At 34.8% G+C, this 144179-nt stretch overlaps 2 protein-coding genes across 11 annotated transcripts in view; one reads left to right on the top strand and one right to left on the bottom strand.

Annotated features, from left to right (window-relative positions):
• The window catches only part of Samuel (SAM-motif ubiquitously expressed punctatedly localized protein), a 516854-nt gene extending 504145 nt beyond the window's left edge, over positions 1-12709 (top strand). For all 10 annotated transcript variants that reach the window (XM_074181801.1, XM_074181800.1, XM_074181802.1 and 7 more), the window contains one exon: positions 11785-12709. In XM_074181801.1, coding sequence (XP_074037902.1) covers positions 11785-12021 — 237 coding nt within the window. In that variant the 3' untranslated portion in view covers positions 12022-12709. The remainder of the gene's footprint in view (positions 1-11784) is intronic.
• Positions 12710-62939: 50230 nt separating this feature from the next.
• Positions 62940-131677, bottom strand: AstC (Allatostatin C). The gene is made up of 3 exons (XM_023163664.2): positions 131565-131677; positions 67830-67957; positions 62940-63565 (listed from the first exon to the last, which is right to left on the bottom strand). The coding sequence occupies exons 2-3, from the start codon at positions 67944-67946 to the stop codon at positions 63377-63379; spliced, it is 306 nt and encodes a 101-aa protein (XP_023019432.2). The 5' UTR covers positions 67947-67957; positions 131565-131677; the 3' UTR covers positions 62940-63376.
• Between the last annotated feature and the right edge of the window lie 12502 nt (positions 131678-144179).

The raw sequence follows: 144179 nt of genomic DNA, 5'->3' as shown, positions 1-144179 counted from the left end.
GTGCCATATTTACGCTGGAATTTTTTGTACTAAAGGGGTATACTGTGTAGCAGAGTTTTTACAATACTCTTTCCATGCTGTTCCCCAATTTTGCTTGAACCTACTCTTTGTTAAGATTAGACATTCTTCAGCGCCACTTTCATTTTCAATGCATGATCCTGTTCTGATGCCTGCCTTTGCTAGTTCATCAACTTTCTCGTTGCCTATTAAGCCTGAATGAGCTTTGATCCACATCAATTTGATATCAAAATTATCTTCATGAAGCCTGCTGATGAGAAGTTTCAATTCCAGAATATGCGGGCTGAGCTGATATGTAAGTATGTTGATAGGCTGTGATATTTTTGATAGTACACACAGTGAGTCAGATGTCATTATTGTTTTTTTAATAGATTGTTGTTCGATATATTTGAGTGCGTTGGTTATAGCAATTGCTTCTGCTGAAAATATGGAAGTAAGCATTTTCATTTAAATGATTGAAATATCTCTTTCACCTCAAGCTTGATGTGACACATGCGGTGCTCCATTCTCTTGACTTTTTCAACGACCTAATTAAAAAGTTGAACTATTTTTTAAATATGATGACACTAACACTCTACAGTTACTTGTTTCGGAACAGCTGAAGCTTTAAGGTGGCTCCAAAACAGTTCAGTTCCATTACTTAAGTATCATTGAACTATATTTTCATGTAGAACCTGAAAAATTATTTTGAAAATTTCTATAATTTCATTTTTGTTTTTCTGATACTCATACTCAATTGCGGTAATAGAAATGATGAAAGCTTATGGATTCATATTGATTATATTAACGAATTATCAGTGCGTCACTGTATCTACATAATTAGGCGATCTCCTCTCCGTTTGTTATGTCATGTGAGTTGATGTAAGATTAATATCACAAATTACCAGGTTACGCAACAGTATTTCACCTTTGTATTTATTTACTTTTGTAATGTCAAGTTGGATTCAATGTCAATATATTCAATTATCTCCTCATGAAAGTGAATTCAATATTCCGAGGCCATACTGCGGAATTGGATATAATGACTTAGATTAGTTTTATGACACCATAACAGTGTGGTGACTTGATGATTTGTAATCATTGATCAAAAATAATGTCGGTATGTCAAAATTATATAGTTGTATTTGCTTGATGATATCTGTGATAGTTATCCTTGGCCTATTTGGCGATTTTTAATATATTTGAATTACTTTGCCATATACAAATCTTTTAATCTCTATTTATTAGAAAGAAATGAATGACTGTTATATATCTCCATGAACAATAATCGCATTTACTCCCTTCATTTAATAAGATTCACAATTTCTTATTATGTACTTGAATCCCATTCATTTATTCTTTAGGAAACTTGATTATAAAGGTTACAAATTTGATATTCAAGTGACATCTATAGTTTTATTTCGTGATGTTACTTTCTGAATGACCTTTGTCTCTAATATTCAAGTTGTTTATATCTGCATCACTCTTTGAATTTTTTTTTGAAATGGCAAGGAGAATCGAATGATACTTGATTTTTAAAACCTGATGAATATTATCCCAAAAAACTATATTCAAAACTCACTTCAGTTCATTCCAATGAATGTTCTAAATGATCGTGATTCACTTCCGAACATTATTGACTTTTTTCGCATTCATAACTTATATTATGGAATATGAAATGAACTGCCGTTGTGTATCCTACACTTTAGATGCCACGTATCCCCTGAAAACCATTTAGAGAGTTCACATCAGGTGAAGCAGATGGCCATTCTAAATGGCCGTATAGGGTCCGTAAAAATAAAGTATTTGTTACACAATGGCAGTCTTGCTCATAGATTATAGCTCATGGATTGTTTACAGGTTCTTCAAACGACTATAAAACTGTAAATTATTCAAGAACGGTCATTAGATTGAAAATATCTATCAAACAAGGTATCATATAACTTTTTTTTTAATAAAATGGTCTCAAAAAGATCTAAAATGATGTCTTTTGAGGTAAAGTCAAAATTTGAAAAGAGAGTTTCACATATAGTAGGGTGGCATACTTGAAGACTCTCTGTAAATCAGATGAGGCCAGACAAATATGTTGACGGTCGTTCGCTTCAGCCTGGTTCGAGGAATGATACTCTGAAAGGAATTGGATTTTTAATTATGGGAACTCATCGACTCATCGACTTCCTACGTTTGTGAAGAATCCTGCACTGACACCTGTCAGATATAATCCAACGCCTTTCGTGATATTATCCAGAGGAGTTGTTGTTTTCTGATAGGGGTCAGTCGATTAACCTACAGTGTAGGTGAGTTGTGCCTGGTCTGAACGAATTGTTATTTGAGAGAAACATCTATATCACATTGTTGAGAATGAGAATAAGCATGTCTCGAAATTTTGTTGATATGTTTTTCGAATCGTATTTCTGTTTCGATTACCACACTGAGATATAATTTTTCGATAATTTTTTGGACCAAAAGGCATAACATTTGATTTTTTCGGGTTCGGATGATTGAATATTGGTTGGTAGCCCACCCTACAGATGATTCCAACTCTTCATTGATGAGAAAAAACTCTTTGGTTATTTTTCTGGAAAGCTGGTATATTCTTGTAAGTCATTCGTCTATAAGCATACTCCATAAGTGGCAGAGCAATCTACTAAGTGTGACGCATGGATATTAAATGAAAGCGGCCTAATAATAGAACCCTGTGGTACACCAGCCCTGAGAATGTCTCTGTTCAGAAAGAGGAATCAACGACTTCTGGGATTTTATTGTTATTCTATGTGGATATTGAAGACTGTGATTTAACTTTTGTTATTTCACAACTTAGCTAATACTTGTGGTTACTAATTTTTATGTGACTTCAATTTTCGGCTGTGCAAAAAATGATACAATGAAACATATTTCTCTCAAGTTTTGGAAGTTCGATAAAAACTTCGTGTGTTGACGCATGATTCTAGAGGCTTCATTTAACGGAAGAATACTTGAAAAATCTACGACAGTAGAATATTCAAATCAACCCATCTGTAATTTCTGTGGTATCAGCAGTTTAAGATAGAAATATACTTGCAAGCGCACATTTTTTAAACCACAAGGAAAACTATTTTACTGGCGTTCACCTGTTGAGGAAACTTTCGCGGTATGTTTTTCATAAAATGATTGATTGACGAATCCACCGTGGCACATGCCCATCATCTTCGAATTCCAGCACCTGAACCATTTATTAGGATCTCGCGTGCTGGGTCTCTGCACGGCTTGAGCGCACGCCATTCTTTCCTACGGTATAAACGCTCTACTTCTCTGCTAATGCTCGAATGTTGCAACTTTTTAATAGCGGACTAATTAATCTCACCAACACACGTAAAGGCGCAGAATACATTCACGTTTGTTCCATGTCTTTATACTAATAGAAAAATTAACGTCTAGTTTAGATTTATCGGACATCTGGTATGCAGAGTATTCGAAATTATTTGTTTTGCTACAAAGGCCGTATTTCCAGAAGTGATGTATTGCGATGTTGGGAACTGTTATTGAAATTGAAATTGTGATTGGAAGATTGGAAATCTGAAATATTACTTCAAATTATTGCTGCCTTCCACAGAAATAGGCGTGGTTAGACATGCAATGACTGATCGGAAACGCTTTTTTTTCTGTATAGGATATGAAATAGGGCGGTTTATAAAAAAATATTATGAAGAATTGGAGTCAATGGAAAACACGACATATTTAGGAAAGAGAGGTTTTGGCCTTCTACTTCTTCATCTTTATACAAAAAAATGTGAGATACTTATAGAATTAACTCTTCACAAAGATGTAAAGATCATACAAAGAAGTAACTTTGCGACACAAAATGAAAGAAAAAAGTCCTACCGAAGCAAATACTTTCATATAACACGGAAGATAGAATACTTTCGAAACAACTACTTTTATATGAACATCGAATTATACAAAAAACACTTTTTCCTCTTCAGTTTGTACTCCAAACATTCGTTATGGAACTGAATCAGATATCTTTCACAGGACTGCTACACAATATATTATATGAATGAGGTAAAATTTCACTTACATGGAACAGTGACATCCCCGACGGCGGACATCGATTTTTCGAAATAACACAATTGTCTTCAGCACCAGTTTGGATAACAACACAAAATAAAGCACTCAATTCATCCATAAAATTACTACCTTGCGTCACGAATGAGTTGAACCTACTTATGTCAACGATGACAGTACGTAATGACATTTGCTCATTTAATCAAGTTCCAGCCGTAGAAATCTGAGTTGAATTAAAAGGGATATATTTTTAGGAAAGACAGATTTTTGGGAAGGAAGATTTTGGCTTTCTACTTCTTTATCTCTATACAAAAAATGAAGAGAAGTATTATTGAATTGTTTTCGAAATTTTCGATCAATCTAAACCTATTATTCACTTGTTAACCCGATATTTCTTCATCAGAGGGATTCGATAAAAACGGTAATAATTAGAAAAAATCAATAGAGTCCTTGAATTTTGAAACTGGTGGCGATTTTCATTGTTTTTTGTAAGTGTAAATGCTATGACCAAGCGGATACATAAATAGTTTTTACGCTATAAGGGCATAAAGCTCCAAATTTCTGCACGTTATAAAATTCCTGCATCTGAAATCCTGCGGGTTATGGGCTTTCAAGCCTTCCGCCCATGTGGTGTATACTATTTGTCTTTACAGCCGATCAAAAGCAAGATAGTATATTTATGACATTTGCTGACGTCAACATCGTCCCAGGTCTTTACCGGTTTTTTTAACATTGACCAAATGATCCAGAAAGTTGTAGGTTACAACTCTTCAGTCAAATCTACAAATAACTAAATTATTTTCTTCTGAATCTGACCGAGAATTTTCATGTTCCATCTGCAATTTTTCGTACGTTCCGTAGACAAGTTAGTACCGATCAGTGGACTTTTTGGTAACGTTTTATTCTGTATTATTAATTCCGCCTCTGAATGAAAATCTTTGATCACATCTTCGTCCATAGATTCGTCACTCGAAACCATTTTCTTTATACTCACTTTGATAATTTTTCGGTAATGACAAATTTTTAATATATATTCACTAAAATTAACAATTAGATTGATTCCACACTGTTGACTTTGTTGATATCTGGATAAAAGTAAGAGCAGTTAATGACAGATGACTAACGGCAGTCGCGACAGTCTTAAGAATTGCGATAAACGATTAAAAATGTTTGCTCTCGCAATAACAGACAGCGAGCGTTTATAAATCTGCTGATACATGAATCTTCGACGTTCGGCTTTGAAGCCGGAAATATGTACTTTCAGCCTGCTATAAAGAAGTTTTTTTATAATTTTATACCCACTAATAATGTTGATTTCTCCAACAATGGCTTTTGTTGAATATTTTCGGAACTATTGACTAAACGAAAATAAAAATACCTCCCCTTTTTAATTACACACATAAGTGTGTCTGGAACACTCCAATATTTACGCCATTTGGGAGATTTTGAAGATAATTTATCATATTTTTGTCCCAAGTTCTGTCAAATAGTTCCTCTAATACTGATTTTATGAAGAAATGTAATGATGAAAAAAATAAGTGAAATGTTAACCATATACAAATGTTCAAAATGAGAGAAATGAAAAATATTGAAAATCTTGTACATTGAAGATGTTTTGGCTAAAGTAATGTATGGTTTATGGTTTTCTATTTTTATCTTAAAAAAAATCCGAAATTCGGTGAAAACTTACCTTTTCATGTCCCAAATACAGTGTAATTTATTTGATTAAAAATATTTATTTTTTCACCTTATTTTGATTTGATATCAAAAAAGCACACTAATTTTCAAGCGAAAGTTCTCGCGTCAAAATATCAGCTTTTTTCAAAAAGTCGAAGTGCTTTTCATTCGTTGAAATCTCTACTTTCTGATGGTGTAAAAAATATACATTACTATAGTGAATGTTCTCAGAAATTTACACTTTACTCACTTAAAAAACGTAAGGTTTCATATAGCTATTCCATATTTATTTGTATATTTGAAATTTTCACATAAATTATGAGGTTATGTAAAAAAATTGTAAATACAAAAGTTGTAGATTTTTTTATTACCCAGAACTTTGCGCTATTTTTTTCCATAGGACTTGTAATTTTGCCGAAAATCGAGATAAACCATTTTTTAGCTTTAAAAAATCACCCCCTCCCAATTCCCGAACTCAGATCGCCGTAATTTATTTGTCCTTTCATTTTTATCCTATTTTCCTCCTTTTTCAATAGGATTCATCTTACTATTTTTTCTTCAGTTTTTACCATTTTTTAAGGTTTTCAGCCTATACAGATTCATTTAGAAAATATAATTTTTAAAAATTTTTGATGGTGCAAAAAGTTCACAGCTTCAACCATACGAAGATCTTAAGTAAGAAACTCAGACCGAAGTACCTGAGTGGAAATAGGAAATAGGATATTGTGTGGGATAATCTTTTTTCAGATAATGAGAAAAATGTCCTGAATAGAAAAAAATCAAGACCAGTAAACAACGTCGTCTATAAAAAACGTTACAATGAATGAACTTCATTTTCCACTTGACAAAAAGATCAAAATCAATAAAAAAATACTACCATTTTTTAAAATTTTTGGGATTTTTCTAATATGTTGAGTAGGAAACGATATTACAATTATTGAAACTAAGAGCTGAAATGAATTAAAAAACAATACGAAAGAGTAACATTAAATGTACCAGTCTACTAACCAGTGTTTAGGGTATCTAATAAAACTGGCATATGGCTGTAGATCATCCTCTTTTGTCATGAGAGTCTAGTATTAAAGTTGAACTACCAAGTTACGTATAAAGTCACTTTTTGTATCAAAAATTGGAAATACAATAAAATAGCGCCTTCCTAGATATATTGAACGACAACAGTTTTTGTGTGACCAAATTTAGGACAAAAAGTTTTTCACTTACCAAACAACAATACTATAATAAATAATATTCGATCTAGGCCCCTCATCTTTTTGTTGTAGGTAAATCGAATTTATTCATTCAAAAATTAGTTTGGAACGAACACATATTATTTTTGAGATTGTGAAACCGACACTCGTCCATACCAAGCACTTCTTTGCATCTGAATAGATATTATCTCTACATTATCTGTTCCATCTGTATACTTACTTATGGCCCGTGCTATTAAACCAGCATAACTGTTGAACAATCTGCTCCGTGAATAATTTTTGAATTGGCGTACGCGATTGTAAATTAGCTTGATCTTTCAGTAGATCTCACAAGTAAAGCAATTAAACTTATAAAAGCTGAAAATTACACGGCAATACTGCTTTTACAGAAGTTTCTATACGTGAAAACTGTTGAACACTTTATTTAATTTCGTAATTACACCTACTATTGCGAATAGCTCGTTTTAATGCCAGTTTTTAAGTTGAATTATTAGCATACCGACGGGAGCTGAATTATGTTTCACAATTTACAGGATTTTGTAGTGGATCGAGTTATTTCTTACAGACGTTAAATAATTTTCAAGATCTGACTACAGTAGGTACTTTTGGATAAAAAATTCGGTGTTGAATTACAAATGAAAATTTTGTGAAATTTTTATATAATAATCCACTTGCAATCTCTATCGAATAAGATATTTTCACCAAGTGGAAAATTTAACTATCTCATGCAAGAAAAAAACAAATTTTATTGATTGTTTTTGAAAGCGATATCGCTGGGAATGAATAACATCGTTATATACATGTGATTCACTATTTGGAACCTTTGGTGTAGTAATGAATATTACTTACTCAAATTTTTTCCAACACCAAACCGTTATTTTAACACATCGAAACGTGTTTCGATCACCAAGTGATCAAGAGGAATATCAAACTTTCTCCCTCTTGAAGATGATCACTTGGTGATCGAAACACGTGTCGAGTTATTAAAATAACGCTTTGGCGTAGGGAAAAAACTCCGGTAATATTCAACATCGTTATGAATTAGTGTTTTATTTAATTAGCTTATTATATTCAACATAGATGGATTTGTTAGAGTAATTTTGTCATGAATAATTTTGCAACTGTAAATAATCAGCATGATTGTTTTCTTGGAGTAATGTCAGAACCAGAAATATAAACTGGTCCCAATCATGTTATGTTGTTACTTTTGTTTTTTTAATATTTGAGCTTCAACAATCTGAAAAATGAATATTTTCACTTATATACTTGTGATGTACTGTTTGGAACCTTTGATAGTAAAGAATATTACGGGAGTTTTTTCCCAACAACAAACCGTTATTTTAACACCTCGACATGTGTTTCAATCACCAAGTGATCATCTTCAAGAGGACACTTGAACTAATCTTCCTCTTGAAGATGATCACTTGGTGATTGACTTATATCATTTCATTCATTCATAAATGTAACTTTGAATTAATTCATTCCTCACAATTTCCACATTGATCTCTTTATAAGAACTTTGAAAAACTAAGTTTTTCGTTCTTGGACCAATCCGTATTTTAGATGGTTGGCTCTATATATCTTGAATGAATCTTCCTATTTTGTTTAAATTACCCTAATTCGGTACTTCCGCTACAAAATTGTGTTCGTCTTTGACCGCTATTCGGGAAGTTTTGTCTTATTGAAAATATTCTCTTGTTAGCAGGTAGCAGTATACCGATTCGATAACTGTAAATGTCCAGTCACGAAGTTCTAAGTTCGATGATTATTCAATCGAGCTAAAGAGTCAGGTAACTGGGAGCTTTATAGAACATTGACTCTAACATTATACAACAATGAAATTGGAAAGGCAAAACGGGAGTCTTGGAGAGTATCTCTGATTTCCCTCACAGCACAAGAATTCACAATATTCTCTCAAGAGAGGCGACTGCTGAAATTGAGCCGCTTAAACGACCCGATGGAACATTCTCGACCTCTAGTAAAGAAACGTTAGAGCTTTTGATAGAAAACCACTTTCCTGGAAATCTAACTCTTAATAGCACCAGACCTCCCATCTTCGAGGGCGCTAACCGCCCAAAAAGAACGATTGAGAGGTCATCTAGAAGGTTACCATAGCACCGGCAGTTGAATGGGTTATCAAGTTGTTTCAGACCTCCAAATCTCCTGGAGAGGGTGGTATATTTCCAGCTTTTCTTCAAAACGGACTGGAAATAATTTTACCTATTATCATAAAATTGTATAGAGCTAGTCTGGCGTGGAACTATATACCACCCAGTTAGTTGGCGGCAAGAGTGGTATATATACCTAGAGGTGGGTCGGAAAGACCCACTCCCTAAATCGATACGACCAATCAGCCTTATATTCTTCCTGTTGATAGGACTTGAGAATATAGTGGACGGACACATCAGCAGGGTGCTATTATATGCATAGCCCCCGAAAAACCACCAGTATGCTTATCAAACCGGCAAATTGACAGATTTAGCATTAAACAACCTTGTAGAGAAAATCTTGACAACATATTTCCACATTTTTCTGGAGAGAAAGGCTAGATGGACTGGAGAGACAGGCTATATAGACTTGTGCACATTGCCAATTGCACAAATCAAGTTAATGCAGAGTGCAACAGATTGTTGGTTGACACTGAAAGTCACAGCATTCTGGAAATGACCTCTGACTTCATGCCTCCAACTGTCAACTACGAACTGTCCGAAGTAGAGAGGACTGGATCCTTCGGGAGAAGGAAATATCAAGAGCAGATAGTTGATAAACAAGTTAATAAAAATATTCTCGGACAGTCAAGCGGCGTTGGAAGCTCTTGGCTCCTACCGAGCAACGTCTAAATAGGTAGCAAATTGTCAAAATTGACTCTCCTCGATAGGAAGACTTAACAGACTGTCTCTGGTCTGGATTTCTGGCCATACCGGCCTGGAAGGCAATAACGCCGCCGACTCCCTTGTAAAGGAGGGTGCTGCAAGCAGACCAGAACCTGTCATAGGCATCGCTTTAGGCTTTGCCAAACAAAGATTGAACACCAGGATTGGCTCACTTCAAGCCGTTTATTCACCTTTCGGAGCTTGATACCAAACAGTTGTTGGGCTACAGTAGGGATGAACTACGATATCTAACGGGCCTTCTTACAGGTCACTGTCATTTGAATCATCATATGCAGAGACTCGGACTGTCAGAAGACAGTCTGTGCCGCCTTTGTTTAGAAAATTATGAAACAGCAGAGCACATACTTTGTGCCTGCCCCGCTGGGGACCGAATCAGGTTTTCAGAGTTCGGCAGAGCCGTACTCTTTCCATCTGACCTGAAAGACCACTCACCATACAAACTAATCGGCTTCGTTAAGAAGCTGGGTGTATTTAGCCGAATGTGAATAGGAGTGAGTGACAATAAACCCTTGCGGGTTGCGATGGAGGTCGAATAGACTCACTCAATTTGGATCCAAAGTTTGGTATAATGAGCTTATTTCTCATAGGGAATTTCCCAGTATATTAAACTCATCAGTTATTTTTGTAAAGTAATGCGGAGCTATTTTACAATCGCATAAACTGTTTTATAATCATGTATAAAATTCAAATACAAAGAATGGAGACTTACACTTACACGTACAATGTCAATATAACGACATTTGCAAAACTTCATAAGGAATATAGCAGTTTACGCAAATGCACAGTGACAATGTGACTATTGCAATTTGAGAATCAATGGATATAACGAGTTCTGTTAGTGTAATTAAATTCTGAACGAGAATAATTAATTGAAACGAATGTGCAAATATCTTGGTGATGGTATCTTGAACAATTTTGTTATCAATGTCTACTTGTACAGTATCTACATCTACATGAGAGAAATACATATAGGAGCCACCTTAATAATTAACAGTTTTTAAATAGATCGGATATTCACTACCAAGATTGATAAAAGATTAATAGTGGTCCATCACTCTCCAAAATTAACACTATTCCCAAGCACCAGAACTACAACTCTCTTTCAGAGGCGTGTTTCACCAACCAAGTTAGTGTATCCAGGAGATGAAATACACCTATTTCTAAGTCTATCCATTTCTTACAGAATACATATTCACATTCTAATAGACTCCAATGATTTCGAATAAAAATTCGCGGGAAATTTTCTCGTGAAGGTTACAGCTTATTCTGGTAGAACGATTTTGACCTTTGCGGCGGTTCATAGCTCTTATGCCACACCTTGCCATTTCCAGACTTTTTTCCAAGGACAAAATACAAACACTATAGGAAAATCCTTAATGCGGTCTAAGAGCGGTGCATGAGCGAAAGTAGCGATTCACGTTGGATTTGAATCGCTGGAGATTAAATTCATTTGGAAAAACATTCTCAGGAAGCAATAATAAATCTAGTGTCATGTAACGACACACTGAAAAGTGTGACATGAGAATTACGAACAGTGACAAAGGAGTCATTCCAAATAGCCCATTGTTTATCTCTATATGAATCGCTGTGTTAAAATAAGCCAAAAATTTCACGAGAAATTTATCGCGAATTAAATTTAAATCGAGACCAGTTTTACAGTCATAAATTAGGGTATTTCAATTCCTGAAGATGCTAACTTAGCTTGTGAAACGTGCATCTAAAAGAGTAGATATTACAGTTGAGGCGTTTGGGAACAAACTATTGTTTCATCTCAAAATTATTCTTCAATAATTTCCACAGAAAAATAATATATTTAATTAAGTAATGAATTATCTTAATAGGTGATACAGAAGATATAGACATAATGACCATACTTTCAAATATCGAAAACTCACACTCTCCATCTCTTTGTTGTATGCAGAACTTGAACTGAAAATTATTAAAGTAGGAACCTTTATTTTCAGATTTTCCGAGATCAGCGAATAGATGGCGCTGGCCTACCTCTGCTCACTGAAGAACATCTGACCAATACAATGAATATGAAACTGGGACCGGCTCTGAAACTGAGGTCGATCTTGGCGAAAAAGTTGGGCTCCTGCAGCGTTTGTCTGCATTGTAGTCATTGTCATAATAATTCTACAGGATCTCCGGAGCCGGGAACTAGTGCTGGAAATACGTCGGACTCCGGGGGAGCTTCTTGAAGGAATTGTTCCGTGAAATAGGGTCTCAACTTTTAGAGTTTAGTATTTATTTCCGAAGTGAGCTTATTGCAATATTTTTATAGAAATGTGAATGTTTCAACGTTATAATAATATTTTTTAGATTTGTTGGAGGATGATCTGGATGATGAAAGTTCCAACGAAATATTTTCTGAAAATATTTGTTCTGAACAGAAGTTGATGATTTATAAAGAATATATAAATCATTCGGTCAGTTGAAAATTTCTTATATGGTGAATTAATTCTTTGGAGATTTCATCATTCCAATTGTATATTTAGGTAACTTTTATTACACAACGATTTTAAAATATTTGCTCAATGTTAATTATCACTGTTATACAAACTCTGAAATATAGTTTTGATATGATAAAGTATTTGATGTAAATATATATGTATCAACCATGTAATCTTTGGAAAAATAAGGATCAGAGTAAGATTATTCTTGAGTAAATTTGTTTTCCTGGATATTTTGTCTCTTCAGTAAAGTACATTAATTATAAGCCTGATGAATCCTATTCATTATAGACGAAGCTGATTTTTGAATTTCACAGTTTAGTGTATGTATTAACTTATTATAAAATTTGAACAGATTTATTTTTCACTCAGATAATTTGGAGGTTGAGCTAAAATTGTGTTTCATTGAAAATAAATATGATTTTTGAATTTTTCACTTTCCGTTTTATTTTTTCATTAAATAATAATTCTGCTGGAACTACAAAATCTTCAATATCAGATCAGGAAATAATTTCACATCTGAAACCTAAATCAAATAGAAAGTGTTTTTTATAACGGGTATACTTTTAGGAGAGAATACTTTCAACGGCATCGACTACTCTGGTTATAAGTCTCGGGTTCTAGGTAGATAATGTTAATTAGTTCCCGAGCCACCTAGGGAGCATCATGACTAAATGTCACTATTTTCTCGGTTTGAAGGACGTGGGTTTATTTCTGGAATTTCTTCCTGACATTCCGCTGGCGTGAGTGGCTAGCTTCCTCAGAGATTTATACATCCTGAGTTAATGTCTCCGATAACTCATATTAAATTCGAAAGTCAAACTCTCCATCTCCACAATGTCAGTTATTTCCACCTGGGCAATGCTACTATTTCCTTCTGGGGCCCCACATTGAGCTCCACATACGCCTACGTTGAGCGCCAATTTCTCATGACGTATTCTTGTTCTGTTCTTATTTCAAGGCAAGAACGACGTTTGACTTTCAATTTTCATAGGAATTCTGTTGAAAATATCGAATAGGAGTTTCCAAATTAACTGATTTCATTTGGACGCCATCTCCTACAACCATCAATTAACCAACAATTTTTTTATTTTTACTCCTGTAATATGAGATCTAGGGCTTTGGTAATTTTTATCAGTTTTCAGATTGATTTGGCCGTTACTTGATGAAGATCCATAGTAATTCCATAAACTAGACCTCACGATTTGATTTCCACGAACTTTATTTGAAAAATATCACATGTTTCGCTAACACAGTAACTTCATCAACAGTGATTTGGATACTACAAGTTGCTTCTTACTTCTTATATACTACAGGTAACCATAATTGAGACTACCTTCAACAAATTACCTAAACCTCTACCTGTGGTACCTCTTCAATTATGATCACCTGAAGCATATTACCTCACTTCTACATCAATAATAATTCTTTCTCGGTTTTTCAAAGAAAACAAGTTCGCTAATGGTGATCTATTCAAATCCAGTTGGTTATTCATTAGAATGTTTGAATTTTCAAGTTTATCCCTCCCTACCCTCATATCCTCACCCTCTCTACTCTGTAGAGTAGGGAGGGTGAGTGTAAGCCCACGCACTTAGGCCACATGTGACCCATTGTACATCCTCCCAAGGAGTTGTCCTCCTAGGTCGTCGTCCATCCTGTCCTTTCCAGGAAGGTGGACAGGTCGCTGGGAGACATCTCCTTTATATCGGCAGGTGTAGGCCAAGACTCGCCGAACACACACTCTCTTATTGACGATAACTCCGGGCACTCGCACAGGACATGCCTGACAGTCTCATCTTCCTGTTCACACATCCTGCACAGAGGTGTGTCCACTAGCCCCATATTATGTAGGTGTTTCCTTAGCTGACAGTGGCCAGTCAGAAATCCTACTGTAAGGCGTAGATTTTTCCTGGTCATCGTCAGATATTTCTTCGGCGCCAGCTTCCCAGGGTCGCCCAAGCTGATCCTGGCAAGATTACATCCTTTGATTTCATCCCGTCTCTTTAAAGATTGAGCATGGGTGTAACATTTGTCTAGTTCCGCAATTGTCGAAGTCATCAAGTCGTGGGTGCCGCTTGGTCCTAAAATTCTTAGTCCAGCCGCTTCCTTGGCTAAAGAGTCGGCAATGCGATCACCTTTACTCCTTTCGTGCTCTTTAACCCACCTCAGGATAATGTTATTATCTACCGATGCTTTGGCTAAATCTTGGTGGCACTCTAGTGCTAGCCCTGAAGTAACACGGTGTCTGTTCAAGGCTAATAGTGCTTGTCTGCTATCAGTGCAGATTGTTATGTTTTTGCCCGAAATTCTTTTCTTGGTTATTTCTTTTGTGGCGATTGAGATACCAGCCAGTTCTGTTTGGACCACGCTGGTATTTCTTCCCATTCCCCATTTAATCCTTAGGCTTAGTGATCTGGAGTACACTCCACTTCCTGAACCTTCTTTGGTTTTTGAGCCATCTGTATAAATCCGTATTGCATTTGTAGCATCTGACTCTATGTTCTGCTTAATTTGTATTTTGTAGGGTTTATTAAACACAAACCTGGGTTCAATTGCATCACTTGTTGCCTGCAGCAGAGGTTGCGCAGTAAGCGCTTCCCGCCATAGGCCCAGCCTCAGTCGACCCATTCCTACTTCTAGGTTTACACCAGCCGTGTGCAATCGTACCATGGCCATTAACGCAACCTCCTTAACGTACAGATCCAGAGGGGTCAGACTCGTGATTAATTCCATTGCCGCGGTTGGTGTTGTTCTCATGGCTCCTGTGATGTTAAAACAAGTCAGTCGCTGTATTTGATATAATTTTTGGATGGCCGTTGCTTGTAGAACTTTCGGTCCCCATGCAATGGCTCCATACGTTAACCTAGGTCTTATTATTGCAGTGTAGATCCAGGCGACTACACGGGGTGAAAGACCCCATGCGCGTCCCACTGTCCTCCGATATTGCTCATAAGCCACGTATGCTCTTTTTGCTCTACTCTGTAGATGAGAGTTCCATGTTAGCTTTTTGTCGAGGATAATACCAAGGTATTTCACCTCTTCAGAGAAGTTTAGTTGGCTTATGAAGATTTCGGGAGGTTTTGAGTCCGTTAAACTTCTTTTCCTGGTGAAAAGGACTTCTACATTAATACTTGTTGCTCTACTAGAGAGCATCTGGAGTATCCGTTCTCCTACTACCAGGGGTACATTCCTGGAGTGTAGTTGCTGGGTAATTGTTGGAAAGGTTGTTTTATCAAACGCTCCCTCAATATCTATGAATATACCTAGGGTGGATTCTTTGTTGTCCAATGATCTCTCGATTCTGCCAACCACATGGTGAAGGGCCGAATCAGTAGACCTTCCCGGGGTATATGCATGCTGATTTGAATGAAGTGGGTTGTTAACAAGTACTTCATCTCTTATGTATCGCTCACATAGCCATGGTTTTTAAGAAAAACGATGTGAGACTAATTGGTCGGAATGCTTTTGGTAGGGTGTAGTCCATCCTACCTGGTTTGGGTATAAATACTACTCTTACTTCTTTCCACTTACTGGGAATATACCTCAGAGCTAGAGAGGCTCTGAATATTCCAACCAGGTGTGGCATAAGAGTGTCCAGTCCCCACTGAAGTAGGGCTGGTCTTACACCGTCAGGCCTTGGTGACTTGAAGGGGGAAAAGCCCGATATAGCCCATCTTATTTTGTCCTCATCAATTACTGTACTAGCATATTGCCAGTCATATTGTGAGGGTGTTATTGGTACATCCGTCCAGTTCGCCGTTCCAGGATAGACAGAACCTGGGAAGTGAGTTTTTATAAGAATATCAGCACTTTCCTGGAGGTTGGCGGCTTTGTCGCCATTTTCCCTCGTCAGGATGCCGATAGTCTTATGGTGGTCATTTGAGAGTGCCTTCTGTAGCCTAGAAGCTAGTGGAAAGTCTTCGACTGCCTCACAATAGGTTCTCCAGGCTTCTCTTTGTTTTCGCCTGCAGACTTTTTTGAACTCTCTGAGGTTGGCTTGATATATAACCCAGTCCTCTTCGAGTCTTGTACGTTTTGCCTTGTTAAAGGTCGTTCTTGCTGTCTTCCTGAGGTGTTCCAATTCAGGGCACCACCATGTGTTGGTTGTGCCATGCGTTTGAACCATCCTCATTGGACAGGATTCCTTAAAGGCAGTGTCTATTTTGTTGTGGTAGATACTGTGTACCTTTCCAGTTCTTCATTGTTGCCAGGAGTCAGGACCTCTGTTTCCCGTAGAGCTCCTCTTAAGAGTCGATTGTAGAAAGCTACATCCGTCCTCTTCGGGTCACGGGATTTTACAGTAGTCCTGAGATCCTCGCTTATCGTATAGGTCAGCCAGCGGTGGTCTGACATAGAGATATGGTCCGAGACTTGCCAGTCTTGGATTTTGTTTGATATTTCGGCTGTCGTGAGCGTGATATCTATTAACGTTTGGCTACGGGCATTAATAAATGTTGGCTCCGTGCCTCTGTTCAAGATTGTTAGATCTTTCTGTATTATATATTCGTATAGTGACTTACCTCGGGCGTTGATATCCTTGCTGCCCCAGCTCACGTGGTGAGAGTTTGAGTCGCAACCCAATATGAGCTCCACTCTCTGGTTGAGGCAGTGGTCCACTAGTACTTTCATTGCTCTGATCGGTGGTAGGGTGGCTGCATCTGAAGGGAGGTGCACCGATGCGATTATCAACGCCATATATTTGCCTTTCCCAACTGGACATTCAACTTTGACCGCAGTGAGATCTGAGGTGCTGAATTGTGCCATCGGAAACGCTCTGTATTTTCTAGGAACGTAGACAGCCGTCCTAGGTTGCTGGTTGCTTGGTAAGCTGAAAATTTGACCAGTTAAACTACTGAAACCAGTAATTTTGGTCTTTCAGGGCTCCTGTATTGCCTCCTCCAATACATCAAGGTGGCGACATAGTGTTGCCGTTGCCGCCTTTTTGTGTTGGAGGTTGCATTGTATTATTTTTACTTTTTTTCCAACGTCCTTGCCCATGAGACAGTTGTTGGATACAAAGTTACCTTTAGAGGTCCATCGGCTCCCCTGCTAAGGGGGAGGTGGCCTCGCTGTTTTTGGGTGCCTCCTCCGTCAGGTCATCGAATGTCATCTGTTCAGATGCTTCGACTTCCTTTTCGGGACCCATGGTGGCCTTGGGGTCAATATCCACTCTAGGTGGTTCAACTTCCAAGGACCTAGGGTCTTCAGAGGTACCCTCTGTTTCTTTTACTGTTGCCCTAATAGTCAGTGAAGTAAACGCGTAGCTTAACCTCATCGACTTCTTCTTCAGGACAGCCATATCATCTTCTCCGATCCCGAAGACGAAGAGGTGTTCTTGTGGGTTCATCTTAATGATGGAAGGTGCACCATCTTGCTACCTTCAGGTCAGGATTCTGCGCCTTTAGCCGACCCAGCACCCTCTCCTTTTCACCGGATGTCGTCTTGTGGACGTCCTCCGGGATCCAGAGTGAGGCTTTGGTAAGATTCGGGAGCTTATCCACACTGGCGACCGCAAGTGATGCCTCCTCCCATGGCTTAATATTCATTGTGGCTTTCTTCAGCCACTCTAGCGTCACGTCGTCATCGCAGACCACTCTGATGATTTCACCGGAGTATGTCCACGATTTGAATGTGGGCGGTTTGCTGTTGTTGCTGGAGGCGGAGAAGATGATCTTGTCCAGCTCCTCTAACAGTTGTTTTTTGATGAGACTCTCTCGTTCTGCGGTAACCTTACCGTACGGGTTAGTCTCATCTATGATGGCTACCTTGAGGTGTCTCAAGGCGGCCTCCACGAAGGTTTTGGAAGGTGCAGCGACATTTCTGTCGCTGCGCAGCTCATTCAACCTTCTTGGGGTTTCCTCCGTGGAGGTACTTGCGTGAGGGCGCTTTCCTGCGGTGGCAGCCGGTTCCTTGCCTTTTTCCAAGGCGGAGCTCTTGGCGCCCTCCGCAAGAGGTGCCCTTGTTGTTGAGGATGGATTGGAAGAGGTGGAGGGCACTCATAGTTGCTGCCACTTCTGCCTCTTTCGCTCTCTTCCTCCTCTTGGCCTCGGCGCCGCTGATACGCTTACGCCTTGGCCTTTGCGTTGCATCGCGAGGTGGTCTGCTTTGTCCAGCCTCTTTCTGAGCGGTAGCTTGGGGTGAGCATTTCTGTTCATCCCCAGCCCCCGCCCTAAATTGAGGTGAGCATTGCTGTCCAGCAATGTCCAGCAAGGGATTGATTGGTTTTTTGTTCATACGTTTAGTTTCCATGTATGTTCCCACGAGTAGCAAGGGAAGGGTTGGTCACCTCTAGCAGAGCCCCGCATTACCAGAGGAAGGCTAGTTAGAATGAGGTTTCGCCCGGTTCCTCAAGGGGATCGTTCGTAACCGCATATAACCCTGCGGCCATTCAGCTGTCGACACGATTCCTTACATCTTAGCTTGGGTAGGCTGGTCCGCGGTGGCATGTTTTGCAGGGCTTTTGGGGGGTTTCAGTTCCCCTCACCCTACTTATTTCTGCCACTGACCAGGAGTCCGTCAACCCCGTCCGTTAGGCCACATTGGCTTCCCGGATAGGACCTCCAGTCCCCTGGCCGTTCCCCTATCCGCCACCTGGGGACGCGCCAGTTAAGTAACTTTGAAGTCGAAAACCGTTTTTAAAAACAATTTATTTTATTCAAAATTACAATATAAATTTCTAGAGAACTTCTCACATCGAGATCTGCAAAATGAATGAGTAAAAAGTTACGATGATAATCGTTTCTGGATCCGGGGTGGGAATCTGCAAGCACTGCATTTCCTTGGATAGTCTGCAAAATCTCTTCACATAACTCCTCCCTCCTCAGGAGAAAACAATACGGATAAAGGGTTGTTTTCTTTAGGGTCCTTCTGTCGGTTGGTATTGCGATGGCCAATTTTCTTTTTCATCCAAAACCAAAGTGTGGCGAATCCGGTAAGGAGTAGAACGAATATAGTTACACCGGGTATATTCCAAATTGCTGGGTGTATTAATTGGTTGAGGTATGGCGTTTGGAGTAGCTTGGCTTCTGTTTGAAGTTCTCGTATGGATTGGAAATTGATTGACTTCAGTATCAATGGCTTATTTTCGTGTTGGTCACCATTAGATTTGGAAGCCATATTCCATCTCAGTTTGGGAAGAATAAGTGGGTTTCCCAAAATAGTTTCTTCTTCGTTTCTATAGGTGAAGTTTTTCACAACGACACTGCAACCTTCTGGAATTTTCAGAAGAGTATTTGTTTCGATTCTGTGTACACTTCTTTTCTCGCAATCCGCTTGGGCTATAACGGATTCACTGGATGGCAGGATTAGGAGAAATCGGTCATTGATTTCTTCTATTATGGGGTGATTCAGAATGACTTCATTCGTCAGGCAATTGGGTTTTTTGTCCTTCATCAGAGCAATAATACAGGTGTCGATTATAGTTTCGTCATGATGTTGGCACAGGAACACACCATCTATTTGAGGGCATGGTTTATCTTCAAACTGGTGATATTCGGTACCGAGTATGAGGAAAGGTTTATAGGGGGTGATGATTGTATTTTGGTATGGTAAACTAATAAGATTATAGGTGCGGAAGTCGTCTTCTAGGCAAATTGGTATATGTATTGCAAAAATAATTTTGTATTTCTCAATTTTTACTTGAGTTCCTGCCAGCTGGTAATAAAGGTATGCATTTTGAGTTTTGAGGATCTTTTTATGACCATAGATATTGGCCATGTGTTCGATAGCACTTACTAAATCGTTAAGTGGAATTACTGAAGGATGGAGATAACCTAAGTTGGCAAACATGATTGCATTTTCTAGATTGTCAAGAAATGTTATCAAACTTTGGCAATTTTCTATTATTTGGCTAAAGGCCCCCAAAGACGCAAAATAAGAATATAGATTATTAGTTCGGTTACTGAGCTCTTCTCTTAGTTGGTTGAGTTCATCTCTCAATAGGATTTGATTATCGTGAAGTTCGGTTATGGTTTCATTGTAGTTTTTGATCAGTTTTTGATTAAGAGAAGTCTGTAGTTTAATTTGATTATTGAGAGAATTTTGATTTTCAAATAGTGTTTCAATTTGTGAATCGTATTTAATTTCGTCATCATGATCTAACGTTCCAAAAAGCCATTTACTTGCTATGCCTAGACCATCAATTAGTCCGCGTTTTTTGCGATTACTTGAAATTATATTACTCAATTTAGTTTTTGTAGTGGTTAGGAAATATTTAGCTTGATTAAACGAATCATTCAGAATGATCTGGTCCTTTTCCAATTCAGTTTTATTATCGATCGATATTATTAGTCTCTCGTAGAAAAATTCAATATTTCTGAGTTGCATTTTTGAGAGAGGGGTTTCAATATAATGTAAAAATGTATGTTCTGTTTGAATGATTCTTGATTTTCCGAGTTCTAATGGTAAGAGTGGAGTGTCGAGTTGTTGAATTTCAATTTCTTGGCTGGCTATTACCTGGGTCATCATGAGAAGTCGAAGGGATACTATTAGGATCGGTGTGGTCCGTTCTGTCATCCTGTAAAGAACGTCGAGAGTGAATAGGTGGTTTTCTTATTTTCGATTTATGAATTATTGCTCCTGTTGTTGTTTTAATTTTGAGTGCTAAGTCTTTAGAAACTCGTTTTTTAATGTGTCTAGGTTTGGCTTTATTACAAGCAGCTTCGCGATTTTGCACAAATACATCTTGATTTTCTGTGAACTCTACAGGGTCTTCGCGAGTCTCGTTTCTTTTATTGATGACACGTTCTTTATTATTTTGACAACGTTTCTGGATGTTCTCGTAAAGGGTAACCAACCTACTTTTCCTGTCATTTATGAAGTTATTGATTATCAGAGCACATGAATTAATTAATTTACCTTTCAAGAGAACAAACTGTTCGCAGAACTCTCCTCTATGTCGATGCGTTAAATGGGGCAATTGTCTCGCAAACTACTTCGATATTTTTAATACTTCTTTGCTTACTGCCAAAAAAATATTGAAAGAATATTTTAATAAATTATAATTAACACATTTCGTCAATAACTATTATTCAGTTTTTATTGTTATTGTATTTGATTTTAATTCATCCCTTACTTTAGACACTGTGTACATGCGTAGTATAGATATTACTCTAATTTAATATTAATTTAATTATGTGGATACTGTAGTGGATTTTTTTCTGTTTGTATCCCGAATATATAAATAAATAAATAAATTATGTGTTCGTCCGTTAAGTCAAAAGGGTCTAGTGATTTTGTATTACCCAAGACTACATCGTAAGGGGAGTATTTTGTCACGGAATGGATTGACGAATTGTATCCTATAATCGCTAGTTGGACTAGTTGTTTTATGGGTGTGTTGGGATGTTGTAGTTTCAGGACGCGAGTATTTTCAAGAAGAGATAGGTGAAATCTTTCAACGGGGCTATTACTGTTCGAATTGCGTGGGGTAGTAACATGAAGTTGAATTTTGTGAAGTTTGCAAAATTCCATAAAGAGTTCTGATTTGAATTCGGTTCCACTATCACAAGTAATGGAACATGGTACGCCAAAATGAGTGATGAAAAGGTATAGTTCTTCTATTACGTTCACGGTGTTGACGCTATTTAAGATGTATGCTTGTCCTTACTTAGAGAAGGAATCGAAGATTGTTAGAAATTTCGTCTGTAGAATCTGAAATACATCAATATGTATCATTTCGAAAGGTTTAGTGGGTGTGAGAGTGATGGAGTATTTTATTTTCGGAGGGTGTCTACCATATTTGGCTTGTTGGCAGATATCACAAGCATTTATATACCGGATGATATCCGTTTTCATATTCGGCCAATAATATTTATTTCTTAATGCTTGGAATGTTTCGTTTATGCCGCGGGGACAAGATTCACTCTCATGGTGGTATTTCAAATTTCTTTTTACCTCATCTGAGTTTGTTAGGTCTTTGACGAATTTCTTTGAAATAACCAAATGATAGGAATGATTTGTAAATGTATTTTGAAGTGTTCTTACAAGCGTTGGAATAAAATGTTCGATTGATTCTTTGACATAAATACAGAATAATTTTTTCGGGTCAATATAATTTTTGAAGGTGTCAATAATTTCTTTCTCGAGGTTTTTGGTGAAGTTTAATGTCAATCGAGATTTTGAAATGAAAGGTTTGCTTTTTATCGTGTAGAAAGCTTTAGAATCGATCTTTCTTATTATTATTTGATTATTATATGAATTTGTGACACTTTCTGTATACGGTATTTCAAGAACAGGATTCTCTGCATTTGAATGGACCGTTTCGTCAGTGGTAATCTCCTGCTCAACGGGGTTTTCGGGGATCTCTTGTATTTCTTCGTTGTTTGGTCTCTCGTCTAAAGGTTGACTATTAGTATTGTTCTCGATTGGTGGTGGAATTTCATTCGGGTCTATTTCTAATAAAGCATCCCGTATATAATTTTCAATTTCTTCATCGATGTCACCTGGATTGCAAATAATGGATTCGTTCTCAATAGCATTTATTTCAACACGTGAAAGAGCATCAGCATTTGTGTTTTGTTTGCCACTTTTATAATGGATGTCATAATCGTACTCTTCCAACTTGAGCCTCCAGCGAATAAGTTTTGAATTAGGATCTTTAAGACTAAACAACCATTTGAGTGGTTTATGGTCGCTTATAATGTTGAATTTCCTTCCAAATAGGTATAGGCGGAAGTATTTCGCAGCCCAAACAATAGCTAAAAGTTCCTTTTCAATTGTGCTGTAATTTATCTTAGATGGGTTGAGTGTTCTTGAGGCGTAAGCTATTGGTAGGTCGTTTCCGATTTTTCCTTGGCTTAAGACTGCTCCAATTGCGAAGTTTGATGCGTCGGTCGTAAGATTAAATGGTTTGGAAAAATCTGGGTATTGAAGTATTGGGTCATTAGTCAAGATATTTTTGCAAAGTTCGAAAGTTTCCAAAAATTCAGGATTGTGTTCGATTTTTTCACCTTTTTTCAAACATTTTGTGAATGGTTTAGTGATTTTGGCAAAGTTTTTGATAAATCTCCTGTAGTAGCCTAAAAGTCCGAGAAAGGATTTAATTTCTTTTGCAGTTTTTGGCAAGGGGAATTTTTTTATGGCTTGTATTTTCTTCGGATTCGGTTTTATTCCATTTGGAGTGATTACATGTCCAAGGAATTCCACATCCTTGCGGAGAAATTCAGATTTATCGAGCTGAATCTTCAGTTTGGTTTCTCTGAGACGTTGGAATACTAGTTTGAGGTTTGCGATATGTTCTTCGAGGCTGGAACTGAAAATAATAATGTCGTACATGTAAACTAAGCAGACTTTTCCTTGAAGATTTCTTAGGACGTCATCCATCACACGTTGAAATGTAGATGGGGCGTTCCTCAAACCAAAAGGCATGCGCAGATACTCGTAGTGACCTTGCTCAACGCTGAAAGCAGTTTTCGAAACTGAGTTGGGGTCCATTTCAATCTGGTGGAAGCCAGATGCCAAATCTAGTGTGGAAAAATATTGGCAACGTCCAAGTTTGTCCAGAATGTCATTAATGTTAGGTAAGGGATACCGGTCTTCAATAGTTTTTTCATTCACTTTCCTGTAGTCTACCACAATTCGCCACTTTTGTTTACCACTTGCGTCTGTCTTCTTCGGGACTACCCAAATTGGACTACTCCATGGGCTCTGACTGGGTCGTATTATTCCGTCTTCCAGCATTTTCGAAATTTGCTTCTGCACCTCTTCTTTATGAATAAAGGGGTACCGATATGATTTCGAATGGACCGGGACTACGTCCGTTGTTTCAATTTCATGTTTGACTTGATTTGTAAAGGAAAGTTTCTCATTGCTTTTATGAAAAATATCAGTGTATTCTTTACATAGCCTAATAATTGCTTGTTTTTCTTCTAAATTCAAGTGATCGACCCTAATTAGATGTTCTATATTTTGTTTTAAAGTGATTTTTGAATTTTCGGGCAAAAAATTTTCAACGTGAAAAAATTCAAATTTTTCTTTGAGACACTCGTTGAAGGAATTACTTCAATAGGTGTTTTTATTACTACGGTAACTCGTGTATCAGTGTTGTTTATAATTTCTGTCTTTGCAAATCCGTGTTTCGCAGTAGATAAGGTTTCCGGAAAATAAAGAGTGTCAAGTTTCATCTCGGGTATAATGACATCGCCCTCATAGAAATTAACAGGAATTTTAATAGCCGCGATTTCATGTGAATCCACTGAGATTGTGAAATGTTGTCTATTCAACTTATAAAAATTGGAATGCATAGATTTTCATTAATAAGTCGGTTTCTTTTAAAATCAATAGAAAATTTTAAATTTCGAATATCGTTAAGGCCAAGTAACCCATCAAATTGATTATGAAATTGAAATAATATGAAATTTATTTTATCGGAAGATTTAAATTCAGGAAAGGCCGGTATTTCGGCTCTGAATAAGGATTCTTTCTCGCCGATAGCTGTTTTGATTTTCGTTGGATTTTGGTATATAAATTCTGGGAAATATTTTTCTGCAATGGCTGGATTTAATATGTAGTTCATACTACCGGTGTCTATTAGTAATTTGATAGGCGGATTTTCAATTTCAATGGACGGTAGGTCGGTTGAGTGGGCATCCGAGAAAATCTCGTTTATATAGGGGGATCGGTTTGAGATGTTGATCAAAAATTTTCATCCGGGTTCGGTTGAGAGGGTTCAATATCTTTTTCTTCGATATTATCGTAGTGTGTTGGATATTCATAATCATAGCCTTCGGTATTACCGCAGTATATATTTTCGTTTTGGGCAATTTGATTAGTTTCGTCAAGATAGTCATCATTTTCGGGTGAGGTTTCTTTACTGTCAATTTGGTAAAGTTCCTCAGATTGGAAATTTTGAGGACCCGTGGGTCTAAATTGATTAAATTTGGGAATGTTGGAAGTTTTATATGTATTCTTTGAAGTTGTTGATATTGGTTCTGGATTATAATTCGGAACGTGTCCGGTGGGCTTAAATACATTTCTGGGAGGGCCGAATACTTGTCTATTTGTCGGATACTTTGTGACAGTGGGTCTAGGTTGGATCGGTATGGGTTTACTAGGAAATCTGTTTGGGTTATTTTGAAAATTCTGAAAACTAGGTGGAATTTGGTGGTTAGGGACTGTCTGCGTGTATCGCTGTTTTGGGGGGTTTGATTGATTCGATTGGAATGTTCGAGAATATTGCTGTGTATTGGAAATGGGGTTTTGCAAATAGGTTGTTTGCTGTCTAGGACGATCTGGGGTATTTTTCGGTAAATTGTTTTGGTTACTGAGTTGTCTAAAATTATTTTGTGCATAGAAAAAGTTTTCTTCTTCTATCATATAACTAATAGCAGTTTCAATACTGTCCGGATTTTTAAATCTAACTGTTTGTTGTAAGGGAGCCGGGAGATTTCTTATAAGAGTTCTCAATGACATAACTTGATATTGTCGCCTATAAATAACTTATGTTGCTTCATCCATTTCTTGAATACTATAAGAATTTATTCTTTGAATCAAATGACTACGAAGAACTTGTAGTCTTTTTGCAAAATCTAATGATTGTTCGTTTTTGAAAGGTCTGGCTACAAGAAGGTCTTGTTCTAAACACTCCAAACTTCTCTTATCTCCAAAACATTGAATGAGCGCCTCTTTAATTAGGGCCCAGTTATTTAACTCTATTCTACTTCCTACTAAGAGATTGGCTCTACCAATTAATTTTGATTGAATGACCTTCAGTAAATATTGCTTGAAAATAGGATCTGTTGAATTTGAATAAGTAGAATTTAGAAAATCACAATTTGAAATGAACTGACCTAATCCGTGTTGATTGCCATCGTATGGCGTAATCATTTCTACATATAATCTAAGCATACTAACGTTAATTTGTTCTGTGTTTCCGTTAGGCATTGTTTCTTCTAAAACCACAGTAGTATTAAAGTTATTTATTAAATTTTCAATTTCTGAATCAAGATTCATCAAAATTTTACGTTATTATTCAATGTAATAGCCTATTCAGGATTGGATTTGAGAATCAAGAAAAAATACTTATATATTTTGCCTAAATCTAATGTTTTCCTATTCAGGGAAATGGGTAAAAAGGGAACTCGGTACTTACTTGTACTTCAGAGCTGCTTTTTTGATGTGATCCTTCTGCTTCCTCGTGTGAACTCCAGAGGTAGGTAGTAAACGCCAAAGAGTTGAAACTCACGTTCAATTTTCGGAATCGGACCCGATGCCGTGAACTTCGCGAAAACAAACTGCGAAATAATCCTACAGCGACTGCGCCAGTTAAGTAACTTTGAAGTCGAAAACTGTTTTTAAAAACAATTTATTTTATTCAAAATTACAATATAAATTTCTAGAGAACTTCTCACATCGAGATCTGCAAAATGAATGAGTAAAAAGTTACGATGATAATCGTTTCTGGATCCGGGGTGAGAATCTGCAAGCACTGCATTTCCTTGGATAGTCTGCAAAATCTCTTCACATAACTCGCCCGATAGGTAGCCCAACCCACGGGTTCAAGTTTATTAATTTCCATTGCTTCCAAATGATTCAGTTTCAAACCTTTATTTTCTATTCTATGCAAAATTGTGAATTCGTTAAAGATATGATTTTCTTCAAAAAGATGATTTGAATATGTTGGAATTGTTTTCTTATTTACATAGCTCATATGATGTTTCCGGAATCGATTCCTGAATGTTCTGCCAGTTTGACCAATATATACCTTGGAACACGTTCCAAAAAGTCTAAGCAAAAGCGATTCGAGACGTTTTTCCTATCGATAAGTTTGATAATCACAATTATAGAGCTTTAACGTATTTTGGACAAACAGCGGAAAAAGTGGCTTCATTTTTGAGGAAACGAGATATTAAAATTGCATATAGAAAAAGTAATTGCCATCTACGAGCTACGTACGCATCTCAAGTGTATCGTCATCCATTCTGGAAGATAGCCAATGTGAACCTTTTAATGTTGCACCAGCTCAAATTCATCCTTTGCCCACAATTGTCGGTAAAGGAAACCATCTTGAGAGATAACGAATGGACACGTCAATCTTAACTAGCACGCCATACAAATATTATTTAGAGGAAGAAAAATGAAAAGACAGATAAAGAAAATAGAACCAATAAAACACAACAAAATGTAAAGAAAAAACATCCTAAAAAGAAACAAAAAGGGAGAAGTGTAGGCAAAGGAATGTTAAATAAAAGGAAGAATATTGTACCACAGAAGAAGACGCAGAATGTCTTTTCTGTATGCAAACATTTTCCAAAGATGATAGGGGCGACGGATGGATAAAATGTTGTGTATGCCAATGATGGGGCCATGAAGCTTGTTCAGGGATGGATAGCGATGATCCTGATGAATTTACATGAGATTGGTGTAAAATCATACCACGAAACAGGCGCTTGGCACTATAAAATATTTTTTTGAGTTTCATTTATATTTGTTAAAAATAATGCAGAAATTATTTTTTTATTTTCTCAATGTTGATTTTGAGTAGTGAGATTTATTTTACTAGATTATCTGTTTTTGAAGATGAGTTATTTAGCTACTTTAGAATATTATATAATTTTGTTGAACCTTTACCTAACTACAGATCCCATACAATATGATGATTGTTTCCTAATTCAATTATACATGGGGACTGACTGACTGGATTCAAGATAGTAAACCCTGATTATGACTTTATTTAGGTAATTCTACCGTAACCTATGACAATCTCAAATTGAGGGGGGTGACATGATCCTGGGATCATCTTGTCCCTACCGCAGAGATCATCTTGGACACCAGGGTGTACAAGATGGTCCTTTCATAACGTTCTGAAAAATGGTGTTTATAATAATAAAACATCACAAAATATATATTTTGAGTATGATAACAATTAGATAGATACATTTACTATGGATAAATGTATTTATATCTGTAATATGTCGAATATCATTTCAATTACAAGCATTCTCCCTTAAGTGAATCATCTCGTACACCTTTCCCCTTTATAAGCTAAAGTGTGGAACGTGTAAGGTATATATTGGTCAAACTAGCAGAACATTCAGGAATCGCATCCAGGAACAACACATGAACTATGTAAATAAAAAAACAAGTCCAACATATTCAAATCATCTTTTAGAAGAAAACCAAATCTTTAACGAAGATTTCGAAATTTTACACATAGAAAATAAAGGTTTGAAAGTGAATCATTTGGAAGCAATGGACATTGATAAACTTAAAAAATGAAAAATTCGAATGAATTACCAACTGGACTTGAATAGATCACCATTATTGAACTTGTCATCTTAGAAAACCCAAGAAATAATTATTATTGATGTAGAAGTGAGGTAATATGCTTCAGGTGATCATAATTGAAGAAAGTACCTCCGGTAGAGGTTTAGGTAATTTGTTGAAGGTAATCTCAATTATAGTTACCTGTAGTATATAAATATTAGTGTAAGAAGCAACTTGAAGTATTCAAATCACTGTTGATGAAGCTACTGTGTTAGCGAAACATGTCGTGATATATTTTTCAAATAAAGTTTGTGGAGATCAAATCGTGGGGTGTAGTTCATGAAATCTCTATCAGATGGCTCTAGGTGCTCTGACATTGAAGCCAGCTGTTCAAGGACTCCTTTGAATTTGTCTCACTTTGCCTGGCAGAACTCCAGCATAAAAAAAACACTGTTATAAAAATCCTGACGACTAAATTGAAAGTAAGGAATGACTCTACCCAATTTAGTTTTATATCAACATTCATATTGTACTTTCGAAGTTGGAATATTTCCTGTTTGGTTATTATAAAAATTTCTGGTTAAATCACAACTACGTCTTGTGAAGCCAGGCACAGAAAATACCCTTTCAAAATTTCCCTCTTTCACACATATAGAACCGGTTTTAGTTCAGAACCTATGCAATGTTACCATCTGTTCTATCAGTCCCTTCAAACATATTCACAGAGGGCGCCGACCGCAAACGTAGGTAAATATCCTTGTCTATACCTCACTTCTCACTTCACGTTTACCGCTATGACCAAATGAAAGAAAAAAAATACTTAAAATTAGTGTGTCTACATTACCATAAAATGAATAAATGAAACAAAATAAACAATTAATATGAAACGTGAATAGCTGTCAGAATTTTGGCTATGATTCAACAGACTGCTCAGAGGCATCCTGAATCTGTGAAAATCGAAAATTCAAATAATTGATATGTTGTAATTTACAAGTTAAATTTAACAAAAAGGTTTTCTTCGTGTTCAGATTGCCTCGCAAACAGTATTCAATGAATAGTGGAAAAATGTAGTGTTACTTTTCTATTTTACTGAATTAGTTTTTTGTGTGTTGTATTTTAAAAAAACTTTTTGGAAAACCATCGTAAAGAAGTTTTCGAAATTCTTATTCAAACACACACATTCGAAACAACCTTTTAAATGAATATTGTTTTTGTAGTCCATTTTTCAGAATTATGTACGAATTTGAAAACATGAAAGGTACTACAAATGAAAAACCTAGCGAGTCATCTACACTTCCCATTTGGCAACCTGTTTGAAAAAACTCAAATATCATATGTATGTCGATGATACACAGTTGTACAGAAAAACGAAAATATCATTATTGAGGATTTGAATCAATTCGTTAATGTATTGAAAAACATGCCCTGTGAGTTAATAACTCCAAATGATCTGTAATTCTATTTGGAAGGAAAGCCACAAGGTCGAAACTTGGCGAACTGATTATAAAAATTGATGATACTGTTTTACCGGTTGTGAGTCAGATTAAAAATCTGGAAGATTTTATCGATGATGAACTCGAATTCATAAAAAATACTTCAAAGATCATTTGGGAAAATGAAAGTATTATATCCTCATAGGCATGTCTTGAGCCTAAAAACCAAATTACTCATTTGTGATTTGTTGATACTATCTATTTTCAACCGATTGTGACGTAGTGTTTCATTATTTTCTGAATAAAAATGAGCAACAACGAATTCAAAGAGTTCAAAACTCTTGTTTGAGATTTTTGTACGGTATCAAAAAAAGAGAACCGAATAATCATACACTTAAAAAAGCAAGGTGGCTGCAAATGTACGATAGGCGGACTCTTCATTCTTCGACATTATTTCACAAAGTTATTGTCAATAGAACTCCTCCCTACCTCTATAACAAAATAACTTATCAAACTGACATTTATAATGTGAACATGAGGCGCAAAATTATCCATGTTGTGAGACACTCCATTGAACTATTCAAAAGGTCATTTACATATACAATAGCTTTATTCTACAACAACCTACTACCACCTTCCTTTCAGTCGCAATATGTTTTCAGTTTCAGATACTGTATAAAAGAACACGTTCTGAAAAAATATTAATACCCGAATATCTTCTATGACACATTGGCTCTTGTAGGCGATACCTAAAATAATTTTAGTATTCTTATGTTTGTATCGATATCTGCCTCATCTCCCGTCTTCACTCGAATGAAATGTTTTACTTGCTATCACAATTACAATTGCAATTCAGGACCTCTTTTTTGCTTTTTATCTTTTTTTTTGTAAGGTGCAAGAGGAAGAATGAACTCTATTCAACCTTGTATCCTATTGACAAATTTGTATTTTTCTTTATCCATACTGTATCATTTTATTTCTGCTGTCAATAAATTCATTTATTATTATTATTATTATTATTACAGTAAACAATATACTTCACGACAGTAGGTTCAAAAACATGTTTAGCGTCAAAAAGTTGCCTCTACGAGCAATTCTTCACGAGATTCATTATTATCGTCTATAATAGTTCGGCGACACTTCATTTGAAATATAAATGCTTCAGAGTCACTCCCTTTTTTTAAGGACAAAACACAAGCACTACAGGAAAATTCTTGAGGCGCTATCAGAGCGGTGTCTGCGCGAAAGTAGCTATTCACATTGGATTCGAATCGCTGGAGATTAAATCCAATTGGAGAAATATTCTTAGGAAGTTTATTCCACATAAACGCAGTTTTCCGGATGGAGGAGTTCTCAAACAGTAAAGTTCGAAGTGTACTGAGTTGAACTTCAAAAGGATGAGCAGCCACATTTCATCGCGTATTTCTGAAATGTACCGCTCTTTGTGGAATCAAATGTGCCAAGTCACTTGTCTTGAAAGATTATATAGAAGAGAGACAAATCTTCAACCTTCCTTCGATGTTCCAGGCTATCAATACATGAGAACAATACTCCAAAGAAGGTCTGATCCGAGCTTTATATGGAATCAGAAGTTGTTGAGGTGTGTAAAGTTTTCTGGTTCGGAACAGTGTTCCTAGTTTTTGAAAAGTATCCTTTGAAATTCCAGCGACATGATTGTGACAAGACATATTGGTGTCCATTTTAACCCCCAACAAACTCATCGAAGGTCAGAAATGTCTGACCTGAAATTATATTATATCCCGTTTGGATATATTTATTTTCTTGGAGAAAATCGATGCCTGGGTTTTTGTGGCACTGAATTGAATCTGGTTACTTTCACCCCAATTCGAAATCACTTCTAGATTCTCTTTAAGATATGCAATCTCCTGCTGCCTGTCAAGATGTGCCTCTGTAGCCGATGTCCTGGAATCCGAATGTAACTATCAGACAAGTATGCTGTCGTAGGCAAAGCAATATATTGGATATTGATGATCGCTCAAGATGATTAGGTCTTCCAAATATTCAACAACGCTTCTAAGACAACAATGCAATATTCACACTACTACGCGATATTCAAATGTCAATACAAGAGCGCGGTGTATATAACCCGAATTCAATCAGCCATAAATTACGGTAGTAACGACGCTCAAAAGAAACTACAATACGTCAAGTAAAACTACTACGAAAATTGAGTAGGTGAAATCGTAAATACTAGTATCGGTAGGTAAGACAATCTCGTTTGCGTCGCGAGAGCTCTGGCGTAGGCGCATCGGTGTCAACAAGCAATCGTGAAAGGACGAGAATACATCAATTTCCGTTTCACAAATATCTATATCAATCAGGTATCAATAAACAAACTCTTAATCAATAAACGATAAACAAACACTATATCAAACAGGTATCAATAAACAGAAGGGCAAACAATCATTTTAATAACTCAGTATAGCACAAATATTCAAATAAATCAATTATAACTTGCGTGCTCCTTTTGGGCCACCCGGTATATGGTGTTAGGCTACCCCGTAGTTCGACGGAGGTGGATCACCCTGTAGTACGTCGGAGATGGATCACCCTGTAGCACCGGTGGATCACCCTGTAGTACGGCGGAGATGGATCACCCCTGGCCAAGGGGTTTTCTATACGTTTCTTCGTGTGCGGTGCTCTGCACGGAAGTCCTACTGGGACTTGATGAGTGACTAAGCGCCTTCTGTTTCTTATGAATCTAATTTCGGAAATCCTTCCACCTGGCACGAGTTCGATAACCACCACAAATCCTCAAAAGAGATTAAGTTTCAGACTGCAAATATCCACACCAAAATGACCAATCAGTCTTCCACTATACAATCCTGACTTGTAGAAATAATCCCCGTGAAGGATGGCTCAAATACAACCATATATATCCTACAATCAGTCTGATGGTACGTTTGAACTCCGAACCAAGCTCATCGAAGGCTAACTTCCGAATTCCAAGAGACTGCCACATCTGACAGCTAACCAGTTGTTGCCACAGTGCGTCCAATCTACACTACAAACACCAAGGGAGCGCTGTGCACAACATCATAAATCTATCAATTCCTCCACAGCCACTTGAGACAACAAGTCCATGACCTATCGAAACTCCTTCTCAAAGCAATGCAACCCTAAACAACCCTTGACAATTTGAGTAACCGATCAATCCTCCACCCGTGAACAATTGTAGCACTAGTTCGGTGTAGTTCGTCGGAACGACACTACGAAAGTTCGGCGGATGTCAACCAACAGCTGTCTCTTAACCTTGTAATTGAATGTTTACAAAAATATTCACTCCAACCTATTTTCAACTATTTACCAATCCTTATTTATGCGATGGAATAGAAACATATAAGGTAAGTCGTCACATCTTACCCATTCAGTACGAATATTTGAACATTCATATTATGCAGAATATTTATCGAAAATATCAAACAGTATTCAGAAACCAGAGCTAACTAGTATTGTTTTTCAGGCGATATGGCTCTAATATGTAAGTAATCATTCTGGAAGTGATGAATAACAATCTATGCAAGAAATATTCTTGGGAAGGTATAGAGAATAAGGCAGACAACGGCTGAAAAATGATAGGCGAAGTAAACTGAGAAACAAACAATAACAACTATTTCAACCTAGCGAGGAATTTTCGGATCTCCAACGTCGATTGGCAATAGGAGAATGTGTAAGTACTGGTCAAAGCAGTTAGTCAGGGAACATACATATATTCTTGTACATTTCAGGTATAGTTTTCTATGGAACGGAAGATTCCCATTACTATGATGTTAAATGAATAAAATCTACTTGTAACTTAATTACATTGTTAATATCCTTTGAATAAAGATCTTAAAAGGTAACGTAGTGTTTTGAAAGGTCACATAAGAGCAGTTTGATCTAGTGCTAAATTGAAACGTAACAACAAAACCAATGTAGTAGATTGGAAATTGATTCAAATTGTGACACATTCTGTATTTGGTATTGGTGACTATTGTCAGTGTATTTTATCCCCAACAAATTATAACAATTTGTTGGAAAGTCAACCAAAATATCTATTTCATAAAGAGAATATGCGTCGAGTGACAGTGTTTTGGTTCCGGCGAGCAAAAGTGTTTTCATAAGACTAATTAGACTTTATATGATTGGAATTTCACTTGATTTGCGTGATGAGTGATGTGGTATCATCATGGTCTAATTATTATAATTTCCTGACTAACAATATGCCGGTAAAAAAGTTCTGAAATTCCGAGAATATCTGGAGGTATCCGGAAAAAAAGGAAATTTTGGAGAATGTTTTTTATTTTTTTTTTTGGTTTATTTTTCGGAAGATTCGAAAATATATTGCACTTCCACATTGCCACTTTTTCCTTGCTACATAATGGTGATTTCAGATTTACTATCCGACGTTTCGTCTTCCGGCCACCAACTTTATTTTTTCTTATGGGCGCTACATTGGATTCTTTCTGTTTTGAATAGAACCAGATTTCACCTTATTAATGATGTATCATAAGTTACCATTCTTTTTCGAAAAATTGGAGATATTGAATAAAATTATTCCCAAGATATATGATGCAATTGGCCGATACTTGATGAAAATCCATAACTAACGTATTCAAAAACACTTTATTGTGAGATTTTCACTAAATGATTTTACAAAAACGCAACATGTTTTTCACCATACAATGGCTTCTTCGCGCGTGGAGTGAAGACACACCCGAAGAAGCTATTTTATGGCGAAACACGTGTTGCGTTTTTGTAAAATCGTTTATTGAAAATCTCACAATGAAATGTTTTTTGAGTATGTAAATTTATTCTTATCTTAATAGGCTTTGACTTATATGTTTCTAAATTTGACTTTCAATTTGTTACACCTCAATGAAAGTTTGTTATTGTACAAGTCATTGAATTTTTGGAGAAATAGGCTTTTACGAATGAAGAAAAAAAGAGATATGACACAAATTTATTATAAATACGATAGAAACAGTGTTAGGACATCGATAATGTATTAAAACTTGTATCCCGAAAGACGACAACCACATCGAACTATGTTCAAGTTATTGGATCAAAGTCTCACCAAGTTTGGTTCATTTGAAAAGCCGAAGAAAACATACGGAGACAAAATGGACCAGGAAACTAAAAAAAATCTAATGAATGAGGTATGTATGAGGTAAATTAGACATTGTGTCCTGTTCAATAAAATCTACACATCAAATTTCCTCCGAAATTATTTGTCATACAAGTGCTTGGAGACATCTCGAAAAAAGCGGTTTAAAATGTTAAAAAATACATATATCTCAAAAATTGCATCCAGGTGATCCCGAAAGGCGATTAGAATTTTGTAATTGGCTAGTGAGAAGACCTGATTTTCCTGGAAAACGTAATTTGGACAGATGAAAGCCCTTTCACGAACAGCTTTTTTTTTTTAATTGAATACGATAAGTTAATGATGAAGAGAATATTTTCCTTCGATTGTTGTTTTCCCAGTCACTCATCTGGGTGAACAGAAAGTTTGCTCAGTCTACACTTGTATATAGATTTTCCTTGCAATATTTCATTTCCTCATATTGTTTGAGGTAAAAATACATAAAAATGGAAGATGGTCATTTCACTAGTTTTATCCCGAAAATGAAATCGGCACGTAATTTAAAGAGTATTAGCGAAAAAGAAATTTCTCTGACTACAAGTAAAAAGGTACGTGACGTCACCAGATACATCGAATGCAGAGTTGGGTATCAATTATTTTTTGGTTATTTGTAGTCACCTACCTATCTTATGTAAATATGGAGGATGAAAAAGTTCCAAAAAGTCTAGTACATGGATGAACTTATTCAACCTGAAATGCATCAAAGTAATTGTTGGTAACTCTTGACAAAATGAAAAAAGTTAACAAAGCCTTACAAATAGCTATCGGAAGGAGTTCATTAAATGAATATGTCTTTCTTGCGAGGATTATTTTATTGAGGCATCATATATTACCTAACTAGCAATTTCGTATTTTATAATAGTTGCGGAACGTTTCGGAGAAATAAATTATAAAACTGCATTTCTCCCAGAATTGTTTTCGAAGTGTTTGAAAAACTGCTATAAATCGGAAATTGGCACCGTTCTATAAAACATTATAGTCATTATCAATATTTTGTAAGGCCTTTTACAAACACTACAAAACAGTTTTATAAACATTTTGTCAAAATGTTACTATAAAATTTGTCTAACACTCTTAAAAAGTGGTATTGTAAAGACTTCCCTAACTATACTTTTGCAACATATGTAAGCGATAGTTATAAAATAATCGGAAGACAATTTTGTTAGAGTTTTTTAGTAGTTCCAAGTAGGCGTTATAACATATAATTTAGCCGAAAACGATATCAATAAAATAAAAATGTGTTGAAGATGTTTTCTTGAAGACGCAAGAAGTAATTTTGTATTGGACACTAGGAAAATATAATAGATATGTTTCCAACTGAAAACTAACAAATAGAAAGGTTGAAGCCATTTTAAAATTTCACTTCTGCACTCATAAAACTGGTGAAGACATTGTTTGTGTTTCGAAGATTGATACTTTTACTGCAAGTGAAATTTTATTAACAAATATATAGCCTATTATTAGCAAAATTTAAGCGCGCCACTCACTTATAACTGTTTTCGGTAAAATTATTAATTATACAAAAATTCACTCTGTCGACGTATTGATTTTCTAGTCGCAAACTTAACTCACTTCATTCTAAATAATTAGTGTTATAATATTTATGTACTTTTCAGCTGTAAATATCACTATATTGCCGTATTTCATATTTTCAACTCATCTAATTTCAGTATCCCGGATCGCTATCATTTAAAATGGCGTCGTTCTATAAAATAAATTGGTATCAGTAGCAAGCATTTCAACATATTTTAGCTACTATTTTACCACTATAAAACTGTTAAGAAACACTTTGTTCAGGGAGTGATGGTATTGCGGCAGAGTCGGACTACTTTTAAAGCTGTAGGTTTCTACTAATGTGCTTGTATGAATAAAGAATTTCTCACATACAGTTTGGATAAATATTATCTGTCGGGATGTTTTGGCTAAAATGTTTCATTCATCGATTATAAAGGCTAAACGACGGGTTTTAACCATTATAATAACCTTTTCCTGTTTTTCGCAAGAAAAAAATTGAAGCACTAGGTTAGGTGGGATATTTTTTTTTTAGTATTTCCAATATACAGGGCGACTCAAAGCTTCCAGAAAGTTTTTTTTATGGAACACTAAGTCATTTCTTCGTCTATTTGAAACACCTCGAACTGAATCTGAAACTATATTATATACCCCCCAATGAATGTTCAAAATGGCCGCCATTGAGTTATTATTTATTTTTATTTATATATTCGGGATACAAACAGAAAAATCCAGGACAGTATCCACACAATGCAATTATTATCAAATTGAAAGTATAAATTAATACACTAGTATATGCATATCATAGTGTCTAAAATTATGGATGAATTGGTTATTGACAAAATGTAGCAATGAATAATAATTTAAAAAGAATATTTTCCAATATTTTTTTGGCCGTAAGCTACGATGTATTGAAAATATGGAAGTATTTTTCAAGAGTGTTACCTCATATTACTGGAGTTTTCTCCCAACACCAAACCGTTCTAGATCCACTATTAAGATTTCCGATCGTATTTTTTTAATAGATGTATTTTCTGAAATAACTTAAACACAACCAAACAAGCCCAAATCTACCAACCATTATTTCTTCATTTATTAAACAAAAAATCATAAAAAAATATTTGTTACAAATAGAGTATTCGAACCCGCCACAAAAATTAATCATACGTCAATTAGTCAATATCCCAACATCAAAGGCATTCACACTAATGAATACCTATGGATACGAACACTGTCACGAATTAATTATAGCAGGTTGCGAACCTGTACAATCGAATTTGAACGCATACGCTCAAATCATAAAATTATCGGAAACCTAGATACTCCCAAATGGATGAAATGCCGTGAATCACTTTGTATGGTTTAGCTGCTGAAACTCAACTCCTATCCAACCCTAACAACTCATTTCTCAACAACTCATGAAATATTGTTGATATTTAATTTATCGTGCGTTTAGAGGAAATGACGCGTAAGTTTTTGATGTCAGAATATATCTTTTAATTGGCTTCAGTAATTGACCAGATATTTGATAATTCAGGCTTATATTTTCAGTTGATAGTTTTGTTGTTTGAAGCTGGATTTGACTCATTTTATCTACGTTTTAGGTATATATGTTCACCATAGTTCCGTTCATGGGTAAATAATAACCAACTCTCATAGCCAAAAATTGATGCTGATAAGCTAATACGAATCCACAACTCTATGCCCGCAGCCAGTTGGTTTACAATGATGTATAAACTAAAACGAAGTCATTTGATGAGCTACCAAATTGCTGAAGAAGAACTATTAGAATGAATGTTGAAGAATGACGATACAGAATAAGAAAAAATTATGCAAAATCATTTGATGAGCTACCGAATTGCTGAAGAAGAATTATTAGAATGAACGCTGAAGAATGACGATACAGAGCAAGAAAAAATTATGCAAAATCATTTGATGAGCTACCAAATTGCTGAAGAAGAATTATTAGAATGAACGCTGAAGAATGACGATACAGAGCAAGAAAAAATTATGTAAAATCTATGCAACCCAAAAAGCAACCAGGGTTATTGTCATTCAAACAAATTGTCACAGAAAGTGTGAAAAAGCCAGAGTTATGTATCTTTCATGGGACACCGTCTATATGACAGTAGATATTAGTTATTCGAGGAGTTACTTCTGAGTACTTTCTGTAAAGCATACCTTGCTGTACCTGAATTCAAAGGGTTGTAGAAACTCAGAACTCAAAACAAAATATGCAGGTTTTCTAAATAGATAACTAAAAACTGAAAATTGAAAGTGCAAAACCTTTGTATTTCACAGTCTTCCAAATTATGAATAATAAGGTTGAGTTACTAAACCAAATGCCTTGAAAATATTGAATTTACTTATGGGGTACCTTTACTCAATAAAAATCAAATATTTAGAAGTTGCTGAAGAACTAATTTCCACCACGATATCGATGGTATACTAAACAAAAATATTCTTAATAAACACAACTAAAATTTTGAAAAATTTTTCGAAGCTGTGATTAGAAATCGATGTCAGCTGGTTGTTCTTAAATGCTGTATTTTATTCTTGGTGACAGCAAATATACATTATCGAAAGCAATTTGTTTTTTAACAGTTATATTAGTGTTTTTGAATTGTAGTAAATATACCATACTATAAAATAGTTGGGAAATTATCATTGAAATGACAATATGGTAATGAAAATAAAATAGTGTCTGAAAGCTTTCTAATAAAATAATTTCATTAAAACTACAGAAAACAGTTATAAAATAAGCTTGAAATAGTTTTATAACTATCATAAAAATTTCGCAGAAAAGTGTTATAAAACCGCTACATAACAATTTACTTTTATAGGAAAAAAAGTTTTATAAGTTAGTTGTAAAAACATTTCTGTGATAATTTCCTGACTATTTTATAATGATTTTTTAATTTTATTTCATAAACGTTTCCATGAAAAATTTATAAAACACTGTTAGGAATCGTGTTAGGAATCACACGTTAAATGGTAAAACCTCGTTAATCCTTAGCTCGCACAAGTTTCGACTTCTGAGGGTAGTCGTTCGTAGGGGTGCGACAGCTGGTTAACGAAAAAGCAGGTTTTAAGCAACAGCAGGTATTGCCTATAACTGTATTGTGTTCACCGATCATCTAATACAATCGATTAGCATTTTGGAAGTAATTATAAAATACTAATAGAATAAAACTGTTGCAACACCATGGAATTATAAAACAACTTTGCTGGTTGGGTAATTCAGAAGTAATAATGAAATGAATGTATTTATACTAATTAATAAACAGGGTAAACAATCCAATACATTGAAATATATCGGTACACTTCTACTTTCCATTGCTGAAAAAAAATTTAATTCAAATTATTGGAATTCAGATATACTTTAAATCATTAAATTGTATGAGAAATTCAGGAACTGCGAGAATATAATTTTATCCAATTGAATGTTGTCCCAAGAATATTCAGGTAAAATAATAATTTGATTTATTTTTTTGCAATATGTAATATTCCTCATGATATTGATTGCATCCGCTCATGATTCATGATTTTTAGACCCAATAGTCACTCACCTCACGGTAAGAAGAGTAGTTATTCATCAATGAATAAAATGAAATCAATAAATGAAAACATTTTTTGATTGCCCAATAAATCATTTCATTCAAATGATAGTACAAAAAATATATACAAAAATACTGAAAAATATTGAAAGAAAGAGAAAAAACATGGGCTAGTTACTGGTGAACCCAATGTTTGATAAAATATCATGCAATTTTTTGACGTGAATGTTAGAATCGGAGTAATAAACATTGAAATTACTGCACATTATCATTACCGGTGAGTATCCGCCAATTTTTTTGTTTTTTTCAAACACAAAACACAAGCGCTGCCTGTGGGAATGTAGCGATTCACGTTGGATTTGAATCGCTGGAGATTAAATTCATTTGGAAAACCGTTCTCAAGGAGTTTATTCCACATATACGCAGTTCTCCAAATAGAAGAATTTTTGAACAGTGGACAGTCCGTCACGTATTTCTTATATGTACCGCTCTTGGTGGAATCAAATGTGCCAAATCTCTGGAACATTTTCCGTGAAAGTATCTATAGAAGAGAGACAAATCTCCAATGTGTCAACGATGTTCCAGACTATCAATGTTGCAAGTGATGTTTGTGTCTCAAATGAGGCGGATGGCTCTTTTCTTAATGGAATCCAGCAGCTTCAAGGTATGCTTAGGTTCGGAGCTCCTTACATGAGAACAATACTCCAAAGTTGCTGAGGGGTGCACATTTTTCTGGTTCGGAACAGTGTTCCAAGCTTTTGAGAAGCAACTTTTGCGATTTCAGCGACATGAAAGCGGAATTGCCTGACATTTTATTATATTCGGTTCGGAGAGATTTATCTTTTTGGAGAAAACCAATGCCTGGGTTTTTGTGGCATTGAATCCCAATTCCAAATATCTTCTAGATCCCCATTAGGATATGCAACTTCTTCAGCAAGGCAAGTAAAATGTGAGCTGTTTTCCAGTTACTGCCTTTGGGACATTGAAGTTCAATTTCGGTAGGATGTCCATGAACAATTTTATAAAAAAATGTGAGGGTTTGTGAAAATCTTCTGCGGGCTAGGAAAAGTTAATTGGATTTTTGTATCGAAAGAGTTTGATCAATTCCACTGATAGGATGACTATAATCAAATTCAAATACAACCCAGAACTCTTAGACAAAACTCGATTCGTCGATGGAAGTCTATTTCATGTAATTCCTGGAGCATATGGATATGTAATACCCTAAAAATGCTCCGTCTGATTATCCCTATACCTTTCTCAATCTTACGTTGACTCGTATGAGGGTTTTCTATGATTGATCCTATAGTAAGAAATCAATTTTCCTCATTTACAACGATAGATTTTTTTTGTATTTTCATAAGCTACACTTCCAGTTCTACGAAATTCATGTAACAATCGTTTGAAAACCAACTTGTTTGGATGATTCCGGTTTGGATATTTTTGGGCATACAATCCCTCGACACCAAAACGCAATTCTCTAAACACTCACCAATTGCTAAAATCATATCTATTCGCTCTTGAATGGAATAAATTTCTATTTTCAACGGTAATAATTCAGTAAAACACAATAACTATCAAACAGAATTCTTTCAACAAGTTGAGTAAATGTCGTTTCAAAGCTATATTGATTAAAAGAATGCATTAAAATAAGAAGCACTATTTGAAAATGCCAATACCTGAAAAAACTGTTAATGTTACGTATAGGAATCCTCAAAATGAAATGGGAGATAATTGGTTTTTATATTATTAACACCAAAAATATACAGGGTGTTCTATTTGAAATAACAAAGTTATATTTGTTCGAAATTATTAAAAAAGTACAATGATTCTTGAACATTTTGTGTAATGTTGGAAAAAGGGTTTTATCGAAAACGTGTTTTATAGAAAAAATGACCTGGAGAAATACAGACACAAAATATTATCTTCTGATGTAACCCAAATGCAGGCAAATTTAAAGAGACATCCAGATGAAAGAAGAGAACACTGATGCGTTGTAAGGGTATAAAAGAACAAACAAGAAAATAAAATGTTCAAATTGAGCAGATACATGAATATGATAGCCATGAAGGAATACTAGTTGCATCAATCAAATTTTCAACAGAAGTCACCAATGCTGCACACTCAATGCGAATCATACTTTGTATGGATAAAATTATGTAGGTTTCATTTCTTCAAATGATTATCATTTTGAAATGCATACATTTTCTGATGTTTCATGAAACCGAACTCACTCACATAATTACAATATAAAAACGATATAATTCACGACAGCGAAAACAATTCTTGGCTTCTAATGTGAACTCATGAAAAATTCTTCCATAGCGAGTAAAACATTTTATGAAATTAAACTATTTTTCATTGCAACGTTCTCCAAATGTTACTGTGTTCCATCATCTCCCATGCCTGTTGGTTTTTATGTCGGACTGGAAGTGAAAATATTATGCTCGTCATTTATGAAAATCAACAATTCTGGAGCTACCAGAATCACGTTATACGAAGTCTTTTTTTATGAAACATCCATTTTGAGGTTATTATATTCGATTGTTCGATGTTCAATTATACAAAAAGTAATATATAAAGAAGCCTGAGGTATGTGACACTTTCAATATCACTCATAAAGGAGAGATAATAATTAATATAGATCTTCTATACGTGATATGGTACAAAGTCGACCAATTGCAGAAAAAAATATTGAATATTTTACTTTTACGTAGGCGATATTCATATTTCAAGATGAATTTAGAACAAAAATATAAATTCTCTTGCAAAGGCTAATCGAAAATTTCCACGCATCTTTTTTTAATCTTCCTTATCGTGATGTTTTGCAAAATACATCTTCTACTGGCCACTTTGAACAATATTCATGACATATTGTGAGTGATAGCAGTCAGTGAACACACGATTTCAGAGTGCTCCAGTAATTTTAATTATAAATGCTGTAACTCAAAAACTTTAAGTCACTATGTTTGTGTTAATTGCTTGGGTATTCTGCATAAAAGCTGCATAGCAAAATTCAAAAATAAAATATGATTTATAAAAGGAAATGAAGTCGAATGCTGTGATCAATTTACTAACAGGAGCTACTTAGAAACAGAAGAAATTAGTGTGCTGGAAAAAACTATTAGGAAACTGAATGATGATGGAATGGTAGAGATAAATACATCAGAAAATTTAAATTGGATCATGAACTGTTTGTCAATGAAGCAGTGAAAACAGAGCGAAACGAATATTTTATTAGATCAACAAAAAAGTATCATAAGGGAACTCCAAACCAAGATACAATATTTGCAAAAAGAGGCAAACAAAAAACTTACAGATAAGAGGAATACTGGTTCTCAAACAGAAAAAATGAAGAAGTGTGATATTTTTACATCAGTAGATCTGGCAGTCGAAATGAACAGTGGCGCAGAAAAAAAATTCTATAAAGGTAACCTCAGGCAAACGAAAAATCACCCTTACAAAAAAGTGCACAAAGGATACTCAGAACAAATGGACAAAAGGCTCAATGATGAACTTGACATAACGAATGGAAAAAAAGGAAAGAGGAAATTGACTATTATTTCTGATCATAAAGAAAAGGGAATGACAAGTTACCTACTGGTAACAATAGGTACAACAAACAGTTAACTGACAAACTCACTACAAAACTGAAGCAAACAAAACTACTTATCATAACAGAACCATTCCGACATGAAGGAATCAAAATGATTTGCTACATGCTAATAACTTGAAACTGAAAAAAACAAATGTCAGATAAAAAAGGGGGAGCAGTGTAATAGAGTGCCATAGTATTTTGCAGGAATATACTAACATAAAACATTACACGATACTTACAAAGTCTGCAAAATGGCACTTATCTAGGGCAATAGTAGATCACGTTCGAAAGTATTTTGATGGAAATATCACCAATGAAACACTATACATTGAACTTATTAACAATGATCCGCCGCATATTAGGTTGAAACATAACAATTCTTTAGATTTATGTAAATCAACAGTCACTCCAAGTTCAGAAGGAAACCCTGTATATTCAAAAATTGAACCAAATCAAGCATTTACAAATTTGTATTCAAGTGTGTCACAATTTGCAGCATCAGAACACAAGTCTGCAATGCCCTCTGAATATGAAGAAAATGGAACCCAGAAGGCAATACAAAATTTTTTATACCCTCGCCTCTCCCAGGAAGCCCCAAATCCATGAAAAGAATTGAAGTTGAAAATGATGCAAAACCAGTAAAGAACTCTATTATATTTCATTATACCTCAATATTCAGTGCCTGAGAAACAAAATTGAATCTATTACCAAAATAGTATATGAAAAGAAATTTACGGTGGTGATGTTGAGCGAACATTGACTTAAAGAAGAGGAAGTTGATTTGTACAAACTGGACAAATTTTATTTGGCGTCACATTACAGTAGAAGACAAAAATTTCATGTAGAAGTAAGAATTTGAATCAGTGACGCTAGTAAATCTAAACCAGTGTACAAATTGGATGAAATCAGTGAAGAACAACACTTTGAAATCTGTGGAAATATTGTTTATGCCAACAAGAATAATCTTCTCTTGTTGACAGTCTATCGTTCACCAACTGGAAATATTTATGTCTTCAAAACCAAATTAATTAGCGTTTTAAAATTAGTTAGAAATCTATGGATGTCATAGTAGGTGAGGACTTTAACAATAACACCTCTATAGAGGTAATCAACATATTTCAGTCATATGGAAAGCAAAAAAATATATCGGATTTTAGAAGAGTACAGAAATGATCAAAAACTGAAATTAACAATATTTTTCGTATACAGTGGACTACCTTCTCTTAGACTATAAGACCCAAATAGTAGAAATCAATTGCGGACGTGAGGTAAGAAAAAATCAAATGAAAATAATACGGAACAAAAGTTTGAATAACAAAAAACAATTCAAAAATAGTTTACAATAAGAAGACTGGTTTGGTGTATACAACACCAGCGATGCAATAATATCTAGTCAATTCTTCTTCAATATATTTAATTATCACTTTGACATATGTTTTCCTAGAATAACTGTGAAAGAAAGAACCCTCTCAAAAGAATACATCTTGAGTTCAAATCAACAACTGAAGGAAATAAAAAATGAAATGGAAATTCTCAGTACAATAATAAAATCAGACAGAATTCCTATTGATGAAATTGAGAGATATGAAAAAAGTTTGAAAAAGAAGAAACATGAATATGAAGATCTCCTTGTAGAACACAGAAGGATGACAATAAATAGAAGAATAAGAGAGTCGAAGAACAAATCAAAAACCTGCTGGAAACATATAAACAATATAACACGCAAACAAATTTCAGAGTCATGTGAATATATGCCTTTCCGACCGATCTCAATAATCATCTTGCGACACAAGCTGACGAAATGCCAGATCAAACTCCTATAAAGAAAAAATCATTCACTGAATTCCTCTTGGAATCTAATATTAGTGTGCAGACTTCTTTCACATTCTACCCAACAAGCGGAAGTGAAGTATATGAAATACTGAAGAATCTAAAGAATTCTTCTGCATCTAATATTTATGAACATAATACGGTGATATATAAAGAAAATATTGAGTCTCTTGTTAGCCCAATTACTCATATCATAAACACCATTCTGTGTGACTATATTTTTCCAAAAAACCTTCAGATGGGAAGATCTGAATAATTACCGTGGAATAGCTCTCTTACGTATTTTAGCAAAAATAGCTGAGAAACTGATTTACCTTAGAATAATTAATTATTTCGAGGAGAACAGCTTTTTATCAGAACATCAGTATGGTTTCAAGAAATGAAAATTTACACCTGAAGCAGTGAGAAGATTTGTTGAGTTTGTAGCCGATGGGTTTGAAGCCGCAACTCCTTCTCTGGCAGTTTTCATTGACCTCCGTAAAGCGTTTGACTGTGTCAATCACTCTTTACTGATTGACAAGTTAAAATTCTACGGATTTTCTGACTCTGCAAGAAAACTGATGACCGCATACCTTTAAAATAGATCCCAAATAGTTCACTGCAATAATCAGAGCAGTTCAAGTCTGATAATACACAAAGGTGTTCCACAAGGAAGCGTTTTGGGTCCGCTATTGTTCTTGATTTATATAAATGACCTTCCCAAGAGCATAAATGCATTAACAACCTTGTTTGCCGATGATGCTACCTTCGCAACCAGAATCGAAAAGAATTCTACAAGAATCGAGAAAATGACAGGATCCATCATCAATCAAGCTACTGAGTGGTTCACGGCAAACGAACTAAGTTTGAACACACGCAAGACTCAGACACTTATTTTCAATATCAAGCATACTGCCACTCACAGCTTGAAATTTCTAGGACATATTATTGATCCCAATTGGAAACCTCGTGTAGATTAATTAGCAAGCAAGTTATCACAAGCAATATTTGCAATTAGACGGATGAAATCGCTAGTGAACTTGGAGGCAGCCATCTCTGCTTACCATGGAATGTTTCATTGTATTATGATTTACGGTCTAATTAACTAGGGCCATTCTTGCTACACTCAGTCGATATTTATTATCCAGAAAAGAGCCATTGGAGCTCTGGCCGGTATAACTCAGACTGAAAGCTGAAAACCATGGTTCATTGAATTTGAAATACTGACACTTTAGTAAGCTATTATTTACAACGAACTACACACATACATTTGTACATACTTCATGGAGATACACACAATTATCTGACTAGAATGAGATCCCATATCGCTATTCCAAATAACAGTTTAACCTCTACGAATAAAAAATTTATTGGTATCAGATTATTCAACTCTCTACCAGACTTTATCAAAGGAGCTCCAATAGCCATTTTTAAAGCAAAACTGAAAACTCACTCACAATGCTCTGCCTATTATGACATCTCTGAATTTAGATTTCCTCAATGTTAGTCGATAAACTGTGTGTAACATTATTAAACCCATTTTAACAAACATGTAAATAAATTTTATAAATTTTGAATTTTGGAATCCAAAAATAGTGTCGTGAAAATGTATAATAATCATTGTGGAATCAAATATGTATATTTTAATCATGAACAAATTTTATTTACATTTAGGATTAGGTGTAGTCAATGCCTTGTCAAAACACTATGTCGTGTATTTCTGACCAATAAATTACAATACCATACAATACATATATTCAGACAGATGGAAATTGATAGCATAGGTGTTGGTTGAATTCTTCTGAGTAGATTGAATATAGGATTAATAAAAACTATTTTTGAAATGTTTTGCGTTTCTCTCCTTTCACAATCAGAAAAATAAATAAATACAGATTTACAGAGAATCTACTCTCAATTGTATGAGTATCATGTAGAAAATCGAATATGACATTTGAACATATTCTTCTGTCATTTGTCAAAAGGAATAGAAAAAAAGGTTTTTTTGTTGCAATAATATTGAATTACCCTAATTTGTTTTGACTGCAAACCAAATTTTCTGTGTTGTTCACACACTCAAATATAACCAACAGCTAATTAGTTGCTGGTATAGCACATTATCAATAAAATTTCGAGAAAGTAATTTCTTCGATTTCGAATATATTTTTTAGAATTTTACTTCTTCAAGATATAGTGCAATGATAATTATAAATTTATTTCTAATTTTAAAGTGAACACACGGCTTATGAGAAAAATGAATGAACTGAAAACAAAAACCTTGAGTACACAGTCACCATTTTTATTCCATATACGTAATGCTTGCTCCGGCGCATAAAACGCCTTCTTCGGTAAGCAAACTTTATTTTTTCAATTTTTATGTGCAAAATCCTCTAGAATTCTAGATGTACCGTAAAAACCCCTCTATCTAAATGTCCATCCAAAGGTGTTTCTATATCTAGATGATGAATTTCGAAATTCAGTAGCAAGAGCTACTCGTATCACGTATCATTATCACATTTCAGAGACTATTATATTGGTAACAAATGAATTTTCTGATACTTTTCAGCTTTATTACACGCTTTATATTAGCTTCACCTGTATGCATGTATGTTTGTAACTCTCAAGCTCGGGAACTGTATTTGACAGAATTACCGACATTATTGCTTGATCTATTCGTGGGCAGATGGCGCTGTACGTAACCTCCTTGATATATCGACATTATTGCTTGATCTATTCGCGGGCAGATGGCGCTGTACGAAAATATCAATGGTCATTTTCCTAAACAATATACGGCTACGGCTGATGGATCCCAAAGTTTAGATAAAATAAATATAGTTTGAAAAGACTAAAAAACACGATTTTATAGCATTCGAAACTAACAAATAAAAAAGAGATGTAGTTGAAAAAACTAAAAAACACACTTTTGAAGATCGAACTAAAAATTTAAAAATATTTTTTTTTTAAAAGTTTAAAACAATAACGAACGAAAAATACAAGTATTATTGTGAAAGAAGCGAAGCGTGTTTTTTAGTTTTTTGAACTATATTTATTTGTCAGAGGTTATTTTCGGTTTTATTTATTTTTGTTTCGATAGCAATCCTTTCATGTAAATGAATTCAGTAACAAAACAGATTCACTGATTTCAGTGAGGTGTTCTATATATATACTTTTGAATCTTTGGAACGGGAAAAGTCACAGGGAACTAGACCTGGTGAACACGGTGGCTGAGGCATGATTACGGTTTTGTTTTTGTCCAAAAATTATGGACAAGCCATGACGAGTGAGCAGGTGCATTATTGTGATTCAAATGCCATTAAATTGTTTTTCTACAAGTCCGAACGTTTTTTCGTTTTGCTTTTCGCAAGCGGCGCATACCTTCAAGAAAATACTCCTTATTGACCGTACTTCCACGTGGAAAGATCTCATCTGCACCACGCCACGGTTATAGAAGAAAAAAGTTAGCAATACTTTGATATTTGATCAAATTTGATTATTTTGGTCTTGGCTCTCCTGGAATCTTTCAATGGAACGATTGGATGTTGGTTTCGAAATCATAATCATACATCCATAATTTTTCACCAGTTATGACTTTTTTAAGGAAATCTGGATCGCTGTTGACGTCATTCAACAATTCCTGGGGTATGCTCATACGACGCTATTTTGATGAGAATGAAGCAATTTTGGAATGAATTCCGCTGTCACACGCTTCTTGCCCTCAGCAACTTCTCTAATAGTTAATAGACACTTCTTACTTTTATGTCTCCCATCAACAAATTAAACATGTTGAACAGCTGTTAACGTACGTTCGAAACGAGTGTACCAACATTAAATAATCGCTAATAAAATGTACGTATCCCGCGGAATTTGAACGTTCCCAGTCCGTATGTCCTGAAAGGAGTTATTTATTACAATTAGATACATTTTCGTAGTTTTCAGAAATAATTATTATTATTTTTTTGACGGTTACTCCAGCGGACCCTATCCATGAGCTCCTACACACGTGGATGTGTGGACATTGAGGTGATAGGTCATTTATGATCAGTGTTATTATTGAAATTGAAAGGGAATGTTTTTATAATGCAAAGAAGTAACTTTCAGACACAAACTAAAAGAAACAGTCCTTCCGAAACGGATATTTTCATATAAACATTGAATTATATGGAAAAAAAATACTTTCGAAACAAATACTTTTTATGAACGCTGAATTATACAAAAAACACTTCTTTCTATCCCGTTTGTATTCCAAACATGAGATCGAGTCAGATATCATTCACTGGATTTCTACACAATATAATTAATCAAAGAAGTAAAATTTCATTTACATGGAATACTGCCATCCTCACTGCTAAACATCCGATGTTTCGCCGTAAGACAATTGCCTTATCGGCTCGTCAGTAGCAAATACGGATAACATTATAAGAAAAAATACTCAATCCATTCAATTGAAACTCTAATACATTGCCGTTGCCATCAGAATGGTTTCGAGATTTTCATACTGAAATAAAAACAAAACGGATTATTTTGTCATAAGCTTACCGAATATTCGATCCCATTGGATTTTCATGCCCAGTTTCTCTTTATCCCAAGATATTATTGCAGAAGACATATGAATTGAAAACTGGATGGGATACTGACGTACAAAAAGACATCAAAGAAGGTTTTTTGAAATGGTTCGAAGAAATTCCAATTCTTTTCGGCCTGAAAGTACCCAGATGGTTATTTGATTCCATTGAAGGAAAGAATCACTGTAGTCTGCATGTTTTCTGTGATGGAAGTCAAGTTGCCTACGCTACAGCCATATTTATGAGATCTGAAATGTACAACTCGTACAAGCCAAGAGTAGAGTCTCGCCTGTTAAACGAATGACCAATCCCAGATTGAAATTACTAGCAGCTACCATAGGAGCAAGATCATCTAAAACTGTTACTGACGGCATTGATTCCAGTATCTTGGTTTATTATTGGTCTGATTTGACTACTGTCTTAGCTTGGATCAAAGATGAAGAGATTTGGAAACCCTTCGCCTGGAATCGAGTGAAGGAAATTCGAAGCTTAACTAATCCAAAAACCTAGTTTCACGTTCCAAGAGATATCAATCCCGCGGATCTTCCATCTCGTGGTTGTTCTCCACGACAATTGATTTAATCGAAATGGTGGGAGAGATCTAGATGGTTGAGAAAATCTCCGAAGTACTGGCCGAATCAGCTCTAGACTCGAGATGAGGAGATGATCCAATCAGAGAAAAGTAGATGTGTGATTTTGAATAATATTTCAACGTCAATTGATTTTTCCTGATATCATGAGAGAATTTCGAAATACAGTAAAATCATCCGAGTACTTGGTTGGATTCGAAGATTTATTGTCAATTGCTGTTCCAAAAATCAGAAGAATTCTGATGAGAAATTGTCCTTGGAGGAAGTGCAGTCTGCTGAAAAATGTACAATGATATTTGTGCAATATGAAACTTTCCATGGACTTGACGATTCTCAGTTGAAGAGTTTCTGTTCCTTCACTGATGATGATGGTATTTTGAGGAATACAACCAAGGTTTCTGAAAGAACTGATTTTGCTGATTATCGTTTTCCTGTCATTCTACTTTCTAAGCATCCTGTTGTGAGTAAGCTAATCTACGGCAGTTGTATCGCCATCAACATAGACAGAAATAACTTCGGTGAAGAATCCTGTACTGATACCTGTCAGATATAATCCAACGCCCTTCATGGTATTAGCCAGGGGAGTAGTTGTTTTCTAATAGGTGTCAGTCCATTAACCTACAGTGTAGGGAGTTAAGACTAGCCTGAACAAATTGTTCCTTTAGATGATTTGATATATAGCTTCAAGTATGCCCACTAACTATATGTGACGAATTTTCATTATTAATATATTATAATTTGAAAAGGTTATATCTTTAGTAGCGATTAATTTTTGGGAAAGAAAGTTTTTGGCTTTCTACTACTCCATCTTGATACAAACAAATGTGGGAACCTTCCAAAGAAGCGAAGGAAGTAATTAATTTCAAAAGAAGTAACTTTATACATAGATGTGTAGATCATGCAAAGAAGTAACTTTCAGACACAAACTGGAAATAGCTATTTCATATAAACATTGAATTACACGAAAGAAAAATTCTTTCGAAACAAATACTTTTATATGAACACTTCGTTATTTAATTAAATCAGATATCATTCACAAGATTTCTATACAATATACTAAATGAAAGATAAAACACTGTCATTTCACTGGTAGACATCGATGTTTCGCCGTAGGGCTTCTCAGAACCAATCTGGATAACATTTTATGAGAAAAAACAAAATAATATTTTTATGCATCAATTCACAATGAATAACTTTTCATCAATAATTATTTGAATTATAATTGTAATTCAGTGTTTCCAACTGAATGGAAATAAAATTCCAAAATCTGATACGAATGATTTGAATGTGTAATGGGTGGAATGAAACCGAATAAAGTAGATTTGTGGTGGGTAGAATACTTGAGATTCAAAACAGCATCTAGACTGTGGAATCTTTTTCATTCAAATAAGATCAAAACACTTCAAGGGAGAGCAAATTCTTGTCTCTAGCCATCATTTGCATGTGATGGATTACTCTACGATGATATATTGAGGAAATGAAATTTTTCTGTAAATCACGTGTTGCGGTTAAGTAAATTGTCTAGTGAAAATCTTTACTATGCATTGTTATTTGAATCCGTGATTGAATAAAATAAATTGGGTTGTTGGGAAAAACTCACACTGCAAAATCAACACTACACTACACTAGTCGGTAGACTAATGAATTTCCAATTATTGTTTCAGTTAGTTTAGAAAAATTCAAGTTGTATTGGAACCAATCTATACTGATTCATCAAGTGCTCGTTCATTTTTAGTGGTTATTATCGGTAGTACGATATAAAAAATGATTCGCCGGAAATAATTCCGGATTTTTCACTCCTGATCCATTTCATTCAATATTGCATCCAGGTGGTCATGATCGGACGAAAACTGATGGTACTAATGTTTTCGGAAAATGAAATACATATGAGAAGATGCTTTCGAAAGAGAGTATTAATAAACAAACAAATAATACACAGATCAAAACAGTGGTTTCCCGAAAATATTGGCTAACGGTCGGTCGGTAGCCAAGCGGTTCGACGTGGGTATTTTGTTCACTCACTCGAATTGACTGCCGTGTTGGTCGGTGGTTCAAGCCCTAGTCTGAACGATCGATTTTCATTTGCTATCGTCCAACTCGTGTTAGGAATCACACGTTAAAAGGTAAGACCTCGTTAATCCTTAGCTCACACAAGTTTCGACTTCTGAGGGTTGTCGTTCATAGGGGTGCGACAGCTGGTTAACGGAAAAACAGATTTTGAACAGACATATATGAACAAGAGCAACTGAGGAAATGAACATGAATAAAAGTCACTGAAGCAAGCTAATGAGACTTGTGCATGACATTGAAATACATGATTCGGTAACAGATGAGTTATATAAATTGAAACGGCAATTTATGCGCGTGACAGGTCTTACTTCCATTTCAATACAGTGGTTTTAGGATACCTACAACTTTGAAGCAATTTGGGAAGTTTCTAGTTTCAAACAATTTGTTTATAATTGAAGTTCAACCCCCTTTCTGTTGACATATTGATCTGATATTTGGTACACATTTAGTTTTGATAACAATACAATTCAATATACTCTGTATCATAGTAAATTCAGTATGAATGCAGATACAAAATATCGAATTACATATTTTTTCACAACTACCCCAATATGGTTATCAAATGATACGGCTTGACTACTACTATAGTAGTACCCTATGAATAAGATGCAAATCCAATGATAATATAACGATAAGTATTGAGTAAGTCGCAAAAATTCTTGCTTCCTGAGAGCTATCTTGGCGTGCGCTGTTTATACCGTTGGAATTACATGAAGATAATGTACAGTAAAATTGTTCATCTTGGAAAGTTCCAAGTAAAAGTCCGCAATAGCATATATCTACCTCTTATGTGGTAGCCATTATATGCAAAATATTAAAGTACGGTAGCTTGCTTACGAATACGCTAAAAAATTGAATTGCAGCTATCCACCATCTTGGGATGTAAATAAAAGTGCTGCCTTAGATTGGACATATGGTTTTCGTAAGAGAAATAAAAACATCACTTTAAGGAAACCTGAAAACACAAGTGTTGCCTGATCATTTTCATTTAATGAGAGTGCCGTTGTAATTTATTTTATAATTTAAAAGATGTGCTCAAAGATCTAATTTTACAGCTGACCGCAATATTAATTTCGATGAAATCGGAATTACAACGGTTATGAAAACTCCAAAGATAGTGACAGAAAAAAGTCAACGTCAAACCGGCTAAATTGTTTCTGCAGGGAGAGGCGAGTTGGTAACATTTGGAGGAATCATTACTGTCTTTCACCTGTATACCTATGTGTTTCCCAGGATTCATTATAAAACCCCTTTTTCAATGGTGCTCCTGGAGGGTCTTTAGGCTTATCGTCTAGATCTGGTTGGATAAATAGCGAATTATTCATAGAGGTTCTTGAACATATCAAAAAGTACCCAAATAGCACAAAGGAAATACCGATTCTTCCAATTTGTGACACTCATGGGTCACATATTTCAGTTGAAGCAGGTAATTATTCACGTGAAAATGAAATTGTTTACTAATCATTTCCTCCACACACATCCCACAAACTTCAACCTCTTGATGTCGGTGTTTTCGGTCCATTCAAAGCAGAACTCGAGGTAGCCTTCAATGACTGCCACATTATTCACCTTGGAAAAGCCTTAACTATTTATGATATTCCAAATCTTTCTAAGTTGGCTTTTTTGAATATTTTAACGCGAAAAATATGAGCGCATTTGCTAAGACTGGAATCGTGCCATTCAATAGATTGGCATTTTCTGAAGAAGATTTTTCTCCTTGTGACGTTTATAGCAACCAAGAGTCACGAAATGATTCTACAAATGATCCTAGTGCCAATCCTATTGATTTCGAATATAACAATAGAGAGTGAGCAACACCACCTCCAACTAGAGAGCCACCAAATGTCGTGAATGATTTTGAGTTACATAATACGCATTCCACATTAAGAGTTTTTGATGGAATCAATGAAACACTCACAACCAAGCCATGCATAACTCCTGAAGTTGTGAGGCCTTATCCAAAAATTTACCGTAACCATTCAACCAGAAAAGGAAAAGGAATGAGTAAATCGCAAATATACACAGATACTCCGGAAAAGCAAAGAATAGAAGAACTGCAAAAAACTAAGGATGAAGCAAACAAAAAAAACAACGAAAACGCGCGAAAGATCCGAAAACAGCTCAAGATTTGCAAGGCATAACTGGGTATCCCATCAAGAAACCAAATAAAACGACAAGGGCTATATTTATGGAATCCTACTCTTCTGCTGATATTTTATTACAGCAATCAATCGAATCTGAAGGATATACCATGGAATCGCCGAATCGTCTAATGATGATATTATTAATACTGCTCCACCTGCAGCAAATGTTCTTCATGACGGTGAATATGTTAAAACAAAGGTACTTAACGTTGAAAGAAGCAACCTTATAAGTATTTTGTTGGAAAAATAGTGTCAAGATACCCCGATAGCCAGAACGACTTTCTAGTCACTTTTTTGAAGATCAAACCGACTTGAACTTTTGTGTTTCCTGATATAAAAGACGAATCTTCTATTAATATTCCTCATATTCTGCTGAAGTTATCAGATCCTATAGTTGAAACAGGCACTAGCAGAACAGCTTCTATATTCAATTTTAAGATAAATTTGTCACCTTACAACATTTCAATGTAAGCTAATTTTCCTCATAGGAACTAGTGATGACTAATTAAGTCAATAAAAGAATGATTGTACCTCATTGTTCAAGTATTTTTCATGGCATAGCTCATTGTTTGGATTTAATTGTTCTATTTTTATATAAAAAACGCAAAAAGCATTCATTCCACTTAGTACTAGAATAAACTTAAGTACACATAATTTACCAAAAAGTAAAAAAGTAAGTAATTAATAAATAAATGTCATAAAAATCAATGAAACTTGTTTAATTGACAGAAATGTTTTTATGAATCAAACTGCCCCAGTATGTGCAAATTTTTTTTTGGTAAATGGGCTGTAATATTTTTTTGATTAAATCTAAAAACTAATTTGATTTCGAAAAGTTGATTGAATATATATTGAATAGATTATGATTCTAAAATTAGATGTAACTGTTGATAGGTCATCTTTTATTTATTTGCATTCACACATTTACTCAGGTTACTCTACGCCAAACGATTTTATTATTTTTTATCTGATCAATACCGTAGATTTCTGAGGAAAGTGGTGCGATGACTGCTACCTAGGACCTTTCGAATAATTTTTCAGTGTTTTGTCTGTATTTACATCATTGTTACCTTTTGTTCCAGTTATTCAAAGTATATTTCTTCAAAAGTTTTCTTAATTCTTTCAAACTAGGTAGGAGGTGAACGCTTCGATTGCTGTCTGGCTGTCAGAGAAAATGGCAACGATTTTGCTTTCAACCTTCTTGCTGCGCAGTATTCGAAGGTGGCAATTTCTGCCTGAAACACGGTTGTGTTCCATCAAAGGCTAACGCCACTCTGGTGGAGTGACAGTTTTTAAGTTTCAGCAAAGCTGTGTTGCCCATTGTCATTCTCAGTACCAGATCTGCTCTCAGTTCGTTGTACAGTTCCAGATTTTTTTCTCCATGCGATTGTCTGATCATCAACGTCATGATTATCTAAATATTTTGTAGAGTAAAATTTGTTGTCAAATGAACCTTCACTTATTTCATTAATAGTGAAGAAAATATTTGAAATTTCTCATTACTTCCTTATTCGTCATAATCACATCATTAAGTTTCGGAAATTTTTTGTGATTTTACCAAATAAAAATGTTATTTTGTTCAGTATTTTTCAACTCAATAACATATATTCAGGAATTTTCAATTATTCAATTATATTTAATACAATTCACTTCAATTATAAAATTATTACACTCAAATGAAATTTTTTTCAAGGACACAACACAAGCACTATAAGAAAATCCTTAGGGAGCTCTTAGAGCGGTGCACGTGCGAAAGTAGTGATTCAAATCCAGCGATTCAAATCCAAGAAGATCATTTCACATAAATACCGTTCTCCAAAATGAAAGATTTCTTGAACAGTGAAGTTTGAAGTGTACCTACTGAGTTGAACCTTAAAACGGTGAGTAGACACAGTTCGTCGTATATTTCTGATATGTATCGCTCTGGGTGGAATCAAATATGCCAAGTAACTTGGACACTTCCCTTGAAAGTATCTATGGAAGAGAGACACATCTCCAACCATTCTTCGATATTCCAGACTTAGGTTACAAGTGATGTTCGCGTCTCCAATCAGAAAGATGGTTCTTTTCTGGATGTAATCCAGCAGCCTCAGGGTATGATTGGGGGCGGAGCTCCATTCATGAGAACAATACTTCAAACAAAGACATCCAATCTGAGCTTCATAAAGCATCAAAAGTTGCTCAGGTGTGTACAGTTTTCTGGTTCGGAACAGTGTTCCAAGCTTTCGAGAAACAGCTTTTACAATTCCAGAAGATAAAGCGGCGAGAGATTTTTTAAAATTATTTGCTTATTGGTACATTACATGAAATACAGAATTTGAAAATATTCTATTTATATCTACATTTTGCATGAGATGCTATAAAGAGGTTTTCAGTTCTGAAATTCCTATATGTTTTTACTCAGTTTTCTTACGAATGTTCTGCACCTGAGTAGGTGAGAAAGGTACGTGGAAAGTGCCGTATTTTAAAACATGGGTATTCAATTGAACAGCCGTTAACTTCAAGGATATAAATGTGAGAAAAACCTAAGATAGCCTTATTTTGAAAACATGTTTCTTTTGTTTCACTTACAAAAAGCATAATTGATCTACATCAATTGTTTCGTTAGCTATGAAATATAAAATTTACCGAACGACATCAACTTTACTTCATTTTTGTTGGAAAATATGTTTTGACAAAGGCATATATTATATTACTTATAATGTGCATTCGAGAAAACTGTGGATCAGAGTGTGAATTTTTCATTCCGAATTTTCCAGAAGATGTTTCAAATAGAAGAGATTTCAAAGAAGTGAATGTACCAAGTACAAAAACCACCTTCTCAGTAGATACATCTATTTGTTTGCTTATAAAAATGATCTACAGTAGATCTCACGACAAAAAGGTTTCGTAAGTTCGTATACATCCGATGAAAAGATTGAAATACAACAAATGTTCTGCTAGACTGTCAAATGATTCCAAATTTTACAAATGAAACTATATAATAAGAACTCGAAAAAAATGTGAATGTGGTTGCTATTTTCGAAATAATTACTAATTATAATAATCACTAATAATAATAATTAAAAAGATGATATCAAAAGGGAGTAATAATAAACAAATAAATAATACACAGATAAAAATATTGGGATCCAATATCCAATATCCAATATTTTCAGGGATAAAAATATCCCTGAAAATATTGGATCTGAAGTATGTTATTGACTCACCTTGTACAGTCAACTGCTAGTGTTGGTATGAATCTGTTTGAAAAATCTGTTTAAAATCTGTTTTTCCGTTAATCAGCTGTTGCCCTCATATAAACGACAACCCTCAGAAGTTGAGAAACTTGTGCGAGCTAATGACTAACGAGGTCTTACCTTCTAACGTGTGATTCATATTACAAATATTTGATATATTAGTTACAGAATATATATGTTATAACGATTCCAGGATTAGATTTATAGAGGAGCTGGCATGCGGTCTGTTCACTGTGTCATTTGCAGATCTATTGTGATGCTCTTTGGTTATCAGAGCTCTTCATCTAGTTTGATTTTTTTAATGAAACTCCAAATCCTTAATATTGACTCCTTCATATAGCTTATATCGCCTAGTTTCTCATTCACGCATCTCCCATGCTTTAGCCTTGCTAATAATAATAATAAAAATAATAATAATATTTTATTGGTTCTTCTGGATCATAACTCAATGATATAGAACAAGTCAGTGTAATATGATATAAATAAACTCATAAAAAAGAAAAAATTATGTACATATAGGATATGAACAGTTATGTAAAATTATATATTAAAACTTATAACTAGGTAAAATTATAATATATTAACAACCCTAGATGACAATCTCAATTCTTCAGTTATATTGATAAGTCATTTATAAACTCTTCAATGGAGTAGTAGGCTTTATCAATCAGAAAGTTTTTTAGGAACGGTTTGAATTTTCTTAGTGACATTTTTCTAACATGATTTGGCAATTTGTTAAATACCCTGACACCCATGAAAATTGGACTTGATTCTGATCTAGCCAGTCTATGATTTGGTATTTCTAACAATGTTGAATTTCTTGTACCGTAATTATTTCTGTTTAAGAAAGTATAAGGTCGCTGATCCGATTTTACAAAAATTAACAGCTGGTACATATAAATGCATGGGAGAGTTAATATTCTTAAAACTTTGAATAGATCTCTGCAGCTAGTACGTCTATTTACACTCTGAATGTTTCTGACAGCTCTCTTTTGTAAAATAAATACCCTTTGTGCCTCACGTGATAGGCCCCAAGCTACTATACTATATGAGATTGTTGAGTGTAATTGGGCATGATAGTACATGAGTACCACCGACTTATCTATAATTTTGCTGAGTTGATAGATACAGTAACACATAGGCGTTATTTTTTTACAAATTTCATTAATATGTTGATTCCATTTACAATCTTCAGTGAGAGTAAGTCCTAGAAATTCTATTGAATTCACCTGTTTCATTAAATCGTGCTGTGATTTTAACAGTAAACTGTGATCATGACCATTTGGGGCATAACTAAATCTTAGGAAGGATGATTTTTTATCATTGCAGATTAATTTATTGCTAGAAAACCAGTCCTGGGCTTTTAAAATTTCCCTGTGAGCCAAGTCTACTGTGGATGTAACATTCTTATCACTAACCAGTAGTGTTGTGTCATCCGCATACATTACAAAATTTCCTGCAAAGTCATTGACATAAATTATATAAAGTAGAGGTCCCAAAATAGAGCCTTGTGGTACTCCAATAGTATACTTTAAAAGTTTAGATTGATACTGATCTATATCAACGTATTGTGTTCGATTTTGGAGATAATTTTCATACCATCTACGTGAGTTTCCCCTGAAACCATACTTTTCCAATCTGTCTAGTAGAATTCTGTGGTCTACAAGATCAAATGCCTTACTTAGATCTAAGAAAATACCCAGAGTTCGATTACCCATATCTAGACTATTACATAGCTCTTTTAGTAGTTTTATTATAGCTTGTGTTGTTGAATATTTCGCATTCATATATCACGTGTTGTGCGACTTTTTATTCTTCCTGGCAGGACCTGCATAAAGTATCTTCCCCCAGGCCCAAAATGCTCATAAGTGTTATGAGCCGACAATGCCCCTTTAGTGCAATCACCGCTACCCTTACAACCTTGCGGTTGTGGTTTAGCAGGTCTTTCGTGACTTTGGGTAAGGTTTACTTTGTGAACTTTTCCGTCAGCCTCATTCATGGAAGCTTGGTTCGCATGACCAAAATGATAGATGTTTTTATGCTTGACTTCGCCATTCCACAGAAAGGCTCTGAACATATCATGGCCTGGGATGCACCCTAACGAGCAAAATCATCGACCTTCTCTTTGCCCTCGTGTTCCTCGTAACCGGGCAACCAGGCATCTAGGCTAGAGTAATTCTAATGTGGGAGCCTAGTTCATTGAGCGAGCTAAGGCAGTGCTATGAGTAGCAATTCCTGACTGAAACACTCTTGAATTTTGTCCGAGGCTGAGTCTTCGCTCTGCATCCATATAGGCTAGCTTATTCTCTTTGTAGTAGTTTTGTCCGCCGCTCCAACCAATGGACCGTTCTTCCAGTCTTATCTGCTTGTTGAAGCAGAATTTTGAAGCTTTTATTGAAATTTTCCTGTGAGACAATATTGTCCACTGACATTTTCAGTATTAAATTTGCCTACAGTTACAGGTTTTTTCCCGTGCGGCTAGCTGTTCCGAATTGGCTCCTGTATCAGCCGGTGTTTCACCATTCGGGTTTCTTCTTCAATATAGGTATGCAGTGGTGGAAATCCAAACAAAACATCAAGAGCTGCAGTTGGGGTCGTTCTCATGGCTCCTGTCTCACTCAGGCATACCAAACTTTCAATGCGACTTAGTAGCCTGGATATTAACTAAGTAGATGTTCGGAATGTTCAACACGAACGTCTTGGTACTAACATTATTTAACATATCAGGCATGACCGACTTAATCGAAAGCGTTATTCGATGTTTTAAGTCATCCAAATCTGAAGTTTTAGTTTTTTACACATTGCTCTTTACATATTCCCATAAAAAGAAATCTAATGATGTAAATCGCGCTGACCATTCAATCGATCCTCGCCTCCCTATCCACCGTTTGGGAAATGTTGTATCGAGGTATTGCCGGACATTAACTTGGTAATGTGGTGGTGCTTCATCCTGCTGAAACCTTATCGTATTCACTGGAACTTGAGTGTTTCCTAGACCAGGATATAAATTTGCAAAACTTGGAATGACATAATTTTGAAGTAGTGCCAAATAATTATCGTCATTCAAGTTATCCTAGATGAAAAAAGGACCAGTGATATGGTTTCTTACAATCCCTGCCCAAACATTAATCTTTTGAGGGTATTGCGTGTGTTCTTCTATCATCCAGTGATGAGTTTTCGTTGACCAGTAGCAGCAATTTTGCCGATTAGCATGACCGTTAAGAGACAAAGTACACTCATCAGAAAACATATCGCCTTCTAATTGGATGATATTGTTATCCAACATGTCCATCGTTTGCTCACGAAAATAATATTTTTTATGAAATCGTCTTCCATGAGCTCCTGAGTAGGTGTCATTTTATAGAGATTCATTTTATTTTCTTTCAATAGTTAACTATCGATGGATGGCTAACATTGAATGTAGTGGATGCCTGTCTACTCAATGTACGTGGGTTTTCCTCAAACTCGAGCATCACATCTAATTTGATTTCATCACCCATTGCATTGGCAGCTGCTTTTTTTATCTGCCTCGCATGACCAAGCTCGCGAAACTGCTTCTCTATTTTGCTTATTCTTTCGTGAGATATGGGCGATAAATTAGGAAATTTCTCATGAAATAGGTGAGGTACTTCCTGTTGTGTTCGGGTTTTTTCTCCGTAACCAATTATTTGTTAAACTGTTATTTTATAAATTTCCGTTAATCAAACTATTTGTCAGACTTGAAGTTAACGAACTTCAACCTTAAATTAAAATACTGACAACTAATATTGTAACATACAAATCAAAATGACAAGGCGTTTTAAACTATCGCTGCCATGGAAATTATTTACAGTTTTTTAAAGGACATTGCTCTGTTTTTTGCTTACTTTTTTATTATCAATACCTCAACATGAAATACGTTTTGAGTATATTGCAATAAGTTTCGAGTGTATTTGATCAAATTTCGGTAACCACATAATTTTAATTTATTTTATCTTAATTGTTGCAATAAACTTGAAAACGATAACATTTTTGAATAGAGAATGAAGAGATCTTTCATACGGTATATCACAAGGGGTAGCATTTTTCCGTTGATGTATGTCAAATTAAATTAGACATGTTTCGGGATTTCGTTAAAATATGTACCGTAACCGAAATAATGAATTTATTCCATTTGGCTTTCACACACTGTAGGTATATTATCATGGGTCTCATCATCCTTGTTGTGTCATTTTTAGGTTGAACCTTCAGTTTTTTCGCAAATTCCCAGGATCATACTGGTCTCATGGGCTGTTTCTTGGAAATGGAGTTTTTTCTCAAGCCATGGTCGAAAGTCACCCCCAGGTATTTAAATTCCGTGGTGTATGTAATATCCACTGTTGCCATGTGTCAAGTCCCTTTTATAGTGAAACCAAATAGATTCTATCAACTTCTGGTGATTTGTATGGATGGAATTTTTGGATCGTCCATCTGATATTGTTGGCTTTCGTAATTTTGGCGGCTAACCTCGAGCTTCTGCTGCTGGTCTTCTAACGATCACAAACTCCAAAATTGAATATACCGCCATCTCTCTAATGTCAATACAACTAATTTACACTGCAGAGCTCCCTGATCGGTCGGTAGCCGTGCGGTTCGACGTGGGTGCTTTGTTCACTCAGTCAATCGGCCGTGTACACGTGTACACGTTAGTCCTTACCTCGAACAAGTTTCGACTTCGAGGGTTGTCGTTCGTAGGGGTGCGATAGCTGGTTAACCGAAAATATGTATTTTAAACATATTTAAACAAAGTTGTAGTGATCTGCGAAAGAGTTCAAATAAAATAGCCCATAGCTTTGATTAATTTAATAATTTCATATCATATCCTACATAGTAAACATCAAAATTTGAAACAGTACAAATGACGCGAAATATGTGGTTATCAATATCAATACAAATCATCATATTCCGGGTGATTTGTAATACTTTTGGAAAAACTTTGGACTGAAAATAATTTCACATTCAACATCTGATATATTACATAGCTCTGATCAATTCGAATAAACATGTAGAATTATTTTGGTATAAAGTAGTTGAACATTATTTTTGAATATTGAAAATATGGTCTTGGTTCATTCAGATTTTTTCATTCTCAGAAGAATGGGTGTGAAGAAAGTGAACCATTTTATGAAGGTTGAATTTTTCTGACAGTTATTCATGCCTGTGTGCCTTTGAATGCTTTACCAAAATAATTCCCAAATACAAAACCAATTAAATATTTTTATATTTTACTTCTTGAAGCAGCTGACCGGGTTGAAGTAGCAGGCTCTGAATCTACGTTTTCGTTCGGTTTCACTCCTTAGATCTCTTTGAAATCCTATTGGACTGTTGAGTTCTGCCAGTTTTTGTGCGATCAGTTCCATCTGCCACTGTTTCATGCCGGGTTCGTATTGATTGTTGTCCGGGTCTACCATAAACTGAAAAAACAAAAACATTTTCAAATCGAGAATTCACGTCGAATTTTATTGGTGAGGTAGAAGTCATTTCAGTAATTTCTCAATTTTGTTTTCGATCATAAACTCAAATTTTACTCGTGTAGCATAACTTTTGACTCAGTAGTAAGTATCATTATCTCTGTTTGTGTGATTGAATGATCAAAATAGTCTAAACGAATGTATGGCGATAACATCTATACTTTTTCGGATGATTTACAATCAAATCATTTTGAGGACTCAAATGTATATATATATATATATATATATATATATATATATATATATATATTCTTCGGGTTTATTCGATCTAACATTTCAAACCTTAACGGGGAGAAGAGGTCATATCGAGAAGAAGAAGAACTCAGGTACCAAAACATACAGGTACCAAATTCAGGTAATAACCAACGGTATATATGTAACAGAATCATTATACCCACAGAGTAAGAAGTCACCTGAGAAGGGTCTAACATTTCAAACCTTAACGGGGAGAAGAGGTCATATCGAGAAGAAGAAGAACTCAGGTACCAAAACATACAGGTACCAAATTCAGGTAATAACCAACGGTATATATGTAACAGAATCATTATACCCACAGAGTAAGAAGTCACCTGAGAAGGGTCAGATGATTTCCGAACACTTAACAAAAATCGCCAGAGGATGACAAATGAGACTTTGTCGAAACGTTGCGAAATTCATTCCCACCGAGGATCACAATACACTACACGGAATAAACCCGAAGAATCATTTCATCATATTCCTGTCCGTGAAAACCTTCTATCTAACATATATATATATATATATATATATATATATATATATATATATATATATATATATATATATATATATATATATATATATATATATATATACAATAGAACGCCCTGAATATCATTACATATTCAGATGCTACGTTAAATTCTGATATCATTTCATGTTTGGTTTTTGAAATTCGGTTACGGCGTTGTTGAGTTATTGCTTAAAATGTAAAGTCTTGAGAACGACTATTATTTTTAAAAATATCTCATACAATTATTCTCTCTGCATCAGATCACATGAAAATTAGTCAAAATTTTGGGTGTTCGAAGTAATGGTTTCAATTTTGAGTTGTGGAATTCAGTCAGGAATCATTTTGAATATGAAACAATTGCGAAATTGAAAGAGGTGTATTCGAAAACAAATCTTTAATTAATAACAATGTAAATAATATAACTTGATAAATCATTTCATAAGAATGGTAGGCACCTAGAAATAAGTCATAAAAATTGTTCAAAGTGATGCCCATTAGAGGCATCGCTCTTATAATATCAGGCGTAATATCACTGCACGCTAGTCGAATTTTCATTTTCAGATCATCCACATTCAAAGGGGGAGTAGTGAAAACAATATCTTGTAAATAACCCCATAGGAAAAAATCAAGCGGTGATAAATCTGGAGAACGAGCCGGCCACCGAATTGGACCCTTATTACCAATCCATCTATTTGGGTAAGTTCTATCCAGATATTCAGTAACAACCTGTGAATTGTGAGGAGGAGCACCATCTTGTTGCCACCAAATTCCTTGTCGTTCTGCTATGGGAATATCTTCCATCAAATCATTTTCTAGAAAATGTAAATATCGCAATCCATTGAGATTTTCATTGAAAAAGTAAGGTCCTATGATGCGGCCATTGAACAATCCACACCATACATTAATACCCCAAGTAGTTTGAAAATTACTTTCGCGGACCCAGTGGGGATTTTCTTGAGACCAACAGTGACTGTTATGTCGATTCACAACTCCATTATTGTGGAATCGCGATTATTCGCTCCACAAAATTTGACTGAATATGTTAGGACTTTCATGTAATATTACCTAAATACAAGCAATGAATTCAAGTCGTCGTTCAAAGTCCGTGAGGTTCAAACCTTGTACCAACTGAATTTTGAATGGGTGGTATTTATTTTCTTTCAGAATTCTCTGTACATTAGATTTACTCACACCGACTTCTTCTGCAAGAGTATGGATAGAATCATGTGGATGAATAATAATATAAGCCAACACATTGATCTCTAAATCTTCAGTTCTAACAGATCTCGTATGATGACGATGCTTTATAGTAGAAGGAAATGACCCAGTTCGCAATTTTCTACAACTCTCGAAAAAGTTATTCGTGACGGAATGGGTCTGTCTGGAAAACGTTCTTGGTATAGACGTTGTGCTTGACGGCAGTTTTTCTGACATTCCCCAAAAATTAATAACATATCAATGCAATCACTTGGACTAAACGCGAAAGGCATACTGGAGTTTTCGCACAAAGAACACAGTTACTGTTTTGCAAAGAATCACTGAATCGAACTGACAAGTAGATACAATTCAACAACATTTGTTACTATGGCATCAACAAGCATAAGCTACTTGATGAAATTGTGCAATATAAAGCAAATCACCCTCAAGTTAGTCTCAAGAATTTCAATATTATATTCAACTGATATCGATATCGTATCGTAGAGGTGAGAATAATGGTTTGTATTCAGTAGTAGTCTAGTTCAATTTAATAAAAGATGTAGACTGGATTCGTGTACGAGTAAATAAGTTTTTTTGAAACTTTATATTTAAGGAAAAGTGCAATAACTCAACAACGCCGTAACCGATTTTCAAAAACCAAACATGAAATGATATCAAAATTTAACGTAGCATCTGAATATGTAATGATATACAGGGCGTTCTATTTTAAAAAATGGAATTTTGATCTGTAGCACCTACACCAAACGCCCTGTATATTTAAAAATTATATCAAAATATAGCTCTCATGAACTCCTAAAACTTTTGTATGAAACATTTTTGTGTATCTCCTTCAACAAACCAGATATTGCCTGTCACCCAACACCAAACCGTTATTTCAACAACTAGATACGTGTTTCGATCACCAAGTGATCATCTTCAAGAGGAAGATCAAACTCAGTTTGATAGTCCTGTTGAAGATGATCATGTGGTGATGGGAAAAAACTCCAGTAGCATTCATTACAACAACAAAGGTTCCAAACAGTGCATCACAAGTAAATAAAGTTTTGACAAAGAAAAAAAATATGTATTTTGTAAAACATATTGAACATCAACATGTCATCGAATTATGCATGTTATTGTCTACATTGATTATTTAAATTGTAGGCAGGTATATCACAAGTAACTGAATGAATGGATTTTTTGTAGTTCATTTTACGCAGTAACTTTCCGGAGTGACCTTTTTTGTTTGCGCTTTATTACATTTCAGCAGATTATTGATTCAGCTTTAATTATTTCATATTATGGAAGGTTGTACATCCAGAACAGCAAAAAACCTCTACATTGTGGATGATTTGAGACCCTAGCAAAATTAGCAGGTCAATAGTTTCACAGACAGCCAGCCTGCACTTGTAGTACTGATTAATTTAACAATTTTATTGAGACTGGTCTCTTAAGAACTGGAGAAACCGGCGACATGGAAATATTGACACAATTCTAGGTGTCAGATACAAATTATGTACTTCATTCGTAGATCCTGGATCATTTGTAGAGTTACCAAAATCTTCAATACAGAACCACATTGAAAAGTGGAAATTAATGAAGGGATTGTTTGTGAAGAGAACTACAGAACTAACACTATCCATTGGGACGACACCTGAACAAAAAAGGGCTGTATATTGGAGATCTCTACTGCATGTAATGCAGAGACAGGCTAGTTAATGGAATACATGAGGCAAACAATCCATGGACAACACAAATTATGTCCAGATTGATGTGACATACTAGTACAGGATACAGAATTTTTGGAATGGAACAAAAACTTGGATTTTGAATACAATGACCCGTTACTTGGTGAAAATCACTAACACTAGTCACGACAATAATTACAAAATTCCACAATATACGTAGTCTTGAACACCAGTCCAACTGAGGGTGCTACTATGCAGTGAAACGCGGATTGAAAATTAAGTTTATATTATATAAAAATTTGTACTAATTATCAGGAATATCAATAATTCAATTTTGCATAATTAACTTTGATAAAATTATGTATAATTGAATATATGGTATGAATTGTGATATTATTTTTTGTTTCGACTGGATTCAATTTCTGATACATTTTTGGAATCACCTTAGCCAGGTTAATCCGGGAATATTGCATTACTTTAAAAATACATTCTAAATGTCAATCGGCATGTATTGAAAGAATTTTGTTTTCAATCAGAAACAATGGCACATGAAAGTTTACAAATGGCTAACCTGACTGTTTTCTGGCAAACTATTTTCTCCCAGATGCCTGGCATTGGAGGTGGTTAACGCAGCAACTAGTAAAATCAAGAAAGCCTTCATAAAAAGATGGAGAAAGCCTTGCATCATTTCTATAAAATCTGTAACAGAAAAAAAACAATTAGAACATATATGAAACCACTCAAATCTTTTGTTTCTATAAAGTTTATTATTTTTGGCAGTCAGTAGTGAAATTGGTCCCATACGAAACGTAACTCCCGAGCTACATGCTACATTTCAATATGGTGGCGTCGAGAAAAATAATGTTGTTTATGAAAGCAATCGATCATCACACAGTTGTGCGCCGATACAATAAACAATGATTTACAGCAGAAATATTGATGAGAATCTGGAGAATTTAAATTGTTTGGGACTTTTTAGTGTGAAATGGAATAACGTCAAATTACATGTTCGTCAAAACGATAATTCAAGATAGAAAAGATGTGATTAATGGTTCGTACGTAGCTAGAACTGCAATATATTTTCAGCCATAATAAAAATACAGGTGCTGCTGGAGTTTATAGGAGAGGAAGCAGCCTAATATCTTATCTCGCTCTCGCCCGAAAGTAATTTCCATTCCGTTCGTTTCCTGGGTTTTTTCCATTTGCCTAAACAACATTAACTTTGAAATATTATGTGAAGTAGGCTGCCATTTTCAATAAAAATTCGAGCGCAAATAGGAACTCATGGTCAATTGACTATTATTCTCAATTGTATTATTTCAGAAGAATGCACAAGGAGAAACAGAAAAAGTAAGGAAAAAGTGTTTTCATTGGACTTATGTTTGAAAAAATAACTGTTCCTCAGAGAGAATTAGTATATTATGCACCTAGGTGCGTCACGTATTTGAAGTTGTCATAAAGTTTGTTAAACAATTCGTCGCTTGGTTATCGAGAATGAAATGAGTGTAGAAAGTAAGGTTTTATTTTGTGAGTACAAATCATGAAATTATGAACTGCAAAAATTAATTGGCACTCCGGGGCGACGTCATTGATTCCAGTAGCACATTTGCTTTTTCAGCTGCAAGAAAACACGGAAAAACTTGCAGCACCACATCATTTGAAGATCTTGAACTGCCAATGTGAGTGAAAAAGTTTGCGAAACGAGCGTAGCGAGTTGAGCAATTTCACGAACAAAATAAAACTTTCTTTCAACACAAATATCATACAAAGTTTTTTTTACAACTGTTCTGTTTTTATAATAAAATAGATAAATTTAATATTTCTATGAAAACACATTTTGTCATCTCTTGTCTGTTAACTATTTTCATGTTGTCGCATTAGTTATAAAGTGGTCGTGTCAGGTGACGCCGAATCTCCTGGTTACCAACAAACAGTATTATTTACAGCTCACGCATTTTATTCAAAATCACGTTCAAAGTTCTTGCTGGTGTTTGATTCTTGCATAGAGAAGAATAATAGTGAGGAATTGTGTGTTCCTGACGATTGAAGAAGTTGCAAAAAGAGCTCCAATTGAATTTTTAGGAACAAAATGGCCCAGCAGTACGACATCGCATATTCTAATTTTCTTAGCTGGTGTAGACTTGAAAACGTCGATGAAAATTTCAGCGAAACTACCTTCTTAGCCGATCTAGAAGAGAAATCAATAATATGGAACTCGTCAACTTTGTGGAGCAAGTTTTCAATGATAAAGTCGAGTGCGCTCCTCAATAATGGTGTTGATACAAGCAAATATTTCAAAGCAATAGCATTCTTGAGGCGAAAAAATGAAAGTTATAGACACAAAAAATCAAAAACTCTTACGTTTGAACAAGTCCAGAGGTTTATAAATGAGGCGCCCGATGAAAAATATTTGATAATGAAAATTGCTACTATTTTTGGAATATATGGAGCCTACCGGCATGAAAAGCTCGATTCAATTTGAATCAATTCAATTCTTCATTTTCCAATCGACAATTTACATTGTATAGGAATAGCCACAATATACTTATGTCTAATCACTTATAGCAACATACAAACATGTCTAAACAGATAAAACTTATAGCAACATACAAACAACATACAAAGTAAAAGTTGAAGCACCATACAAATATTTACAGATACAAATATTCTTCAATACTATACAGACATTTAAAGTTAAATAGTCCCGCAGAGGTTTTTTGAAAGCAGCTGTGCCATTCATTAATAAAAGACTTTCATTCAATGGATAAATCATTGATTGTTTAAATTCCAAATACAAAAATGAAAATAGATCATTCTTCTTTGTATTGTTGGAAAAAAAATGGCTATTTCAATAAATACGTTGTATTACGCCCTTCTGTTATCAATCATCAAGGTTTTTTTCTGAAATACTCAAATTATGAATGCAGTGCCAACCTAGTTGGTATAAATGTATAAAGGTATAAAGGAATATACAGGACACTGTTTCAGAAGGTCATCTGCTTCTTTGTTAGCAGAGTCAGGAGCAAGTATAACGGATATTAAGAAGCAAGGAGGATGGAAGTCTACAACAGTAGCTGAGGGTTACATCGATCAATCTATTTCTCATAAAAAAGCTATTGATGAAAGAATAATTCCCAGCGTTACAGCAAAGTCCTCTTCACTTCCAGAATTAAATGTTACTGTCCATGAAATTGTCAACTCAAATAGTTCAAATATATTACAAGGCTCTTCAACATCGCAAGGTAATAATATCAGCAGTTGTTCTAATTGTACTTCTCATATTGATGTTCATAAATAATAATAATTTAATTAATGTATATAATACTTTTAATAAATTCAATTGTATCTATATCTACTGTTCATAATAAAACTTCTTTGAAAATTGAATAATTATGTTTTGTTTATTGCTATTTGGTAGAAAAAAATCCTGTTAAAAATATTTTTAACACGCTACTTTATAAACATCATCTTTTAATACTCTTGACAACCATTAAAAATGTCACTTTTTATGGTAGTTGTACAAAAGGTAAGTTATGAGCATGAGCGTTAGTGTTACCTAACCGGGTGAGAATGAGGCACTTTTGTCCCATATGCAGGAGACGAAAAGCGAACTTTTCATCCCGCAGTGAGAAAAACAAGTTTTGGTGTGATTGAATCGAATAAAGCGTATGAATGCCATAACCTACTGTTAGTTTCATGTTGTAATGTTCATATAAAAGTAAACGTTTCGAAAGTACTTTTTATTTCGTGTAATTCAATGTTAGAAAGTAGTTGTTCCGAAAGGGCATTAACTTCCAGTTTTTATCAGAAAGTAACTTTCATGAAGGATCTACACGTTTTTGTAGAGAGTTTGTTCTTGAATTATTCACTATCTTTCTTGCACTGAGAACGCTTATAATGAATGTATAATTGTTTCTGTAGCTAGCTCTGCATCTGATGTCATGATTTCTCATTCCCATCATGAAGCTACGGTAGATGAGAGTGATAGAGACCCCAGCCTGGCAGACCTCCGATTCTTCAATTTTCAATCACTTGACCTGATGAAGTCAATAGTGATATGCTTGAATGAACCCAGTCTTTTATACTGTTGAAGAAAACTTAATGCTTTAACTAATCATTATGATTTTGCAATGTAAAGCAATCTCCGCAAGTTTGATGTTTGCAGCTTCTTACAGACACCTAGTTTGAGAAACCAAGACAAGTTCATTGGTTTCTCCGACAGTTAATTGCCATGATTCGTGAGATGAGAACTTTTGATTTCTATATAGGCACCATGAGTTTTTTTAAGTAGGACAATCCAACTTTAGAAGCCCATTATCTGCCTTTATCAGGAATGAATGAATGAATAAAACATATTATTCTTTAGCCTTCTATGTGAAGTATTTCCTGAGGTCTCTCAGTCACTCGAAGGAGCAGAACAATATTTGAGTAGCGAGCATATTTGTAGCACTCTGTTCTTTCTGAGATAAGGATACATTTTGCTGGAATCCAGATTATGTAAAATGCCAGACACATGCACCAGGCTGTCCCTTTGGGAAAAAATCACGATAAACTATAAAGTATAAAAAGTATAACGTGAATATGAATGAATGAATTGAATGAAAGTATATGAATAATATAAATTGAGTGGCTGTATTTCATATATAATGGACACTAAAACCGCCGAGTGTTTGTAACAAATATAATTTCTACTTCAGGCTCAATAAAAGCCTTTGGTTTCAAGTTTCAATTCTTTACTATATCAATCAACTAGGTGTGGAAAAGATTACTGATTTATCGATAGTGTGAGCAAGTTGTTATAGATAATATGAAATAAACATTTTTTCTTTTTTCTTCTTTTGTTCTTCTCGAGAGATACAAATTTTCAGATACATTGAAGATGTATGTTAAAACATAATAAGAGTATTGAAGATGTTTTTTTTTCGGAGATTAGGACTCTTTAACGTTATTATATAACGAATAATATTGGTGCATATATCAGATGCCTTCAAGTAACTTATGATATGACTTCCAGTACGTTGTAACTATCTTTTTTAAATATTAAATTTTCTATATGGGAATAAAAAGAGGCACCTTGAATCCTGATCAAATGGTCGGTATTCAATAGATTTTGAGCATTTAGCCTACTGAAGTCTGAAGCAAACAATCCGTTTGCGGTTCCTAAACTTTTTATACAATAGGAAAGTATATATTTCCTGTAGTTATTGAATCCACTCTAGAAATGGAAATATGTTTGTCTCATAAACTGAGTTATTTTTAGATGCAATCAGACTTCTTTTTTAGAGATGAGAAACTCATAAAAGAATCAATACAAATTATGATGAATCACAATTAGCTGAAGTATATCCATTATTCAAACCCTTATCTTGATTTGAGTTAACACAAGTTTCCGCAGAAAAAACTTTTGATTTATTCGAGAGGCATACTCCATAATGAAAATTTTCAACTTCAGAAATCAATCAATCCGCTTCACTGAGAGAAAATATCGTCAAACTGCACAAAACTAATTTACGAGTGAAAGTGAGAAACGCCTGGTGAAATTTAATATATTGAGATATATATTTGACCGATATTTTTAAATACTGAGTGTGTAGTGTATATTTATCAGACATAATTTGTTAGCATGTATGACATCAATAAGAAAAAAATATTTATCCTTCAATTTTATAAAACTGGGCTCACATAATGAAAATAGGCTACTTGCTGAAAAAATGCTGATTTTTGGACCTATTTCTATTCCAATTCTTTGAGATGAAAGTGCTGTGGATCACTGTTCATGAAAAGGAAAGATGAAGGAAAAAGTGTATTTACGGAAGTTAGGAATGAACTGTGTTTAATTTTTGAGAGATTTGGTGTGAAGAAATGAAGATGGGTTCGATTGACAGAATGTTGGTGAAAAATATGATGGAACATGGTAGAGAAAGTTTTGTGAGTCACTAATGTTTCCCATGTATGGAATAGTCGAAAATCACTTTTCATATGCCAAACAATACAAAAGTTACCACTCTTAAAACCCATTGATTTCACACCCACAACTTTCAATTCTCCAACCAGAAACCTATCCAACCAATCTCCAATCTGTAACCGTATTCCTTTACTGACTTTTCACTGAACAATTTTCAAAGTTACAAAACACAAATCTTCAAGAAATAAACCCACAACAAAACTGATTATAAAATCATATTCAGATTCACATCTATTGAAAACTCTTTCCCAACACCAGAACAAAAATTACGGTCTCTCGACGGGCGTTTCGCTAACCAAGTTAGCGTCCTCAGGCGGAAATTTACGCTATTGAATTCTGTGCGGAGAGATTGGAAGAATCCAACCTCATACACAAGTCAATAAAAGTATTCTCGGACAGTCAACCGGCATTGGAAGCTCTTGGCCCCTACCCAGCAACGTCTAAACTGGTAGTAAATTGCCATAAACGACTCTCCTCGATAGGAAGACCTAACAGATTGTGTCTAGTCTGGATTCCTGGCCAAACTGGCCTGGAAGGCAATAAGGCTGCCGACTCCCTTGCAAAGGAGGGTGCTACAAACAGCTTCATCAGACCAGAACCTGTCATTGGCATCGCTTTAGGCTTTGCCAAACAAACATTGAACATCTGAATGGCAAGATTTATGGACTTCTGGCAGAATCTTTCAGGATTGGCTCACTCCAAGGTGTTTATTCACCCTTCGAAGCTTTATACCAAAGAGTTGTTGGACTACAGTATGGATGAACTACGATGTCTAACAGGCCTTCTCTCACAGATTACTGTCATTTGAATCATCATATGCAGAGATTTGAACTGTCAGAAGACACTACGTGTCGCCTCTGTTTGGAAAACTGTGAAACATCAGAGCATATACTTTTTGCCTGCCCCGCTGGGGGCCGAATCAGGTTTTTAGAATTCAGCAGAGCCGTACTCTTACCATCTGACTTGAAAGACCAGTCACCATACAAACTGATCGGCTCCGTTAAGAAGCAAGGTTTATTTGGTCTAGTGTGAATAGGTGTGAGCCACAATAAACCCTTGCGAGTTGCGGTGGAGAGTCGAATAAACTCACTCACTTTGGACCTAACCTAACCCAGCGTCCTCAGGAGATCCTTATGACGAACTATCAAGTTAGATTTACATATCGAAGATGTATTTTGTCTAAAGTGTATACTTCTCATTTATATCGTAAATCATAACCATATGATGAGAAAATAACTATATGTTAGGTTAGGTTAGGTCCAAAGTGAATAGTTCTATTTGACCCTCCACCGCAACCCGTGAGGGTTTATTGTGGCTCAAACCTATTCACACTCAACCAAATATAGTCAGCTTCCTAACGAAGCCGATTAGTTTGTATGGTGAGTGGTCTTTCAGTTCAGATGGTAACAGTACGGTTCTGCCGAACTCTAATAACCTGATTTGGTCTATATATGTAACTATATGTTACTCTACACATGAACAAAAACAACCTATTCAAATTCAAATATGGATTTCTTAATAGAGAAAAATGTGGCTGTGTTAGATTTCATGCATGAATTTTGAAAAAATTTGACAACATAATGCTCAAGCGATAACTAGTTGATTGATGAGTTTTAAATTAGTATCTTGCTGGCACAGTTCTCAACCGGTACTGACGATGCCCAATAGCAATATGGGTATGATTGGAATAGTACTTATCTATATATTTTTTGATTTTCATGAAATTATTTTCCAGCAGCCTGACTGCATTAACCTTTCTCGATTTCATATCATTTCTAGAAATATGTGGATTCGTTTTCCGATGGCATTTTAGGTTAGCTTCCAAGTTTCTCCTACCGCAGTTGTCGGTTGATTGGTCAAACCACCAACACTGACATAAAAACTTGGCAAGTTGACTTGGGTGTCACACCAATAGGTGGTTGCACTTATGTCTCGGTTGCGTTTACGCAGTTATTTTTATTAAGCAGTTTTCTTGGTTTTTCACATTTTGTCTTCAATCGAGGACCGTCTGACCGGTACTGACGATGCCAATAGGCTGAAACAGCTGTCTACCGGTAGCTCTTAAATTGAAATCAATATAGGAATGATCAGAATAGTACTTATCTATTTATCTCAACTCTCAATTCTCACCCTTCTTTCACCAACCCCTATTTTTTAATTCAATGTTAGTAATTTAATTATTTTTAACCCTGATCATAGATCAGTTATCAGACAAGAAACATGACACCGACACCTGTCATGGAATTCAGTTAGAGAAAAAGTTTTTTTATTGGTCCATGTTGATGTTAGGAAACAATTGGAACAGTTCTGGTGTGATCAGAGACATCTGCTGTTGATGTATGCATAACAATGAGAAAATCCAATGTCACTATATTAAACTTCGAATTCAAATAACACAATTACACAAGTATTAGTTGTGTGAGGAGAAATTCATCATGTAATCAAAAAAAATATCAATTATATATGTAAATCCCTATTGAGAGGTGTTGAATATGAGTTGAATATGTAAAAGAGTAAAATTTATGAATTTTTTTTCATATTGAGATATTAGAAGTATTTCTACTTTGAAATTCGTGTATGTTCTCAACAATATCAAATAAAAAGGCAGAAAGTAGGTGATAAAAAACTGATATCCTGTTGAGGCAATTTTCTGATTGTATTATAATATAAATAAAATCTCCAGGAATCCTTCAGAATGATTCTTTTAATTGCTGACATTTTTATTGAGTTGTATTCATGTGTTATGTGCAAATCACCCAAAGATACTTTCCAAGTATATATATTTGTCATTGATGGGGCAACATACTTTTCCTATAATACTGAAAACTTGTTTAATACTTTCTGGAAGGTACATATGGAATTGTGTTATTTCCCAGATCATCCGATTATTCATTTCTGTTACTGGAATAAATACCCTTGGATCTATAGAAAACTTTCTTATGTGAAAACAAATCCATTATCAAAGGAATAAGGCCTTTTCCCATTATATTTTTCTCTTGGAAAAAACTGCTTCCATATTAGGGCTTTCTCGGCATTGTTTCAGTATAACAAAGACTGATAATTTAGTCTGTGAATAGCGGAACATTTTCTGAGCCGTATGTAATATAAGCCTATATGTCAGCAGACTTATGTTTGATTGAAAATATAACCAGCAACACTAACCCCCCGAGTGGGATTGTCTTTACAGGGTTGACTAATGCATATATTGTGTTACAAAGTTCCTCACCAGTGTTCGGTGTTATTAATGGATAATGGAGAAGCGGACAAGAGATTTCCTAAACGAAACTTACGAAAATGCAGAGAACCAACATCATCTCCTCTGTTCTTAGGTAATACGCGGAGTTAAATGTATAGTTTGACATCTTACAACTAGTTTTGCTTGGGTATTGTTTTCAGCATTGCTTGTTTCAGGTTTCTTGTAGGAATAATATAAATGAACTCTTAATTACCTTCTGAATAGCATGAATTGAATCCCAAGAAACTGCATACTTCGTAATTGGGCTAATTCACCAATACAAAATATTACACACACTCTTCTTCATTATTTGTCCTCCATAAATAACTTGCAACATCAAATGACACATTTTTATTGTGCAATTTCATCTCAACAATTTACAAAATCCTGTTAGGATTTGCGAAAATTTCATAAAATATGTTATTCGACCCGTTCCATCACAACTCTCAGTATCACTGGAGTTGAGTAGACTTTGTCATAATCGATTTGAATTAATAATTGGATCAAAACTTCCAGTTTCGGTAGAAGATGAAATTCTACTCGGTGAATAGCCTGAGTAACTAGTTTTTTGTACAACTTCCATTAAAAGTCACATTTTTAATGGTTGTCAATAGTATTAAAAATAATGTTTACAAAGTAGGGTACTAAAAATATTTTTAACACTGTTGGAAGTATTTTTAATACGATTTGTTCCTACCAAATAGCTATGAAAAACATAATTATTCAATTTTCAAGGAAGTTTTATTATGAAAAATAGATATGAATACAATCAAATTATGTTATAAATGTATTGTATACAATACATTTGTATACAATATTGTATACATTATTACTATTATTTATGAACATCAATATGAAAATTACAATCAGAACATCTGCTGATATTTATACCATGCGATGTTGAAGATTCTTGTAATATATTTGAACTATCTGAGTTGACAATTTCATGGGCATTAACATTTGATCCTTGAAGTGAAGAGGACGATGCTGTATCGCTAAAGCTAACTGTTGGGATTATTTTTATGATAAATAGATTGATCGATGTAACCCTAAGCTACTGTTGTAGACTTCCATTCTCCGTGCTTCTTAATATCCGTTTTATTTGTTCCTGATTTTGTTGCTAAGAAGGGAGAATCAGCAATGGCAGAGGCCATTTTCCCAAACGTGTTTATACCAACTGGTTTGGCACTGTATTTATAATTTGGGTAGTTCACAAATAAACGTTGATGATTGATAACAGAAGGGCCTATTGTAACGTATTGAGCATGAACTCTATCTTGAAAAGTACCATTTTACTGAAAAAATATACACATTCCATTTTTCCAAAGGTTGTATTCCTTGAGAGAAATAAAGTTGATTATAGAGTGAAGAAATCATAAGTCTTCAACAGTGAGCAGATCAACAAATTCATTAGGGAAGCATATGATAAACAAATCATGCTAAAGCTAATCACGATTGTAAGATATAGAAGTATCAGCCCAATTCGTTTAATTCTCAGGTAGCAATAATAGAAAAATATGTCAATTGATCTAACAAACGACAAGGAAGATATGTTGCTTGTGAAAATACCAGATTCCGAACACATATTGAGGAAACTTCTGAAGTAATTGAATGAGAAAACCTGATATTGTATAGCAATGAGTTCTTCACGCATTCTACATATAACGGATTAGTCATGAATTACGAAAAGGAAAAATGTTTGATTCGTCCTGTTGGTATCCACACTTTCGGGAACCTTGTATTGAGAATCGCAGAATTTTTAATTTTACCCAATCCTGAAAATTACACACTTCATTAGCATTCGTCTACCTTTAGCGATGTTGTTTGCTGTAGGGGAGAGTGTGTATGAAAGAGTCAGGCTTTGAAAGAACCGATGTGATTTTCTAACACTTAGCAAAATCCTACCATAATTTCATTTAAATGTTTGTATAGCAACACTGAATAGCTGTCATCCACAAACATTTGACAGTTCTGCGAAAATGAATGGCGTCGGTAGACCATATCAAAGATTTTAGGACCAAAAAGTATGTTTGTTTGCGTTTACTTCATTTTGTTTACAAAGAAAAGTGCCGCATGAGTTGATTAAATTGATATGTTGTATTGTTACACATATATTTAACATTATTTTACGATAATATTGATATCATAATATTTACGCTAACTAGCTGTATTTTGAGGTCACAACATAAATGAGTGAATGTTTAGAAAGAGCCACTTGTGGAGGCTTTGAAAGAGCCGGCTCTTTCATGACATGGAAACTGGCTCTTTCAATACACTACAAAGTACCAAATGGCGCAGTTTGTTAGAGATGCCTATTCAGCAGCCTTAAGCCTACAATATGTGATTCAAGAATTCATTAAAACTGGCATATATCCCTTGAATTCTAACATATTTTCTGACGATACGTTCCTTGCATCAAATGTGACCGACAGACCTAATCCAGCTTCAGAAAAAAATCAAACGAGGAAAAAAAAGAAAAATAAACCTATAAGAGTTGGTTTTAAGAAAATGACAACAAAACAAAACATAAAAAAGTTCCAAGTTCTAAGGCACATGATGACTCCAGTGATTCCAGCGCCAACATATCTTTGTACGATGATTCCTCATTAACAAGCTCAGATGATGAAATTAATCTTTTGCATTTGAAAAACAAGAAGACTACTTCACAGCAAGATAATAATTATTGTATTGTGTGTAATGGAGATTATTCTAAGAGCAAATTAGGAGAGCAGTGTAAGATTTGTGATGATCGGGCACATGAGTCTTATGGCATTGAAGGTGTTATAGATTTCCCTTTTTTTAAAGTTGCCGTATTACCAATTTCTGGCATTGTGTCTCATTTTATTTTGATTGGATAACTATGACTATTCAACTAATTATTCACAAAAAGCAATTTTATTCAAAAAACATCACCTGAAGTTAACTTTCTTTGATGTTTTTCAAAACTGTCTCTTTCATACACACTCTCGCCTAAATGATGGAAATAGCAAAAATTTGAAAATACGCGGCGGCTGGAAGTCTAGCAATGTCGCTGAAGGATATATAGACAATTCACGTACAAACAAAATCGAAATTACCAAGAGCATGCGATCATTATCAAATGAAAACAATTGCTGTGAAACGGAGAATTCCCCATTCGTTCTGACTTCAACCAAAGGCATTTGAATATACCGTGTTAGGAATCAATCGTATGGGGGCGACAGCTGATTAACGGAAAAACAGATTTCAAACAGATTTCAAACAGAAAACAGATTTCAAACAAACAAATAAATATGATAATATCTCATACGGTTGCCGAAAAATTGCATAAGGAACACTCCGAAAACAGTTTTTGTGGATTCGTAGACTTCTGGGACTCGTCTATAGCTCGTTATATAATTTTGTCTACTCGTCCAAAAAACACTAGTCTCCGGACTTTTCATATAAATTACTAATTTTGCTAATAACCAGTCCGTGCAAAGCTTATTGATAAATCATCTGAAAATGGAATTTTTAACAGATGATGATCGACTGTAGTGCCACACATGCGCCAAATTAACTGACTGTTATAAGGAAACAAGTATAGCTGAAGCACCAGTCAATCTAATAATAACACTGATGATCTTCAAACAGAACTCAACCTCTGAACGGAAGCACCAAACTCTTTCGAAGGTTCGATATAGATGAACACTTCAATCTAGCATACCAATATTTTAATATTCATGCAGTCATTGTTCAACTGTGATTCTGGCGTTGAATTTGGTCATTATTACGGCTTGGGTCAAAGACAAAACAGACTGGTTTAAGTTTGAAGATATTCGTGTCACGAAGTGTTCTAGCGATGTATTGAATTTATTGGAGCCTCTGAAGATACCCTACATTTTGTTTTATGAGAGAGAGGACATTGGCAGATCAAGATCTTCAGATGATGTGGTGCTGCAGGTTTTTCCGGGTTTCTCTGCAGCTGAAAAAGCAAATGCGCCACTGGAATCAATGAAGTCGCCCTGAAGCGCCAATTGATTTTTGATGTTATTCAATCTCATATCACTTTTGTGTGAAGTTATTTTGCCCATTTGTGAAAGTTCCTATTTCTATTCCATATTTCTATACACGTTATATCTTCTTTTATCGTGGAATACATTTTCCGCAATGTCAAAGAAAGAGTGTCTGTGCACTCATAAACGCACGTAAACGTTATTTTTCGTTATTTTAAAATTATATCTCGGAAATATTTAGAATTTTCGCTTTAGACATTCCGTTCTTTAAACCTCTATTCCAAAAAATAGTTCACAAAACCGCAACACGTTCAATGAATATTACTACCTACTCAACGACTAAGTTTTCATTCTATTAACTTACATATTACGGAATGAAACTATCTTAATTAACGTTTGCATATTGGATAGATACAAGAGCCGCCATCACCCAACAGTGAACTCCCGTTCAAGCAGATGAGTTGACAATCAGAACAGATGCTCAATAAATGTTTGGAGTGGTTTAAATGGGGATCAGTCATAGGGTCATATTTCTTTGATGGATCACTGAAAGGAGAAATTCACCGGGATTTCCTTCGAAATGATTAATCAAATTTACCAGACGATAAACCGATTGACATTAGATGCAGGCTAATAACAGAAATGGAAAGACAGGTCACAGGCAATCCAAATAGATTTTGGAATTTTATCGACTGCAAGAAGAAGAAATCAAAATTTCACAGTTGTATGCAATAAAATAATTCTAGTCTTGATTCTTGTCAGTCAATTGAACATTTACCACAAAGTACACAAGTGAGGATTTTTTCAGAAAAAGATTTACAAACACAAGACGAGATAAACTGTACGGAATCATTCAATCCAGAGCGGTCAGGAGTATTGATTCTGCTATTGTTTTGTTCACGAAGAATATTATTCATGATCAAATATATAACGATATTAGAATGATAATAACACCAAATCAGCATGAATTCGTGTCCAAAAGATCTACCGTAACAAACTTTGCGAGTATAACTGAATATATTTCTTGTAATCTCGATTCAACAGAACAAGTTGATGTTATTTATACTGATATGAAAGAGTCTCCGATCAGATTGACTACTACCTACTTTTGAAAAAACTTCAAAGAATCGGATTCTCAACTTCCTCAATAGGATTGCTCAAATCTTATCTGTCAGATCACATTCAGTTTGTCGATATGGGGGTGGTACAGTCGAAGTATTATATTTCTGCTTCAGTGCCCCAGGGGTCCAATCTAGGGCTACCACTTATTTTCATAAGTGACATTTCGGTGAGAATCACATGCCCTCACTCACTTTTCGCAGATAACTCAAGATATATTCGTTAAGTAATTTAGTCCATAGACGACTTCTATCATTTACAGGACTCGTTTAATGAAGTTCAAATCTAGTGTAGTGAGAACAGACTTCAACTCAGTGAAGGTGAATGCAAAGTACTGTATTTCTACAGAAAACTTCATTCAATAATTTTCGAATATTCCATAAATGATACGGCTGCCAAAAACGGTGACATGTTTAAAGTTTTAGGGGTGGTGTTTGATTGAAGGCTTACATCTGATACTCATATACATTATATCGTCGGCTTTGAAGCTATTGAGATATTCCTTCAGAAACTAGGAAACTTTTCGAATGTGAATACGAATTAAACGCGAATTGAACACATTGAACATAGAAACCCAAGAAGAAAATGACCCGCGAATATGTTTCTAGTTAAATTCTTGAATAATGAAATTGATTGTACTGACTTGTTAAGACAAATTCAGTTTCTTGTACCTAGATCACAATCCCGGCATATGACTACTTTCATCACTAGGAAATTATACAAGTTTATTGAAGAAGTCACCGATATTTGCCGCATAGCATGCGCTGGTCAGGCCTTATCCCCCGAAGCCTCGATACATTCGCGAGGGCGCGCCAGCATTATCAACCAACGACCCCTCCCCACACCGTGGGGTAAGTGATCATTGGGTCCGAGAATCATATGCCTGAACAAAGGCAGTGAGGCAAGAATAACAGCCTTCTGCATCTGTTCGGCTAAGATTTCTGCCCTAGTGCGGGGAGCCGGTATGATTTCAAGATTGGAGAATTATTATTTTTATTATTACTAATAAATGAGCATGCGCATGCATATAATCACAATCAAGTGAAATAGTTTCTGAACAGCTGGTGTAGGAAAGGATGGATTTCCAGAACCATTTCCAGATCCCACTACACTAGATTACTAACTATGGTGTACTATTCCATTTTTCTACTTTCAATTTTATATCATTTGCGACACAATCTGAAGACAAAGAAACCCTTCTTGCCAATTTGAACTGGTAGATTTCAACATATCAATTATTTAAAATTTCTATTTTATATGTTCACACATCTGGAATTCTTCTGAACATATTACAGTAGCACTCCAAATAAATAAAAATCAGAATGCTGATACCTATTCAAAGACCATATTGTTTATGTTGATTATATCTTTATTTATGTTACGTATACGAATAGACATCAACTAGTACCTACTCTTTTTCTTCTTTTGTTCAGTATAATAGAGTGTATCATAGTGTAGCGTTACGTAGAGGGACAAGTGAGGTACAGAAAGAGATATATCTACTTTCAGTAATGTCATACTCAGAATTCAGAATCGGTAGGCTTTGTATATATCTAGGGAGGGACTAATTGAAATTTGAACCGATATCGATTCTATGTGAGAAGTGTGGAGTTTGATGAAGTTATGTGCCTGGCTTCGTATAGATAAGACATTGTGGTGACTTTAATAAAATTTGTGGAATAAGTTTCCTTTCTGATATGCTGGTAGACGGACGTGCCGATAACGACCGTCCACAAAGAAGGTATGAGGACGGCATTGATGGAGATGAAACTCAGTTTTGTGTTGTGAATGTCCGCCGTTTTATAACGTGTCAAATAATGTTGACAAGAATTGTTTTGAAATAAATTTTACTCTCATTCACGCCGGTTAGAAGTCGTGGTGGACTGGATGTCCACGTGGGAATGCTAAAGTGGAATTAATTGTACACACCTACTCCCATTCACGCCTGTTGAAGGACTGGATGTCCACGTGGGAGTACGATCGCAACAATTATTCATTTTTAAAGAAGATGATAATTTTATATGTACTGTATATGTCCGCCGTTGGAAGACGTGCCAGTATTGCCTAAAGCAAGACTTTTGTACCTTTACGAATAGACATGGCTTACTGCGCCTGAATGAAAGCAATAGTAAATGAGAGAGAGAGAGAGATAGAAAATTTGTGAAAATCTTACATCAGAATAACTTCCAACTCTTAAGGTATATATAGATATGAATTCAAAAGAGAATTATATGAAATCAAATTTTGAATTTGCTTTTGAATTTGAACTGCTAGTATCCTGGATCTCAAGAATTAGAGGAGTCTATTTGGAGAAATGTAAAACAACAGCCTTGAATTTCCTTCACAGTTTCTGTAAATTGGATTGCGATCAGAAGTTGTAAGAATTTGTGTATTAAACACTAGGATGAGACCCTGTGATTTTTTATCATTCATATTAAGGAAATCATTGGAAAGACTAAAAAAATTCCAAAATTCACACTCTTGATTTCTTTATACAGTGATCATTCATTATCAACATTGACGCTCTCTTGCTCTCGATCAAGAAACGAATAAGGTAACGTTATAATGTTTTCAGTCTATTGCAAGATGAAGTTGTAGTTAACTTGTAACTTGAAGTTGAAAAAAATTGTAGATATAGTTGATTCGTGGTGGATAGTACGAAACGGAATATTGCTAGAATATTTGATGGAAATTTGAACTTTTTGATATTGTTCGACTGCATATTGTTTTGTCCAGTATTGAATAGAAAATTGATTACAAATATTCTAGAATCGATTTGTGCATAGCTCAGAATGGTGGGTTGTACTTTTTTTGTGGGTGAATCTATTTTTTGACATAAATTCCACCATAATATTCGAACTACCTGGTTCGAATCCAAAAAAACCTATATTTTTGAAAACAACTCTTCAAGAAAATCAGTTGTGATAAAATACACGGTGTTCCATCTCAGACGAGCCACTCCGTATATTTTTTATTCCACAGTGAGTGGGAAAATATCCCGAAACACGTCGAATGATTTTGTTTGGGGGACATCTTTTGACGTATATTTTAGGCTTGAACGAGCAACCCCCTAATAGGGGGCTCTTCAACCTGTCAAACTTGAATAGGGAAGAGGGGTTGAATGATACTTTATTCAAAAGGTCTTTGAAGCCTATTTACAACGGTGTATGAAAAACGTAAATTTGATGAACCGTTTTTGCCAAAAATCTATTTTGCAGCTCAAATGAGCCACCTTGAATAATTTGGTGATTTTTACAAACTTCATGAACGTCGTCTTGATTTCAAACAGGTTGGAGCCTGGCTCCCTTACCCTTTGGACTGATGTTTCCCAGAAGGACAAACGGGTCATAACTGATGGTGAGTGTTGATGGTATGGCGGTATGAATGTCCTCAGACATCAGTACCACCCTTCATGGTGTACCCCTACCTGGCAGGGGTGGGTTGGATGAAAAAATTGTTCATCTTTCAACGGAGGACATAGTGGCCTCATTCGACAGTGTCGGAGCCTTCTATATCGGGAGGTGTCGTCTACAGTATAATCCATAGCTTCCCTGACTAATGGAAAAGTTTATAGTTATGAGAATCGAACCCACGACGTCCGCGTGATAGACATTGTCCTTAGCCTCTACACCAACGTAAGATATTTTTTACAAACTTGAACAATCTTCAAAAAATCACATTCTTGAAAAAATTGAATTGTTTTGTCATCATGCTTACAATCAAAAAATCAAATCTGCGTGTTTAAATCAAATGTTCAAATTGTTCTCCACTGACAATAACACAATAATACAATTTCGACTGAATACTGTCTCTGACATGGTTCAGCATAACTGGAGTTATTTGACGACACTCATTCACAATTCTTTGGCGTAGATCGTCCAAATTTTCAGGGTGAGTCATAAAAATCTTGGATTTGAGATGTCTCCACAAGAAGAAGTCCAGAGGGTTCAGGTCAGAAGATCGGGCAGGCCACTCCATATAGGACCTCTTCTTTCAATCCAACGACCGGGATATTGCAAATTTAGGTATTGGCGAACTGATGCAGCGCAGTGCGGAGGAGCTTCGTCTTGTTGGAAATGCAATTGTTGTTCAAGTAGTAGAGGCTCGTTTTCTAATTGTTCAGTTATTAATGGATCAATCGCATTTTCCAGCATTTCAAGATTACGTTCGCCAGTAAAATTATCAGCAATAAACAGAGGTCCAATTAGGTGGTCTCCCAAAATTCCTACCCAAACGTTTAGCTTTTCTGGATGTTGAGTGTGAGCTTCTCCAAATTCTACAGTTATGCCGGTTCACCTGTCCATTAAGTAAAAAAGTGCATTCGTCAGAAAAGCAAATGTTGTACAAGAAATTTGGGTTATTGTTGATACGCTCGGCCATAATTTCGCAAAACGTTTGCCTTCGATCCTACTCATCATCATTTAATTCATGAATTCATTCAATTTTGTACGGATGGAACTTGTGTCTATGTAAAATTCGGAAAACGTTAGATTGACTAATTCCGGACACTGCGTGTTTGGCATAAGTTGGACATGTCGCAATACCGCCACAGTTGCTCCTTCATCATTCACAATTCCAGTGGGTGCCCTTTTTTATTCATTACTGGACCCGTCTCCAAAAATTTTGAAATCAATTCCAGTACGTACTTATGGCGAACGCTACGTTCAGGATGGTTTTGATTGAATATCCTTGCAGCCGCTCGGACACAATTTTGTTTTTGGTAATAAAGGCTAACTAGCTCAACACGTTCTTGCAACGTGTATACCATATTTTTTGAAATTTTAAACAAAACAGCAAAGTAGTAACTCAACAAATTGATTTCAATTCCGAAATGATCGAAGAAACGTTACAACCAAATAATCACCTTCTAAGCACAAAAACATTAAGGCAGTATAAGGAAATGTTTTGCTGTTTTTTTTATTTATTAGTTTGAGAGGATATATTATTGTATGGAAGTCAGTGGAGGACAATCTGAACATTAGATTTAAATACACAGATATGAGTTTTTTGATTGTAAGCATGATGATAACACAAGTAAATTTTTCAAGATTGTAATTTTTTGACGATTGTTTGAGTTTGTGAAAAGGGCTCAATAAAAATGGGCTTGTACATTGTAAAAAAACCAAATTATTCAACGTGGCTCATTCGAGCTGCAAAATAGTTTTTGACGAAAACGGTTCATCAAATTCACGTTTTTCATACTCCGCTTCCAAGACCTTTCATTCACTATTGCATAAGAAATATACGGGGTGGCTTGTCTGAGATGGAACACCCTGTATATGAGTTGCTTCATTAAAAATAATACATTATCAATAAGTCTCTCGTTTATTAAACACTCTATATGTTAGTAGTAAATTTTTCACAGAGGATATTCTTGATATGTTTTGTTACTCAGCAGCAAACAATTTCGAATCTTTGCTGCTGGAGGTAGCAAAAATCTGAAATTTTCCATATCCTGCTAATTTTATTAAAAAATACAATGAAACATTTGAAAAATGAGAACATTTTTTATAGAATGTTCAGATTTCTTATGTCATTCAAGAAACACTTCATTTTGATATTTTCAGTGAATATTTTCACAAAAATGCAACACGTGTTTCGTTATACAATAGTTTCTTCAGGCGTTTTGTGTTTTTTCAAAACGTTTTGGATTTTCTTCAAATTTCGGGTGATTGCATCACATATCTTATGAGTTATTCTATACTTGAAGGATTTTTGATAATACATTTCGAAATTACATCACTTTCATGTGCTCTCTCTTTGCCCTGAGAAGTTGATATAATGGAAAATAATTCAACTTGTTCAAATATGTTCGCCCCAGTAATATTTACGGCCGGAAAAATGTTTACTCAAAAAACTTCAGTTTGATTCAATTCGGAAGGTTGATGTCGAACTCAAAAAAATAAGAATAATAAAATATTTCAGCCTTTTGAAATATTGACATGGAATATCTGTTCAGGAATACTTTTTTGGATTTCTACAATTCGAAGCCAGCGAAAAGTCAACAAACCCGAACATAATAGAATCACTGAATAATAAAGTGGCAACTGAGGAAAAATTCCGTTTCAGAAATGTTATGAGAGGATTTATGTATTTTATGATTCGCCAAATATTCCAGAATTGAAATGGCGGCACAAAAGTAATGAGGCTTGTTTTCTATATCGAAACTGATCATGTCTTCACGCAAAGGTATTCCGAGAATATTATATTAGGAATATTACGATCTACCATTGCCCAATGAACACTTTGGCTTGTTTGTCTTAGAAAGTGGGGGATCGAAGTCTATTCATTTATCTGTAACGCAATAAAATATTTATGGTGATGTTGCCTGGCTTATAGAAATGGTATAATTAGAATTGGTATAATTCGGAGGCAACCCGAAAAAAAATCTGAAGGAATTAGTTTCTCCTGTGAATATAAGGAAATGATAATATTATTGTGACAAAGAGTATTGACAAAATATTTTTTTTAAAATCCATGTTATTTTCATCACTACTCAACCCTCAAATATCGATGATTTGGACGCAACTTCACGGAAGATTGACCAATTAATTGTCATGGAATATTGCCTTCAGACCTTCTGATCTATCGATTGTTCATTATTGAAGAATTCAATATATTGCTTTGCTGATGACAGCACACTTGTCTCGTCATTCCATTAAGATTCCAGAACATCGACAGCAGGAGGTTGCATATTTTGAGGAGGATCTAGAAGTGATTTCGAATTGGGGTGAAACTAACCAGGTTCAATTCAATGCCACAAAAACGCAAATATCGTTTTTCTCTAAAAATATAAATGTCTCGGAACCAGATATAATAATGTCAGCACAGTTCTGCTTTCTGCCTCGATAAGTTTGTTGAGGGTTAAAGTAGACACCAATATGTCTTGACACAATCACGTCGCTGGAAGTGTAAAGGCCGCTTCTCGAAAGCTTGGAACACTGTTCAGAACCAGAAAACTGTACACACCTCAGCAACTTTTGATGCTTTATAAAATTTAGATCAGACCATCTTTGGAGTATTGATTTCATGTATGGAGCTCCGCCCCTAAGCATACCCTGAAGCTGTTGGATTCCATTCAGAAAAGAGTGATTCGCCTGATTGGAGACGCAAACATCACTTGCAACCTTGATAGTCTGGAACATCGAAGAAAGGTTGGGGATGTGTCTTTCTTCTGTGGATACTTTCACGGGAAGTGTTCAAGTGACTTGGCACATTTGATTCCACCAATGGCTGCTCATTGTTTTAGGATTCAACTCAGTACTTCACTGCCTAAAAACTCTTTCATTTGTAAAACTTCGTTTATGTGGAATGAACTTTCTGAAAGCGTTTTTCTAAATACATTTAATTTCCAGCAATTCAAATCCAATGTGAATCGCTACTTTCCTGTAGTGCTTGTGTTTTGTTCTTGGAAAAAAAAAAATACTATACTTTATGATTCAATCACAAACAATCTCAAATGGAATGAGAGATACATACTAACTCAGCTTTTGTTCTTACCAAGTGAATATTTATATATCTTATTACTCGCATTTTGAATAATTCCTTATGCAGGCAAGATCAGCTGAAATTCTTGTTATCTACACTCCTATTTTCGCATATGATTCTATTTCTTATATCTAGGAAGAATGTGTATGCCATCAAAAATCATTTTCCAACCTCACCGGCTCAACTAGATAAAATCTTTTTACTGCAAAAAATCTCTCAATCGAGTTGTTTCGCATATATTCAACAGCTTTTGACTGGCACGAACATGGATGTTATCAACGGGAATTATGGGATGTAGGGAATTTCACACGTCTGTTGTATAGATTTATTGTAGACTACAGTTCGAACAATTTTATGAATCATTATTCGCCGATCTGACATTAGATAAAATATTATTAACTTCATGATTTTGTGAGGGTGCATTAAAAATCGTTATTAACAGATAACTGCCGTAATAACAGTCTCTGACTAATGAATTACGAGAGAATATATAATCTCCTTATCAAACTCTGACGGTCATATTATTTTCCGTTTATTTCTCTACACTCAAGAAGAGCAACGTGGATTTTTTCCAAGAAGCTGTCAATAATGTTACTGCTTTAAATATTAGATTTCAAATATTAAATATAGATATTCTCTTCAAAATCAAACATGGAAATAATATTACAGTTACATTTCAAACATAGTGTTCAAACAATAAACAATGTAGGCAAATGCTTTTATAATGAAAAAATGAGGAAAGTTTATTGTACGGAGCGAAACTCGAAAAAAACAAGATTTTTCGATCTCAAATTTGATACCCATAGATTGGATTAATTTTTAAAATTATTTTCAATCATTTCACTTTTTTTCTCAAATAGAATAGCAACGAAAAATAGTTGAGAGTCAACATCATCCTGAGGTGGATTAAAGGACACGACAGGAGTAAAGGTAATCGAATTGCCGACTCTTCAGCCAAGGAAGCAGCTGGACTAAGGATTCAGTGACACCTACGGCTTGATGACTTCGACAATTGCGGAACTAGCCAAACGTCAGACACATGCACAATCCCTCAAGAGATGGGATTGAATCAAAGGATGCAGTCTTGCCAGGATCAACCTGGGCGACCCTGGGAAGCTGGCGCCGAAATCTGGCGATGACCAGGAAAAATCTACGCTTAACAGTAGGATTTCTGACTGGCCATTATCAACTATGGAAACGCCTCCATACTATGGGGTTAGTAGACACACCTCTATGCAGGATGTGCGAACAGGAAGATGAAACTGTCAGGCATGTCCTATGCGAGTGTCCGGAGTTATCTTCAATAAGAGAGTGTGTGTTCAGCGTTCGGCAAGTCTTGGCCTACACCTGCTAATACAAAGGAGATGTCTCCTAGTGACCTTTCCACCTGCCTTTGAAAGAAATTTCAGTTGAAAATGAATTAAGTTATTTCAAGAAATTTGTGTTGGGTAATTTGACAATTTTTTTCTATATTATTCCATCTCTTTAGTATTCCATTGTCAACCATTTCTATAGGTATGCTACTTAAAAGAGATACCACATCAAGACTTATTAAATTATATCCTCTTGTTATAGATTTTTCATTGATGAAAGAAGCAAATTCAAACGACTCTTCAATATAATATTCATTATCCTTTCGACAGTTGGTACTACTGCCATCTTCTAGGCACCCTCAAAAAGTTTGCGCTCGCAAATAATTAATAGAAGATATAAAGCTTCAAATCCTTTTTGTAGAATCAAGAAAGTACTTGATAAAAATAGCTGCGTAAACGCAGGCGAAACATAAGTGGAACTACCTATTGGTGTGACACCCAAGTCAACTTGCCAAGTTTTTATGTCAGTGTTGGTGGTTTGACCAATCAACCGACAACTACCGGTGGCTCTTGAATTGAAATCAATATGGAAATGATCAAAAAGTACTGATCTATTTATTTTTTGATTTTTATGGAAATATTTTCCAGTAGCTTGACTGTATTAACCTTTCTAGATTTCATATCATTCCTGGAAACATGTGGATTCGTTTTCCGATGGCATTTCAGGTTAGCTTCCCAAATTCCTGCTACCGCAGTTGTCGGTTGATTGGTCAAACCACCAACACTGCCATAAAAACTTATCAAGTTTACTTGGGTGTCACACCAACAGGTGGTTCCACTTATGTTTCGCCTGCGTTTACGCAGCTATTTTTATCAAGTACTTTCTTGGTTTTTTCTCATTTTGTCTTCAATCGAAGACCGTCTGCCCGGTACTGATGATGCCCAATAGGATACACATTTTTTCAACTAGTGACTTATGCTATTATATCGACAGCCTTTTCGATTATCTCTAAGAGCAATATCACTAAAGAACATTGATTCAAATTCAAACATTATTATATTAAAGAAAAATCATTTGAAACGTAAATACATGACTAAAATGTTTCATTCTGTATTTTAGGAAAATTGTTGATATTTTTTGTGCATAACTTTCTGATCAACAAGAAAGTTCAAAGAAAGTAATCTTGAGAATATTTTTCCATATGAAATGTATGTTCTGACAACAATTGGAATTTAAGAAGCAGTTGAAAACTTATTAAAGAAGTTGAACACAATGACTATTTGTATAGTGCTCTGGATTTGTAGAGTTTTTAAAAATATTTGATTATGGTAAATATATTATTATTATAATATAATGTTTTCTCTTGCATGCATATAGCTACATAATCTGGATCCGCTCAAGTCATATCTAACTTCTTGCATAACATTATTTCCAATTCAGGCAGATTTGTCGTTCAACATATTAGGATATATCACAAGAAAAGCGGATTATCAACTCTTTATCATCTTAAAAACGACGGCATATTAATATTTGAATAGGGTATACTGAAGTTACGGAAAGTAATATTACTTTCTGTGTACTTTAGTCGAAGTTGTGATGAAAATTATGTTGAAAGAGTTCCATGATTCAAAACAACGATATTCATATGAACATCTTTCGAATTTATTTCGAGATAATTAGTTCCATCCAATTATTTGGATATCCATTATCGCGAGAAAAGTTAGTGTGGATTTGAATATATCAGACACTTCTTCAAAGCATCCAATGAAAATGAAAATTGCTATGAAAAATTTATTTTCCAAAACATCTGTGAGAATGTACAATTGGGTCAAATTGGACACTTTCAAACTATATGTATAACAACATAAGCGTTTTATTTGTAAGAATATCCCTCAAGGAATAGAATTTATGAAATAATATTGGATTTTTTTTTGTAATATCTGTGACGTGATCATTCCATCGTAAATGTTTGTCTATAATAACACCTAAATATTTTATATTGTCAATTTTTTGAATATTTGGACATTTACAATTCATATTATCACATTGTGAATAATGTAATTTCAGAACGAGCTCTGAAGGTTGATCAACAATAGTTGGAGAGAATGTTATGCATTTTATTTTAGGTAGGTTCAGACTCAGTTAATTATCATTCAACCACAGTTGCACCTTCTGCAAAACTTTTGACTTCATTTACCGATGAAGATCAAAGCAGTATCGTCGGCATAGCAAATGAGGTGTCCCTTGAAGTCTCTGATTTTTGACAAACTATTTATATAAATAAGGAACAGTATTGGACCTAATACTGTCCCTTGTGGTACTCCAGTTTCTACAATGAGTTCATTGCTCAAAACTTGTCCTATTTTAACTTTTTGAGTTCTGTTTGTGAGATAATTTTCAATAAGGTCTAAAGCTACTCCTCGTATTCCATACCTTTCTAATTCAACGACTAACTTGTGATGCGAAACAGTATCGAAGGCCTTGGCCAGGTCAAGAAAAATTGCCAAACATTTTGATGATCTGTCCAATGCCCTGACTGTTTGTTCTAGAAGATCGTTGATTGTCTCCTCAGGCTGGAATTTTTGATAAACCCGTCAAAAAAACGTTAAAAATCTATTCTTTAGTGCCATTTCGAAAATGTTTCCAAAGTTATTAATAACTGAGATCGGTCTGTAATTGTTTAGAGCATAATGGTTCGATGTTTTATAAATAGGGGTGACCGTTGATTCTTTCCATTGTTTTGGAACTTCACCACTCAGAAAGGAAACATTTATGATGTGACAAAGAGGTTTTATGATGTGAAGATGAATATTTTTTATCAATTTTGTATGGATAGTGTCAGGTCAGGAGCAATTATTTTTGAGTTCCGAACTCAGAGTTATAATTCAGTTTGCTGTTACGGGTTGTAGAAAAATATAAGTTCAATAAAAAGTGTATTAAAAGAGTCAGCTTTCTCTTGATTATCCTTAATAGTTTGACCATTTGAATCTGTAATTTGAATGTTTTCGACCGTATTTTTACTTTTCGTTTCCGATATGTTATTGACTGATGTATCCCATATTTTCTTCAAATTCCCACACGATTGCTTTATTTCTTTTCGATGAAAGTCTTTTTTTGGTTTCTTCATTAGAGAGTTCACTTCATTTCTGAATTCTTTATATTCTTTTTCACGTTCGGTTGAGTGCTTTTCTGTAAGTTTTCTTTTCAATAGATCCCTTTTTTCAATTGATGTAATGAGGCCACCAGTAATCCATGGTTTCAGTTTGTAATTTTTTCTATTTTTATTTCTGTAGAATCGCTCATATATTTTCATAACTTAATCATAAAATTTTATCGTATGCATTTTGTGGATCTGTAAGAGTGATAATATCCTCCTAGGTTTCTACATTTAAAAGTGAGTTTAATTTGGCAAAATCTGTTTTATGTATTTTTTCAAAATCATATATTTCTTTAGTGTTATTTCTTGTTGTTCCAAGGTACTCTACAGAAATATAAGGGGTGAAATGAACGATAAAATGGATTTTCCAGCGAAAGCATCCACGGAGATGAACTTTGCCGGCAAAGTTGCAAAGAATTGGAGTTTATAGAAGCTGAAGCTAGATTACTGTATATGATTGTAGCAACCAAAAAAGGAAAGACAGTGAGGATAGCCACATCATTAAATTGAATAGAAGACGAAGGAATTGAAATGTTTGATACTTTTGATTATAGTGTGGGCGGAGAAAAAATGTAATAGTTTTGGAAAAATTTGCAATCCCATAAAAAATCTCGTTTTTCATTGTCATTATTTTTGTGGATATTGAAAATATGATGAAACATCCGAAAAATTTTCAACTGATATTGGAAATTTGATTCCTTCTTGTGAGTTCAGAGATGAAGGTGTTTCAATTAAGAGATCGTTTGAAACGTTCAGGGGTAATGCCAGCACGAGTTTTGATAATTCCGTTTCTTAGTTCACATATTGTTCCAGGTTGTTTGACATGAACTTTCGATTTGATGAAGTCCCAAAGAGAGAAATCAAGAAGAGTCAAATACGATGAACGAACAGGTCATTCCAATGAACCATCCCAACCAATTCACATACATGTGTATGTTTGATCCAACCAATACCTTACAGACCTGAAAGTATTTGGAGGTGCACCATCTAGTTGCAAAAAATATGGATTTTCAAATGTATCCTGACTGTTGACCATATTTTTTGAATCCGTGGGTGAATGAGGTTTTGAAGGATTCCCAAATATAAATCACCAGTCAGATCTTTCTCTAGATATATGACACGAACAATATGATCACACAATATTTCTGGATAGACACTCATTTTCAGTATTCTCTCAGTAGTTTGACTGTGACCGTTTAAAAAAAACGTGAATTCGTCAGTGAAACAAATATTTTTATGTAGTTTCGACAAACTTTCGAACATGAACTCACAAAAGGCATTCTTCTGTGAGGGTCATCTTCCATTTCCTTCATGTGATATCTTCAGTTTATATCTTCTGTTCCACTACATGTTGAGAGTCACACGTTAAAAGGTAAGACCTCTTTAGTCCTTAGCGCGCACAGGTTTCGTCTTCTGAGGGTTGTCGTTCGTAGGGGCGCGATAGCTGGTTAACGGAAAAAGCATATATTTTTTAAACTTGTAGATACTTTCTAGCTCCTTTACCGGATCGAACTATCAGAAAATCTTGCATCGAACACCTTTTTTGCCTCAGAAAAATACTTCTGGCCTCGTCAATATAAGATCTGGCGTGATCCATTTTTGTAAATGGAAAAAATGACCCACATAGTTGATCACATGAAAATCCTCAATCGGATTCAAAATGGAAATGCACTTTTTTGTCAACTATTTTCTTTCAATTCCATTCTGAATACGATTCAATTTTTTTCTATCACACATGACAAATTCTGTGTAACCTTTGATAAATAACTTCAGAGCTATTTCAGTCCTCTTTTGTTTGCAAGGTTACGGATCATCCTTTTTTCTAGTCTCCAATTTATATACCAATAACTTCGCAACCGGTTTTCCAAATACAAAACACTGAAGGCGGTTGTAACGGTTGTTGTTACAAGACCCCTTCTTTTCTATTCGAAAAATAAATTAATAGCGGCCTCTCTACAGTGGGTGATGTCGAAAAGTACAAAAAATGATTTATTTTGATTCAAATTTTGTAGACTTTGATATCTTGTTACGTTCAAAACTGAAGAGAGTTTTTTCGCACCGAGACTATTCCATCACTTACTTCGTGACATACACAATATTCCTTTTCGAATCCCTTTCAACGAGGTCTCAAGAACTCCGAGACCAATACATCGCCAGAACCCATAGTAGCACAAACACAACTGCTATCGACATGCTGGCCACCCCCTGGAAGTCTCATAGGGGTTCTAGAAGAGTTCCAGGGTTTCCTCCAGCGAGGCTCGTAGGAGCTCTGAAGAATATTTCGGAGGGATTTGAGGACGTCCTCGATGAGTTTCCGCTGGCGGACAGCCACTAAAGTTCGACATTCTCACCTAGTCCGACCCCAGGCCTACCTGTACCTGAACCATAACCTACCAATCATAGACCACCAGCTACTGTACCCGGACCATCCTCCGAACTTCATTTTAGGACAACACCACCCCAGAAACAAGAACCGCAATGTCCAAAGACCATGAGAAAACCCACTAATTCTACTTAACTAGAATTAAGTACATTGTAATTTCATGAATATGTTAAAATTAACTACTAAACCTCAGAAAACTATACCTACTAACTCATACTAACACAGATTGATAGCAGGGCCCCTACTATTCCATGTATCAACATTAATTCTATATATAAAACAATCAATAAACGTCTTGAACTGACTCGGAAGGTGAAAACTAGTGTTTCCCAATAGAAATTTGTAGCGTGTTTTTCAGCAGTTCATCGCTTAACGAAAGTGATTGAAAACTCAAATGTCACACTAACTTCAAGCAGCTTTTTAAAGTATTGGTTAGAACTCTGGGCTAGTGTTCTAGTGTTCTAGATTTCCTCCGATCAATTTGAAATGTTGATACTATTATCGAATGAAATGAGGAAAATGAAAATATTTTAAATGTTTTTTTAGGTTATTCATTTTTGCGTGATTCTATGGTAACTATTACTTTGATTTGAGATATCCTTCATCAATAACTCTTATTTTGAAATATTTTCGTAGGTCACAGAAAAATTTGTAGTATTCTTTTCAAGGAAAAGGACCATTACCCGCTCAGCTCGCGTCGAAAAACTTCTTCATTAATATATTGGTTTGCTGACGACAGCACACTTGTCTTGTCATTCCATTTGAATTAGAGGACATCGGCTGCGGATGCACATCTCCACCGGTAGCAGGAGTGCATATCTTAATGAGGATCTAGAAGTGATTTCTAATTGGGATGAAATTAACCAGGTTCAATTCAATGTCACAAGAACTCGGCAACGGTTTTCTCCAAAATGATAAATGTTTCCGAACCGGATATAATAATGTCAGGACAGACAATTCCGCTGACTGCATCGTTAGGTTTTTTGGGGGTTAAAATGGACACCAATATGTCTTGCACACCAACATGTCTCTGGAATTGCAAAGGTTGCTTCTCAAAAGCTTGAAACACTGTTCCGATCCAGAAAACCGTACAAACCTCAGCAACTTTTGATGCATTATAAAGCTCAGATCAGACCTTCTTTGGAGTATTGTTCACATGTACGGAGCTCCACCCATTAGCATATCCTGAAGCTGCTGGATTCCATCCAGAAAAGAGCCATTCGCGAACAGCACTTGCAACCTAGATAGTCTTAAACATCGAAGAAAGGTGATTTGTCTTTCTTTTATAGACACGTTCACGGGAAGTGTTCAAGTGACGGACTGTGACTGCTCATCGTTTTGAGGCTCAACTCAGTATACCACGAACTTTACTGTTTATGAACTTTCTCATTTGGAGAACTGCTTCAATGTGGAAAGATTTTCTAAGAATGTTTTTCCAAATGGATTTAATCTCCACCGATTCAAATCCGAAGTGAATCGCTACTTTCACACAGGTACCGATCTCAGAGTGCCTCGAGGATTTTCTTTTAGAGTATATGTTTTACCCTTGAAAAAAGTATTGGTTACATTTTTTCCTGCTCATGAATAGTATACTAATAATTTATTCATTGTTTTCTGATAGATAGCTGCCTAGTTATCAATTTCCTCAGTTGGCTACGACGCAATAGAAACATCGTTAATGAATAAATTAACTTATCAAAGAATTATTTGCATTCTTGTGTTTCATTTTCAATGATCAAATCAAATGTTCAATGTCAAAAAACTGATCAATACAGTTTATTGTATGATTTTCACTTGCTCAAGCAAGTTATGCTCGAGGACGCTAGTGTATCGCGGTTTTTGTAAAACCCTAATAGTGAAAATCATACAATAAACTGTATTGATTAGTTTTTTAACATGGATTTTCATCAAGTATTGGCCAGTTCTATTCAAATATTCAATGTCATTTCAATTCATAATAATTGGTTCTCTGTTCAACTTTGCTTCTGGAAATCGTCTTGGAATGTTTTATTTATATTTTTGACACCATTTCAACTCTTTTTCTTCTCTACTACTATATTTCAAATCTAGTGTCATCAATGCCCCAGAAGTTCATGTTTTTGTACTCTCACCAGACATTCTTTATCACGACTATGAGCCTTGTATTGCGATCAATTCACGACAAAAAATATCATTTATACTAATCCAGGAATTGCAATACAATCCCTATAAAATACATATTACTTCAGAAAGGATATCGTGAATTCATCTCAGGAAATAATATTTGAGATCATTTCCCAAAAGAGGCAACAAACGAACTGAGTACGGAACATGACAATATTTTCTTGTGAAAAAAAATACTCCTCCGAAGGAAAATATATGCTGTTTTTTTTGTCGGTGAACCGAGTAAAGCAAATTTGGGAAATGTAACCGTAACAACTTTCGGAAAGAGTGGTTTCTATATCATTTCATCGACTTGTTATGAGAGAATGAATTCTTCGAAAATAATTGAGCATTATAAATAAACAAAAAGCACCCACAGATAAAGAGGTAACTGACTATGATACAGTTAAGGAATAAATGATATGCTGAACTTTCAAGAAGCAAATTTTACGAATAATTTTCCATTTCAGGAAAAGACGATTTGGCATTTGAAATAAAAAAATAGATTGGAAATTACCTCCACCAATATTCGAATCTCAAATGAGTTTCAGTTTGTCGATATTTCAGTACATTCAACTATGCAATTACTAGAGGTGCAGAAACATCCTGATATAGAGGTGGAATGGAATTTGGTGGTGAAGCAATCGTAATTGGGTGTAATGAATCAATGATTGTCCGATTTTTTTGAAGATTACTCGAATAGTTGTTATTATGAAATTTTAAAATGGATGATTTATTTATTAAATTTTCTAGTGATATGAATTTTCTCATGCAGAAAGAAAAAGCTGTTAGTGAATATATACAAGTATATAAAACAGGGATACCGGTACAGAAAAATGAACAGCACAATATAATGTTTTGTAGTATGTAGAAGAGGTGTACTTCGATGTCAAAGTTCAAAAAATACCACTTCCTATTCAGATTTTTGAGATGAATGAAGTAAAAAATGGCATTTATTGAAAGTCAGTGAAGACTTCGTAGATTAGTGAAAAATTTCAATTTTTGACTTTTATTCGAAAACTGAGGAAACTAAGTCATTGGTTTGTCTTTATATTGCGTTGTTTGACGTCATATTACCGCCATATTCAAATAGAAATGGCCACATGTGTTATATCGTTGAAAAGGGAGTTTTATTTCTAATCAAATGGTTGAAAAAAATATACAGAGTACTATTGGAAATTCTTGACTTGGTTTTATTTCCGGTTGACCCTGTGAAGATTTTCATGAGTTTTATGATGAAAAATATCAGCTTCGAATTCTTCGAATTTCAAATTTCTTACTACATAAACAATTAAATGGCACCATGTACAATGATTTCGTTGTCACCCGGTATAGTAACTCCACAAGAGGAATCGACATGCCCACTTTCTATTCATAGTCTAGGTCACATGTATTTTCTTGAAAATATAAAAATTTGTAAATTACGATCAGGAGAAGGAAAATTTGTGCACTGAAAAGACTATAGTCAATAGTTAAATGAGTAATAGAGCCATAACTCAAATAAAAATCTGAAATTGTTAATGAATTGATAATATAAAAAAATATTTGAAGCAATAGTTTAAGAGTTATTATGTTTTTTTAAACAAAAGAGCAGTTGAAAAAGACAAATTTTAAGGCATAATAATTTTAAAAGCTATATAAAAAATTGAAAAAATAATTTTTTCGAAAAAAAATGGCCATTTCTATTACATAATTGGGTATTTTGAAAAATCAATGGAAAAAAGTGATTTATTTATAACAATTTTTTTTAAATAGACAATTGGAAAACTTCTTTCTTTAATCTAGAAATCAATAGATTTTATGATTTTCAGAAAAAGAATGGATTCTTAATTTCAATATTTGGTCGCAAAACACGTTTGTTAATAAATAAACGCATTCTTTAGCAACAAATAAATTTTTTCTTCAAAAATAATAATTTCCATCAATGAATATATAACGAAAAAATATTTTCAGATTTACTCATAAAAAATGTATTTGTTTATAACAATTTCTCAAACAATAACAGTAACAAATGAAAAAAATCAAGTAGCTTTCAACCGTTTGCAATTTTTGCAAAGGCGATCTATTCATTAGCCTATTAAGAATAACTTGACGAAGTGAAAAACATTCTGGAGTTTTATTTTGTTAATTATCAGGGTTTGAATGTTATCCGTCAGTATATAAAAAATGATTAACTAACAAATGCATAATCAATGGAAAAATTGGAATACTTTTTTTTTACCGCGGATTATTGTTCATTGATGTATTCCAAAACTACATGAATTTTTTCATTCCTTAATTTTCATATTTGATATATTTGTATATAGACTAAATATTTAAATAATTTATTTTGTTGCTGTATCAGACTGACGCCCCGTGTGCGAGTGCCAGACTACCCGTTTTGGCTTTAGTTTCAGGGCTCTGTAAAAATTATAAATAATACAGGTTCAGCTCCGGGAATCACAACTTTTTCTTAGTAAGTTTGATAATCTTTTTGAATCTTTTGTTAAATTCCTAAAATTCAGAATAATTTTCGAGATATTGAGAAAAAACCAAACCTCGATTCTGTAACTAATTGGTTTATAACTTTTGTGATTGTTTTCATCGCCTTTTTGAACTCATCCTTAAACTTTCTACGTGACAATTCGAATCGTAATTTTTTCGGAGACTAGATAAAAATATTAGAAGGAAATATTACATGTGGACTAGATTATTGATCTCATTCCTGCCAAGTCTCTTGGTGCTTTCATATTTTGGAATCCGTAACCGGTCCAAAACCTCGTTATCATTTTTCAACAAATTCAAGTTATTTTATTTCGTGTCCATCCAGAAAAATGTATTTGTGAAAATGAAGTAATCAAAACATAAACAATATGTATTTTTCAGTTCATTTTGATCGAAACTAACCTTAATCACGCAGTATTTTCCACAAAATGGACCTCATTTTGCCTTTTTGATGAATGATTACGTGTATAAATGTTCTCACATTGTTAGGATCTTTGAAAAATATATACGGACCGCACTTCACTAGGAGAATACTACAGTCCTCACTATGTATATTGAAAAAAATAAATAAATTCCAATTCAGATTTTTACGAGTATATTTTCCATTTTTCTAGTGGAAGAGAGGGGCCGCATCTAGGTTGAAAGCTCCCATTCCCAGACCGTTCCTTCAACCGGTCAATATGGCGACCTTCATGAAAAAATTTTATGCTACCGTAACTCCTTAGTACAATGAAATTATCATTTATGAACGCAGTCGGAAACGTTGAAGCTGTTATAAAAATCGACTGGATTTGGATTTGAAGGGGAAGGACTTTGAAGACGATTGATTAAACTTTTCGTACGTTTGATATTAAGCAAAAATCAATACAAAAGAATCAATTATGAAATGTATCATTATTTTTATTCAATTTTGTAACAAATGAGTATATTACAAAGTTGTTAGTTAGTTGTTAAATAACATGTGATACTTAAACTTATGAATGAGGTAGGTAGGGCAGATAGTCTTAAATCTTTGACAATAATATTTATCATTTTGAATTATAAATGCTTTTAATTCCAATTCAATTTAGCACTAATCGGTGCACATATAGCAACTTGGTGAATATCGTAATAAGTCTGTCAACCAGTATATGTCTATGTCCATTCTCTCATAAATTAAAAGGACGAAGTGAAAATGGTACGATCCTCCCAATTAATTCCGTCAACACAAAGAAATTGGGTTATTCGCAACGAAATAATGTGAAAATTCTGAAATTTATTCGTTATAAATTATGCCGGAGGACTGCTATAGGAAATGGTGGAAGTCTCGGATATTCAACGTGAAACCAATATAAGAAAGTTTACATCTTCAGCAAAATCAATTCATTTAAGAAATTCAATTTCTCGACTTCATCCTCCATTGAACTTTTCACGATATTGAGAATAAATAGAATCAGTACACGAAAGAAAATTCACTGTTATAGAAAAAGTGTAAACTGAAAAGTACATTCTGTAAAATAGTCAGTGTAGCTGTTTAACATTATGATTTTTGATGAAAAAGAATACTCAGTACTTCCAATTTTCATTTCTGTAATGACAACCTTTGATCAGAGAGAATAAACATCAGATTTCAATTTTCATTATTTCTATAATATGCAAGAATTGATAAATAAGATAAGTTACTGACTAGTTGAATTTCTTTTCAGAAGTTGATGAGCAGTAACTCTGAACTTTTCTGTTCTGTTTAACTTGACTTATACGGATTCTCCGTTAGATTCAATTCAGTATTTTTGTAGGTTGTCGAAGGTTGAAACTTTGAATACTGACTCATCCACAAAAGTTTTCCAAAACATAAAATCAGAGTTAATTTGAGTTCTTATTGAAATTTGTTTTTATCACTATGTGTAATGAGTTTTTTCATATATCCTTGAATGATCCGTTTTCTTCTGCAATACACAATAGTCAATAGTCATTCATTATTAGTCTCCTGTGTGGTATGTGTGTGGATCGTGGATAGTATTTCAATAACTCTCTGAGCCACCAGAAAGTGTCATATCTTAGAATCTCTAGCCTTGCAACGTGATCTAAGCAACCCACTTTCGAATATGAATGATCAATAATATTGCTCATAAAGCTTCATTAAGTGTGTTGAAATGGATGTCTGACTGAAATGAATCATGCAAAATTTGAAGTCGAATGTGAAGTAATACGAATTAATATTTTATATGATGGTGGTGACTATATTTTTTTAAATATATATGGAGAAATCATATTCTGAACATGTTTGTCAATCGTGGCTCATTTGGGAATTAGGGAATGATATTATATTTTTCTGCACCTCTATTTGTACCATAAAACCAATCAATTGGTTATCCACTTATTATTGAAATACAATAACGTTTGATATAGATACATGTAAATTCTGTTACAAATGTATTATATTCATTAAACACCAGCAAGAACTTTCAATGTGACTCAAAATGAAACGCATGAGCTGTAAACAATACTGTTTGTTGGTAACCAGGTGATTCGGCGTTACCTGACACGGCTACTTCATAGCAAATGCGATAACATGAAAATAGTTAACTGACAAGAGATGTCAAAATGTGTTTCCATACAAATATTAAATTTATCTATTTTATTATTAAAAGAGGACAGTTGTACAAAGAACTTTGTATGATCGGTCGGTAGCCGGTCGGTTCGACGTGGTAGCTTTGTTCACTCATTCGAATTGACCGCCATGTTGGTCGATGGTTCAAGCCCCAGGCTGAACGATCGATTTTCACTTGCTATCGTCCAACCCGTGTTAGGAATCATACGTTGAAAGGTAAGACCTCGTGAATCCTTATCTCGCACAATTTTAGTCTTCTGAGGGTTGTCGTTCGTAGGGGTGCGACAGCTGATTAACAGATAAACAGATTTTAAACAGACAGATAGACATTTTATGAAAACAGAACAGTTGTACAAAGGACTTTGTATGATATTTCTGTTGAAAGTGAGTTTTATTTTGTTTCACTTTTCACTCACAAAATAGAATCTTTCAACACTCATATCATAAATAGCTATTTCCTCAGCCAGCACATATGTTACGTAAAAGGATGTTTTAAAAATAATTGAACATTTCTAGAATTTCATTCGTCCTAAGGCATTGTGTAACCAATTACTTGTTTGGAATGATGTATAATCAGTATTGCTCAACAATTTCTGAATATTTAAGAAACCAATTTCGAAAAGTTACTAATGCATTTCTCTTTACATCTTCCCTCAGGGTGGAATGTAATTGCAGGATTTGTGTTACGTTAGCCTATTTATATACGTTTCGTATTATTCCTGCACAAGAGGATAGAAAATTTCAGGAAGAAGCAACAGACTGATATACGACAATTTTTCAGTGGATGGAATTAGTTCAGGAACAACAAATCCGTTTCTTGAATATTGTGATGATTGAATCCTCATTTGGATTTTCTGAGGAGTATAGCATTTTTGTCAGATATTTAACCATTTCATAAGTCCGTACGAAATATGATCTCAATATCTAATTCCAGAGAAAGACTCGAATAAAATCTCGAAATATGATGCATGGAAAGTTTTACACAGAATGAAATATTCATATCAGTTCAAATAGTGACAAAGATAAATTTTCAGCTTTCTTCATATCAGCACAATTTTTTTTCAAATATAGGCATTTTATTTGATTTATCTATATTATTCTCAAATTTGAAACTTAAATTTACTTTAGGGAGTTACTGAGATTTTCAAAGTTACCAAAAATCATATTAAATCAAATTAGTCTAATTTTTAATACAATCCACTATTTCGGAATAAAAAAATAAATGTTCGTAAGGCAGCTATGACAGCTCTATGAACGTTAACTTTCAGAAGTCGAAACTTGTGGGAACTAAGAACTAACGGGGTCTTACCTTTCAACGTGTGATTCGTAACACGGGAATAGTACATACAACAACTGGATTCTTATACTGTCAAATACTTCACTTGAAGAGGACGAAATCCATGGTAATAAGCCGTGTTCGAATGAAACCGGTGTGCCAAACGTCTCGTCTTTCACTACGGCAGGCATCATCAGTGGTATGTGCGTTGACTGCGGGGACGAAGGTTATAAGGGGTACTATTTATATTTCGAGAATAACAAATAATAACAAACATTTTTTTACGAAAATGGCTTTATTGTTTTTCGAAATATTCTTCTTGATGATCAATATACTTTTGCATTCGTTCAAACCATTGGTCAAAGCAGTTTTTCGATTCCTTTTGAGACACCTCCAAAGCATAGTTTTTGAACGCTTCAGCTGCCTCTTCTACGAGTGTAATCGTCGACCACGCAGATTACTTTTGATATTCGGGAACAAAAAAAAAGTCTTTGGGTGCCAAATCGGGACTGTACGAAGGATGAGTGATCAATTCGATGTTTTGACTGCTCAATAATTAATTTTTTTGGCGAAATGTGTGAGAGCTCGTATTGTCATGATGAAGAATGATTCGTCTTCGGCGGTTAGTTTTACGAGTTTTTCCGAAGGCCTTCGGCAAACAATTGGTCGTGTACCACTCAGAATTAACCGTTCTACGTTGCTCAAGCGGAACAGTGGGCACAGGATTCATTCGTTTTTTCCTGAGAAGATTTAATGAAAATCTTTGAATTTTTTTATGTATGTTGTAATCCTTGTCGTAATTGTTTCAACAATATTGAGAAATGTTTAGTCATTTCATGGCTGTTTTCCATCTTGACTGACACTAGGTTTTCCTAATTTTCTATGTCTTGTCGGGTATGCTCATCGTGTTCTTTGAAACGAGTTTCAATAGAACGTTCTGCCAGACCGATAAACATTGCTTTGTCGTGCTACTTTTTTCGAAACATTCATTAAACTGAAAGTATTTCAGTTCCGTGCAGATTTGTGTTGGTATATATTTTCCGACTACTCCACAATATATGTAATCGACCTCCGAAAAGATTCCCCAAATGCATTGGTTTCCAGTACGGAAACTCTTGAAAATAACAAGAATAGATTTATTTTCTGAGGAGTTTCAGTGTGACCTTTTCGCAAAACGTGTGAGTTTATGTCTGACCAATATCGCTCATTTTGACAATTGATATTTTCGTTGAGGAAACAAGTGCATCCGTTACAAAATGAATAGTTTTCATGCAGTTCCAATTTGCAATCAAGCGTTCGGAAATTAAGTCACAAAATTTTGTTCTTTCCTCAGGGTCACCTTCATTTGATTCATATGATATCTTCAGTTCATAGAGGTTAAACTTATTTTTTCCGAGGTATTTCTTGGCGAGGTTGTTGAGACATCATCCTCATCATCCAACTATTGTGGTAGACTTCAGGAGTTTCTTCACGACAGACTCAATGATATCTCATCTAGTTCTAGCTACACTTCCCGTTGTTTGGTATTTTTCAACCAATTTCCTGAGACATTTTAGGTGCATCATCAGGAAATCTCACATTGAACACCTTTTCTGTCTCATGAAAATAACGGCCGGCCTCGGAGTTATTATTATGAATTTATTTCATTTTTTTCTCTGAGCGCAAACCATTCTCGAAAATTTTGACGAAACGAAATGAAGCGAATTTTCAGTATCAATAGTGGCAGATGATCAAAGAATGTAAACTTTCACGGTCGGAGATACCTGTGTGAAAGCTATATACTGGGTTTTTGAACTATGGTCTGCAGGTTTCTATGTCTGAAGTTTCGTCTACTACTGCGATTGACATTATCAAAGACGATGTGGTAACGATCGCAGTGTCCGAGTTGGTGCTTGATTTGTTATTCCAAACGCCTTACCTACGATGCTAGTATTGGTCCTATCAAACTCTTAAAACCTGATTCGGTCCGCAGCGGGGCAGGCACAAAGTATATGCTCTACTGTTCCTTCCGACAGTCCAAGTCTCTGCATATAATGATTCAGACGACAGTGACCTGGAAAGACACCTGTAAGACATCGTATTTCATCTCTACTGTAGTCCAACAACTATTTAGTATCAAGCCTCGAAGGGTGAATAAACGCCTTGGAGTGAGCCAATCCTGGAAGATTTTGCCAGAAGTCTTCAAATCTTCTTGCCATCCAGGTGTTCAATGTTGGTTAGGCAAAACTTAAAGCAATGCCAATGACAGGTTCTGATACGATGAATCTACTTGCAGCACCCTCATTCGCAAGGAAGTCAGCAGCCTCATTGCCTTCTACGCCAGTGTGGCCGAAAATCTAGACCGGAGACAATTTTTTCAGTCTTCCTATTGAAGAGAATCGTTTTTGGCAATTTGCTACCAATTTAGACGTTGCTCATAAGGAGCAAAGAGCTTTCAACGCCGCTTGGCTGTCCGAGAAAATTTTTAATGACTTTTGTGTGGGGTTAGATTCTACCAATCTCTCCGCACACAATTCAAAGGCAAAGATTTTCGCTTGAAATACAGTCGCATAGGTCTCTAGCAGGTTGATATCTCTTTCCTGAGTCTACAACTGTGAACACCTGCACCAGAGCCTGAAGGTATGAACCAACAACACTTCATACTCTTGGAAAGTAATTTTGAGTTTTATCTAGTATTACTGTATCTTCGAAAGGGATAATATACGTGCCTTCTTTGTTGGGAGCATGGTCGATTTGTTCGAATCGACAATTTCTCTTATGTTCAGAACAGATCACTGCCAGAAAAACGGACAATTCCTTTGAGGCAATAGAGACAGCAGCCAACACAATACTCTCTGTTACTAGGGTGTAAAAAGGTGGATTATTCACGTACGCATTGTATGATGTACAATAAATATTCTTTTGACTTCACAGTCATCTAAAATATTTTTTTTTAAATAACGTGATGAGATAAATGAGAAGGCAGTTAGACCCGAAAGTTCATCTACTTTTTCACATCCTGTTGCTAGGGTGTGAAAAGGTGGATTATTCACGTACGCATTGTATGATGTACAATAAATATTCTTTTGACTCCACAGTTATCTAAAATATTTTTTTTGAAATAACATGATGAGATATATGAGAAGGCAGTTAGACCCGAAAGTTCATCTACAGTAGATTGGTAGTGTCTTTCCTATAATGAATGTGACTTTTTCTCAAGGTTTCAATTCGCCTTTTTCTCGGTCATTACCATATTGAACGGAATTTTCTCACTTGACAGTTTCTAATGGAATATTAATGAGACAGTATCTCTATGAAACTAATCAGTCTTTAATTTTCATGAAACTTATCTGACAGCTGCTCAGTTTTGTGGTGACCAGAAAATTCAATCGTGTGAAGGAATGAGAAAATAGATGTCTATGTTTGTCTTTTCAGATGGTGAATCAATTTCGGATATCAAGCAGTAATTTAGGGCATGGAGTGTACAAACTCTATGTACGTAGCCTAACGCTGATCTAATTACTAGCCATGCTGCATTAACTACATGTTAACACGAGGGTAAGCATTCGATTCCAGAAGTTGCATTAGTTCGGCGACCGCAATTTGTGCAATTTAGGAAACGTCCGTATACTCACAACTACACACCGTTCCTGTTAAAATTGAAGCATCGCTTTGTGTTAGTTTACCTGAAACGATAATTGTTGTTTTCTGTCACAAATGTAATAGTTTGTGACAGTACAATGTGATGATATAATTGATCATCATTACATTCAGAACTTCCCAAAGATAAAGAAAAAGTTTGAAATCCTTGACGAATATATTCTAGAAAATGTCTCAACCGATATACTTTAATTGATCAATTGTTTTTTACTGGGTGCAAAAAAAATCTTTAAAATCAGTTGAAGAACAATAAGAATATCCAATATGTGTTGAAAGAATACTAGCTTAAAGTTAATCAATTAACTAGCCATGCAAATATATCTTTCGTAATATTTTATATCTGACACAATTCAGTATATTTGGTTCATTGATATTTTTCTAGTGTTCTCCAAGACTTCTCATCAACACAAGTTTCACATTATTACTCACATACTTGGGACGAATAGACTACGAGATGAGCTAATTTAGAATTGTATCGCCAACAGCATATGCAGGAATAACTTCAGTGAAGAATCCTGCACTGACACCTGTCAGATATAATCCGACGTCCTTCGTGGTATTAGCTAGGGGAGTAGTTATTCTCTGATAAGTGTCAGACCATCAACCTATACAGTGTAGGACATTTGAGACTGGCACTGGAAAACCTTTAACCTTATTTAAGTAACCGAATATTGATAGTTTCCATATAGATGAAATTAATTGTTAATACACTAATAAATAGAGTTTATTCTATGATTTTCACCATAAGGGTTTTACAAAAACCGCGACACGTGTTTCGCTATACAATAGCTTCTTAAAGCATAAAGTTATGCTTGTATCGGTCAGTTCTATTCAATTATTAATTGTTATTACTCCTTTGTACATCATGCAGAGTAAGTTCTTATCGATGATTTCTTATTTCGATTTCTTATCGAATATTTGGAGTACAAACTGAATAAGAAAAAGTTATTTTCGTGTGACACGTTAATTCACAAATTAGAAACTAGTAGTTTGTATTTGCAACAAACTTTTGAGCATAGTCGGCTCATATTTGTGACGAGTTTCAATTATTGTTGATTATTTTTTCCTTTTATCGAAAGTTTTCGAATCAATAGGAACATAGTGTAAGGAACATTCACTGTCGATCAATCCCAAGGAGACTGAGATAGTCCTTTTCACCAGGAAATGGAGTTTATCGAGCTTAAAACCTCTCGAAATTTCAATTTCAAATTTCAAAAGCAAACCAAACTTCTCTGAAGAAGTGAAATACTTTGGTACTATCCTCGACAGAAAGCTAATATGGAACTCTCACCTACAGAGTAGATCAAGAAGAGCATATGTGGCTTATGAGCAATGTCGGAGTGTGGTCACCTGAATCTACACTGCAATAATAAGACCTATGTTAACGTACGGAGCCAATGCATTGGGACCGAAAGTTCTACAAGCAACGATCATCCAAAAAGTATATCAGATACAGCGATTGACTTGTTTAAACATCACAGGAGCCATGAGAACAACACCAACCGCGTCGATGGAATTAATTACTGGTCTGACCCCTCTGGACGTGTGCGTTAAGGAGGTTGCGTTAATGTCCATGTTACGATTACGCACGGCTGGTGTAAACCTCGAAGTAGAAATGGGTCAATTGAGAATGCAATACGCATATATTCAGACGGCTCAAACACCAAAGAAGGCTCAGGAGTGGAGTGTTCTCCAGATTACTAAGCCTAAGAGTGGGGAATGGAAAAAATACCAACGTGGTTCAAATAGAACTGTCTGGTATCTCAATCACCATAAAATAAATAACCAGGAAAGGAATTTTTAGCAAAAATATAACAATCTGTACTGATATCAGACAAGCCGTATTAGCCTTGAACAGACAACGTGTCATCTCAGGGCTAGTACTAGAGTACCACCAAGATTTAGCCAATGCCTCGGTAGATAATAACATTATCTTGAGGTGGATTAAAAGGCACGACAAGAGTAAAGGCGATCACATTGCCGATCACATTGTCCTAGCCAAGAGAGCGGCTGGACTAAGAATTTTAGGACCCAGTGGCACCCACGGCCTGATGACTTCGACAATTGCGGAACTAGTCAAATGTTACACCCATGTTCAATCCTTAAAGAGATGGGATGAAATCAAAGGATGTAATCCTGCCAGGATCACCTTGGGCGACCCTGGGAAGCTGGCGCCAAAGAAATATCTGGCGATGACCAGGAAAAATCTACGCCTTACAGTAGTATTTCTGACTGGCCACTGTCAACTAAGGAAACACCTCCATAATATGGGGCTAGTAGACACACCTCTACGCAGGATGTGTGAACAGAAAGATGAGACTGTCAGGAATGTCCTGTGCGAGTGCCCGGAGTTATCGTCAATAAGAGAGTGTGTGTTCGGCGAGTCTTGGCCTACACCTGCCGATATAAAGGAGATGTCTCCCAGCGAGGAGTTGTCCTCCTCGGGAGGATGTACAATGGGTCACTTGTGGCCTAAGCGCGTGAGATTACACTCACCCTCCCTACTCTACAGATACAGATACAGATACAGATACATCGCTTGCGTTTATGCAGTTATTTCCATCAAGTATTTTTCTTGGTTATTCACATTTTGTTTTCAATCGAGAACCACCTGCTTGGTCTCAAGATGCCAAACAGGCTGAAACAGCTCGATCAAGCATCTTCATTTCGTTCAGGTTGGAGCCCAGCTCCCTTACCTTTTTTGCTGATTTTTGTCGAAGAAGGACAAACGGGTTCATGACTGAAAGGATGTTGGCGGCATGAAGTCCTCAGACATCAGTACCGCCCTTCACGGGATACCCCTTTCTGGCTGGGGTGGGATGGATGAAAAATCTATTCGTCCATTAACGGGGGACATGAGGGCCTCATTCGACAGAGTGTCGGGGCCTTCTATTTACCCGCGCTTTCCAGTCAATCTACCTTCAAGAATGTCTCACTTTTCTGGCCGGAGAAGATAGCGATCTCCCCATGGTTATCGCCTGAGTCTTGTTCGGGTTCACTCGGATCTTCCAATCGAGGTACCAGCGCTCGAAGTCGTCCAATGCACATTGCATGTAGACGACGCCGAGCTCTTGACCCATGGAAGACGAGAGGAGAGCCTTGTTTGTCATCGGCGCATAGGGGCTGAAACAGCTGTCTACCCGTAGCTCTTAAATTGAAATCAATATGGGAGTGATCAGAATAGTACTTATCTATATATCTGGAGGAGCAGAAAACCATCAACACATTTTTTCAAAAACCACTTCTTAGTTTGACGGTGTAATGCCAAATGTCTGGGTGATGTCAAATATACCTCGGACAAATATATCCCTATAATGGTTAGACGGAGAATTATTGAAATATTTTCTTCGAATTCATACGAAAACAAGAGTTTATCCAGATGGATTTTAAAATATTGAGAGGTTGAACAGATGAGTTTGATATTTAGTTGTAGGCAGGGATCGTCTTAGTAATATTTATAATTCTTTGTAATAAATGGTGAATTCTCCGGGTATGGAAGAAGTCTGAAGCGTCCACCAAAATATACAAACAGTGAGTGGCTAAATTATGAAACAAATTCGTTATTTTGCAAGCAAATGCACTTTCGATAAAAATCCTAGGATGGGTCAATTTTTTTCCCGAATACCGATTTTCAAATGTATATTCTGAAAATATTAAATTACGGATTTTGACGTGACATCATTGAATTTTTCCAATTGAAATATGTGTTTTGTGATACTTCATTTGATAGGTCTCTTTCTCAATACTGCATCTAGTTTGACCAATAATTTGATATATTTGTACTGGGTAACCAAAAATCATTGTTATTTCAGTGGGAAAATAACTTTATATCTAACAAAATACAATAGTTGAATGAGATGTGCAAACTGCCATCCATCAGTTTCTTGACAATAAGCAAATCTACGGATACATTCCTCTTAAACATTTCAAATAACTTCTGGGATAATTTTGTTAATTTCGACCGTAATTCGACTTCTCAACTCCTCTAAATTTTGCCGATTCACAAACATATTTCTTCGATTTCAAATAATCGCACTAGAAAGAATCTAGTGGCGTAATATCTAGAGATCTTGGGGGTCAGCCATTTCATCGTTCCGCGTCTACCAATCCACCTCCTATGAAAACAATCATTTGAGAACGCTCGATCACGTGCATAGTGCGGGGGTGTAACCATATGCTTTCATTCAGCCAGTTAGGATTGTTGGTGTTTAGGAACATATTCGCAAGGAAATGTATAAGTTCATTTCTCAAAAATTCCAAGCAACGTTTCTCTATGAGATTTTCTTCAAGATAAATGAAGGGCAAAAATTCTGTTTTTTATTTTCCCTGTCCGAACTTTGACTTCCTGAGGGCAGAAAGTAACCTCATCATAAAACATAATTTGTTCAACAATTGAACGTGGACTACAAACATCCTGCATCATTTAGCAGAATTCCATACGGCTATCGGGATCATCTTCATTTAGTTATTTATGTAGTTGTACTCTGTACGGATGATATTTTTCTACTTACAGAATGAGTATTACAGAACAATGAGATATGCCATTGTTTGATGCAATTTGTCTTGAATCATTGTGAGAATTATCCTCTACACTTGACAAAACAAGTTCAACGTTATCTTGTATTTTAGAACGTTCAGCATTCGGAATATGTTTGACATGACCAGTCTCTTAAAAGAAAATATCAATCTAACTAACTATTGAATAATGGATGGGTCTATTTGGATACTCCACATTAAACACGTCGCATACCTCTTGCTGAGTTCTGGTTTTATCTCCATATTTAATTGAAATTAGACTTTCTATGCGTTGCATTTTCCGAAACCTGTTTCACTCGGAAATGTAGTGAATATTTCACAAAACGTTGTTGATAACTGACATTTACTTGACACCATCTTCCTTTTTATAGCAGTACTTTCGATTGTCTCCTTCATCTATTTCAGAGAAATAGTTAGATAAAATCTCATGAAATATTTTCAAAGTATTCATATTTGGGAAAAAATCTTTGATGTAGCCTAGGCGATAACAGCCTTGGAGGATGCTCGAAGAAGTGAAATTACGCATTTTTCCCCTTGGAAATTTGCTAACTCTCTGGTTATGGCGAGACGAGCCCGCACTACTCGCAACAAGATTCCTACAATATGTAACCATATGATAGGCTTCAAAACGGTTCGCGATAGGCTTGTCTAACTATGGCTTTAAAAAAACAAGTTTTCTACAAGTTACCAATCATTTAACATTCATATCATTTTCCTAGTGATGAAAACCAATTAATATAAATCAATATCCTCTCCTGAATTTTTAATACTCGGATATGTGCCCTTCTGACGGCATCCTCCCATATAACATAATTTCATTGCTCTCTGTAACACCTTCAAGGATGTTTCATTTTTTTTGCCGAAAGAATCCATTTCCGTTTTGAGAAATGAAATATAGATTTTTCATTACGACCGAACATTTTATATCACACGGCCCAGACCCATTTGATAACGTTAACAGCTTTCAGTAGCGGAAAAATGTCGATTCATACATTCAGTAGGAACAAGATCCCAGAAATACATCAAGAGAAAATTATTGAGCTATGTTGAATGGTTTATTTGTACAACTAGAAATCGAACATTTATATGATACAATATTGTTTCAGAAACATAAAAGCTGACTTTTTGGGCGACGTGATTTTTTACAATCAGGACAAAATTGAAAGACAGGCAGAATAATAAAGTTTTCTCCAATAATTCCTCGTATCTATTTTCATACATGATGTTTCGAGAACCGAATGCACTTTTTCACAGAATGCATTTCCTTGGAAAGTTTCTGAAAGAACTGAAAGACAAAGTATCTATCAAAGTTTGAGATGACTGCCCGAGTCTAGTGAGATCACGTTATCGAGTGTATTGAAATATAGCAAACATATGACTAACGAATATAGATACATGTCTTCAAGTTCCTTCATCCAAATGTTTATTCTCTATGACTTCCATACCATTCAATATCAATAACACTCCAGCAGCTACAATAACATGTAGTTGCTTACAAGGTTCGCACGAGACTGCGCGCCTAGAGGGGTGGGGAAAAAACGAGTAGTGCGCTGAGTATGAGGAAATCTTCTCTATTCACCTACCAGAACACGCTTTCGTCTCTATTATAGTATTTGTGCAATAGTGGTTTGAAACGAACGTGTTTTTTCTCGTGCCGAAAACCATATATGACGTAAAACAGGAGCAACGTGTCAGTCCCAAATTTCTCATTAAATTGAAAAAAAACTCCGACAGAGTGCTATAAATTGTTCCAAGAGGCATATAGGGACAATTATCTTTCTCGTGCGCATGTTTTTGAATGGTGTAGGCGCTTCAGTGAGGGCCGAGAGAACAAGGATGTCCTTGTTCAAGTTGATCGTTTTTTTCGACATCAACGGTATCGTGACGACTGAATGGGTCCAGAGAGCCAGACTGTCAACCAGACTTACTATTTGTCAGTTTTGGCAACACTGCGAGAACGAGTTCATTAGAAACGGCCCGAGTTGTGGAGGAAAAACTCGTGGATTTTGCACCAGGAAAACGCACCTGCCCATAACGCGCTATCTGCGAAGCGGTATTTGGCCAATAAACGCTCTCCAGTGCTCGAACACGTACCGTACTCGCCAGATTTGGCACCGTCCGACTTTTTTTGTTTCCGAAGATAAAATCTGCTTTGGAAGGAACCCGATTTGGGTCGATAGAAGGGGTAAAGGAAAAAACGGCATGCTCCTAAAGGCCCTCTCCAAACAAGACTTCCAGCGCTGCTTCGATAAATGGAAAAAAACGTATGGAAAGATGTGTGGCGAGAAAAGGGGAATATATTGAATGGGAGCATTCGAATGTAGAATAATTTTTATAATAAAACCTTATTTCGTAACCACTTTCGTTATTTAATAGCCGGACATCGTACATCAACATGTAGTGGATCAATTGCTGCAGTTTTTATGTATACTTCTATCTGTGTGACAGAATTTTGATTACCCTGTTTAGTGTCAACAATCTACCCAAGTTCATCGGCTGCTCGAGTAGCATTCCACCAAGGACTCCAATAATCAGAACAACTATCTCAGAGTGATCTGGATGAAGTCTGCGGAGTTCGGAGAGAAAAATCTCGATATTGGATCCACATTTTCACTTCTTTTTGGACGATTTTCGTCACACCCGGATTCGAAATCTCCACAATATATCGCCTTACTTTGATGGTCGAAGAGAACAAAATCAAACGTATTAGCTTATATCAGTGTCCTGGTAGGGAATGAATAATTCCAGTAGATTATGCACTTCTCTTTTCCCACAACGAATTCGAAATACCGGAGTGTTAAAAGTGGTAATATACCATTTGATGTTTCGTGTCATGTTGATGGATATAAGCTAAGACCGCATATGCTGAACATGCCATCAGCAAGTGCGTAAGTGTGTCAGACGTCTCATGGTAGGCTTTGCCTAGACCTAATGTCAAAGACTTATGTTCCTATCAAGCGACTACGATATACTGAGGTTAGGGTAATTTAGAGTAGCTTCAAAATGAGTGGGTGTATCCGAATCTCCACCGCAATCCGCAAGGGTTTATTGTGGTTCACACCTATTCAAACTCGACTAAATAAATCCAGCTTCTTTACGAAGCCGATAAGTTTGTATGGTGAGTGGTCTTTGAGGTGAGAGTACGGCTCTGCCAAACTCTGAAAACCTGATTTGGTCCCCAATGGGGCAACAAAGGCAACTTCAGCTCACTCGACCGAAGGAAAGCAAAAGTCATGCTTTGAAAAGCAATGTTGTTGCTTGCTCATTCCTATGTACTTCCAGAAGTAAAGTGATTGTTGCGGAGTTGATGCTGGCTTTTTGCTGAACCGATTGGAACTTGGTGAGATAGTTGTGGTTACCTCGTTCAGTGTCAAAAATGGAATAAAGTTATTGGATGGAATTGGCCGATAGTGAATGAAAAGTCGTAACATGTTCAAGTATCACTTAAATGAACAATTTCCACTTATCGATTCCAAGAATTTGAAAGTCAAATTAATCAATCTGTTAAATTATAAACAGCAGGTAGAATTGAGTAAATATGCCTGTGCAAGCTATTGTTTAATGAAATACATGTTGTGATTTTGTAAGATGTTGTGGATCTGTGAATTATCTACTTAAAATCTCATAATACAGTGTTACTCGAATACAGAACCAAGTTCTACATGGTCACGTATCATACAGAAAAAATAATTTGACCTTATGATGACTTTACTTGCTCCATCCAACACAATTTCATTATATAAAAACTCCAAACTCAAGAGACTACGGCTTCATTGTTGTTGGGAGGAGTATAATCGTAAAACGGATGCAGAATCCTATGGAGGTATAGAAGTAATTGTTGTGACTTACGTCTTGTGACTGACGTTGAGTATCCAAATAGTGTAGGATGTTTCCGTCTATGAGCTACACTTCCTCTCCATAACCCCGTATCGTTTATCTGAAATTTCATACCGATAGCATGCGTGCAACCTTCCATTACCCTAAGGAACTGATGGAGATCCTTTTCTTCAATGACAAAACGTTCAAGATCATTCGTATAAAACAAACGGACGACCTCATACCTTTGATTTATGGGGGTGCCACAGTTGAACCCTCGACTATTTCTGAGCGCAACGGATAATTGCAGTAAGATGCCGAAAAAGGTGGACTGGGGAAATCACCTCTTCTCAAAGTGACCCACTCTGTTTGGACCAGATGTTGAGTGATCATTAGTTGAGAGAACCGTGTGACCTAAGCTGAATTTGTCTTATCAAGATTTCTTGCCGGACTCATTATTCTCATCATTATCAGTATTGTTATCATAAACAAAAGCAAGTGAACAGACTTATCTTGCATCCTTTGCCGTTTTCATTACTATTCTGACCCTCTGTGTATACAGAAATTTGTTTTTGTGTTCTCTTTCTTCACTCAGCCTGACGGCAGTTAAATAAATGGAAATATTTAGATACATTGTTGAAATACAAAGGAATGAGTAATGAAGTTATGTAAATGGAAGGAAGTTAATACGAACTGCACACGAATTATTCAGTTATCACAGCATAATTTAATTAGTAACGACGCGACCCTTAATGTATCTAAACATTTTGTACCGTAGTATAATCAGCTTAAATTTCAATGAAAATTGCCCTCATAATATTTCTAATATATATATTCCATGGAATTTTTTATGAAAATACCAGTTATTATAATACTCTATCTACTATTAGTATATACAGAATGAAATTTTAGAACAAAAATTAATAATAATATGAAATATTTTCAACTGATATTGAACTATCGGTTATTTTTGGACGATGATGAAAACTTCAATTGAACATTATCAGTGATGAATTTTGGATTCATTTTTGAATAATAACTTCATCAGGAATATCTTTTATCTAATATGTACCAATTTTGTATAATTCACTTTTATTCAATTTTGAGTAACAAAAAAAGTTTTTTAACACAGGCATTGTGATAACTGTGATGATTTTTTCATTTCTAAAATCATTTTCCAATAATTTGAAAAACTCACACTTGAATCATTCCAGAAAACGTCAACAATCCAGAAAAAATTTGAGATCTGAAAATTTAGCTCTACCCTACATTCTACATAAATTGAAATTAATATAAAATAACGGTACATAATGAAAAAATTCTGCATCCTTCGACATCAGATTGAAAAAAAAGTGTTGAATAAATGTTAAGGTTTTTGCGGATGGTGTAATGTGAAAAGTTGTTAAGTTGTTTTTCCGGGTGTTCATTTGTTGGGTATTTTCCAAAGGTTGAGAAACAAGGGTTGATCAACAAAACCGTTGACTTATTGAATATTCCGAGAATTTGAAAAAGAAATGTAATAATTAGGAATAAAAAAAAACTGAAACCTTTGGCGTAAAATAAATCCGAAACAAGCACTTCACCAATCAATAGATATGCAATACTCTTCTCGACGCGCGTTTCACTAACCGAGTTGACGTCTTCAGGAGATGAAGAGAAGTAGGTTTGGTAAAACACGCGTCGAGAAACGTATTGCATTTCTGGTGATGGGAAAAATGTTTGTTTTGGAATGATCTGGAACAAACAAAAAACAACCAACAATACAATGTGCCTATTGATAGCGCACACGTCATCTTCAGTGGCGTGGTAGAAGTACTCTTCTTGACATGTCAACTGAAACAGTTTCGGTGGACAGGGAGGCGAGGATCGAATGAATGGCCAACGAGATCATCTGATCTTTCGTCATTGAATTTCTTTGTATGGGAATATGTAAAGAGCAATACGTACAAAACTGAACTTTTATACTTGAATGACTTGAAAGAACGAATAACGCTTGCGATTAGGTCGGTCACGTCTGATATGTTGAAAATAGTTAAAAGACAGTTTTATTTGAGATTAGACGCCAAGGGGTTCGCGGTAAACAGTTTGAACATCTACTTAGTTAACATCCATGGTTCTTATTCGTATTCTACATTTCATTACGTTTTGCATTACAATTTAGTTTTTGAGTGTATTCTATCGGTAACCACTTGATTTTCATTGATTTTATCTCAATATATATATATATATATATATATATATATATATATATATATATATATATATTCGATCGATCCCAATTGGTATTGTTGTTGGATACTGAATTTAGTTCTTTCTTGATTTTTTTTTTTTAAATATTGAATTTACTTTGGAGAGCACTCAAAAAAGCATGGATGAATCTATGAAAATATTCAAAACAATCCAAAAATAATACCAGAAATAGTGAAATAGTAGGAAACAAAGGCTTTGGCTTTCTATTCTCCATCTTGATACAAAAAAAAGGAGAAATATTCCAAAGGATTAAATGAAGCGCAATCAATTCCATAATAGTAATTCTTCACAATGATGTGTAGATAATCCAAATTGGTAATTTTCAGACACAAACTGTACTTTTATATGAACATTGAAGTTCACACTTTTCTCTATTCAGTATGTTTTCTGAAAATTCGTTATGGATAGAATCAGATACATACACATATTGTGTAGGAATCCTGTTAATGATATCTGATTCAATTCCATAACGAATGTTTGGAATGCAAAATGAATAGAGAAAAGTGTTTTCGTATAATTCAGTGATTATATGAAAGTATTAGCTTCGAATGTATTTTTCTTCAGTGTTATTCAATATTTATATGAAAGTAACTGTTTTGAGAGGGCTTTGTCTTTCAGTTCGTCTCTGAAAGTTACTCATTTGCATGATTTACACATCTTTGTATAGTAATACGAAATAAATTAATTAATTAATTAATTAATTAATTAATGAATTTTTTTCTTATTTTTTGAATAGAAGTATGTATATTATTTCATATTGTGATGTTATAGCTTGAATAGCTTGAGTTGTCGTCGTGATTGTCACTCCACAATCTTTCTCTTTGAACTGATCAATAATATAATTATTGACCCACATATTCTGCAGAAAACTTAATTTCAATTTACTTAGACCAACCTCTAGAGTGGTTAATCCTTCTCATCTGCCAACACGACGTACAAATATTTCACACTGTATGTTCAGAGGACATTCATACATGTTATATGATGGAGGATATTCCATAATTTCTGTAATGGAGGCTAATTATTTATTTTGAAAAAAATCCCAATTTATATTCATAGCATTTGTGACACGCGGCTAGTGCTTGCACAGTCCTCCTTTCTGTGAAAATTTTCTCAGAATAAATCCTAATTCACGTTTACATATATGAGGTTAAGTGGAAGAGCAATTGAATGATGACTTGTCATAATGTAAATTGAACTTCGCCTTTTGTCTTCTTATAATAAATGAACTGTACACGATTAATTTGATTTGAATGTATTAGAAGATAATAAAGACGGTATTATTATTATTATCATTATTATTATTATATAGATATCGATGAATAATTCCAAAAGGCAAAATACATAAAAATTTGAAACAAACATTTTTCAATAAGTTGATTTCGTCACTTGAAAGTTCTGGCAGAAACAAACTCGATGTATGTTTTTTACCAGATTGTCAAATTTCTATGAAAACTTTACAACATTTTCGATGGTTCATCAACATTGAAATTCTTCATTTTTCCATTTCCCATCAATACTAATTTCATAAGGAACTTGATCTAATTTTGGATACACAGTTTGTGTCTGAAAGTTACTTCTTTGCACGATCTACACATCCATGTATAGAGTTACTTACTTTCAAATTGATTACTTCCTTTCTTTGGAAGATTCCCTCATCTTTTTTTGTATGTAGATGGAGTAGTAGAAAGCCAAAAACTTTCTTCCCCAGAAAAGTAGAGAATACTTTTGGAATATGGATTATATCGACGTCCAAACCATATATATGAAAATTTATTCAATATTCAATTCAATAAGGAATCCATTTGACTTCAATTCGATGAACCGCAGTTTGTACCGCGAGTTTGTATTTACATCTACAGAAGTATTTTTTGAAGCCTTGTGAAATATCGTTGTCTCTCATCCCATTATCAGAGTTGATGTATCAATTATAGTGTGTTCCTGAAACTGTGTTTTGTCAACGAAATTGGATTTGGAACACTTGGTGGTGACAGTAATGTGTTGATAACACACTTTTTCAAACATAATTGATTTACGATTCATGAAGGGGAGTCGAGTGCAGAAAATGTATTACGTTTCTGTTGAAATAGAGAAAGTTTTGGAATTCATCACGATTTTTCGTGAGAATGAAAACGTAGCGAAGTATATGACGTGAATTATATATCATTATATATTTTCAAATCTAGTTTATTTACATTTCTTCATCACAATGTGAAAATTCTTACTTTCCGCCTGAAACGAAAAAAGGTTTTATTCAATCTTTAAACCTTTTGAACATTTCTCTTCTAGATGATTTCCATAATAGATGTCTTGATTTCTTACGTTCATAATGGGTTCATGGAAAGTTATATATGAACTGAATCAGATAATGAATCAAAGTACACACAGATTCATTTCATTTGGGTCTGTCTTCTTTTGAAGATTGGAATTAATTTCCAGTCAGTGATAAGTGGAACCAGTGTTCGACATCTGTCGAAAGCGCTCGCATAAAATGAATAGGAGTTAAAAAGCTTCAAATCCTTTTTGTAACATATATATATATATATATATATATATATATATATATATATATATATATATATATATATATATATATATATATATATATATATATATATATATATATATATAAGCTGCTAGGAAATTAATCCATGAAAATCAAAAGATAAATAGAAAAATACTATTCCGATCATTCCTATATTGATTCAAGAGACATCGGTAGACAGCTGTTTCAGCCTGTTGGGCATCATCAGTACCGGGCAGGCGGTCCTCGAATGAAGACAACATGTGTAAACCAAGAACAGTAGTTGATAAAAATAACTGTGTAAACGCAAACCTTCACATATGTGGAGGTATGACATTTGTTAGACCAAAAAAGTGCTATACGTCATAACTTTCTCCATCAATTTATATGTTCAATTCATTGTTTTTCACTCATTTTCACCATTGGAAGCGACAGCTTGGCAAAGGCGGTCTAAGAGCGCCTATGCGGCAGTAGCGATTCACGTTGGATTTGAATAGCTGGGGATTAAATTCATTTGAAAAAACCTTCTCACATAAACGCAGTTTTACACATGGAAGAGTTATCAAACAGTGAAGTTCGAGGTGTACTGCTATTGGTGGTATCAAATGTGCTAAGTCACTTGAACACCTCCCGTGAAAGTATCTATAAAATAGAGACAAATCTCCAACCTTTCTTCGATGTTCCAGACTATCAAGGTTGCAAATGATGTTCGTGTCTCCAAGCAGGCTGAAGGCTCTTTTCTGGATGGAATCCAGCAGTTTCAGGGCGAGTTTAGAGGGTGAGCTTCGTACATGTGTACAATACTCCAAAGAATGTCTGATTTGAGCTTTATAAAACATCAAAAGTTGCTGGGATTTGTACAGTATTCTGATTCAAAGCAACCTTTTGAGTAGCAGCCTTTACAATTCCAGCGACATGATTGTTGTAAGACAAATTGTTGCCCATTCCAACCCCCAATAAAGGAGAAAACGGAATTATCCCTGGCAATATTTTACTCAGTCGAAGTGAACCGTCTGAGTATCCTGAAGAAACAAAATTAATTCGAACTAATCATAAGTTTCATCTGGAGTTGATTCAGTGGGATGTACTACTGCGCCACCTGAACAGGAAGTCCTGAAACAAGTCCATAAATACATACTCCGAGGTGGGAGTCAGAATCGAAAACATAGTCCGGAGAGGTGCATATGGAGCTCAGGTTCAGGTGAAAACACCTCACCCTTACCTCTCATGTGAACCTACGACTTTGTAGGGTAAGATTTTTCCACCTGAACTTCCGAGTATTATATGCACCTAAACACCTAAACATTTTTCATTTTCAGGAAAAACTCTGAGATCACATATGCCAAATTCACGAAGATGGATGTGTGATTGAACTTGATCCGTGTAAATACTTCTCAGATAGTGGTTATTATAGTGTTGAATTTTATAATGACGGATGTTAGATGTTCGTGTGAACGTGTTCTATATAATTTGACATTCATTTGCACGTTATAATACAAGAAACCCCACTATTTTTTCCAAAACAGCCAACAAATATCAAAACTCAAACTCGTATATTGAAAACAAGATTATAAAAAATCAGGGGAATATCGAATTCTTCACTCATAAAAATATCAAATTACCCAACTCCATATTAGAATCAATTTTGTCTTTGAAAACTTCTTTCTATATGGATGGGATCAAAGTAGCTAGATTCTGTTTTTCAAGTAGTATGAGTGATTTTTCTGACAGAAATATCAGGAATTTTCGAATTTTCATTGCGATAGAGCAGGTTTTCAATAATGAGAAATATTACTGAAGACCCAAGATTACCAGTCGAAACTGTGGGTCCAGTTTGGGAGTGAAAATGATTTTGGTGAGCGAAAATTTTATCTGTTTACATGAAAGTGATGTAAATGTAATGTGAAGTAAAAATTGAGAACTGAAAAGTGATTTCTCCTGATCCAGTACTCAGTAATTGTTCCAGATAGTTTATATTACTCCAGATTGTGATCAATATAATTTCTCAAAGTGTTTTCACTGACTGTCTCGAAATCTGCATTCTATTTCTGTAAGTCATCAATTTTCCATAAACTATTGTTCAAGTGTGAAGTTACAAAGGGAATTTTTTTGGTTTCATTAAAAAAGAGATGATGAATTCTACAAATTGCCATGCTTTGCTTAGAATCATATATACGACTGAAATACAATCCTTATCTGGAATTTGTTCATAGAGAAGCAGCTGTTTTGTAAAAAAAAAATTGATTTTTGAACTCCATTTAGGAACCAAATCAGGCGAAAGATTGACTCAAATGAATTTCAGGAAATGTCATCGCGTAAAAAACTTAACATTTCTCTACAAGTGTGAATTTATTTCAAATTTCCCTGGATTGGACGGTCTTTGTATATACTGAGGATTACAATAACGATGGTTGTTTTCATATGGTAGAAATGGATATCGATATTTATTCATATTCATGAAATTCAGTCCATTTAATTCTTTAAATTCATTTCAACAATATCAGGAGGTAATCAGAAAAAAGTAATCAATCATTTGCTTATGAATAACTGAAATGCACTAAATCAGCCAAACATATTTTGACATATTCAATTTCAAAAACAACTTTGATCGGTAAAATTCAATTACTATTTCTGTGAATGAGCATTGAGTTCCAATTTCGAATCGTTTGTATGATTGATGTAATATGACTAAAGCCCAATTTAAACAAGAAATAATGATTTCTTTCTGGAACAGACTTATTTCACGTTATTCGATAACGAGTCTATTATTTTAATTCGATTGATTTGCTTTGGAGTTTCATTTTATATGAAGAATTGTAATATGATCATGCAGACATCGTTGTTATTGGAAAATGAAATTCAATCTGAATCAGTGTCACTATTCTTTTTGTTCGAAGGCCGTGGATTTTTGGAATTTCTTTCCGACGTTTCTCACAGGTTTATATATCCTGGAATAATATCCGATTATTGAGTCATCGGATGTATAAACGCTCTGAAAAAATGTATTGATCACAACCTTGGGAAAACAGAATGATTTGGCATGTCCAATTTGTAGTACAAACCTACATAGATGAAATACAGCGTGACTCACGGTCGATGGTAGGTTAGACGTTTCTGGAGAAAGCAGAGCATGATTTTTCTGAAAATTTCACCTCTCACATTTCCTTACCTGTTCTATCGATATAAAATATATTCAGCATTGCGGCGTTGCCACTTCTATCAAAAAGTCCTAGCAATTATATTTTTTTTGATGAAACACCCCGTATATTAATAAGTTTTTGGAATTGCTCTAGTATTTTAATACTTTTTTGTTAATAATGTCCTATACCTATCTCTATCTGTTTTCGAGATAAAAAATAAATTGTGCTAAATATGGTCCAAAACATAGCCTTAATTGAAATTAAGTACATCAGTACTCTCGATTCATGAAAACTTGATATATTGAAGATTGTTTGGACAAACTCGAAATATTCAAATAACACTAAGAAATCGACTCCATATCATACAGGGCGTGCTGAAATTACTATTATTTCCATTGTGCATAAAAGTTGTCGAAAGTTAATTTTTTTAAATAAAACCCCCTGTATATTACTCGATAAATTGAAAGATGGTGAAAAATGCTTCAGGATGATATACATGTCCCTATTCCTAAATCGTCAAGTTATCTTAATAAAGCCGTTTTTGTGGAAAAATAGTTATTCACGTTTTACCTAAAAGTGTTGATAGTGGCATTTTATTTTGTGAGTGGGGATTATTGCAAAACGAGCGTCAGCAAGTGGAGCAAAGTCACGAGCAAAATAAAATCACTTTTAACAAATGTATCATACAAATTTTTTTGTATAACGTTACTGCTGATAATAAAAAAGTTATAGGGTCCATGGGATCTAAACACACGAACTTTAGATTACAAGGCATATGTTACAACTACATACGCCAACTCACGTTATTTTAAGGAGGATTATTGGTTAGCCGTGAAGGACTTTCTACAGTTGGATTGAATACTACTTCGTCATCGTCAGTAACTTCACAGGGATTTAATATTACCGATAGCACGAACTGCATGTCTGAACTTTTCTAAATGATTTTTTGTAGGTGTTCTGATTGAAGTGTTTCTATCAAAGAGATTTGATATCTAGGTATCCGTGGAAATATCAAGCTTATGACAGTTTGGTGACTTTTATAAGTAATTGATAAATGGTTATTGACGGTGTTTCAAAAAATCGCCAAAAGTGAATGCAGATATTGATTATTCAAACGAAGTTCTTATGAAATCATTTATTATACACGGACAGTGTGATCAAATCATTGCCAGAAAAATCAACCAAATGTATCCTAAATTAACACCAATGAACGAGATAAAGTTTGTAAGATTACAAAATAATATCCTTAACTATGACTCCATGTTAAAAGCGCTTTCAACATTACCAAAACCTGTTACTTCAAATGAGGACTGTTAACGTTTTGGTATATTTTTATGCATATCCAGAAGCTTCCATTCGCAGTGCAGAAAAAGATTTAGGTGTATCACATGCTTCAGTACAACGAATTTTGGAAAATCACGGAATGCATCCGTATGAATTTACCAAAGTTCAAGCTCTAAAAGCAGAAGACTTCGAACGTAGAATGCACTTTTGTGAATCCCTTTTGAATCATACACAGGAAGATCAGGAATTTTTGTCAAAAATAATTTTGAGCGACGAATCAAAATTTACGAAAGATGGTACTTTCAATAGAAAGAATAAACATTTTTGGGCTGATCATAATCCTCATGTTACGAAAGAAATGGGTTTTCAAGAAAAATTTGACCTGAATATTTTCTGTATTCTGAAGAACAATAAAATTAGCTTTTTTATTTATGAAGACACACTGAATGCAGAGAGATATCTCCAAATATTAAGGACGACTGTAACCGATTTTCTTGAAAATTTGCCTTTAGAGGAATATAGGAATTCGTGGTTTCAACTGGACAGAGCGCCAGCTCATTCCACCCAGGAAGTTTCCAGGAAACTTGACGAACTCTTCGACGATCGTTGGTTTAGGCGTTTAGGGCCGCGGGATTGGCCACCTAGATCACCCGATCTCACGCCACTTGACTTTTTTTATGGGGTGTTTTAAAAGAAATGGTATACAGTACTCCAGTGCCTACCAAAGACGAATTGCGACGGCGAATAGTGCGGAGTATTGAAGATCTAGATCCCCAGGAAATTGAAAAAGCATCCACAGTCGCGTACAAAAAAACATTTCGAAGTGTTTGGAATGTAATGGATTTTCAGTATTTATTGAGAAAATGTGTTATTTTTTTACAATTTTGTTATTTTGAATCATCCTATTTTGTTATTGTCTATACTTTCACATATTTTAGCCCACAAAATCTTACTTTTTACCTAGAAATGACTGATTTTTGGTACAGTTGTTTCCTGGAAACTTTGAGCCATAGTTAAGGAAATTATTTTGTAACCTTACAAACTTTCTCTCGTTCATTGGTGTTAATTCAGGATACATTTGGTTGAATTTTTACACGTTCTGACAATGATTTGATCACTTTGTTCATGTGTATAATAAATAATTCCATAAGGACTTCGTTTGAATAATCGATATTTGCATTCATTTTGGAAGATGATTCGAAACACCGACGATAACTCTTTGTTAATTACTTATAAAAGTAACCGAACTGCTATAAGCTTGATAATTCCCCTGCTACCTAAATCCAAATTCTAAAAAAAATAATGTTTCTAGAAGAAGCGACTTTATTGAGAAAACTTGACGATTCAGGTATAGTTACCTTAATTTACCGAGTAATATACAGGGGGTTTCATTTGAAAAAATGAACTTTTGACTACTTTTATGCATAATGGAAATAATAGTTATTTTAGCACGCCCTGTATGATATGGAGTCGATTTCTTGGTGTTATTTGAATATTTTGAGTTTGTCCAAATTACCATCAAAATATCAACTTTTCATGAATTGAGAGTACTGATGTACCTACTCAATTTCAATTAAGGCTATGTTTTGGACCATATTTAGCACAATTTATTTTTTATCTCGAAAACAGATAGAGATAGGTATAGGACATTATTAACAAAAAAGTATTAAAATACCAGAGCAATTCCAAAAATGTATTAATATTTGGGGTGTTTCATTTAAAAAAATAAAGTTGCATGAAGTGGCAACGAAGCAATGCTGAAAATATTTTAGATCGATAGAACAGGTGAGGAAATGTGAGAGGTGAAATTTTCAGAAAAATCATGCTTTGCGTTTTCCATAAACGTCTTACCTACCATCGACCGTGAGTCACGCTGTATAATATACCAAAACTAATGTACATGTAGGGCCCAATATATCAAAATTTGTTATATTGATAGTTGCAGTACAACCTGCGGCTAAAAATAATGTTTCAAGAGAAAAATAAACCAAGTTGAGAGGGTTGACTTTTTCCGAAGAACAACATCGAACAAAAATTTTGATTATTTTAGCTACGAAGATTGGGTATTCACAGATAAATTTTTGAAAATGTGAAAAATATACTTTCATAAGAAAAATGAATTTTCCATATACAGAGAAAAACAGAACCTAATTCAAAGCACGATAGTTAGAAGAAATAATACCGTTTCGAAAAAGACAAGGAGTCATGAATACTCCAGGGAATATCATCATAAAACAATCTGTTTAAAATCTGTTAACCAGCTGTCGCTCTCCTAGGAACGACATCTCTTGAAAGTTGAAACTTGTGCGAGCTGAGTACTAACGGGGTCTTACCTTTCAACGTGCGATCCCACTAAAACTACAAACTCAATGTGTAAAAGGCTCCTGAAAGATTTCACATCTATTTGTCATGATGTTCTGACAGTAATGTCTGCCAGAACTTTGATAGTACAGGAGTATATAAGCTGAATTGTGGCTATTGCTCGGAACTGTATATTGGCCAAACAGGGAGTAAATTTTCCCAGAGAATTGAAGAACATAGAACTATTTTCGAAAATATAAAAGACCAATTTCACATTTGCCACCTTTTAGCAGTAGGACACGAGTTCAATCATAAATACGACGTGTTATATTTGGAAGAGAATTGTTTGAAAATCTATAGATTCAAGAATTCGGATAATTTACTGAATGATCAATTAGAATTGAATTACTCCCCGTTACTGAATATTTTCTCAAATGTTGAAACTGGGACATAAGCTCAGGTAATTGAATTCATAACAAACTCGGGTACTGGAAATGTAGGTACTTCAAATTGTGAAATTAGGTTTATAAATCATTGAATATGCAGAATATAGTTAGTAATGACACGCCCAATGAAGCCATTGTATGACGAAAGTAGAAAACTACTAATATGTTTATTTGAAGGTAGTTGACAATTTTTCGTGGTGCATTTCATTAGTTAGAACTTCCATTGTCTAATATGATATATATTGATTTGAAATACCTGAAAGAATCTGCGGAGAAATTAAAAAACATTAACTAACAAACAACTATTTCACTGAGCAAAAAAACTGAAATTACAATGAAATGAAATACAAGCAATCACAAAAAAATCAAAAAATAAATTGAACTATCAACACGAGATGAAAATTAAAAAAATATTATCAAGAAAGAAAATTGAAAATTAAAAAATTACAAACCAAGTTACTTCACGACGTTTCGATTGTTATTATCCACGATCTTCTTCGGGCGATAACGATTGTGGATACTAACAATCGAAACGTTGTGAAGTCATTTGGTTTCGAATCTTTTAATTTTCAATTTTCCGTCGTGTTGATAATTTTTTAATTCTCATCTGGTGTTAATAGTTCAATTTTTTTATATTTTGGTTGTTCCTTGTATTTTATTTCATTGTAATTTCAGGTTTTTTGCTTGATAAAATTGTTATTTTTCAGTTAATTTTTTTAAATTTATTTACAGATTCTTTCAGGTATTTCAAATCAATTTATATCGTATTAGACAATGGAAGTCCGAAGTAATGAAATTAACTACTTTTATGCTCCTATATATCGAAAAGATAGAAGAATTGTCTTAAAGGAAACCAAGTCAGGAGTATATAAGCTGATTTGTGACTCTTGCCCAAAACTATATATAGGCCAAACAGGGAAAACATTTTCCCAAAGAATTGAAGAGCTTATAAGTAGTTCTGTGAATAGAAAGAACAATTCCACATTTGCAAATAACCTCTCAGCAGAAGGACACAAGTTCAATCATGAATATACGACGTGTTACATCCAGAAGAGAAAAGTTTGAAACTCAATCTTCTAGAATTTTTGGAAATCAATAGATTCAAGATTTCGGCTGATTTACTGAATAATCAATTACAATTGGATAACTTACCGTTACTAAATATTTTTTCAAATGTGGAAACTGGGACATGAGCTCGGGTAATTTAATTCGTTACAAAGTTAGGTGAAAATCAGGTACTTGAAACGTAGGTACTTCAAATTGTAAAATAAGGTATATTGAGCATTGAATATGTAGAATATAGTTAGTAAAGACACATCAGATGAAGCCATTGTATAAGGAAATACATGTTGGGTTTTAGTACAACTTAGTGCGTTTAGTGAAAATCTCACGATAAAGTGTTTTTTTGAATACGTTAGAAAACTAAGTCTGATTATATTTCACCTTTTTTTTCCGCTCTATTCTAATGATGAAACACTTAATTAGTTTCATTGTTCCATGCAGAACCCAGATAATATTGAAAAATAACAATTTTGGTGGGATTATTGTAAACATGACATTTTTTTTATTGACAACAAAATAATCAGTATAATGAAAATATGAAAATTTCGCATCTCACAAAACACAATATTCATATGCATGACAATAATCATAGAATTTCTACAATAAATTTCATTCAAGACGTGTCTATAATTAAGATAATTGTGACTGTTCTATAATTTATTAATTATTATAATCTATAGTGTTATCAATGAAGTCAGTGTATTTATAATTTGAAACATCTTTGATTATAAAAGTTTGAAACAAGCGGTTTGTGCAGTTTTCATAATGAAATCCTTTAGACTACTTACTTTGATTCCAGGAATTGGATTCTTGACAATATGAAAACAATATTTTATACTAAATGTTTGTGATATTATGTTAATTTTCGGTATTCTACTTCTCCATTTCACCCCAAAAAAATCCGATGAAAGTGTATCATTGATCTTCACAAATGCGCAGAAAATCGTAAAAGAAAATTTTCCTAAACTAGTTCGAGACTATCAAAATTGAATACCAAATACTTTCAAGTACCTGAAGTATGAGCACGTACAATGAATACGAACTTTTCGAAATATATTATGTGGACTGTATTCAAATATAATAATGATATATGAACACAGATAACATATTTTCAATCACAAATTTTCCAGACTATTCCGATTCTAGATAATTTTGAACGTTTCAAAAGGGGAGAAACTATTTTCATTTATAGAACATGCACTATGCCCCTCTTCACAAATGCTTTTTGGGACTGCGTAGAAAATTTACAGTTCATTTTATATCTAGAAATCGAATTGTATTCAACACTCATTTATTATCCGTAATCCATTTACGATCTATAAACCTCACTATTTAACTCATTCAAAGATTTTCCATGATAGTAATTGAACAAACAGATTTTATTTGTAGAGGCGTTTCTACCGTGGAAGCTGAAGCATTAAAAATTTTTGAGCTAAATTGATTTCATAATTAAATATACTACAACACACGTATTTCACTTTATAAATTTGATAATTATTTGAAATGTTGAATGAAAAGGTTTTCAATTGGTGAAACGGTAGCTATTTACCTGATTCAATCTTGGATATATAACATTTCAATGTACTTTTATATTACAATATTCGCATTGTTGAAGTTAAATTTGAAAACATATATTACTTATGCATATTTGGGATCACCCGGGAATCATTCATTTCATTCTGAAAATGATTTGGTGAAGTTCAAAATTCAAAAATAAAATGTTTGTCACATCTTCACAATTTTGATTAACAACCTCTAGTTGAGTTGAAATAAAGAATGAATTCTGAATTACTTTCTTCAGGGTACACGTTGAGATATCGGATAGAATCATAGAACTGATGTTATAAAATAAATTGTTATCTTTCCTTCACATTGGAACGATAACTGAATATCGAAATATAAGTAAACATAACAGATCAACGATCATTCAAATTGAGAAAACACGTTATTAACGCTATGAGAATTGACTCTACCACCTGTGGATTAACTCAAAATGAAACACCAAAAACCGTTCCCAAAACACAGCACGCAATCCGATCAACAAATATCTCCCCGTTCACATGAAATCTTTATGAGCTGTTAAACTTCTGCAATGCATGTGATCCTCGTTCTCAGGGAACTTCGAAAGCGCTTCTCCAAAACAACATAGCAAAAGACGAGAACATAATCAACAGTTCTTACCTTTCGTCTTTTCCTGCTGGCAGAGCACTCTGGACTTACTGTGAGAGAGCTTCCACGAGTTATCCTGTTTTATATGGAGAGTTTAGCGGCCAATCAACGGAAAGATAAATGCGACGCGTCGGTAGGGTAACCAATTGAGGGGAAGGTGTTTTCCCGAGGAAAATTATTTTGTGGGTGATCGTGAGTTTGCTATGGAAAAGTTTTAGTTGACTTATTCGTTTATTAGTATTGTTCAGGGATATACCTAAAAAAAAGTATTGTTATTTCGGAAGAAACAATGATGCTTCCGCAGGAACAGAATGAATATACAGAACGTCATGAAGCAAAGTTAATTACCAAAAGTGAAATATAAATCTCCACGATTTTTTTTTGTCCATATTTTCCTAATTTTTCAAAATTACTGGGATACGCATGTATTCTGCTAATTAATTTCTGAATCAAAATGAATATTCATTTTATCTCATTTCGAATCGCCACGACATTGATGTCACACGCAACCTTGGTCAATAATATGTGGGGAGATTGAAAAGTTCGACTTTAGACAAGGGTATATCTGAGGAATGGAAAAAGTTAGTGACGAATAACGTTGACTTTGCTGATATAAATAATGATATTATTGCATGTAAATGTAGATGTCCATCAAAAATTAAACTATGTTCAATGTGAACAAATATACTTCTTAAATGATATCGTGAATCCACATTTTACTAGAACTGTATTGAAGAATATACTATAAACAATCCAAATACATAGTTTTGCTCCCGTGACTCTTTGATTTTCCATAATCTCATTCGAAATTCTGCTGACAGTTATTAGAATGGTCTTGCTCTTGAAATTACTGTAGTTAACTCACATACGACTCTTCATGAAAACCATTTATTTCACTAAGCAATCTTTAGTAGTACCAAATATATAACTGTAATGAATCCACTGTGAATGGTTTTGTACATTTTTTTTAGCCTATTCAGAGTAATTAATCTTTTGATTAGGTATCAAAATATTCAAATATGTGATAAAATCTGACCATTGAAAACAAAGTACCTTTTATGTGTGAGGGAATCGTTTAATTGAAAATTTCAGAATGTAGTTTGATAGACAAAATTGTGAAATGAATCCATTGAAAACGATTCCTCCACATCAGAACTATGCCTTTATGTGAGTTTCGCTCACTGAGATGCTGAACAGCAAGTTAGTTTTCCTGTTATTTCGAGATATTTTTACCATTCCCAGATCCTTCACCAAAATTTGCATTACTTCAGTTGATGATATACATAATTAGTGTCCGACCGAAACTGGTTTTCACGACCAAAATCGAAAACGAATTTCGGCAACGGTCTCAGTTTCGGCCGAAACTAAAACCGAAACTTCCTTACAAGAATTATGTTTTGAGGGAAAAATAAAGAAAAGGTTATTTTAATCAGTTCGTCTTTATTCTTTTATCTTTAAATCACAACGTTATGCAGTCTTCGACATTTTTACTTATTGATAATCAACATAAAAATCCCTTATTTAAGGAAAATATTAATGACATCTTAAAAATACTTAAAATAGGTGAGGTGTTTATTTGAGTAGGTGTAGATTCTTTTTTTGAATATTATTGATGGGTTTTCAATAAAATTACTTATTTGAGTTGTTACCTAATATCACTTGTATGAAATTTAACGAGCCGAACATGACCGATCGCAGCGCGGAAACTTCCGAATGCAGTTTCGGTTTCGGTCGTAGTTTCGGCAGGTTTGCCTCCGAAACCGAAACTAAACCGAAACCCGTTTTTTTACCGAAACTCGACCGAAACCGAAACCGAACTTTCGGTCGGACACTATAAATGCCTAATCTATTTGAATTGTAGGGGTTATACTTTTAGGAGTGATTAATTTTTTTTTTTTGGAAAGAAAGTTTTTGGCTTTCTACTACCCCATCTGATACAAAAAAAAAAGAAGAGAGAATCTTCCAAAGAAAGGAAGGAAATAATCAATTTGAAACTCTATACATGAATGTGTAGATCATGCAAAGAAGTAACTTTCTGATACAAACTGAAAGAAAGTCCTCCTGAAACAGCTACTTTCATGTAAACATTGAGTTACACGAAAGAAAATAATTCTTTCGAAACAAATACTTCTATATGAACACTGAATTATACAGAAGATACTTTTCTCTACTCAGTTCGTATTTCAAACATTTGTTGTGGAATAAGAATTAGATATCATTCACATGAGTTCTACTTTGAATGAATGGTAATGAATTGTACTCACATAGAACACTGTCACCCTCATTTGAATGATATCTGATTCTTATTCCACAACAAATGTTTGAAATACAAACTGAGTAGAGAAAAGTATCTTCTGTATAATTCAGTGTTCATATAGAAGTATTTGTTTCGAAAGAATTATTTTCTTTCGTGTAATTCAATGTTTATATGAAAGTAGCTGTTTCAGGAGGACTTTCTATCAGGTAGGATCTTTGTATAGCTGTCACGAAACCTGATGAGACAAACCAAATTCTACGCGGGCGAAGCCGCGGGCAACATCTTGTCATGTCTCTATCAGGTTGAAGATGGCAACTTAAATTTTTTCATTCGATTGAAGAATCGCTAAAAGTTTGTGCATGAACGATAATCATATAACACACGTAGAATAGTTGGAACTCAAACCACTGATAAGGTAGATCAATAAATATCAATAAAAAATTGAATTTTATCGTCTATAATATAAATACTGCAAAGAAAATTTACGATATTCATACATAAATAAAAAAAAACGGAATTTAAAAAACGTATCGCGACCAGAATTTGAAACCGGATCCATGTTCACTTAACAGCCGCATTAACCAACTTGCCTATCGAAGACACCAAACAGAATGACCTGGGTGTTAGCGCATAGAATATGGAATTAAAATAATTTATTGTTGAAAGGTTTTATTAAAGAAAAAAATTATAATAATAATGTATATAGTTTACTAAAATGTATATAGTTTACTAAAAACTGAATTATGAATCGGAAGGTCCTAGGTAGTAGTCGTCACATCACTCTCCTCCGCAATGTATGGTATTGATCAGATAAAAATATAATAAAATCTTTGGACGTAGCGAAATCTGAGTAAATATGTAAATACTACGCCCAAAGATTTTATTATTTTTGTATCTGATCAATACCGTTGACTGCTGAGGAGAGTGGTATTGTAACTGCTACCTAGGACGTTCTGAATTATTCTTTGGTTCTATGTACATTATCCACAATATTATTATATTTTTTTTCAACTTATTTTATTTTCAAGTTTTCTGTTTTTGATTTCATTTTCTTCTCATTCTGTTGAGTTCATTTGGTGCCTCAGTATTACTAGGTAACATGGAATTACATATTTTGTAGCTGCGGTCTTGAATTTGCATCTTTTCCAAATTATACTACTATTCTACTAGTATTGAGGTAGTTGTGAAACAATATATAATTCGCCACTTTGTAGCTGGGGCCATCTTGATACAAAATTCATTCAATTATATTGTTCTCTAAACTAAATGTATGTAACAAACATCAGATCAATCTGTCAACAGGAAGGGGTCAAATTTCAATTAATGAAGCTAAATTATATTTCATTTGGTATTTTAAATAATGGTGAATAATTTATAATATTGATAACTACACTTCTTTATCTTGAACTTCTAATGGAGGCCTAATGTAACTGTCCACTTTGAACTTATCTAGCAAGGTATAATTATCACAAAAGAACAAAACAAAGTCTTTTCACTGAATATCAAAGATAGAAAGGAAATGAAGGTTTTGGCACATTCATGTTTCCATTTCAATATAATCGTGACCAGATTGACATGTCATTAGTTCGATATTTCCTTCACTGAACTTTCGTTTATTTTCTCATTAGTAATCTAAAATAACAAATGGTTGTTAGTTTTGTAAAATCAATAATCTACATGAGTTTGTCTGAAACCAAATCCACATCAACTGACAAATGACGAAAAGTGGAAATTACCTTTCAACAACTTCATATTTATTCATCAGATAGGATTGGATCCTTTCGCGCGGAATGAATATATCGGAAATACTTATTATACTCCAGAATAAAAGTCGCGTGTTTCGTCAATCAAGTTAGCATCATCAGGAGGCGACTAAAACTAAATCTCACTGTTCATTTCAGAGCTTTCATTCACATCTGGACAAACCTCACATAAAATGGGTCACTGAATGAGTCATTGAACTAATTCGTAGTAGTAGTTATTACGTTAGTTTGGGATTGCATTTAAGTCACAAATTATTATGTTATTAGGTTAATTACTATGTGTTATGACATCAAATATTCAAATAAATTTGTTACCGAAGATTTTTAGGGAGAGAATACCGCTTTGTACAAAACTGAGATACATGGATTTGGAAATTAATTATTTTTGCAGTAAACGAAGAATGATTGAATTAAAAGCAAATGAACTTTACAAAAAACTAAATTGGTTGAGATGCAACAATGGGAAAATTTTCAGAGACAAATGTTCATCATAATTGAATTAATATTCGTAAAGAAAATTTCTTCTTCACTTAAAAAACCCATACAGCTTAGAGTAGATATACCAGATCATAAATTCTTTTTTGTCGATATTTTGAAGATGAAGGACTCGATCTCCAGAAAAAAAAAAGTTAAGATTTGGTTTGGCCTCTCCAAAGTCCCAGAAGATGTCGTTGTTTGTGTTGAGCACTTGCCGGAGGCATCGAAAGAATTTGTTTGCGAAGGTTGCAAAAAACAAATTGCTCTCAACATGGAGAAATATAATAATAATAATGCCCCCCCTCAAACATAATCTAGAGTGTTGGAAAAAAAATTTTCTACCTGAAAGTTCACAAAAGCAATATTATAATTAGAAAAGAAAGTGTTTGGCTTTCTACTACTCCATCTTGATAGAGAAAAATGTGGTAACCTTCAAAAGAAAGGAAGGAAGTAATCAATTTAACAAAAGTTTCAGGACCATCATTACTCATTATATTCATCAATAATTTGCCTGAATATGTGAGGGACTGCCACATAACGATGTTTGCAGATGACACCACTGTTACTGTCACTGGACATACTATGGACGACGTGGTAACCAAAATTAGTAACATTATCGATGAATTCACTTCTTGGTGTGAACGCAACCACCTCGATATTTCAACCGATTTTCCTACTCTTTTCTGACGATATTCATTTCGCCAGGAGCTGAAAACTCCACGACAAATATCGTTTTGTTCTGGTGGTCGAGAAGGACTACATCAGGCTCATTAGCTTGTATGAGCCTGAGGGTATTATTATTCTTATTATTTTTCACACACAGTGGATCCGAGAATCATGTGCTCTAAGCAAAACATTCGTTATAGAACTAAATCAGATATCATTCATAGGATTTCTACACGATATACTAAATGAAAAATAAAAATTTCACTAACATGGAACACTGTCATGCTCACTGGTAGACATCGATGTTTCACCATAAAACACTTGCCTTAGGGCTCTTCATTACCAATTCATTCATAAATTTTGATTTTTTGTATCACGAAATAAGTTTGATCTACTTATGCCATCGATGACATCGTAATGACATTCATTAACCTATTTGATTAAATCCTAGCCGAAAAGAATCTTGTTCAATTTGAAAGAGTGATATTTTAAGGAGTGACTAATTTTTGGGAAGAAAAGTTTTCGGCTTTCTATCTTTTTATCAAGATGGAGTAGTAGAAAGCTAAAATCTTTTTTCCCAAAAATGAATCACTCCTAAAAATATAACCATTCCAAATTAAACAAGATTCTTTTTGGCTGGGATTTAATCAAATAGGTAATTGAATGTCATTACGATGTCATCTTTGACATATGTAGATCAAACTTATTCCGTGACATAAAAAACGTAATTAATGAATGAATTGTGTATTTTTTTTCGAAAATCTTAACCAGATTGGTATTGAGAAGCCCTAAGGCAAGTGTCTTACGGCGAAACATCGATGTCTACCAGTGAGCATGACAGTGTTTCATGTAAGTGGAATTTTTATCTTTCATTCAGTATATCGTGTAGAAATCCTGTGAATGATTTCTGATTTGGTTTTATAACGAATGTTTGGAATACGAACTGAGTAGAAAAAAGTGTTTTCTGTATAATTCAGTGTCCATATAAGAGTATTTGTTTGGAAAGAATTTTTGTTTCGTATAATTCAATGTTTATATGAAAGTAGCTGTTTCAGGAAGGCTTTTTCTTCCAATTTGTGTCTGAAAGTTACTTCTTTGCATGATCTACACATCTATGTATGAAATTATTTTTATTAAAATTGATTACTTCCTTCCTTTCTATGGAAAATTACTACATTTTTTTATATCGAGATGGAGTAGTAGAAAGCCAAAAACTTTTTTTTCAAACAATTAGTCACTCCTATAAATATAACCCTTTCAAATTAAACAACATTATGATTTTCTACAAATTTGATCACTTCAATGGAATTGATGATTCAATTGGGAACAGTCCCAATGATGAAATTTCAAATTTGGAAGTGAAAACTTCATTCACGAAGTGTAAAAATCTGAGCGGAAGTTTGCAAATAATAATCCTACACTGCGAGAAATATGAGGTTCGCTAAGAATTCAAAAGTCAGGCAAGCTGGTGCGACCAATTGTTTTAATTGTCCCTTGAAATTTCTCAAATCAGTTTGGGTGCCGTTATTTCACAAGATTTTATCGATACAATGAAAGTTATGAGGTTGCACGATGGTGAGTGTTTCTTAATGATTTGATCATCAATTCAAATCAAAATTACAAGTATAAACTCGAAATTTCCATTTTAGTCTCGAAATTTTGACTTTGAAATTTCAGCCTCATACTTGAAATTTCAACTTCAATCTCTGAATTCTGACTTCTATCTCTAAGGTACTAGAAATTTCGAGGCCATAATGATGAGTGTGTGGTTGGACTGACCACGTAGTGCATAATCAGGTCACAAAAAGTTTATACAAACATCATGCATTTGTGCATCCGATAAATATTGATAAACTAATGAAAACGACACGTAGCTGAATCGATTCCACAATGAATGTTTGGAGCACAAACTGAATAGGATGAAGTGTTTTTATATAATTCAATGTTCATATAGAAGTAGTTGTTTCAAAAGTACTTTTTCCTTTGTGAAATTCGATGTTTATATGAAAGTGATTGTTTTGAGACCGCTTTTTTTTCCAATTTGTGTCTGAAACTCCTTTGTATAATCTATGTATCGTTGAAGAGAGTGTATTTTGAATTTGATTGCTTTCTATCTTTTTTTTGGCAGATTGTCCACATTTTTTTATCAAGGTATAGAAGTAGATAGCCAAAATCATTCGTCTTCAGCAATTATTATTTTGAATAAACTACATCCAAATGTACTCAGTATCATTGCTGCAAAACTTCTAAGGCCACATGCAGAAAGGGATTAATTGAAATTGGTTCTAGGAGAGGAAATTCTCAAGGTGTATAAAATGAAAATATTTATCATTTGTACGGGTCTCGTTTATTGAAGACTTTCAATTTGTCATGAAAATTGAATGAATACCTTCAAATTTGAAACTGCGCCTGAACTTTTAAGAATTTCTGACACAAAATAGTAATGTATACTTGAGCTTAAACCGCATATTTATAAGAAGGGAAGCGCAACCAGCAGATCCCGAACCACCTGGAAATTAAAACAGGGCAACTGAAGTCAACGTGATGTTTCTCACTAAAGATACGCTCCAATGATCTGTTACACCTCGCATCATAATCAATTCGTTACGTAACAAAAGTTATACGCGCCAGAATTGCGATACCATGTCTCTACCCAGCATTATGCACATACAAATAACAGGAATATACTTCATTTCCATAGTTACTGCAATCTTTCTGGTTTTTGTATTCATCTCTTTGTCAAAATGAATATCGACCACTCATTTATTTTCTCTATCGTCCTAAACATTTTAATTCGTTCAGACCCGCAGTTTATGAAATGATACAGTGCTAATTATTCAAAATATTTGCCTTCTCCGTTCAAGGAACTTGAAAATAAATGAAACTTTAATGAAAAAAAGGAGATTCATTCACATAATTATTCGTTATTCGTCTTTTCCATTTCTCATCCTTTTAGTTTTTTCCGTGAATTGAAATGAACTTGAAATGTCAAGAATTCTCAGTGCATTTTCATACCCGGGCAAAGTTACTGAATGAAACAGGAAGGAGATATAAAAGTCCGATACACCACTATAAGAATTCTAACATAACTTGACCACAGGAAACATTCGATTTGGTTTCAACGGTCACAAGAAATGAATGGGCGATCATTTGGAACGGTTTCAGTAATTCAGAGAGGATATTACTTATGAAATTATTAAGTATGTCTCCATCGTCTAGACCCTCATCATCGCAAAAAACCTTAGGAGATATAGCTTACAATGTACTTCATTCAATACTCATTGTCATGAGAATGCTGAAACTTGTAAGTAATCGTTCAACTCTTCAGCTTTTTGTTCCTCCAGTTTGAGAACTTCTACGACGCATACACAAAATCAAAGCTATATTTTGAATGGATTGGTGCAATCACCATTTTTATGACTATCATGAAAATAAAAACAAATACTAGTGATTGCATATTACTGGAGTTTTATCCCAACACCAACCCGTTATTTTAACAGCTCGACACGTGTTTCGATCACCAAGTGATCATCTTCAAGAGTGGGATTAAACTGAATATACTTAGAATGTTATCCTTATTTATACCATAGATACCTCTGCTAGGTACCTGTCTCTTAATTGTCTTAAATTAATTTTGAAATGTTGCCCTATCTACTGGTCATAAATGAATTTAACAATGTGGCGTGATAAATAAATATGATAATTAAAATATTATTTCAACAAGCTATACATATAGTATACTTTTAGATAGGTGGCCACCTACCAAATAGCAAAATGGCTCATTAAGGAGTTTGAAAGCTTGTCTATTGCGGAACCAGGTTTCAGTATCAAAAATTCCTTAAACTTCATACAACATACAAAAAACATCATTCTGCAAGAAGGTGAAATTTTGGTTTCCACTAGTATCCTTTTGTAATCGATATCAGCTATATTGATACTCAAACAAACAACATGGCTGTCGATAAAGAATCGCTTGCAGCAGAGCTCGATAAACTGAAGTTCTATCATGCTGGAAAGAAGGAAGGATGGAGATAACCAGACGAATGGAAAAACGAATTGTGAGTCTTGGAGAGATAATCAACATGATAAAATCCAATCTGAATTATCAACAACCACCTTAACAATCAGACGAAATAGCGATATCTAGTAGATCATTTTATAACATGCTCGACAATCAAGATACACTTCACAACACGACCATCGTAAAAACAAATCAAAATAAAAACAGTTAACAAAAGAAAAAAGGAATCTCCAAGGTGTGAGTAATTCAAACCCTGGGCGGGTTGGCTGTCCTTGTTCATCTTTCACTGCTTGAACCACTGTGCATGCTGTTTTCGGTGAGTGCATTGTCTTGGGACGTGGGGGTTGAGCAAACCGGCCATCGGATGCCTGCTTCCACGTAGCCCCGCTGGATACGGGAATGACAGAATCACTTGTGGTTCTGTTATTCCCTAACTGAATGGCATCCCAACGATGGCTTCATCCTAAGGTGTGTGTATCCGTGCCGAAAGGATGAATGACTCTGAGCCTATCAGCCGTCTCTACGGAACCTTCGAGACACCGGGCGCCCTCTCATCGTAGCATCGCCTTGTCACGGTAATGTATCAGAATAAACTTGAAAATTCTTTCTGACGCTGAGTCTATAGAGGAGATGGATGTCGAGCTTACGGCTCCAACTGACCTCCCTGTAAACTTAGATCAAAAGCGAGTCTACAGAGAAGATGGATGTCGAGTTTACGACTCCAGCGGACCTCCCTGTAAATTTAGTTCAGGAGCGAGTCGACAGAGGAGATGGATGTCGAGTTTACGACTCCAACGGACCTCTCTGTAAATTTAGTTCAGGAGCGAATCTACAGAGGAGATGGATGTCGAGTTTACGACTCCAACTGACCTCACTGTAAATTTAGTTCAGGAGCGAGTCTACAGAGAAGATGGATGACGAGTTTACGACTCCAACTGACCTCCTTGTAAATTTAGTTCAGGAGCGAGAGCTGCGACGTACGCCGAATCTGTCTCAGATGGTGGAACTAACCCCCCATGAGCAGGTTAGCAAACGTTTGCGCTCAAGTGAGGTTTCACCAAAACCAGAGGCGAAAAAGCTCTGCACAGCTGAATCTAAGGCATCGTCAGGTGTAGCTGACGTGCAAAAACCCTCATATGGAAAGGTTATCGTGGGTATCAAGGTGGGAACCTTGTAACTTGACTACCTCATCAACAGAGCGTATACTTTGTGCTTGCCCTGCTAGGGACCGAATCAGGTCTTTAGAGTTCGGCTTAGCCGTATTCTTAACATCTGACCTGAAAGGCCACTCATCATACAAACTAATTGGCTTCATTAAAAAGCTGGGTTTGTTTGGCCGAGTTAGAATACATGTGAGCCACAATAAACCCTTGCGGGTTGCATTGGAGGGTCGAATAGACCCACTCACTTTGGACCTAACCTAACCTAATTCAAACATTGAAAGCACCAACAACCACAAAAACATCATCGCATATGAACTTACAAAAACCGCAATAACAGAAGCAGAGCTGAATATCGAGTGGATTAATGAATATAGACATCGTAATCCAAGAAATAAACCTGTCATTGGAACAAATAAAGCTGTGGAAAACATGAAAACGTTACAAAAAATAATCTCCATGTTTATAACCTAGATGCTTCAAACTCGTCTGAAACCCTTCAGAGCGGCTTGAAATGAACTCCACCACACATACCTTTCGAATGTGGAACACTCAGAGATACAGACTCGAAATGTTCCATGGTGATAACATTCCCGATGCAATACGTCAGAGAGGTTTACAACCCTGACATATGGCCCGATGGAGTCACCGTAAATAGGTTTATCTTCAGGCCAGGAGAACCTTTTTCGTCAAAAGATGGTAGGAAAGATGACCAACATATAAAAAACTTCGCAGGAAAACATCCCAGAACCTGGTAATGCAGAACTAAACGAACATCAATCATTCATATGTAGTATTTTTGGTATTGACGTTCAAATAAAATGAAGTTATTAGAACTGTTTTTTGATCGGGGAAAACCAAGAGAACAACATTATAGAACATTGGATGTAAAAAATACCCATTGAAAACATTGTTTAACCGGGTACGTATTGGCATCAAAATTTTGTAGAAGGAACCGTCAACACAGAGGTACTGCAATATTTATACAAAAGTCACACGTGGGTGCTTCGCAGTTGAGTTCAACAAAAATACCTGCATTATTTCAATTTATAGACCCCCCCAGTGGTAATTTTGATATTTAAAAAAAAAGATGTGATACTACAAAGAGCTGTCATTGAATATCCCGGAATAGTAATTTGAGGTGACCTCAATGTGGATTGTTTGGACCCTGTCTCAACTCATTATAAACATTTATCTGTCCTGATAGATTCATAATAATGTCCAAATAGGGGCTACACGTATCGCAAAATCCAATAGGAAAATAATTGAAGGCGGGTTTGACTATATTATCACAAATATAACAGGATATTCTGTTTAAGTAATTAATCCAGATTTTTCAGACCATTCAGATCAGTTTTTAACTGGAAAGGGCTGCCAATCATGCAAGCATACATAACATGATGAAAGAATTTGTCGACTACTTTATTTGGTGTTTTGATATTTGTTTCGGGAAGCAAGAAGTTAGGCCTAAGCGAAACCGCCTCAATGCCCCAAAAACAATTATTCAAGCTAGAAAACTTAAAATCCCCAATTTGGTTGAGAAACTACTTTCCCAAGCGCAATATCTTAAGTGAAAGAAAACAAAAAAATAGTCGATGAAAAAATTCAAGTAGAAAAGAGAATATAAACAGCACAAAAGATTATAATCTCCAATAACAAAACTAAAACTCTTTGGAAAATGGTAAACATCACACTCGGTAGAGGGCAAGGAACGCACGAGTAAATCTCCCTGATAATCAACAATGAAATACCCTCAAATGATAAACAAATTTCAGATCTTTTTGTAAACCATTTTTCTGTTACTTTGAAAAACCAAATCGATGGCATGAGACTGACAAAAAACTCATGTACAACCATGGATTTCTCACTCTCACACTCTATGTATTTTTTTCGATATCTCATATTGACGTTGAAAAAGTCTTGTACAATTTTACAAATAAAAATTCCAAGGATATCGATGCAATACCAATGAAACTACTGATTGAAAGTAGCTCTTTGATATCCAAGCACAGCCAACATTATAAATACATCCATATGTGAAAGGATATTTCCAAGTGCACGAAAAATATCAAAGGTTGTTCCAGTCCACAAAAAAGGAGAGAAGACTAATGTAGGAAATTACAGAAGAATGCGTCTTGAACTCAGTCTCCAAAGTGATAGGAAAAAACGTATATGAACAAATTATGCCTTTTCTCGATAAAAATAATATCATCTTCATATTCAACGAAAGTCATTTTTTGTGGAGGAAAAAAAAATCAGTTTTATTATCGACCTTTTTTGGGT

Source organism: Leptinotarsa decemlineata, unplaced genomic scaffold (genome assembly GCF_025532065.1).
Source record: "Leptinotarsa decemlineata unplaced genomic scaffold, Ldec_3_MD MMD2_tig00026316_RagTag_RagTag, whole genome shotgun sequence".
Lineage (NCBI taxonomy): Eukaryota > Metazoa > Arthropoda > Insecta > Coleoptera > Chrysomelidae > Leptinotarsa > Leptinotarsa decemlineata.
Note: the sequence above shows the minus strand (reverse complement) of the source record. Positions and strands in the feature narration are given on the sequence as shown.

Excerpts from the sequence above, each read along its gene's own strand:
- AstC (XM_023163664.2), bottom strand. The coding sequence starts at position 67,946 with ATGATGCAAGGCTTTCTCCATCTTTTTATGAAGGCTTTCTTGATTTTA. Across the intron at positions 63,566-67,829 it reads GTTTGCCAGAAAACAGTCAG|TTTATGGTAGACCCGGACAA; the intron begins GTTAGCCATTTG and ends TTGTTTTTTCAG.